This window comes from Muntiacus reevesi, chromosome 2 (assembly GCF_963930625.1).
Source record: "Muntiacus reevesi chromosome 2, mMunRee1.1, whole genome shotgun sequence".
Taxonomy (NCBI): domain Eukaryota; kingdom Metazoa; phylum Chordata; class Mammalia; order Artiodactyla; family Cervidae; genus Muntiacus; species Muntiacus reevesi.
In genome coordinates, this window is record NC_089250.1 from 210,906,808 (window position 1) to 211,029,912 (window position 123,105).

Consider the following 123,105-nt stretch of genomic DNA (forward strand, 5'->3'; position numbering starts at 1 on the left):
ACCCCGCCCAGAGACTGTGCGAAGGCGGCTGGCAGCATGCTTACAGTCCGGGACTTGGCACCTCCGCCCCGTCCGAGGGGCACAGGACAGACAGGCGCTGGTCACCTGTGGACAGCGGGTCTGCCTATAAGTGTCTGGTGACTGCCCGGCTTGCATCAAACACCGGGGGCAACGAAGCCACTTCCCCCAAGAGAGGTCCTCTCTTGAAGGCCAACACTTGCTGTGGCTTCTTGACCCTAGGCCATGGGGTGAGTGCCCGCTCTGACCTAGCCTTTCTGCAAACCTGCGCCTGCTGTCTTAAGGATTTTTCCTTGAGGATCTAGACTGGCCGTTATAAAGGAGAGAACAGCTTGTCTCAATTACAGATGATGCAAATCTACAGATTCTTTGGGGATTTATCTAAAATCTTCCTAGAGCCTTGGAGGTGGCTGTTTCTCTTGCTGCCTCTGGTTGGGGTTGAGTGGGGACAGTTCTCACGCGGTCCCCCCAGGCCCTGACCAGCACATGGTCTTCGGTAAGGATCACAGTCGCTTTCCAGGTGAGGAACGATGGGCATCAACAGGCATCCTGGGGTCATGCGGGCAGTCGGTGCTACAGAAGGCCCACCACCCACCTATCCTGGCTTGAGAAACTTGGGCAGGAAACACTGTTACACATGGGTGTTGTATCACAGCATGTTTTCAGTGCTACTTTTCCTGACAACTTCCTCAAAATAAAACCACAAGGCAAGGGGGGTTGAAGGGTGGGATGGGGCAGGAGGGAGCTGACACGCGAAACCTTTGTTGATTGGGGTTGGGGAGCTGGGAAGACAAGCAGCTCGGCTGTTTTTCATTCAGTTCACAGGGATTTGAAGCCCGGGAGCTGCAGCAGCCAGGTTTAGCCACTGATTTGTCAACCGGCCCCCATGACCTGAGGGACTTGGGACTTCAACAACCTGCTTTCACTATCTGCCCTTTCAGCCAAAGCTGGCAGTCATGAGAAGCTAACTGCCCCTCAGTTCACGTTGGGACTAAAACAGAACCCAAACCACAGGGGCTGGAGAGCAATCCTATGGAGGCGTCTAGCCAGAAACCTGCACAGCCCCATCTGTGCTCATCCGACTGGACTCAGGGCTGAGCAGAACCGGCACCCGAGCAGAACAAGGGGCCAGAGGTCGCCTCAGTTCCCCCCATCCTTTCCCCTCGTCCCTATCACAGGGAAACTGAGGCATCCGTGGAGAACACCACACCTTTCAAAATACACACGCATGGCTTCTTCCACTTAGGAGGGAAGGTGTCCAGGGGAGCGCTGTGCTGTGTACGGTTCACTAATGGCTAAGCCCACCAGCAGCTGGAGCTGATTCGTGTGGGGCTTGGGGTCTGGACACTGGAAGGGGCTGCTCTCTCAATCTTCCTCTCCAATGGACCTTTTTGGTCCCTGGTGGGGAGAAAAAAAAAAAATACGGCAGAAATGTTGCTGGAAGGATGCTCAGAGAGATGACCTACTTGCAAGCAGGACTGGTGGCCTGCTGGAGTAGACAGCTCTGTCCTGGGAACACTGGGCATGCAGACCCAAGCCCAGTCCTCGCTGCGGCCTCAGAGGGAAGACTGTGGCCATGGCCAGATTCTTGGTCTCCCTCCTCTTCTCTCAAGTCCCAAAGTGACCTGGGCACATGATATGAATGCACTTCAGCTATCATAGACGATATAGACCAATGAAAAGATCAAACATCTCTGGGGATGTGGTAACTGCTCAACAGGGTAAGCTTACGTGCACTGCACAGTCTGAGTGGCGGTAGGTGGGTAAATGCGAAGATTTCTCTCCGAGGTGCCAGTGGCCCCGCCTGCAACAACCCTACCGCCCGCCCCGGGGCAGAAGCTGACCCAGAATCAGAGCGCGGCTCTCCCTGCCACCCGGGGCCCAGAGCCGGGCAAGAAGCTGTAAGCAGTTGGCCCAATTTCACCATCAGGGTCTAACAATCCTACAATGGTACACGCTTCCTTGGTTTTACTGTTGGAAACTTACTCAAGATCACAGCTGTCAGAAGCATGGCTTGGAGCTGGTCACAAAGCCTATGTCGCTGGTCATTCTGCTATATTTCCTGATAAAACAATGTTGAACCATCAGCCATCACAGGATCAGGACATCGTTTCAGAAACACAGGGTGCCATTAGAATTACTGATAGGACCTATGTGAACTGTAGCTCGTGTTTCAGTCTGGTCCTCCAGGAAAGACCTTGGTGGGGCGAGTTTTACACCCCTTGCCCTCTGAAGAATCATGCTTTGTCAACTGTCTCATTTATGAAGGCAAAACCTATTTGCTAAGCGGCGGAAGGCTTGCTCCTTAAGACAGTCCCTGGGCTCCACATGAGCAAGCTGGGGTGACCCCAGTCATTTTTAAACAAGCCTGTGGTGCTGAAACTAGGGCTCATCTGACCACTGTAAGTAAGGAGGCAATGTGCCAAGGCAGTCACCTTGCCAGAAGAGGCTGTCCTGAGAGCCCCCCGACTGTGGGCGAGCAGAGTGAATGGGGTGTGTGAAAACCTCTGGGAGACACAGTGAGTTAACAAAACGACTTCTTCCATCTCCACACTCTTCTGCTCACAGACACAGCTTCAACTGAGATTCAGCATTTCTTAAAGCAACCTGTAAGCTGTTCAGAGGTAGGATGGGACCGGACCGCATCTTTATACCTAAGTTAGGAGGAGGAGGATGCCACGCTGATTCTGAGCTGTGGTCTACAATGAAGAGACTCATTGGCTCATTTTTAGCTATAAGAAACTTAAAAAATCTCCAAACATATGTGTATGCATAGATACAGAATTTCCATACTGGAGATACACACACACACACACACACACACACAGATACACACACACACACACACTGAGTAGGAAAGTACATCTCCTTCCAAGTCTGTGCTTCCACAAAATTTCTGTTAAAAGGGTTATGTGTACAAGCGTAACTCCTTTTAAAAAGCAGCCTCTGGATGACCATGAATCCCTAGTGACTGGGATGGGAAGTGTGGTGGTGGAAGCAAGATGGGGCACACCTTGCCAGAAGACCTGAGAGGAACCCCGAGGCTCTACTGGAGCAGCTGTCTCCTCAGGGTGGTCGGCTGCTACGTTAATCAACAAATCGGTTTGGCTTTCCAAACCAATTTTGGTCACACTGGGTGTGAGGTCACACTGGGAAGGGTCACGGAGAGGCAGAAGGCAATGCGGAGAGAACAGGAAAGACCTGGAGCCAGTGTTTTACGTGGGAGGCGCTCACGCACGGGCGCCATCCTGGGAGGGACTGACCTCAAACATCACATGTAGTTGGCAGGTCACGGACAAAAAGGTGGGGGCTCCAGCCCCTGCTCAGACCAGAGGTACAGTGGTCTCAGATTCACCCCCGGCAGGAGTGTCCTAACAAGGCGCGGAGCCTCTGGACAGCGGCGACCTGACCTCACCTCACAATCCGCCTACCGCCGAGCCACCCCAGGTTTCCCAACAGTCACGAAAACACTTTAGAAAGAAATGAGTTAGTGTGTGAAAGGCATGGATGGATTTTATTTATTACCCTATATCTACAATTTAATTTGAGGTAAAATATAAGCAACACATAAAAATGCCTATTTCTGCTACTATGTAATATAATTCTCCATTGTGAATATTGTGATAAAGCTAATGAAAACTCTATGCCATCACATACTCTAGCTTTTCGTATAGCTGGTATTTTACATCTCTTACTGTTGGTGAAATCTCAACACATGTAAGATTCTCCTACAAATGGCGCAGAATGTCAGAGGGTGCCTGGTCAGCTGACTGACCCCTCACCGCCCACACTGGGCCTCAGTGTCACTGGTTCAACCGCAGAGTAATGAAGGCAACGAAACGCCCCCCGCCCCCTGAGTTCTGAGCCGAGCTGGGGCAGTGTTCCAAGGAATTCCACGCCACGACTGGGCACACGGCAGTGAGGCTCGCCCCAGCACTCATCCCTGACCTCAAACTTCGGGTACGCCATGCATTTTATTTGGATGAAAAGTAAATGCGGATGGAAGAGGTCCTCTGTATTTCATCTATAAGTCACACGCTGAGATTACCGACCTCTTACTTGGCTGTTAGCTGATCCTGATGGTTTTGTTTTAATGATGATAAAAAACATATGAACCATGATAGAGAGCTTAGGAAAAGGTTTAGTCAAATATACAGATACTAACTGTTCACTCAGTCATTAAGGAGAGCCGTGAACAAAAGGATCATTTAAATGATTTTCTCCAATAGAAAAACTAAAGAGCTGAACTATATCACAGGGGTTTTCTTCACTGCCGAAGCTGAGATGTTCCAGTAGGAGATATCTTCACTTGATTGGAAAACAAACACCATCGCTGAAGGCTCTGCTGAATACGTAAAGAATCTGATGAGCTCCACCCCTGTCATTTTCCCTGTCGTTTTTCCAGCACTGCTGTAAAATCCTTATAATACATTCCCAAGGAAACCAGCCATTCCAAATCTACAGTCACTCTGCTCTTTAATTCAATTCACAGAACTGCTGAAAAAGTAGACATTTCTATCTAAAAGTAGAAAAAAAGGTTTGTATAGAAGGTATTTCTGTTATACAAGTATATTACACAGCCTGGGGCAGTAACAGGTCCGAAAAGCTCTTCTCACCCACTGATACTTTAAGCTAAAACAGGAGAGAAAACAGACAAGCGAGAAAACAGGTTAATCTGGTTATAGGAATTTATGATTTTCACTAATATCACAACTTAATTACCACTTCAGTCCAGGGACTGGTACATGGCCCATTCCACGACCAAAAAAGTCTCCATATAAAAAAACTACAGCTACAGGTGAGAGATAACTGTACCCTCTAACTATCATGAAAACAGTCAATGCTGGGGCTGAGTGAGGTTCCACATGACATGAACATCAAGTTTCACTGACTCCTGGTCTAGGAATGCCCCTCCTGGAAAGGTTTAAGATGTTTGGAATGACTGGATCAGGCCGAATCATATGCATGATACACAATGGATTGTGTAGCTCGGCCAGACTCTGCAAATACTGTTACTGTGACTAGGGGAGAGTCAGTCTGGTGACGCCGACTCAAAGTGCATCCAATGGCAAGGACAGAATTAACCTACAGATCAAAAACAAAACACTTTCCATTGGAGGCAAAGTGCTTTAACATCTTCGCCTGATAGACATACGCTGATCCAAGGAAAATCTCTATGCCTGAGCCTTCTAGCTCAGACCACCCAGCATGCTTATACCTGGTCCTCATGTGCCCCGAAGGTGGGGCCACTGTTTATGGCCGAAGCAGGGAAAACACTTCAGCTTACGAATATGCAGGAAGGTCCACCTAGACAGTACATGGTGTCCTGGACACAGAAGCTGATTTACCCTAGGAGGGAAGAGTTCTACCACGTAGGGTCTGGTTCTTGCTTGATTTGGGAGTTTCCATCAGTCTCCTTTATTTCTATTAAAAAAAACAAAAGGGAACCGATTAACTGCACTATGAATGCAGATCTGCTTGATTATACATCTACCCATACCAAACTATTCATTACAACTCAATAGGATATTAAAAATGGTAGCAACTAGAGACTCTTCTCCAGCAGTTAAGTTCTAAATTGTGTTCCTTAGATATTCAAAGTCACAAACGCCTTATTAATTATGCATGTAAAGGACCCACACTAGCTGAATCTAGGTTATAAAGCAGGCACTCAACTATTTCAGAATTCATTAAGAGTCATTTGGGGAAAATGGAAGAAAAGAACCCATAAGTCATCTCTAAATACAATGCTTCTGGGCATAAACTACAAACCCACTTCACCCAGAAACCAAGGAACAAAACCACCACGTGGTTCCAAGTAAAGCGCTTCAAAACCACAATTAACCCTTTGTCTTTGGCACTTCAATTTTTGACAACCAGGCTACCCTTTTTACCTTCGGTTGCAGGAACCTCCAATTGGGTTGGCTCGGCTGATTCTGAAGAGAAACACATGAAGATTTTATTAAAACGCAGATCAAAAGTTGCCTTCAGTTATGTAAAAAGCCTAATGGGAGAAAGTTCTCTAGACATACACAAAGCCCCCATCTAGGATGAAACAATAGCCATAGATTTAGGCAATTAAAAACAGTTACTCGACTGGACTGTCAAAAATCTGCTTTTCTGAAACCTGCTATCTTTCACAATCAAAATCTTAAATAACAATCTTAACACAGGTCCAACAGGGAAGAAGGAGGTTCTTTATGTCTTTTTCCCCGTCCTTCTGCCAAATCCCTTTTAATTAAAGTCTTTCATTACTTTCAGTGAATCACACAGCAGGCCTAAACAAACACTTGCTTCTAAGGAATTTTTAAAACTACAACACGTGCATTTTCATCCAACAGTCTGGCTTACAGCAACCATTAGAGATGAAGGGCATAAGGCACCAAGTTAAAAGACACTTTCTCGACACACAACCACACTCAACGCCACTGGTCTCAGGTTCCTGAGCTTGAGCTTGACGTGGGGAGGTGGAGCCAATGGCATGCGGTCCAGTTCTCAGTGAGGACCGATGGTGTGAGCCCGCCTAGGCTTTCAGACAGAGGAGTCAAAGAGACCAAGTCTGCATGTGCTCGCGAGTGTGCACACATGTGGACACGTGTGCTGTGGAATTAACTTTAGAGTTAGGTACACATTAACATGTGAGGCCACAAAATTGATGTGATCTGGTTTACTGCGTAAGCAGGAATATTTCCATGTTTTACCCTGCTTAATTTACCTTGGATCACTGGGCCTTCCGACTCATTCTGATCAACCAACTCTGAAAAGAAAGCAGATTCATTTAAGTAATAATGATATACTGCTAAATTTGAAAAGCATTTTTGCATACATTCTCTAACCTGATGCTCCAACTCTGCTATAAGAGGCACTATTTTCCTTATGAGAAGGAGGGAACAAAGATTAAAAGTTGCGGTAGATACCATCCAAGTAACTAACTCGTAGTAATTACCATAAAATTCTGTGAAATATTACCACAAGGAAAAGAACAAAACTGAATACTTTAAACATATGGTAATGGGGTAAGGAGGCATAAAATACATGTCTTTTGAAATTAAAAGTTACATAGAAGAGAGATGAATTGCAATCAAAAGTTTTCCAAAAAACAATACAAAACAAAAACCCCACACTTTATCATGGGGTTGGTCATTTAAAGATCCCTGATGTTAATTAAAGCTGAATGCCAAAGATGACTGAAAAATCTATGAAGCACGATTTCCTTTCATTCATTATTGACATCCCCAGATACTGACACACTTGGCCAAGATAGAGTATAATAAAAACAGAATCTATTAAAAAAGAACTAGTGGCTGGGGGAAATAGCAAATAAATACATTTTACGATAAAATGAAACTCAAAACTGGGAGGCAGAAGAGGTAAGACCAAATCCGTGACGCTAAAGGCAAGACAGCCAAAGAAGGCATTGAGAGCGTGAAGCCCGACCGGGTGGCAGGAACAGGCACAGCAGCCGCGTGACTCTCAGCTCAGGCGGGGAACCAACAGCTCACAGGGCTCAGCTGCGCAGCGGTCGCTGAAAACTCCTGAACACTTTCCCAACAAATACAGAACAGAACACTCAACACAGATGGACGTTAAAGAGTTGAAAGAATACCAGCTAGAAAAACTACTGAAATGCTAATGGTGTATCAGTTAAGGATGACAGTCACTTTGGAAAATTTTTAACAAGAAAGGTAACAGAAGAACATAGAACATACTAGCATAATTGTTTCACACAAACAAAAAAACACAACAACAACACACACACAAAAAAACCTGTTTAAAATGAGAGGAATATCGGGGAACTGGAAGAACACTTACACTTTTTTGTGCAAGATTATCTGAGAGCCCAATGACTGCCAGACACAATGCCTCAATATTAACAGAAGCCGCTAAATCACGTTAGAAGACTTGCTTTTTCTAGCCCGGTAATCAGAAAATAATAGTAAAAGTACTAACAGTAAAAACAGGAATAAATGTAGATTGTGCTTACTGAACACATACTATAGATCAGGAGTCAACAAACTTCATCACAAAGAGGCAATGAGTAAATATTTTAGGCTTTGCAGGTTGCTCTGTTTTAATTTCTCAAGTCTGACATAAGCAAATGGGCCCAGCAGTGTTGCATTAGAACTTTATATTTGCACAGTAAGGACCTTGCTAGTCCCTGTGTTAGAGGCTTGACATACAATGTGTCATTTAAAATGCTCTAAAATTGCCAAAATGGGTGCAAGTATCATTACTATTTTATTACACGATTTTAAAAAGCGAAGCAACTTGCCCAATATCACATCCAGAACTTTCTGGACCGGTGCTTTATACTGAGGGCTAAAACAACGACTTTGAATGATTACTGCTGGATTATACCTGTAAGTGTACATGCAGACCTGCATAAGCCCACCCACCCCCTCTTCTCACATCCCAGAAAAGAAAAAAAATAAAAAGACATCCAGAAATACTCACGGTTATTAATCACAAGTCCTGGAAATGGTCTAAAGAGAGAAACAGATGGTACAAGTGTTTTTTTTACTCTACAAGCATTTAAATGTATATTTTTATTCAACTAACATTTAGCCCATGTTACTTATGTGCTAGAAAGACAAAAGCTGTCTACTACCATTTAATCTTCTACTTTTAAACCTACAAACACATAAGTAACGATTAGGGCACATTATTAGAAAATGCTACAGGAAAGACAGTAGGGGAAAAAATAGGAATAAAGTAAATGGAAATAGAGTAATTTTAGTAAAATGACAAAAGGCTTTGGGAGGGTAATATATTAGCTATTTCTGAGTGTCGGTCCTAAGCAGACAGTGGGACTTGGACAGTGAATGGGTATGTTTAACCACAGCTAAGTTCTGGGGAGATGGAGAGTGAAGGGGAGGAGAGGGACGGACGAATGGACAAAGCAGCATGGATATATACACGACCACGTGTAAACTAGACAACCCGTGGGAACTGGCTGCATGACGCAGGGAGCCCAGACAGGGGCTCTGGGACAACCTAGAGGGTGGGATCGGGGGGCAGAGGGGGGACGTGGGAGGAGACACATGTATACCTATGGCTGAGTCATGCTGACGTATGGCAGAAACCAATACCATATTGTAAAGCAACTATCCTTCAATTAAAAACGAATACATTAAAAAAAAAACACAACTATGCTTTCCACACACACACACAAATAAATAAATAATAGGAAATTAGAGTAATTTTAGTGACATGAGAAGAAGCTTTGCGAGGATAATACATTAACTATTTCAGACTGTTGGTCCTAAGCAGACAGTGGGAATTGACAATGAATGGGAATACTCAGTAACAGCGAAGTTTGGGGGAGGTGGAAGAGAAGCGTGAAGGGCCCCGGGAACTTGTACTCAGGTGATGGCAAAGAGGATGTGTGTAGCACTTAGTGACGAGCACACGTCAACGAATGGAATCCTCAGGGCGCCGTGAGCGTGCGGGTGTAGCGACCATTCCTACTCTGTGGGTAAGCCGCTCACGCTCGCAGAGAGAACAACTGCCATCTCACTGGACAGACAAGGAAACAGAAGTGACTTAGCACTGGACCTTGTCTGACCTGAAGCCCGGGAAGAGATGCCTCAGGCAGGGGCTGGCAACAGTTTCCTGTAAAGGGCCAGACATAAATATTTCCAGACCACACTGCCTCTGTTTCAGCTACTTAATTTTATCACTACAATGTGAAGGCAGCCACAGACAATAAGTAAACAAGCAGGAGTGACTGGGTTTTAACAATACAAAAAAATAAAAGCACATGGCGGGCTGGAGCTGGTCCACAGGTCATGGTGTGCTAACAACACCTTGCCTTAAAATCCAGAGAATTAAGAGTCAGCACAAGGATGAAAGAATCTCACAGTAACTAAAGGACTGTAGTTCATTTCATTGCACAGTAAACTTACTACAGAGGACCACATTTTGGAAGATGACTCGGCCTCAGTGATCTGCAGGTTTATTCTTATGACCAAGCAAGTCACTCACGTACCTAATGACTGTGAATTTAATGAACTCAGCAGAATCTAAGATCCTTCTCATGGAGCTGATTTCCAGATAGCTGGGGGCTTTGAATGACACTCCGGGGGGCATGCCATCAACCACCACACAGCCAGGGTTAATTGTGATTTTCCTGTAGGGAACCTTCACGGGGAAACCCATCCCAATGGCTTCACCTATAGTGAGACAAACGGCATAAAAGCAGAGAGTCCACCTTAGTGAGGGTTTACAGACGCAGATGACAACCACCTGAGCATAATTCAGTTTTAAGATCTCAGTCAAAGCTTCCTGGCTTACTGCAAGTTGTACTACGCAAATGCATGCGTCCATGCTCAGTCATGTCTGACTCTTTGCAACCCTATGGACTGTAGAAGCCACCAGGCTCCTCTGTTCGTGGGATTTCCCAGGCAAGAATATTGACGTGGGTGGCCATTTCCACCTCCAGGGATCTTCCCAACCCAGAGATGGAACCTGCGTTTCCTGATTGGCAGGCAGATGCTGAGACACCTGGAAAGCCGTACACAAATGTAAAACTTACCAAATTTTCGACTGAAAAGGTCATTAACTTGCTCTCGTAGCTGTCGAGCTTTTTCAACTTTTGACAGTCTTTCATTATCATCGTCTAAAAAGGTTAAGAGAAAGCTGTAACTTAACAATGCCATTTCAATACCAGATACATTTTTAGGTGCTTTATGTAATTTTATGCTTTGGGAATGTTTAAAAAAAAAATCAATCAAGATTGAAATGATTTAACCAAACAATTTAATAATAGCACGAAAATGAAAAAGCAGCAACATCATTTCAGCTATAAAGAGTTTTGCTTGCTGTTTCATACAAATTTTTTAAACACACTAGGCATCTGGATAGCCTACAGGTTTTAGCTCATGTTGAATCTAACAATTGCCAAGCACTGTTTTTCTGCAGGGGCTAGGGGGACAACAGACAATGTGCAGTATATTCAATCTCCATGAAGCCCTAACAAGCTATAATTAAGGCAGAGCGATCATACCTGGAATTGTCACCTGAATGATGTTAAGGTCTTCAACCCCTGATGCAGTAGTATTAACATTGGGTGATGAATTAATTTTTCCTGAAAACAGAAACTTCAGATTAAAATATATACAAAATGTAATTAGATCTTCCCTAATGCTTACAATACAGACTAAAAAAGACCGTTTTTTAAGCCAATTTTGTTCCTCATGACATGTTTTCTTGTTCTGTGACATTGGGCTTCCTGAAAGATGCTTTTCATTTTTTGTCTTCCTCATGCTGCTTTGTAGAGCACCAGACATGTAGAGATCCTAAAGTTATTAAAAAACTTAAAAAAATTGTAAACCAGATACAACCCCGACTTTGAATGGACTTTCCAGGTTTTATTTCAACAGTTACTCTTGCAATAATTTTTTAAACTACTGCTGCAAAGTAAATGTCTGATAAAGTGTTTTCTGTAGCAAAATGCTTACTTGGAGGGCTCTTAGATGAGGAGGTGCTCTCCTTAATTGCAGTCTCAAACATTTCTGGCCTAAAAATAAGAGAAAAAGCATGTGTGTTAGTATTCCAATAGTAAAACATTAAAAATTAAACAGGCAAGATACTGAAAAAGCTAGTAACTTTCTATACATACACATTAATCTTAGCAGGAACAGAAATAACATGGATATCTAAAGGAAAACACACAAAAAGACTAACTGTAATTGTGATTTTAACATCCACCAAGCCCTATTTAGTTTAAATAGCTTCTTCCTATGGTTTCAATATATCCTGGAAAGATGCAATGCTAGACTTCAGAAGGAAACACTAGAGCTCTGCATGCAGGCAGCATGGGAATATAAAGACAGGCTGTGAAAAGTCAAGCACCAAGAGTCTTCTCTCTCTTGGGTCTTCCCTGGAAGACTTCAATAACAGGCTTCCAATACAAGGAACGCAGGTTTGATCCCTGGGTGAGGAACTAAGATCCCACATGACTCAGTTCAGTTCAGTCGCTCAGTCGTGTCCGACTCTTTGCAACCCCATGAACCACAGCACGCCAGGCTTCTCTGTCCATCACCAACTCCCGGAGTCCACCCAAACCCATGTCCATCGAGTCGGTGATGCCATTCAACCATCTCATCCTCTGTCGTCCCCTCCTCCTCCTGCCCTCAACCTTTCCCAGAATCAGGGTCTCTTCAAATGAGTCAGCTCTTCGCATCAGGTGGCCAAAGTACTGGAGCTTCAGCTTCAACATCAGTCCTTCCAATGAACACCCAGGACTGATCTCCTTTAGGATGGACTGGTTGGATCCAGGGACTCTCAAGAGTCTTCTCCAACACCACAGTTCAAAAGCATCAATTCTTCAGCACTCAGCTTTCTTTGCAGTCCAATACTCACATCCATACATGACTACTAGAAAAACCATAGCCTTGACCAGACGGACCTTTGTTATCAGAGTAATGTCTCTGCTTCTTTTTAATATGCTGTCTAGGTTGGTCATAATTTTCCTTCCAATGAGTAAGCATCTTTTAATTTCATGGCTGCAGTCACCATATGCAGTGATTTTGGAGCCCAGAAAAATAAAGTCAGCCACTGTTTCCCCATCTATTTGCCATGAAGTGATGAGACCGGATGTCATGATCTTATGGCAAGGCCAAAAAGTAAAAATTAAACATTCTGTCTCTCTGAGGAAGCAGAGGCAGGGTCTTAGCCTCTAGAGACCCGGCTGAAAGTACAGAGGGCGGCCATTAATAAATAAATAAATTCTAAAATTCCTTTCAACTAATTCTGAACAATTGCTGGACACTGATACATATTTTATTAACTCCAGTTACTTTCATCTACTTCAGCTGTGCTGGTGTAATTCACAGATCCCAAGCAAAAAGAAGAGAGATTTAAACTATTCTGTAAACTGGAGAAATAAAAAGGCTTTAGAACACTGAACCTCCACTTAACAATTCCAGCCGTATCAACCAGTAAAAACATGACTATAAGGAGACTTCAAAAAATCAAGCTGTCATCCCTCTGGTAAATTACAGCTCTCCTTTCCTCTTTTGGCCACTTACAAAAATTTTGAAATATATACAAAAGTACAGCTTAAAGAGCTTCTCTGACTCTAGGGCCCCAAAGTTGAATCCACATGCCATCTCCCAGAGTCAAACTGTACCAACTCAGGGGGCAAGCTCGTTTCATCTTATTTCCTTACTTTTTAATGATGAACTTAATTTTGGCTTTGTTTCTGAGTATCTTCTCCAGCCTTGGAATGCCAAAAGTAGACGGTCGTCGGAATGGCACACCCTCGGGTAAGCCTTCCACATAAAAGTCTTCTGGGAAAGACTCAAATAACGCAAACGGCACTTTCACAGCTTGTTTAAGGCCAAGAGCTTCACCTAAAAAAACAAACACACTTACCGTTTCTCATATACATAATTTTCTAAAAAAATTAAACCTTTAAAAAAAAGGCATTCAAACTAAAAATCACATGAATTTTAATTTTAGAAAAATGCCTTCAATATCTTGAAGAAATGTGGGAAAAACGATCAAATTCATGCCTGCAAAGTCCACACACATCTGATGATAACAATATTAAAATGCTGAACATTTTTACACTGATCACATTTTTCTGTTTTATAAAAAAGCTACCTCATACTTTAATAACAGTAATACTTCAAAATAAACTTACCACATTTTTCATTGAAAAGATTTTCAACTTTCTGTTTTAGGTCTGTGATTTTGGCATTCCAGGCCTCTGCATGAAGAAAAAAAAAGAAAAACGCAGAAAAAAAATGTTAGTAATAGTTCCTAGTATACATCCAAGGTTAGGAACTTCATCATCTTCTTTTATTGTGCATCTTTTACTCAGGGCAAAATAAAAAATATATAGGTTTTCAACACAGTCTTGGTAACTATTCTAATCCTGATGCATTATTTAACTGCTTTATTATATTACTGGAGTTCCCTGATGGCTCAGATGGTAAAGAGTCTGTCTGCAATGCTGGAGACCTGGAAAGGTCCATGGACGGAGGAGCCTGGTGGGCTACAGTCCATGGGGTCGCAAAGAGTTGGACATAACTGAGCAACTAACTTAATTTTAACTTATTATATTACTAATACGTCAGCTACAAATTAACAAAATGAACAAAGACCAAAATATGCCCCCCCCAAACAATTATAGTATCTACTCTGTGCCAGATACAGTTCTACCCTTTAGATGATATGTATTTATCATCTTAAAAATCACCCTATGGCACACGAAATAATGTTATCCCCATCTATAAGTACTAGTGCCAGATTTGAACTCAATCTGGCTCTGTAGTCTTTGCCTTTAACTGTTAATATATACTAACTCACCAAATAAAAAAACAGTGCAACTAGTAAAATAGAGTATTTTGCTAATTCCTTTTACTTGAAGTAATGAAATCAAGAAAAATGAAGTATATATTTACCAAAGGAAAACTCTCTCCCTCGAGGCTTGAAGGGAACATTAGAACCATTCGTCTGGGTAGGGGTTCGAACGGCTGAGGTTTGAGGATTGTTGTTATTAGGGCCTAAAGAAGCATAAAAATCAAACAAACAAACATAGTCAGCACACACAATCACCTGCTAGTGACTTCTGTACAACCTGCTCTTGAAGGCCAACCTGTGCTGAAAAAGTTGAGTCCAATGAGGATATAAGGAAAAGCCTGCAAAGGAAAAGGTCACTGTTGTTGAGTTCTACAGACCTCTGTCCATTTTTCTACTTCCATCCCTACAATGAGGCATTTTCCCCCAAACCCCACCTAGCTTTCTGGCTGATATGAGGAACTTTCAGTTCACTTACTGACTCATCACACCATTTTGAAGCCACTGGTCTCTTATGTTTGCCTTTATGTTTTTCTTTCAGCTTCTGAACATAAACACAACTTTAGATACAAGTATATCATCTCCACTATGAAGCTCTCCTTTGGATTTTCTAGCTATTTTTGACATATCTTTTCTTTGAATTCTAAGAAATACACAGAAACAATGTTACAGGTTCTGAGTTGTTTTCCACTAAAAGCCTGACTAGGGCCTCAGAATTCAATAAAATATGAAGATTCAACACTCTAATCTTTAATTACTTCAAGCTACTGAATAAAAACCAAAGCTTTCTTAAATGGCATAGTAATAAAAGCAAGGTATTTCTGGAGAAGCTGGATCTATCCACTCCATCACCCTGAAGGCAGGTCAAAAGTGCTTTTCATTAACCCATCACTGCCCTTGTACATGAATATTCAGAGTGGCATTACTCATAAATAGCCAAGAAGTAGTACAACCCAGATGTCCATCAGGTGATGAATAAATAAACAAAATGCAGTACACATCCACACAATGGAATATTACTCAGCAATAAAACGGAGGACACTCATTAGGATGACTATTATCTAAAAGCAGAAAATAACAAGTAGTGGTGAAGCTGAGGAGAAATTTCATCTTCTACTTGAAACTGTTTAGAAACATTGAGAAATCTAGACTTACCACAGGTAAGCTTTCCACACCTGAAACAAGTTTTGTGAAGGCCCATTTTCCTAAAAATGTCAATACTAGAATGAAGAAGCAAAAGCTGTAATCAGTGAGCTGGAGAGTGGACAGAAATGGACCACAGAGCAATCTCACCTTCCACAGTGACCTCAATTTCAGGAACTTTCGAATTACTCCCAGGGCTTCGCGGTCTTTTCGGGGACTGCAAAGCTGTAAAGTAAGCAAATACCATTTCTTTTGGATATTGTAAAAACTCCATAACGAAGTGCTCTATAAAAGCAGAGTAGTGAAATTCACAGTTTGGCTCTTTTCAAAAAAACCTGAAGAGTTAAACTGATGGTATAATACTCCACATGAGTCTCAACAAAGCTGTGGACACATGAATGAAGGATGACTGCAATATGAAACTGCCAATGAAATGTTTACTTTTGAGGGGGGGGGCAAGAATTAAATAAAACACCTTAAAAATATCAAAAACAAATCAAAAAGCCACCCCCTCACACACAAATATCTGCCAGGGACTCAGCATGTTTTAACACACCAAAGTATAATAAAGATATACATAATCTCTTACCTTTAGTGTTTATTTTACTAGCCATTCCAGGAGGCAAGTAGGAAATAACTAGTTCAGGTCTAGAGAGAAAACCAAGAAACGTTACAGTGGCCAGTATAATATTGGTCTTCACAGCTAGTAAAACTTGTGATGACCAATTCTTTTTTAAATGAAGGTGACTACAAAATAACTCTGTAAGGCAAAAATAATCTCTATCATTGTTGACAGAAAAAAAAATTTCACTTTTCTTTCCCACGACTAGCTGCTAAAAGATTTTAGGAAGAGCAAATGACTTCTTTCATGATAGCTTAGTTGATAAAGGATATGCCTGCAATGCGGGAGACCCCAGTTTGATTCCTAGGTTGGGAAGATCCCCTGGAGAAGGGAAAGGCTACCTACCCAGTCCAGTACTCTGGCCGGGAGAATTCCATGGACTGTATAGTCCATGGGGTAGCAAAGAGTCAGACATGACTGAGCAACTTTCACTTTCATGAAAATGAAAACTAACAGGAGTTTAGTTTCTTCAGCTCCTGAAATTCTGCAGACATACAAATGAGAAACTTAATTGTTGAAATTCAGTTGCCCATAAGTTTAACCAGGAATAAACAGAGCACTTTAAAAATCAGCACTTTCTTTCTTCCTTCAAGTATCTATGAATAAGATACTCATAGAGACATCACAGCATCTCTCAGCAAATGTCAGCACCACCGCTGCGGGGCAAGTACAACTCTCCTTGTACTGATGAAGAAAATCAAGGGGAAAAGAAAAAATCAAGTGCGGATTAAAGAACAGCAGCAATGGACAAGGTGAGGTCCCAGGCTCATGCTACACCTTCTATCATGGACCTCAAAGGCTTAGCCATAACCTGAGGTTAGAGAAGATTTTCAATAGAAATACAATTTAATTGCCTAAATTCCAGAAAGGATTGCAATGGCAAAGAGAACTTACTTTTTAACGACAAACTTGATTTTATTACTTCCACGGACAATCCTTTCCAGTCGTGGAATTCCAAACCAGGTAGGGCTTCGAAAGGGAATTCCTTCTGGCAAGCCCTCTACATAAAGGAACTCAGGGTTTGATTCAAACACGGGGTATGGTACTTTTACTGCCTCTGTGAGTCCAAGAGCTTGAGCTGAAAGTGTAAGAGAAACATAACTTACAAAAGGTAAAATTTTATAGACAATCTTTTACTTTTGTCTGACAGCAGTCTCTTTTTATGCTTTTATTATGTGTATTTTTAAATTGTGATACAATGAACATATAACAGTATGTTAGATTCAAGTGTATGGCATAATGATCTATTTGCATATATTCTCAAGTGACCACCACAGTAAATGTAGTTGACATCTGTGCACTCTCAAATATATTGTGCCAAAGTTCCCAACAATCTAGCAATTCCACTTAACATTGCAGGTATTTTACCTAGTACATTGGGGAAAACTGAAGAACAAGCCTAAAAAAATAAGGGGAACATTTTAACACTTCGAATCAAAGGGATAATTAATTGTCCCTTTGGACAGGACAATCAATCATCCCCACAGGACAATCAAAATTGTCTCTGTGCTCTAGGAGGAAATGAACTACAGCCATATGGCAAGTACCTAGCCCTTGAACCTAGCATCTTGTTTAAAATATAAGAGGGAATTCCTTGGTAGTCCAGAGACTAGGACTGTACGATTTCACTGCTGAGGGCCTGGGTTTGATCCCTGGTCAAGGAACTAAGATCCCACATGCCAAAGGTAAGAGGTGCGCAAGAAGATGTGCCTGAGCAGACTGGTCAAGTGTACTGAAGGCTCCCGACCCAGGACACAAATGTTAATATCAGATATTAAACCAATGATGGCAATGTCCCGGGAATATTGGGACCACTCTACTCCTTCGTTCGTTCTCCATGAGACACACCCAATCAACTGAAACACCTGCTAAGCCTTGTCAGAATCCTCCAGATAGCACTCCAAGAAACCACTGTCAACAAATCTACGCTGAAACAGATGATCAAACCCATGTGTCACGTGGTGCCAGCCAGGTCACAGGTACAGACAGCGGGACTGAGGTCCCTCCCACGACCTCCCACACTCTCCCGCTCTGATACACGAGAAATCGGGAGTCCAGGGGACAGAAAGTAACTTGCTCAGTTTAAGCAGCCAATGTCAGAGTGGAAAGAAAGTCAAACCCAACTTCTGAGAGCTTCCCTCTTTAGGTCCTAAACTGCTAAAATGTCCATAAAGAACACTGCCTTTCATTAACATTTAAAAACTAAGACTATCTTTTACTTACCAAATTTCAAGTTAAAAATCTCTTCCACTTGCTTCCGTAGCTTGGTAATTCTGACATTCCAATCTTCTTTGACTAGAAAGCAAAAATCAATCAAATTAAGCATGTCCCTTATGGGTGCTGACACAAAATCAGATTGGATGTTATTCTTTCCAGTGATGCCATTTTTTAAAACCTGAGATGTAATCGGCATAATACACTGCAACAGTTTCAGGTGTATATCCAGGGACACTCTTCATCCAACTTTTCTTAAGAGCAAAAAGTTCCATTCATAAGGAAAAGAACGATTTCCTGCACTTGTCAAGAAGTTCAGGGAGATAGAATTCCAATTTAAGTACACAATGTAGGCAAAGAAGAACTTGTTCAGAAGCATTTAGAATGAATAGTTTTTAAACATTCCTCCTTGGAGATACATCGAAGAACCCTCTCAAGAGTAGGAGGACCACCTGTATAAGGACCCAGGACTCCGGAACCAGGTTCAACTAGAGGAGCTTCAATTGTATTCGCTTTTCTAAACAGGCATTCCTTGTTTTATTGAACACATGTATGCCTACAGATTTCCACAAAGGAAAACCTCACTCATCACAGCAAGAAATGAATGATAAAGTGATTAGGGAAGTGTCACTGAGCACTAGTCACATCTGTAATCTGGTTTATTTCCTTACCCTTTATTTGTAAGACAACCACATCCCTTTAAATACAACATAAAAATACAGAAAAAATAAGCTGTTAGGAAAGAGGTAGGGTTATCACTTGGACAGATAATCGGAGCTTGCTTGGTGGAGGTGAGGATGCAGAGGATGGAGGTGAACCTGGGGACAGTGGAGGATGCTTGGAGGTGTTGGATGAGGAAGGAGGGTAAGAGACAGTAATTTAGAGAAAAGGGCAGAGAGCTCACGAGCCGTCCCACGAGCAAAAGTCAGCCACGTCTGTGGGAGAGGCGGCGGGAAGCGCTGGAGAACTTCTAAAAATACTCTCAAGGTTGGGAGCCTCAGAAACTCTTCCTTTTCCTCTACTTTTACCAAGAAGGTACTTTAAAACCTTCTCTTTAAAAGAAAACCTAGCATCTCAAGGGTTTAATATGGTAACTCAGCCATTCAACTAGACAAGGTCACTATGGTATAAAGCAAATCGGAACATTACTATACCGATCGGCAGAGTCTCCCTTCTCCAAGGTCAAGGGCATCTGTCAGCTGGGTGCTCCCCTTCTGCCTCACCCTGCACTTCCTCCTCTGGTATTTCTACGCTAATACAAATAGGTCTCTGCACCACTCCACACAAGCACCAACTGCCTTCTCTTGCTTCCCCCGTGAAGTTCAATTACCTGGCTAGTAAGTAAAAGGTTGGGCTCCCTTTGCCCAACCTGAGAACCACGCGCACTGACATGTGTCTCAGCACACCGCTGTCACCAGGAGTCGAGCAGACGTCTCTGACGGCAATGACTGACACTTTCTTCTGTCAGTTACTCGAGGACTTGAATCAGCCTGGCAAGACTAACACTCAGGGCACTGGCAGACCAAATACCATTTTGTAGGAATGAAGAAGGACAAGCTCTGATTCTTTCCAAGGTCGTCCACGAAAGGCTGAAGGCCAAGTTCTGTTAATGACTGGGAGAATGGAGTACCTTCAGATACAAGGCCTGTAACTGTCTATGCCAGAAAACAGCAGATCAAGTACTGCTGAAACTATTAATTAATCCTCAGAGTAACTTCTGTGGTGCCTACAGATTGTTCCAATGATACATGTTCAACATCCTCAGTTCACAGTCACTATGAGAAATGCTCCTAATAAAATCAGTCATCAGAATAATCACAAGCTTGACCTTGAGGTCTGTCTTGAGAAATGAAGACTCACACACAGACTTCCATCACATTCAGACTAATGCATACCACAGCTCTACCTTTGGGAATATTTCTGTTTGCATTACGTTGCTTAGTAAAGTCTCTGTCACATCCAGTCTTCAATCTGTCACCAATATCTTGTTTCTTTGCCTAAGTCAAATGCATTCTGGACTGATGAAGCTGCGTTCATCCTGAAAAATTAAACATCATCTCTTCTCCCTGGCAGAATTCTGGGCACAGGATGGTCTGTTTCCCTAGCATAGTTTTTTTTTTTTTTTTCAAATACTTCTCATGCTGTGATGAACACAAAAAGATTATACCATCTGTTTAGCATACTGATGACTTTCACCAGTTGCACCCAGGTAGCTAAAACTCAAGAAAAGGTACTTTAGTACAGACAAATAACCCACTTTGTACAGCAGTTAACCTTAGCATTTACGAGAACAATTAACTGCAAAAACAAAAGAAAGAAAAAGAAGGAATGGGAAAAGATTTAACAACAAAAATTCAGAAGGACCCACTATTGGTTCTTAGCAACAGAAGCTCCTAAGGTTGCAGAACCTAATAAGCAGACTTACACGTTATGGTCACTTTATCTGACATTATGAAATGAAAAATAAAAACATCAGAAAGAAAGAAAGGCACTGTTATATACCTCAGATAAAGAAAACAAAACCGTTCTGACAACTGAGACCGAGACTTAAAGTTCTTTTCTGTTGGGCAGGATGTCAATGCAGCTGCTGCAATCACAGTATCTGTCATTTTAAAACCAAGTCCTTGTGAAAAGATGAAGGTCTAAATCTCATGGTCTGGCCCATTAGCCACGTGTGGCAGCTGTGTACTTGAAATGTGGTCACCTGAATCAGGCTGTGCTGGAAGTACACAATAGACACCAGAGATTCAAACAAAGGATGTAAATAAATGAAATGAAAAGAGTAAACCAACCCACCATGTACAAATTTTACATGACATACATGGCTTGCATTTGTGACAAGTTGTATTTCTACTAAACACCATGGGTCTAAATTCAAAGCTCAAGTTTGTGCCAACTGCTACGTTCGTTCATCTTGATAAAACAAGGAGTGCCTGTGTTGATCTTCCAAGAAACATTTTTTTGAGTGGAAGGGAGAAAACAGCAATTCTGTGGCTTTAGAAGTTTAATGAAAGCTTGGAAACTATTTGATTTACAAGGTTAAAAAGGACACCACAGCTTTCCTACCTGGTGTATTCGTTCTGGGCTGAGTAACTTCAGTCGTGCTGTGCGTCAGAAGCTCCGGTCTGTAAAAACACAACTGGTGTCAAGATGAGAGCATTTAAGACCGCCTCTACTTCCCATATCGTTCACTCTACCTTCATCTGCAGTGAATAAGAAATCATCTTGATGACTTTAGATTATTTTGAAAACAGCAATTTACAAAGATTCAGGTGGGATCACCTGTATGTCCTCAAAGGCATTTTAAGCTAGCTTGTGGCAAAACAGTTTTGTTTGGCCCCACCCCAGTTCAACCTCGGGTTTCTATCCTTCAGGTGAACTAGAGTACAATACAGTTTGATGTATCTGGCTTTGTCACCCTGAAGCTTGTCCCAACAAATAGATACACAAATGTACAACTCCAACTAGCAAGCAAATTCTATGTCAAGGACAATTCTTTTGTATTAAATGGGCGTTCTGCTCCCATATTCTGCCCTCAAATTGCCCATTCTGCTATCTTCCAAACTCAAGCCGGAGTGACCCTTTTAAGATCCAGTTCAAATTGTTTTAAGAGGAATCAGCTTTAAAACCTCTTCAACTCTTCACTGACTGTACAGAACAAAAAGCGAGGCTTCTTCCCCAGGGCCATCTCAGTGTCTAACGCCCTCAAGGGCATCACTCCCTTCCACACACACTGTGTGGTTATCTGAATATTCAAGGCCATCTGACACCTCCCTGCCCTGACCTACTTATGCTATTTCCTTCATTTGAACCCCCTTTCTGGCATCCTCTGTGCAAAGTGAACCATCTGCATGCTACCCTCACCCTCTTTCCCAAAGCTGGCGCTTTTCTGTATTGATCGATGCAATGAGGCTCCCAAGGATAGAGTTTCTGTTGGATCCAATTTTGTATATCTGGTGCCTGGTACTACAGAGACACCTGCTTGAAAACTGAATCTAAATGTAATACCTCAGTTTTTTGTTGTTGTTGTTTTCTTTTTTTAATACCTCAGTTTTAAATATGGAGAGTAAAGTCCAATTGGGAGGGGGAAAAGCCCATATTTATGAAACTAACTTTTCTTAAAGACAACATGAAATATGTTTCTGCAAATTATAATCCTACCTTTTAATAACAAATTTAATTCGATTGCCCACTTGAATAATTTTTTCCAGCCTTGGGATCCCATACCACGAGGGACTTCTAAAAGGAATGTTTTCTGGTAGTCCTTCCACGTAGAGGTCATTAGGGTGTGCTTCAAATTTCTGGTAAGGTACAGCCTTAGCTTCGGTGCTTCCTAAGGCTTCAGCTTTACAAAAGAAAAGCAATTCAGAAGACAGGAGACTATATTTTCGTTGAAATTATATTTTTAAAAAAAGCCATTATAAAGGACATGTCAACTTTTTAAAAAGCATCTTTAAAATGACCTTAACAATCACTGAATACAAAAATGGGAATATGGCAATGCATGTTACTATTCTGTTTCTGAACAGGCGCAGCACTTACACTTTAAAATGTAAAAATGTAATTACTAATTCAACTTTAAAGCCACATTCAAACAGAGGTGTAACAAGAAAGAATCAATTTACAAAATAGCGGCATTTATAGGTGTCCCTTGTATTCTGTGTATTAAATATTTTATAATCTGATGGTTGAAAAAAGAGTGCCTTCTTGAAGAATCTGTATTTTTTTGACTCTCCTCTCAAATTCAAACACCTTCTGCCTTAATTCCTTCCTTCATTTCATCAGTACCAAATCTGAACGGTTCTACTATATTGTAGGATCCCGACAACATACGTAAGGAGTGTGTATTTGAAAAACCAAACACAATGTAACTTAGATCAGAGCTGTTTAAAGAAACATTACCTCTGAAAACATGGCAAAGGCCTTCACACTCACACCTGGGAGGAATATTTATTACAGTTACTCTGCCAAATGTAACAATAAAGGACACAATCTTAATTCTAACAAAACTTCCTATAAAATAAAAAAGAACCAACTTGTTGGAGCTAAGAAACAGCACAAGTTACAGAAAGGGGGAAGGTCAAGTGCATCAGCGTTCATCTCATCATGAACAAGGTCTCCTCTATATTAAGTAACCTTTCCCATCTCCCTAGTCATTCTGCTTAATTTTTTCCTGAACACTTAACACTTTCTAATACACCACATAGTTACCTGTTGCTTTGCTATGCACATCACCCTAATCTGTAAACGAATCCCTGGAGAGGGGGGAAGCACTCGCTATCTTCTGTGGGGTGAGTTCACAGCACCAGACACACAGGGGGTTCAAGGCGCTGACCTGCAGTGTAACTTTTGTCTGATATGATCGACAATCTTAAGTTTTCCTCTTTCCTTGTCAGGAGCCTTGAAGAGAGCAACAATTCTGCTGGCATCGCTCTCTCTAAAGTCTAAGTACAGGCCGGGAGCAGGATTTTGTTGCTTGCAATGTAACAAGATATAAACTCTCATCTATTTTTTAAATTTCTCACTGGAGGATAACTGCTTTACAATGTTGCATTGGTTTCTGCCCTACAGCAACTCAACTCAGCCTTAAGTATAAACGTATCCACTCCCTCTGAAGCCTCCTTCTTCCCCCACCATCTCACACAAACTCTTACTATTTCCTTAGCTCTGCTAGGATGCCAAAATATTTTCTACTGGCCAGTTTTTCTCTCTGTGACTCTACTATCGCACCCACAGCTTTCTCCTTCCATGAGGGAGATGTCGGCTTAGTAGCAAGCACCCATGATCTACTAGGACTGGCTGCTTCTTACATACCAGGTTCGATTGCTAGAACTAAACATCCTAGAGGCTAAAGTGTAAGCCTGTTCATGTAGATGCCCGTTATCTATGCCAACTAGTTATGAGTTAGGACGATACCATGGTGGCATCTCTAATGATAATGTTCACAGTCTTATTTCACTAAATGGCTTGGAAATATAAGGATTTTGGGGGGGGGAATATAAGGATTTTTAAAGTGTAAATTCTTCATTGTTCCTTAGCTGATTTCTGATTTCCCAGAGAGGTAAATTTTCATTAAGCTACCCAAGTATTCATGTTGAGCAATCCAGGATAATGAGGGGGAAAAACTTAAATTCTGACTTTTCCTCAAGGCATTAAGAGTCTCAGAGAGCTAAACCATGTAAGTAAAGCTGAAGTACATGGAATCTGAAAACAGCAAACAATTAAATGAGCTAAGTTTGTGGTTGCCACTTGAATTGCACCTAAAAGCTGGTTTACCGGGTCTGGAAGAGCCAGAGCCATACGCCATTCTTGGAAACCATGGGAGGAACAAGAATCTGCACCCAGAAGACTTGAATTTTTTGTGGTTAAAACTCACATGGTTTCTTTCACAAAACTGAGAAAAGCCCTGTGTCCTCGTGATTCTCTGTGGCACTTCTGGGCTTCCTTTGATCTTCGCAGTGTTATAATGCAGTGAGGCCCCATGTACACTACATGACTGAAAGGTTCAGTAATCACTCAGTAGTTTTTAATGACACTGGTCCACTCAGTATTTGTTGATCATCTGCACGGGCACCACGCACTGTTCTACGAACAGCCGAGACACATGAGGTGTGGGCTGTTGTACCAATTGTGTTACAGTGGAAGGAAAAAGGCAGCCATTAGTCCTTCAGGAACAATTAAAGCATGACGACATACAACGTGCTTCGTGGTTTACGTCAGGTGAGCACCCGGTGAAGGCCTCTCCAGAGAAGACACACCTAAACTGAGACATAAAGCACCGGCACCACACACCTGAGGCAAGAGCATTCCAGAAACCAGAGCGCTGGCAGCGCAGCAATCCAAGGAGGGGACGACCTTACAAAAGCAAAGAACAAGCAGGTGGTCCTCACAGCTGGTACCGAAGTGAGGAGCGGGGCAGGGAGCGAGGAGACTCCAGGAGCAAGGCGGGGCAGCCGGGTCAGGGGCTGTGCAACTTGTTCCAGCACAGAGGGGAGCCCCAGAGCACAGAACGGCGACAAGCTGTAGTTTTTCAGTGAGATGGAAAGCTGGCTGCTTTGGGGTACAGTGATCAGCTTTGACTATCGGGAGACAGCAGTGAGGAAGACAAAGGTGCAGATCTGCGCCATGGTGTACGTGTAGAGTCAGCAGGGGGCCTTGCGGAAATGAAGAAATCAAGCGTGACTGCAGGGGTTTGGCCTGGACGCCCGGGGAGTGTGGTGGTGCTGGGGGGACGGGGAGAGGGACAGGCTGCAGGGGGAGTCAAGGACTCGACTTGGGGTGTATGGAGTCGGAAGAGCTGCCCACCAGCTGGGTGAACACACAGGCGCGGTGTTACAAAGAGTTCTCAGGGCTAGGAACTTGAATGTGAAAGTCACTGTTCAATACAGACGATACAGCATTTTTAAGGTAGACAGAGTGAGACTAACTGTGGAGAACACACAGCCAAAGGGCTCGGGACTGAGCTGTGGAGGAATCCAAAATGCAAAGCCTGAACTTACGGGAGGGGCCGAGGAGAGAAAGGAGAGGAGAGCCAGTGAGGTGGAAAGAAATGCAGTGTCAGTGATATATGAAACTTTCCGTAAGAGTAGTCGAAAATGCCTAAGTAAGAAAGTGACAAAAGACGTCACAGTGGTAAACCAAAGCCGAGTCCTGTAACCGTCTGGAGACACGGAGCACAGCGGGCACTACAGACCCGGCCTTCCCTCGGGGCCAGGGCGCCTGGCGGCCCTCCACGCTCCACCGGACATGCTGCCCACGCTGCTGACCGGACTCCCCGGCTGCGAGCCGCTCGGTGCCGAAAGCCTGTCCGCGGTACCAGTAACTTACTCGAGGGGACGTGGGCTTCATCACAACGTTCTCTCCCCTTCCGCACAGGTTTAAAACTTTTCACAATATGTGTTCAAAAAGCAAACAGTAAAAGAGAGGTGGAGATGAGCCATCCATGGCATCTACTTTCTTAAAAAGCAAAATCTGGAAAAATTATTCCGTTAATACTTTAGCTAGGGAGGAAATTAGACTTACCAAATTTTTTACAGAAAAGCTGATCTACCATCTTTCGTAACTTAGTGATTCTGGCATACCACTCTTCCTTGACTGTAAGAGTAACAAACACAAATTCTTCAGTTTGATGACATTAATAAAATTACTAAATATCATGAAATAAATTATTAAGTAGGCAGTATTGTTTCCCTGTTCTAAAATTATTTCTAAGATTTCATAATGTGTTTATTAAAACAGTGCTGACACTGAATGAAAAGTGTAAAAACTCATGAAACAACAACAAAATGAAAATTTATAATTTAATAGTCATATTACACAGGTACTATAACGTGTCATCATTATAGCTAGGAAAGAGAATCCATTTTACTAAAGTACAGCTAGCAGACGGTTTTTGTTACAATACGTTTGGGGCTATGATAATGCTGGCAATCCTTTTATTATACCAACTGTAAGTGATAAACTTTTCATTTTATGTCCCCACCCAACGTCTTCCACTACAGAGCAAAAGCAACTAAGAGAACAAATCATGACTGTATTTCCTTCAAAACACATTTAACCAACAAGTGATGATGCTTATGGCTTTCTTGCTTAGCCTTTAAGTTGTCGGTATCAAGATGGATGCTCATTCAACTGATTAATCTAGACTAGCATAATAAACTGTTCAACACATTATTCGAGATAAACTTTGCATCTCAAATGGAGAACAGACATCGTCCTTTTATAGTCTACCCAGAAATGTGATGTTTACATTTATTTATAATGAGTTATTGAGAAGAAAAGGAGCTCAAGAATCTAGAACAATATTCCTTGTACATCATGTTCTGATTTAATATACAATTTGACATAAGACTGGAGACCTACCTCCTGAAGCTGGTTTATCAAGCTGTAAGTCTTCACGTGTTGAATTCAAAAGTTCATGTCTTGAAAGGTGAGAAAAAATACTAAATATTTACCCCATCAATATTTAGCAAAAGTAGTAATTACTAGCACTTATATAATAATTCAGTTTTCAAGGCCAGTTTTCAAAAGATAGCCTGGACTCCTGAGCACAATTAAATACTAAGAGATTTAAGACAAGTTGGTAACTGCAAGTTGTTTCATAATGGTCTTCATGGACATGTGTCCTCAAACACACACACAAAAAACAGTTAACTTGGTAAATCAAAGGTATTTTACAAAAGCAGAAGAGCAAAAGAATCAAACTACAAAATTTTAAGTGAGATTCTTCAATTTCACTTTACATTCAACATAACCTTACTTTAACTTATCTATAATCTAGTTACAAAAATCCTAAAAAAATTTCAAAACTAACTCAATTATATTTCAGAATACACATGCTTTTAAAATTTTCCCAAAAAAATAAATAAAACAAACAAGAATAAATAAATAAAATTTTTCAAATACATAAACACTCCAGAGAATTTGCACAATCTGACTTATGTATCACTACTTTATTGTAATATCCTCAGGTAACAGAGCAGGGGAGGAAGAGTGGAATTACAGAGAAGCATGACAATGTACTGACCATAATCTCAGAAATGTTGGAAACTAATGCAGGATTAAGGTAAGGGAGGAGCTGTGAAATAAAACATTTGCTGAAGTACAATAAACCAATAGTGTATGTGTATCAAGACTAACCACATTTAACATTTACGGAAAGGCTTACTAAGTATTTTCCAAACGTGGAAGATGGCTTCCAATAAATGAGGATATCAAAAGGACTTGAAAAGAACGTGCAAGGCATGAGTATCTTGTGATGAACTTGCACAAAGATTTAAATACCAAATATATAGTTTTATATGCTCTAATATTAGCAATAAGCAAAATCTATAAACTAATCCGCATATTTTCCTTAGTTATTAAAAAAATTAAAACTTCTAACAAATTAAAAACCAAGCACTGTAAGAAAATGACAGTATAGGAGTTCTGAAAACTATATGCTTCTTAATATCTCAATGTGTGTGTGTGTGTGTGTGTGTGTGTGTGTGTGTGTGTGTGTGTGTGTGTGTGTGTGTGTGTGTGTGTGTAAGGTTGTTTATGATTCCTGCCTAGGACTGGTGTCAGGGTTTTATAACAAGCCCTTTTTGTTTACCATTCAGTTTCATGAGAGACTATGAAATATTTACTTCCTCCTTCTCTTTCCCATAATCCCTCATCTGTTTAAAAAAAAAAAAAAAGGCGTCGGCAATCATGTAAACTGCTTGGCTGTACTGGACACATTGCACTGAGCTGCCATTATTATCATTCGGCCTTCAGAGCTTGTTCCCCATGCCCAGGAGCCTCTGGAATCACCGGGGACCCGCATCACAAACAGGTTGGATCCAGTAGGTCTAGGTAGGATCTGAGATTCGGTGTCTCTCAAAGCTCTCAGGCGATGCCAACTCTGCTAGTCTGCATGGCTGCCTACCACGTGGCCTCGTGTAAGCAGAGTTACACTTGACAACACCTGATTGATTATGGAAAAATAGAGGCCAAAATCTTTAAACTACCATTTGTTTGAAAGAAGAATATCTGTTAGTAACAAGCTTCTCTGTAGAGGATACCTCACCTATTAACTGAGGCGTCTCTTGAGTCTTTTTTAATCCTTCGTTAAATTGTGTTGTTCCCCTATTTAATACCAACGCAGGAGGAAGTCAGCTTGGTTATACTCTTTGGACAAGGTGTTTGTTAATGTCTCCATTTTCTCAACCAGAATAAAGAATATGAATCTTTCTGCAAATGACTATCCTGCTGCTGTTACTGACCTTACTATTTATAGCCCAAAGTCAGGAAAAAATTAAATCAGTTATAATACGCACATAACTCAAAAAGACATCCATATTAGAACTTAAAATCAAAGTCATGTATATAAGTGAACCTCCTGCCTCCCACTGAAAAGAGGACTACAGAATAAATCCATCATGGTGTTCTCGTTCCCAGGCCTGTGTCTGACTGAGGAATAAGCATTTGACACAAACTGAACCAAAGAGAAGTTGGGTTTTTCTGCTCTCAGAGAAACACAGGCAGCTAGTCCCTCCCCTCAGTAGATGCGTCTGGCTGTGATTCCTGGAGCTACTGAGAGCAGACTCAGAACTCGTCTAAGGAAGCTATCAGCGTAAGGAAGGAAGAATCTAGAGAGAAGCAGAAGCAGAGCCCTCACTGTTCTAATCCTCCGAACTCCCAGCTAGGTGAGATAAGCAACTTACTGACAGTACCAGTCCAGTCTGAAGGACTGTTATTTACTGCTGGAGACATCCCAACTGCTACCCAATCTCTTTTATGCTGGAATCTCTGATTTCATACATGTTTGTCGGGCTATAGAACTGAAGGTTCAACATATTTTCACATAGAACTTGGAAAGAATGACTTAACAGTATTGTATCTGTTACCGCTCAAATCAAGGATATGACATCAGTGTAACTTTCGTTCTTTATTATGACATGGTTTTGTTCTCTGGAACCTAGTACTTTCTGCCTTTATCCTTAGGGCACTGAAACTTTATGAAATGTGACTAGGCATATATCTTTGTTTTCTTCTCATTTATCCTGCTCCACATGCTTGGAAAATAAATGCTATGCGTTTTTGACACTTTCCTTCTCTTTTCACGTTAAGTCAGATGTCACATGGGTTTGAGCAAACTCCAGGAGATAGTGGACAGGGAAACCCGGCAAGCTTTAGCACAAGGGGTCAAAAAAAGTCGGACATGACTTAGCGACGGAACAACAGACAGATGTCACTAGATAAGGACTCACTAGTCTTTCTCATGTCTCATGTACATAATCATCTCTATGATTTATAATACTAACAAATCTTCTAGACTTTTCATTGAAAATTTTAGTTCAGCAATTATATTTAATAATTTCCTATGGACAATTAGTCTCCAGTTGTTCCCATTTACAAATGAATCTAGGACTTGTTTCATGTAGCTAAGAGAAAGTTTTCACACATCTACATTTGCTGAAATATATTGATAAATGTTCCAATAGTTTTTTAAACCTTTTATTGTAATCTTAATAGAATTTTAGTTGGTAGAAAATATGGAAATGTGTTACATGGTTGCCATTTTTAAATGGAAGCAGACACACTTCCAAATGTCACACATACTTAAAATAAAAACTTCTTGCTACAACCCTTATGTCAGTACTAAAGAACTTATAGCATTCAGCTATTTTCTTTCTTTTCATTCTTATTTCTATTGTTTATTTTTACAACCTACTTTATTTCCACATACGTTTTTTAAAATTCAGACCTAAAAAATAAGACAGTCATACTTCAGTATTTTCTTTAGCATACTTAGCATAAAACTGAAAAAGAAAATACTGGTTGTATGCCAGTCAGGTTTGGACAGGTGTTCATATTCCAAAAGCCAACTCTGTCAAAACTTACACAGCCACACTGAAAAGCAGAAAATAAAACAATACCTAGTTGTTTTTATTATAAATATAGCTCCTAGTGGCCAGTGAGTATCTGTCAACAACATAGAAAGATGCAATAATCAAGGTCAAAGAAGAAGTTTAAGAGTCTTACTTCTTAATCACAAAACGAATCCTTTCCTTTGCAAGTAATATCCTCTCAAGGCGAGGGATTCCATAAGTAGATGGCCTTCTAAATGGGATTCCTTCTGGAAGTCCTTCTACATAAAGATCTTCCACATGGGACTGGAAAAGAGGGTACGGGATCGTCACAGGACCTTTGGCTTTTATAGCTTGAGCTTTAAAGGTAAAAAGAGAAAGGAAAAATTATGAAATGACAAGGATTCAGCACAGATGGCAGAAAAGACTAATAATCGAATACATAGATATAACTGTAATTTTTATAACTTTATTTTTAAATTCCATTTATTATCACGGCATCAAAAGAAAAACACCACAAAAGAACCGAAAGGAAAAGAACACCAAAGATGTCAGTACTTTACTTAACCAAACTGCAAGGATCTAATAACAATGTATTATTTTGAAATAATACAGATAGAGGCAGACTTTCTTTTGAAATTTTAACCACAAATGAATCCAGAAAAATATACCAGTTAATATCAACTAGTACAAATAGCATATAATGAAGAAGTAATATTTTTAAAATATGCTTTTGTAAAAAAGATTTTTTAGTAAAATAACTGAAGCAGAGCATTTCTCCGAAATGTAGAAATTCTAAGATTTATGTATCCAAGAGCAAAAGAATACAACAGGTGCAAAAAGCCAAAAGGATGGGAAGTGTTACAAATCAAATATAATGAACAGACACTGATACTTTATTAAACTACAAAGAGTCAGTTTGTCTAAATAATAAGGGACATGTAAATGTAACTGGGTATTCCATAGCACATACAATGTTTTTAGGTATGACAATGGAACTGAGACTAAGAGAATGCCTTCCTCTCACTGGACTCGGCACTCTTCAGTGAGAAGTTTTGAGAAGTGACATGACATGACACGATGTCTTGGACACCGGAGTTTTAAAATGCTTTGCATCAAAGTCTACAACAAAATAATAAGGGACATGTAAATGTAACTGGGTATTCCATAGCACATACAATGTTTTTAGGTATGACAATGGAACTGAGACTAAGAGAATGCCTTCCTCTCACTGGACTCGGCACTCTTCAGTGAGAAGTTTTGAGAAGTGACATGACATGACACGATGTCTTGGACACCGGAGTTTTAAAATGCTTTGCATCAAAGTCTACAACAAATATATATAAACAAACTCTCAAATATGCAAGCTGAAAGTTAAAAGAAATATTAGTTGACAATTAAATAAAGGAAACTCTTGTAAAGCTTTGCTATAATCTAGAAACAAAACTTCTAAGATTTGGATAGACATGATCCACGGCCTTCTCAGGGACAGATTAAAAAAGGCAGGCATGACACTGGTAGAATGGGACTTGCTCATGTTAGATGAACAGCCCAAGGTTAAAAAGCTTAAGAACAAAATATCACAAGAATTACTGAGTTTAAGACTTACCGTACTTTCTTTCAAACAACTCTTCAACTTGTTTACGCAGATCAGTAATTCGAGCATTCCATTTCTCTGAAAATTTAGAGAAAAAGTTAAAACTCAATAATAAATCCCTGTTTGGGGCACTAATATGCTCTTAACATGACCCAACATCTCAAGAATTATTTTCTACATAATATATCCTAATTTGAAACAAATCACCTATATAGTTTTACTGCTTTCCTAAGAACTGCTTTGTTGTATGTTTTTTTTTTTTTAATGGTACTTAGAATTGGTTCAATAAGAGATTGGAGGTAGGGGTATTTAAAGTTTATTTTCAAAACCCTTCTTACGGAGTACCTCTTTTTAAATTCATAAATTCTGTAAAGCGGGAGGGTAGAAAAGACCCATATAATTAAACACTACAAAAGTGGGGCAAAAATGAGAGAGACAGTCTCCAAGACTGTGCAGGAAACCTTCCAACACATGTCTGAGTTGTATGGAAATAAGAGTTTATGCATAGTTGTAATTCATAATAGTATGCTAAAAAACACATGTAAACTTAGTATGGGTGTGGTGAACTGCATGCATGCTCAGCCATGTCTGACTCTTTGTAACCCCATGGACTATAGCCCACCAGGCTCCTCTGTCCATAGAATTTTCCACGAAAGAATACTGGAGTGAGTAGCCATTTCCTTCTCCAGGAGATCTTCCCAACCCAGGGATTGAATCCATATCTCTGGTGTCTCCTGAATTGGCAGGTGGATTCTTTCTTTACCACTAGCGCCACCTAGGAAGCCCAGTAATTATGACTAAAGACAAGTTAAAATGTATTAAAGTACTATTTTTTTAAATACATACAGCTAACTGTTCTATCTATTCAAAATAAGGATCACAAACCCAAGTTGCCACTAATATTTCACTTAGTCCCTTCAAATGGATACATTGTCTCCACTGGGATTTGATTCGATTAGAGGCTAGTAGTTACACAAAGCAAGAAAAATTAATATCAAAATTCTGTCTGGGACTTCCCTGGAGGCCCAGTCATTGAGAATCCGCCTGCCAACGCAGGGGATGTGGCTTCGATCCCTGATCCAGAAACTAAGATCCCATATGCTGCAGGGCAACTGGCCCCGTGAGCCATGACTACTGCAGCCCAGACCCCTAGAGTCTGTGCAAGGCAGCAAGAGAAGCCCGTGCACTGCAACCAAGTCCCGCCGCAGCCAAAACCTAAAATCAAGCTTCAAAAAAGTTATACCTGAAATTAAGTCTCAGACAGATAACTGAATTACTAAGTCAGTAACAATGATTTTTCAGCCTGCCCATTCTTTTTTGATGGCTGCACCATGGCTTGTGGGCTCTTAATTCCCCTGACCAAGGGCTATAAACCTGGGCCCGAGCAGTGAAACTGGTCCTAACTACTGGACCACCAGTGAATGTCCTCAAGCCTACCAATTCTAATTAACAATGGAAGATACCACACTTAACCGGGATCTTACCGAAGTTGAACTCCCTCACTTTCCGCTTGCCGGCATTGGCAGGTTCTGTGACGGGTGGCTGGGGAGGTTCACTGCTCTTTGGTCTCTTGGCAGGTGGAGGATAGTCATCATCTTGAAAAAGAAAACCATCATCACTGGAGGGACAGGTAAAATGCATGACAGCCACTGCCTGTAAAGATCTCAACATTTGAAAGACATGGGGGGATTTAAGTACGACTGGAACGTCAGTTGTTAATATCTGTATTGCCATTTCAGCATCATTTTTTCCCAGTTACATTTCCAGCTTTCCTACTCTTCTGGGAGCTGATCAAGTGAATCATCCTCATTTTCCTTTGTCTTCTTTTTTCAATTTGCTTGAAATTAGCTTGAATTAAGTCATTAGAAATTTCCTTTTCTCCTAACTCTTCTTAGATGGCTGTCAAGAATTATAGTGTATTTTAAGCCTTTCATGAAAAAGGTTTCAATGGAGACAGCTAAGGAAACCATACAAATATATAAGAAAGGGGGAAGAATATGTAGCTTGAATGGAAAAATATTTAAACTTATACAATATTCAGGCACATAAAGGATGTCAGATAACTAACTGTACAGATAACTTCCAATAAACAAAAAGAAATAAGATTACATTATTTGTGAAACAAGCATTGTTGATTCATCTGATACAATACCTATGTATGGCGATCATATACTTAAGCACAGAATATAGACCACCCAAGACATCTATAGTAAGATTTCTTTGTAGCTATGGCTACAACTCAACTCTGCTATGATGTTTCAGTACATCTGGTGTTAGAATTAAGGACATTGGATCAAGTAAGAAAAGCTGTCACTGTCATATTCTTCTGATCCCTGGAAAATATCAGTTGGCACACGACTAAGATTTCTACTCAAACACCATCTGTAAATTATTGAAAATATCATTTTAAGAAATCTACACTTAAAATAAATGTGGAATGAGGAAGAAAATAATTATTGAGTTAAAGGAAACAGCAGTAACAAAGAGATACCATAAGATACAATAAATTACCCTTTTCAGGGTAACTTTCATTCTCATTTTATAGCTAAACAAACAGGATCAGAGAATGTTACATGACTTAACTATGTTATGAGATCATGGATATAATTCTTTCAGCTATTAACTAATAGATAGGCTCTCAAAGAACAACATGAAATCCAAATTTAGCATCATACACCATGTTGCCTTGCAGAGCAAAGGGTAACTTTTATATACTCTGTATATTAATCAAGGGAATCTAAGTGTGAGCCTAAAATACTTAAATGTCACTCCTATCATAGCATCAGAGGACAGGGCACACTGATTCTCCTGTTCACTGACTGTGGGTTCTTCCTTTACAGGCTAATAGGGACTGGTGCCACAAATCCTGTGGATACCAAAATCTAGGGATGCTGAAGTCACTATAAAATTAGCATATTATTCACATATAACCTATGCACATCCTCCCTTATACTTTATATCATCTCTAGATTACTTATAATACCTAGGACAATGTAAGTGCTGTACAGATTAGCTCCCTGGCACATGGCAAATTCAAATTTTGCTTTTTAGAACTTTCTAAGAAAAGTTGTTCCCAAATACTTTTCATCCATAGTTGGTTAAAGCTTGGAGATATGGAGGGCCAACTAAAACATCAACAGATTTTCTAAAAACCTGAAATCATTTACTGACCATTCAAACCAACAGGAGAAAAAGGTATTGAGTCACTGGGGCCAGATAAAGTCATATTAGGACCTATTTACATGCCGGTAAATCTGGAGAAGGAAATGGCAACCCACTCCAGTATTCTTTCCTGAAAAATGTCGAGGATGGAGGAGCCTGTAGGCTGCAGCCCATGGGTCACAAAGAGCTGGACACAAATGAGCAACCAAGCACAGCACCCGCGCTGGTAAATGTGGAAGTACTCACTCCAACGGGTACTGTTTCAGACAAAAGTTATCATGCAAACAAGGCACGATGCTACGGAAACTGCCAAGTATTAAATCCCACTGTGGAAAAGCACGCTCAAAACCAGAAAAAAAATCTGTAGTAAAGAACGATTTTAAAATGACAAACTACCAGTAAAATAAAAACTTGACTATGAAGAATTCTGGGCTCATAAGTTAGCACAAGGATAAAAAGAGTCGAAAGATTCCACAATAGGTTTGAACCTAATTATTTAAGGCCCTAAGTAGATATATTTTGGAAAACATATTAGGTGTCTCTAATGTTTGGTTTCTGAAAACAGACGGACAGAATCCTTCTTTTCCAATTTCCAAACAGATTTTTAGAAGCCAAAGAATATTTTCAGGGTAGTTTGCAAAGGATAAAATGAAATATACTTATCTGACCTATGAATACTGTCCAAGCATTTTAACTGTTCAGTGTATTTCTTTGCGAACATTAAGCAATGATATTTAAAACAAAACTATTTTCCTTACAGGCTAATATAGCCTAAATATTTCTATAAATTATAACTTTAGATGATTGTTAATAAAATTAGATAAAATGAATACTGAAAGAGTATAAAATAAAAAAAGAAAATATAGCTTATGGTGGTAACGAAATTCAACCCAACTGTAATCTGAAAAGTTTGAAACTGAGGTGAAGGGGAACGGCCAAGAGAGCTCTGCTTTTCTTTAGTGTCTTAGCAACCTCATTTCTTTAGTCAGATTAACTTACTTTAAAACAAAAGGATTTCACAGTATAAATATACTTTATAAAAATAACCTCCTTAACCATAACTGGAAAAAAAGACAAATCTAGGAGTGTTTTTTAACAAGTTAACAAATGAATTAACAAAGACTATAAAACATTAAAAAACATTTATCACATTTCTCTTGAGACAGTAATGAAGTCAATCTATTAAATATGAACAGATGAAGTTATTTGTGATGATAAAATACAACATAAATTCTATTAAAAGACTAACCCATTTCATATACTTACTACTTAATTATAAAGAGTGTTTTAATTTATATGAAATATGGAATTACGTCAAGAAGAGCTATGAACTCAAACACACCTATTTTTTTTCTCCACTACTGCAGCAAAAAACTCTGATTCTGGGAAAGTATGAGGAAACGTTACTCTTGACCTCACAATCCATTTCACAAAGGATTAAAATTATTTCTCTGTAGCAGAAATCAGTCTGCCTCTAACTATCAGTTCAGCAGGGAGCACTGTTTTCTAATTATCATGGCACTTCCACATTATAAACAATCACTTTCGTGTAAAAAATAACCATGCATCTCTGGACGCTTCAAATTTAAGCCCAAACTAAAAATGTTTATATCTTCAAAACTAAAAGCTTATAAAATGAATTTCAAGGTATTTTAGCATGCAAAAGCTGCAAATGAGTGAGGAATAAGGCCTAGGTATGCCACAGTGCTAAAAACAAGCCTCCCACCCCATGAAAAAAAGGGCAGAGATAATCCCTGATTCAAAATTTCTATCAAGAAAAACCCGGCTTTCCTTTCTGCAACATACTACTTACAGATATGCCCATAGATAACACAGAAAGCAGAGCTCAAATGTGTTACTAAATTTATCTAATTCTTGATGAATGCATTAACATATAAAAACTTTTTTTCTGTAACCTATTACTTTCAACATGATCAAATTGTCATTTTATCAAATAATCTGACACCTATTCAAACTAAAAGAAGTGAAATAAAATAAATCAGGTATTCTTTTCCTTGAAATTACTTGGAATTACTAATTACCCTCCACATTTCAAATTAATAAATGGCATTTTTCACCCACGGATCCAGGTCCTAAAGCCTCCAAAAGTCTTAATTTTTATATAATAATTGGATGTCAACTAAGTGATTTGTTAGCAACTATAAAATTAAAAACAAAATATTCAAATGATAACATGCCCAATTATACAGATTCTACAAACTCTCAAGTAACATTTATAAGAATAATTAAACAACAACCAACCAAAACAATTGCTCTATCTTCAGAAATACCCAGAATTCAATCACTTCTTGTTCCTACTGTCACCACGCAATTCTAAAGTATCTCCCTCTGAGTAACTGTAACAGCTTTGCTTCCATTATGATCTGCTCTCTCAGGCTTTACGGCAGCCCTGTTTCTTCAAAAAGAATTTACTACTTCCTTGTTCAAAACCCTTCATTGGACTTGCCTATCTTGTTCATTCCAAAATCCCTAACACCTATTCCAGCCATCAGTACATACAAGGTGTCTGATATCTGTGGACTGATAAATGAATGTCTGAATAGCACAATCCTGAAAATTACATGCGACAGTCAAAAATTTCTAAATTTCAGCCAAAAAAGGATACCATCAGAGGATGAAATCCAACTACTCAACCCTAAAACAGTGCTATCCAAACAGTAGTCCATGTATATATATGCAGTGTTATGAACTGCATTCCTATGTGTAAATAGTTATGTAATTAATTTATTTACCAAAGAAAACTTTAAATTTCCAAGAGTTTTACTTAAGAAGACATGAAATTTTAAAAATTGTAAAAAAAAAAAAAAAGAAGATATGAAACCCTTTTAATCTATTTAAAAGCAATCTGAAGACAAATAATAATAATTAGGGGGTTATGCCTCAGCCAAATAAACACGTGTGAATAGCTCAAGTTGAGGAAAAATGTTTGAAAGTGAACTGCATATAAGGAAACATCTTTTAAAACAATACTTCCCATTTTTAGCTCATTCATGAGAGCCAGACTTCAAATAATCCTGAGGCAAGATTTTCTCTGCCCTTATCAAACACATGCCTAAGCCAAAGACCTGACAACAGTCTGATTTTACCCAAAAATGAAGTCATGGTGTTTATGAAATCAAGGCAAGCACAGTCATATAATTCTAAGGGCCGTTTCCCAAAGGTCACAGAGGTTCCACATGTGCACCACTGACTTCAATAGCAAACAGATCACCACAAATAAAAGGGAAGCCTAGCATGCTGCAGTTTGTGGGGTTGCAAAGAGGCAGACACGACTGAGAGACTGAACAACAACAAATGGAAGAGCAGATCTCAGTTAAGGCGGCTATTTCTCGCAGGATAACGTGTCTGCATCGGTCTCAAGCAGACCCTTCAAGTAGACACATCACATAGCGGCAAATAAAGATACCAAGGTTAGTGTGGAGAATCTTATTACAAAACTCACTTGAAGACTAAGCTTTTTCTTTTTTATAAACTTATTGGGGAATGCAGGAATATACAATAGGAGAAAACAAAAGTCACCACCACGCAAGCAGGATTATCTTATTCTTTTCAAGTACAAGGATTTTCCTAAAGAAAACTAACATAGTCCTCTAGGTACACTTTTCTTTTTAAACGTGCCTTGTTCGGGAAAGCAGGTTCTTCCCCTCCACCCCACTACTAAGCATATTACACTAGAGGTCTTTTTTCAGATTTCTGGTATGTTTTTAAAGTTATGATTTCAATGCGTGATATATTTTTTCTAATATTAAAATGTATCAAAATTTCATTTTCTAACCATGGATATTTTTCTAGTTTCTACCATCTATAGTCATCTTTCTAGAAAAAAAAAATTCAATATACTTATCAAAAAGATGTGGCTGTGAGTTCTCATTTGACCTTCCTTGTTAATATCACAGACTTACAATTTACCTTCCATGATATATGGATAATAATTAGCAATTTAATTAGAGTCGGTATATAGTTTGTGAGCATCTATCCCATGGAAAATGTTACTAGGAAAAGTAATTACTTTACACAGACCTGGTATTTCTCTGGTCTTCTGAACATAAAGCAGCAGCCTCAACGGCAAAATTCTACTAGTTGGAAAATTTGGATGATAAATCAACATTTTGGCACTATGTCTTAGTTTAAAAGAAATGGGATTTATCATTCCCTTCAAAGAATGAAAACTGAAAAAACTGACACACATTTTAGGTTTGTAAGCTATTGATTTCTTAATTATTTTGACATCCCTTTAAAGGTTTACACTATGAAAACAAAGTGTTTATTTTCTAAACAATTCTAATATAGCCTTTATGGGTTTTAAGGTTTAAGATAAATCAATGTGGTTATTAGTCCTATTTTAAAGGTTTATGCTAATAATTTTATAAAATATTTATTTGGCTGCACCAGATCTTAGTTGCAGCATGTGGGATCTAGTTCCCTGATCTGGGATTGAACTCGGGTCTGCTGCATTGGGAGTGCTCAGTCTTAGCCACTAGACCAACAGGGGAGTCCCTTTAGTAATAATTTTAATCATCATCTATTTTTCTTATCTCTATAGGAAGGAAAAGGTTCTGAGTATTTATAATATCTAGATTTTAACTTATAATTTCAATTTATAATATCTCGATATTATATAACCTAGATTTTCTTCTCATAGTTGAGCTTCTAATTTAAAGTCAACTATCGAGGACTTCCCTGGTGGTCCAGGGGTTAAGACTTCACACTTCCTATGCAGAGGGGGTGGCGCTGATTCAATCCCTGGTTGGGGGAACTAAGATCCCACAAGCTGCCTGGTGTGGCCAATAAATAAATGAATAAATGAATGAATGAATAAATGAATGAATTAAATAATTAAATGCTAGACTAGAAACAATTCAAAACAATTTTAGGTTAGTAAAATTATGCTAATGATAAAATATGTATATTAAATTAACTGAGATGTTAACATGCAAAGTAGGAGAAAATTTCTGATACTGGGTGAAAGCTACCAATCAGCTTATAATTTAGAAGCAAAACATTTTCAATAGTCTGAAACAGCCAAACACCATAAATAACCAAGTAGACACCAGTAGAAGACAGGTTATTATAAAAAAAGAAGAAAAGGAGAGACAGAGATGGCAAACCAAGAAAGGTTATGCAGTAGTTAAAAAAAAAAAAAATAGTGAAGTACCAAGATGTAAAGTTATGAGAAAAACACTATGGGAAATGTGATATATGTGTATTTTACTTGCTCATTACAAAGCTGTACACTGAAAACACCTACTAATTTTTGCCAAACTACATGTATATGTACACATCTAACTTATTTTTAGATGTCACAATAAAGTGACACCTATCACTGAGAACAGGGACACTGGAGGGGGGGAGGGGGGCGGTTAACAAAAGTTCTGCTTTAGAAAAGAACTACTTTGAGGAGAATAAAAACCTATAGGAGTCATATAAGATAACTTAAAAAGAAGAAAACCAATACATTTAAAAATTATGAAATATAAGGCACGCTCCTGTTAATAATTAGCTGGATCTTTAAATAATGCAGGATACACTGGCTCATCTGCATTCATGCGCTGTCTCTGAAGAAGAAAGTTGCTAGGTCTGAAGCAACTTTATTTACATTAGTTTAGAATATTTTTACAGCTGCTGCTTCAAAAGTTTTGAAGGACACGCTATATGTTAGCATTTTATGGGGAAAACTCGCTTTAGAAATTGAACTATCAACACTTTCTCCTCCACTTCACTAAGTTTGACAACCGGGGTCCTAGTACTAAGCTAAGCCTCCTATGTCACAGCTCAGTAATGGGTTATAAATCTGTTTTTGTGTGCACCCGGTCTGGTCATAGTTTTCTCTTTTTAAAAATTCTCTTTCCCAATGGTAGAAAGTACCAGTATATAGCCTGGTCCACTGCTCATCTTCACAGCTTACTTTTGCTGTCTAAAACTCCCAAAGCATTGGGTGTGCTGTGGGATGTGGTTACTTTAGTCACACATACACATATATGCTTCCATTTTTTTTTCCCACAAGTTTCCTTTAAAAATGAATGAAATGCATACTTAGCAATGTGAATGTGACAAATAATTTTTATGACCAGAAGTACACTTTTGGAATCAAGGCTTTTAGATAACTAACCTTCAATAGTCACCTCAACTTCGGGGTCCTCACTTGTTTCTGAAGGGACATGTTGAGTAGAATCTTGAAAAAAATAAAATTCTAAAATGACATTCATTATAAAGCACTTTCTATTATGTTCCAACATTTTACGGATTTGATATTCCAAAAGCAGCCTACCATAAAACTTTACTGTCATTTGAATTCAGCTCATACTTGTTAAATGAAAATCTCTGACCCTTTTAAACAGGGAGAAGAGAAAACAAAAAGTAGAGAAACTCTGGAAAACTAGACAATACCAAGTTACCTGCATTAAAGGACTCAAACTTTCTAGAGTAAGATTATAATGAAGTTAAAATTATTTTCCTGCTGTAACTAGAAGGTGCTAAGATATAAACAAAGGCTTTATTACATTAAAAAAAAAAAAAAACTATTTCTCCTCTTCTTTCAGAAATACCAGGAGTGGCTTATATTGTTAAATAAAACCATAAAGTTTTTGCGGTGGGAACCTTCATATCATCAAAACAGTGACTACAGTAATAAATACAGACAGGACTGTATGACCTAACTAACTTTGCATGTAACGTACTTTATAAAATTAAATATTTGTGTTACTACATAAAACAAATGTACATCAGAATGTTAGTGCTAGAAGCTCAGCTAGAGAGTATCTTTATCAACTCTCCTTTCATTTTGCAAAGGTTGAGAGATTAATTGATTTGCCAAAGATTATGTTTACTTGTTAGTAAAGGAATAAAGACTAGAACCTAACTTCAACTCTACTAACACTGCAATATGACAATAAAAATGTCCTCAAAAATAAAGTGATTCAAAGCCTAATATCTAAATCACATTGCCCAATGAACACCAGTACAATTCATCTTGTAAACAGGTTATTTCCTTGTTGTAAATACTGCCTATCTAAAACAGGATTTTGTTACAGAGAAAATATCTAATTACCTGCACACAGTAAAAGAAAACAAACAAACAAACAAAAATTTACCAACACCATCATCTATTAAGAAAATTCAACAAGAAATTTAAAATATTATTTTAAATGAGTATCTCAGTATTTCTGCAAGAAATGTATTTCATTAGAATACTACAATTCTAAATCTGAATTTAGAAAGATCAGTCAACTTTCCAGGGACCTTCAGAACTCCCACCACTCAAAGAGCATAAAATACCAAATTATGGATTAAAAAAAATTTAAAAAAGCAAATATAAGGAATAAAAAGGTACAGAATAGACTCCTTTTTTAGTCTTAAAAAAATAAGACTTGACATGACCAGCTTATGTGAGAAATAGTAATTCTAAAATAAGATCCAGTTGCCTTACCACTTATTTTCCTTGGGAGAAAACCTACAAAAATTCTTTTGGAACTATCTAAACAGTTTACAAATTGGAAGTCATTCTGCATGGTAACGGTTTAACTCAAGATTCCAATAACTTAAAGAGCTGTAGCTGAATATTCACTCAATCCAACAACCAAAGGAGGATGGCTGGTTAACAAAGCAGTCCACGGGGTGGCTGTGGGTGTAAAAATGAGCAGCGAGATCCTCTCTCTTTTTAGTAACCTTATGGAGACTACATTACCCTAATATGAACAGAGCCAGCAATAATTTAAATTTTAAATATTAAAACCATTCTTTCCAAATATGGCATAAGATGACCAAGAAAAAATGAGCAACACTTTGCATCATGAAGAATTTTACTTACCACTTAAATTTTAGTCCCCACATGCTTTATTATTCAATACAATAAAAGAGGTATAACATCTTTAGAGCTAAAAAAGAAAACCTGTTGGCTTAAGAAGGCATTTATACCACAAAAATCATTTTATTTCCAAATAAGCTTTTAAGGATAGTATTCCCTGTAGTACAGAACAACATAATATAAATACAGCAAAGTAAAAATTCCCATATCTAACCTTCTGCTGGTACTTCCATTTCTGTTCCTTCATTGCCCTCTGAAGCATGATGGCTTCCTAAAAAGAAGATAAACCCATATAATAAACCAATAAAGACTGACGCTGGGAGAAGAGAAACTAGGTAACAATGCAAATACAAATACAAGCTGATTCTTTTAACTTCTTAGCAGTTAATTCAAACAATATTATCTAATTCAGAAAAACATGTAATACTTCTGGTATGAAAACTCAAAGAATTATTTTAAAATGCAAATATATAGAGTAAACCTAAGTAGGTTTGGGGATTTAATATTAGTTACTAGAACTACACAATATAATTACTGATAGATATTCGAATTTGAGAACTAGAATAGTATGTTTCAGAGTGCCAAGCTCATCTGCCATTGATGCACACACAAAAACACACATCTGAGTCAGTTCTGTCTTTGCTCGTAAGACTCTATCAGGTCTAGAAACACAAGTTCAGGTTTGGCTGCGAGACGTTTCTTGCTTTCCATTTGTACTATGGTGGAAGCTATGGAAACTAAATCCCCATTATTTAATCAAAGTTGCACTTAAAGGAAACGCAGAAGTTAAAACTTAAGATACTACCTTTAGTCTCAAAAGCATTTTAATTCAGGTAATATAATCTGCCTGCTTCTACAAACTGGAACATAAAGCAATGTATCAGGTTAGGCATTCAACAGTGAACAGGCTCATCCTAATGGAGAAACTTTACTCATAAACAAGAAAGAAGTCATCTAAAACCCAACAGAGCCAATTAGGTTAAGTGCCCAAACTGCCCCTGACTATTGATCCGCTGTCCTTAAATGTCTGAGGTACTAACATCATCAAGAAGATTGAAAACCACTGCCTTCGTGTAGAAATACAAATGTGTTACCTACAGGGAAGAATAAAGCAAGGGGGCAGGAGGAAACTTGAGGTCTATTTTGTCATCCATTGATAACTAATTTAAGAAACTAGACTAAAGGTAACCCCCACCCCCAGACACAGGTTTTCTACACTTTTATCTTGATTTTTAAAGAACACTGACTACAGTTTAAAAAAACAAAACAAGCCTGTCAGTCAGTGCCCAGCACCTTCCAATCTAAAGTGCCATGCTAAGACCAAAAATGTGGGGTTTCCCATGTCTGATTTTATGGAGCTCTAATTATCTTGAGATTCTTTTCCATTTATTTTATGTTCTGAAAATTCACCTGAGCTCAAAACAACGGGTAACTCTGTAGCCAAGAATTATTCTTTACTTAACTTCTTTCATTACGCTTTCTCAACACACAGCTCCCCTCTCCCCATTATACATTAAAATTTGAATTTATGGAGCACTGGATTCTTCGACTGTAATGCCAAAGAAAACAAAAATGTGAGGTCAAAACAAGGAGAGATAATGGAGAAGGGACCAGTACTTGAAAAGGGAAGACTGGCTAAGAATAACTAAGGTGATATTCCACCAGGTCATAACACGATAACAGTACATGTAAACGATGATTCTGTGTGTGTTTTTTGTTCTTTCAAAATGTAAATTAAGCAATTACATTTATATTAAAAGTGGAGCTAAAGAAAAGACATCTTGGGACTTTCCTGGCGGTCCAGTGGTTAACACTCTGTGCTCCCAATGCAGGGGGCATGGGTTCAATCCCTGGTGGGGGAACTAGGACCCCACATGCTGCACAGTGCAAAGAAGAAAAAAGAATGAAATCTAACTCACTCAAAGCTGGAATAAGCAGAGGTAAAGTAAAGCCATCACAAATAGCCTATGGTCATCAAGGGAGGGAACACTACACAGAAATCCCCCAAAAGACATTCAATCAATAAAATTAGGGATTTACAAATGATATCTTACAATCTTTCTAAACATATCAACATGACCTTACTGATATTTACATTACTAACTATACAATATAAGCCTTATTTCTGACTATTCTGATATAAGGTATAAATGTGTACTTTACCTTAAATATGAAAGTGTGTCATGTACCCATTTCGAGATTCATTACTAGATTCACAAAAGGGAAAATTGGTTTTCAAAAATTGTTGCTTGTGAAGTTCATTTATGTTTCAAAAAAAAAAAAAAAGGCCAATACATTTCCTTTTCCATTTAGAAAAGTAATAATACAGATATAAATACAAAAACACAGTCTGTCCAGTATAAAGAAACATTAAATAAGAACATTATGTGGGAAAATGGAAGTGAAAAAGTTATACCTTGCAAAGACTTCGAAAGGGGGAGTTTGTCATCAACATCATCAGTTTCAGAAGGGCCTGCTTTGGGACACAAAGATAACACTTCAAAATGAATCCCAAAAATATATTTTGGGTCACTTCAGCAAACAAATTTGGGTGAGCGAGATGGAATACTACTGCCTTTTCATGGGTAAAAAAAAGCAAAAAAAAAAAAAAAAAAAAGACTGAGAAATGAATGGTGTCAATTTATGGTCTTAGTGAATGGAAAAAGTGTATTCAGATAAAGCCATATACAGATAGTCAAAAGAAATTTTGAAAATGACTAGACATGAATTGAATGGGAATGATATGTCTCAAATGGTAGATATGGGTCATGTCCGTGACAGCAAGCTGTAACTTTTACTTCATATAGAATACAAGCACAGATGTATCTTACAAGGTGTATTTGTTTCTTCCTTGACAAATATTTGTCTTAATGCTTTGCCATACTAAAGAAAAATGCAGAATCAAATTGTTATACCTTCCTCAGAATCTCTAAAATCATGCAATTAACCTATTAATAAGCTTGAAACTCCACTGAAATAGAAATATGACAATTATTAATTCAAAATCCTTTCCTACAGATCCATAAAAAATTTTAATAACATGGTTTTCCCCAATAATTAATACACAATGTATTTTGTCTTAATTAAACCTTCACAGAATGCTATAGATATTGACAACACACTTGCATGTACTTTGCTTTTAGTGACAGTGATAGATTTAAGAGAACAAAACATTGTGTTCTCAATGGCTACTTAACATAAACATGTTCTTATCTGAATATGAATAAAAACTGCTTCACTTTCTCTGAATATTTTTTGGAAAACATCCTAAGACTTTTAAAAGGCTTTGCAAATGCATGAGGAATTTCAGGAAGAAGCACAAAACTATACATTATAAGTAAAGGACATAGCATGGAAAATAATTTCACAGAAAACAGAAAAATTATTTATATTTGGAATCTCAATGAAGAGCAAAATGTTCAATGAGAGACCTGACTTCAAATGCCAGATTCACTGCTTCCTAGTCATGTAACCCTGGCTTAAAATATACAGAAAAAATGTATTGTATGATAGCAAAATGTACTGACTTCATAATACTGCTTTAGCTGCTCTTCCACAAGTCTAGCTATATATCATTATCAATATAGTTCTGCTCTAAATTATTTTAATAAGGTCTTCTTTAAGCCAATTAAAGTATATTTCTTAGGATTCCCATGGTATAGCATTTCTATTTTAAATAACATGCTTATTATTGATTTCTTATTAATTACAATGTTTCCTGGCAATTTCTTAAGGCTATCCATAAACAATTATAAAGTTAATTTTTGTAAAAGTTCCGTATTTTGTAAATAAACATTTATTTGCTGGGTATGGAATCCTGGATATACATGAATTGGCTTATGTTCCTCAACTGTAGAGTTCAAATATGCTACTTTATATGCATTCGTCATCTGTTAATTTCTCCCGTATGACTACATTCACAAATTTATCAACTATACCAAATTTAATCAATTTTTTACTTTGATTTTTGAGGCTACATTTTTAGGTAGTAAAAGTTAATGATTATCCCATCAACTTAGTAATTTATTAGTATATTGATTATATAGTCTTACTCTTTATACTTGTTACTTGTTTCTTTTTTTGGCCTCAAATTATTATTACTAAACTTGGTTTCCTTTGGTTAATATTTGCCCAGCTACCTTCACATATCACTATACTATCAAATTATGTTGTTTAATTTTAAACAAGACTTGGACTTTGTCATTAAATGAGTCGCACATGCACCCTCGCAACTTGAGGAGTGTCCACCCGTTTTTGCAGACAAATCACGCTTTCCCAGTGCTCACATTTGAGCCATCTTAAGTCTATCCTGGAATTAGAAAAGTTTCGCAGAAAACATGAATGGTTTTAAAGTACAAGAATGAACAAATGAACTGTAGTATAATCACATATGCTAACTACTGCAATGACAGTATTTCATCAGTACATGGGACCTCCCTGCTAGTCCAGTGGGTAAGAACCTGCCTGCCAGTGCAGGGGACCTGGGCTCGATCCCTGGTCCAGGAAGATCCCACATGGTGCGGGGCAACTAGGCCTGTGTGCGCAACCACTGAGCCCGCGTGCCTACAGCCGGTGCTCCGCAACAAGAGAAACCACAGCAAGGAGAAGCCAGCACACTGCAAACAGAGCAGCCTGTGCTCACTGTAACTAGAGGAAGCCTGTGTGCAGCAATCAAGACCCAGCGAGCCAAAAATAAACTAATAAATACAGGAAATAAGCCAGTCGCAAAAAAAGGACAAATACTAAAAAAAAAAAAAAAAAACCCCAAAAACCTGTACCTGACAAAATTGGTAAATCTCAGAAACCTGTACTGATACAGGAGAACATACATAAAACACATACAGAGTATGATACTGTATGTTCCAAAGTTGAAAACTGAGAAAATACATAAAATGTTATGTGCCTGGATACACATACAAAGACATTCTGTGAAACTGTATACTCATGTAAAGTATAAAATCATTATCAGGAAGGGCAAACCTCAATTTCAATAAAGTGGTTAACTCAGAGGAAAAATGGGAATAGGAAGGGCCTAAAGAAGGGAGTCAGTGCTCGGGCCTGTTGGGCTGGGAAGATCCAGAGGAATCGGGTGGAGAGGGAGGTGGGATGGGAGACCGGGATGGGGAATTCGTGTAACTCTATGGCTGATTCATATCAATGTATGACAAAACCCACTGAAAAATTTTAAAAAAAATAAATTAATTAAAAAAAAAAAAAAAAAAGAAGGGAGTCAATGACACAGTCAACATGTCACCTCATGTGAGATTCTGTAAACCTGGGAACATGTACATTGTGTTTCTGGGTTTTAAACATTTTTAAAAAGCATTTTAGAATACAGTAGGCCATCTGAATCTGTGCATTCAGCATTTGCAGATTCAACCAACCATGGGTCAAAAATATTTGGAACAGAAAAACTCCAGAAAGTTACAGAATGCAAAATGCAAAATGTGAACTTCAAGCATGCTGACAGTTACTGAGATAGCATTTACATTGTGTTAGATACTGCAGTAATATAGAGATGATTAAAATAAAGAATAGGGGAGCATGTTTGTAGTTTACATGCAAATACTACACCATTTTATATAAGGGACTTGATCACCTGTGGCTTTTGATACTGCAGGGGGTTGGGAGGGTGACTCTGGAACCCACTCCCGTGGGTACTGACTGTACAACACAGCAGTGCAAATAAATGATCTGTAAGTACAATCAACAGCATTCCTCACAAAGTACAGGTTTTACAGAAGAGGCCTGATACATGCTGATGGGTTCTATTTACATGAACTACAAAAGCAGATCAAACGAACTGAGGTTGTTACCATTCAGAACACTGGTAACAGGGCTGGAAAGAGGGCTGCCAGGAGAGGAGTCAAGGGAAAAGGAGCCTCCAGCACACTGACCCTAACAGGCCTTCAGAACGCATGAGGCAGGAAACAGACAGAGGCAGTTGAAGGTGTCCGTAATTTCGTGGTGGACAGAACAAGAGGGGAGAAACGCCAGTAGGAATACAGCAGAGCTGATGATCATCTGTTAAGCAACCTTAACAAATCTAAAATAACCAAAATTATACAAAGAATGTTCTCCAACTGTAATGGAAATACAACGAAAAATCAGAAACAGAAAGCTATCTGACAACTGCGCAAGTATCTGAAGAGACTGCACTTTCCACATAAACCAAAGGACAAAGAGGAAATCACAAGGAAAATTAGAAAATGTTTTGAACTGAATAAAAAGAACTATTAATACTAATATGTCTAAGTTTATACCGTACAGTTAAACTAATGCTTAAAAGGTAAATTTACAGCATTAAGTACTTATATTGGAAAATAGCTCAATGGTTTAAGTTCCCATGTTAAGAAACAAAACTAAATTAAAAATAAAGCAACAACAAAAAAGACACACAAGAGTAACAACAAAACAATTTACTGAAATTTTGCAAAAGCTAGAAGTTTGAGTAAAAAAGAAACAAAAAACAGAAACAGTTCCAGAGCCAGAACCAATTATAGTAAATAGTAACAATGAAAAACATTAAACACTTAGATACAAATCTTATAAAATATGTGTAAGATATGTACGCTGAAAACTAAGCACTGATCAATCACAGAAGAGCTAAACAGATAACATCCACATATCATGCTCATGCATCAGAAGACTCAATATTAAGATATTCAACCAAATTTAGTCTATAGATTGAGCATAATCTCCACCAAAATGCCCCAAGGGCTTTTATAAACTGTGACCCTCAAGACAATGCAACTGTGGAAAAAGGTAGAAACAGATACGGATATGCTTGAGAAAACTGACAATGTAACAGAATATACTGGAGAAAACTGATGGGGATGTAAAAGTATCACAATAGAAAACAATAGCCTTTTCAGCAGAAGGTGCTGGAAAAACTGGATATCTGTATGTGCAAGTTTGAACTTGGTATTCTGTACATTATATAAAAATTAAGTAAACCAATCATAAACTTAAATGTAGAATCATAAAAGTGTTTATAAAACACAGAAGAAAATCTCTAAGATTTTTTTTTTTAGATATGGTACTTAAGCACAATTCATACAAGGGAAAAAACTCCCCACTAAGCTGGACATCATCAAATTAACCTATTTGCAAATCCAATCACAAACGACTTTTATATTCAGAATATACAAAGAACTGCAAAAAATACCAAAACTGCATGGACTGTATCTCTCAGGCTAGATGAAAATCAATAGTCTGGCTCCCGCCTTCAACTGCACTTGATCTTTTCAGCAATCTTTTCTTCTACAAATATCAGATTTCCACTCCCATTACTCAAGCATTACCTTAAATCACTCACACTCCCTATTTCAAAGGGAAAAAAAATCTTATATAATCCTGTGTAGTAACAGCAAAGCTAAAAAGACAATGCCACAGATAAAGGCAGAATTTTGTTTTTAAAAATTAAATATAAAGTGCTAAAAAAGATTTTTTTAAACAGTGTTTATTAAGTATGTTAGCAAGGTACCAAAAACTGCTAAAGAGCTAAATATTTTCCAAAATTTTAACTTTTCAGTTAAAACCCCTTAGACTTACCTAAACCTAGCCATGTGATTACTAGCATCATAGCAATAAAACAATGAAAACTGACATAAAAATCATGAAATTCACTAGGAGACAACTTAATATATGTATATAGATTTAATATATATGTATACATCATTACAAAGTAGAATAAATTTATCCCTAACTTTTATAATACTCCAGAACTGATAAAAACTTATTATTTTAAATGAACTAAACCTATTAGAGAAATGCAAATTAAAATCAAAAAGAGGTCTCACAAGACACCCAATAAAGTGGCTAAAAATAATGTGGACCACACAAGTGTTAAGACGGACATGGGGCCACTAGAGCTACTGTCCCCACTGATGGAAATGTACAACATTAAAAGCACAGTGGAAAACAGCTTAAATACCTACCACAGATCTCAGCTATTCCAGTTCTAGGGCCTACTCAAGAGAAATGAACGCGTATTTCCAAACAAACGTTCATAGCAACTTTATTTTTAATAGTCCCGAACTAGAAACAACCAAAATGTCCATCAATACACAGAGGGATAAATTGTGGTACAGATGAACAATGGAGTAACATTCAGCAACAAGATGGAATTAGCTATCGACATATGCAACACTGTGGATGAATTTCAAAACAATTACATGGTATTTGAAAGTCACAGCTCCCCACCCCAAGAAAACAGTACATTCTTTATGATGATTCCATTTATATAAATTTCTTAAGCTGCAAACTAAAATAAGATGATAGAAAACAAATCAGCCATTGGCTGGGGAGAGCTGTGAATTACAAAGAGGCTCAAGGAAATTTGAGGGTTATGGACATTTCATTATCTTGAGTGCAGTGAAGACTTATGTTTTTGGGTTTATGGGTATACATAAAACCAATCAGATCTTATACTTTAAATGTTTAATGTACTTTATGCATCTATGACAATTAAACTTACCATAAACTAGAGATGCTCTTCTAAACTAAAATCCATCAATGCAGAAAAGCAAACTGCATTGTGAAGTTATGACCTTTAATTTCTTCTTGATTATCATTCAAGCAAAGATACAGAATAAAATGATAAATACCTAAAACTTAATAATGTCTTATCTTTTATATCTTATCTTTTATAGACTTTTAAAATAATAAAAATAATGTGAAGCTATTTTTGTCCCACAAATAGATATTAAAGGTTTAGAAGACCTTTTGTGCCTTGCAAATAACTCTGAAAAGTGAAATTGAAATCTATCTTAAGCTACAACTTTTACTTGTCCTTCTTAAGAATATTAATGCTTATTTAACATTTCTCCTGTAGACTGACTTTCAGTGTCCCATTTTGAAATCAATTTTATTCCAATGAGAAATTACAAGTACACCTGCTAGTCAAGGACCAAAGGACCAACCAATAAAACAATATCTAAGAAATTCAGGCAATTAACAAATTTTAATTATAACCACCAATAATTTCTGTAAAGAAAAACTTTATTAAATAGTACTACCTTGAATGTTATATTGATAGTAATCAGGATCTTCAGATTCTTCCTTCACTGTCACAGCTGCCATTTCCAGAGAAATGCCTATAAAAGCAAATTAAATTATATAATTATACTCTGAGGCATTCAGATTGTATAGGGAAGTCCCTTGTGCTCTGCTATTAATGCAAAATAATGCATTCAATTCATATTTTAAAGGTTTCTAAGAGACAAAAGCTTGCAAGGTGTCACGGGGACAAAAATAACCTAAAACCCAACTAAGACAAAGTTTTAACCACACTACTAACATTCTGGGATTATTTAATGCTAAATCTGTCCTCCATCAAGTTATTGTTACAATTTAAAAAAATTAGTCACACTGCTTTCACTCATAGTTAAAAATATTTTTATAAATCAATGAAAATCACCTGTACATCAATTTTAATGACCCAATATTCTAAAGATGGCATACTTCTTAATGATTTTCATAATGAGATACACTTGATTTTTTTCCCTCCTAACATGTCCTTTTATTAATAAGGGTAACAAATCATACCTTTTAGCATAACATTTTGCCCAAAATGAGGATAAATAATTTGAAGTAGATCTTTGTGGCCAGATATAAATGAGTGTATATTGTACAATTCCATGTAGAGGAAGGTCAAAATTAGACAAAAGAAATCTATGTTGTTAAAATTCAAGTAATGTCAATTACACCTCAAGAAAGCTGAAAAAAATTAAAATGCATATGAGCCTTAGGTGAAAAAAACACACTTAAGCAAATAGTTGACTTTCAGAGAAGAATAATGAGAGGGGAGGAGAGACCCTTCTTGGGGTGTTACTAATATTCGTATCCCATTGAAGGTTAGGTCACAGGCATTTTTATTCATTGGCCATATATACACTTATATTTCACATATATTATACTTCAATTTTGTTAACAATTTTATAAAAGATTCTTAACAAATTCTTTAGGGAGTTCTTAAGAAAAGGTATTTTCCCCACATATTCAAAAACAAAGTGTAAGGCAGAAAAAAAATAAACCTATTAAAAAAAAACCCTTATAAATAAACCACTATGTGTACTATTAAATCTACAATTAAGATGGTTAAAAAAATATGATTTTTCTCAAATCAGCATGTCTATTTTTGGATCCAAATTATTCAGGAGGCAAATATATAAATAAAGGGAAGAAGATTAAAAAATGGTGATTTCAGCACAATAAACTAAAAACTAAACCGAGATTTCCTGTGACATGAAAGAAAAGAAGGAAAGAAAAAAGCTTCTGTGAAACAAACTGTGTGACAAGCTCAAATACTTATTCCCAATAAGGAGAATTCAACGCTGCCTTTCTTGCAGACCCCTCTAAAAATAACATACATAAAAATTCTCATTCATTCTCTCTCTCTCTCTCTCTCTCTCTCTCTCTCTCACACACACACACACACACACACACACTATTCACACACACACACACACACACACACACACACTATACACACACACACACACACACTATTCTCCTAACCTCAACAATTCATTTCAAATACCATTCGATTGCTCTGACCAAGATATGCAGCTGCACCAGGGAGTTTCAATGGCCCAAAGCAAGGTGGCAGAAGCAGACTATTTATTTATGAGGGGCAGAAGAAGCTGAGTGACGGGCCTGGGAGACTGAGGACAATGAGGGACAAGCATCAGCGGTGCCAGCCCAACGGCAGTGTCAAAGGGTCAGCGAGACAAACAGGCTGCAGTGAGGCCTGTGCGGAATGAAACGTGTAAACATGCTAAACAAGGTTTCCACAACTCAGAAAGTTCTCCAGGAAAGGAAGGAAAGAAAAAAAACACCCTGAGGTCTCCAAGAGTGGAAGTGAAGATATGACCATGAAAAATCATAGATGGAAATGGATAAACATACGTATGTAAATACAAATACACATCAACAGATACTCCAGCTTTGCCTACTTAGAAGAAATGACATCCCAACTGCAGCAGTAACATCTAGCACCAACATATATGATTTCTTAGCAAAAGAAAAGAAGGGAGTGAGGGAAAAAGAAGACAGACAAGAAAACACTAGAATTGCAATAAAACAAAAAAGAGAAGCAATAACAAGCGTTGGTCAAGCGATGGAAACCCAAACCCTCACACGCTGCTGCCCAGAACATAAAATGATACAGTCACTAAGGAAAACAATTCGTCAGTAGTTTAAAAAGTGGAGCAAAGAACCACAATTCACTCCTCTGAATCTACTAGAAAAAGGTAATGAAGACACATCTCCGCACAGACACATATACAGCTGTTCATATTGTTATTCAAAATTACCAAAACTGGCAAGAACTCATATGTCCATTAAATGGTGAATGGATAAAGAAAGAGTAGTATATCCCATACAATGGAACAATATCCAAGTGTGAACTATTTACATATGCTGCAAGGTTTTAGAAGCTGTTCCCCAAATCATGAACAAGCAGCAGCAGTAATATTAACAAATAATGTCACCTTTTGGAATAAATTTGTTCTACTTCACATCAAAGCAGTAAGCAATGAGTCCAAATACAAGCTTCTACATTAAGGGAAAGTCTTCTTTACTTACATTTCACAACTGATTCTAAAAGCACTGGTACATACCAGAATCTTCTGTGGGTTCAGTTTTCACTTTGACGGGGCCACAGCTGAAAGGAAAGGGAGCCCTGATGAAGCTCTGCACGATGAAGGCCACTTACACGCAGCGCTCAAATGCCCGGATCTCACAGGACAAACACTCACCTGACCCAGTCAGTGCAAAGGTGACTCACTTTAAAATTCACATACTTATTTCCTGCATCAATGACCTGTCAACTGAATTTAGAAATCTAATTCCATCAACATTTTCGAAGGGAAAAGTAAAATAAAACAACATGGTCTTACTAGAAGGTCTTCCTATTCACAGTGTGGTCACCAGACTAATCACACCAGCTTCATTCAGGTTAACTACTGCCATTCATAACTACTAAGTCAAAAAGCGCATTTTCACAGGCCCTCCAAAGGGTTCAAACACAGGCCTTTTTTATATTCTAATACATCAATAATCTAAACACTAAAACTTGCTGAAGTATGGAGATTTATTAGTACTAATGAAATATGCTTTACCTTCCACTTGGAGATAGCATTGACCTTTCAGCATCTGTAACCATCACACGACCACCTAGGTACAAAAAAAAAAAATTAAGATTTAGATTTTTCCAACACTAATATGAAGTATGACTATGCTTCCAAAGGTCCTAACAGAATGAACAGGGGAAAGGGAGTTCACAGCTCAGGGTCATTCAAGTGAGTACTGCTGTTAGTTTGAAAGAGTGTCCTTCATTCTCTAAGGAAGATATTTAGGGATGATAATCATCTAACAGATTTTAGCCCCTCAACCCTCCACAAACCTCCCATTAATGGGAAAGCTCCTATTTTTATCAGTGAAATAAGTACACCAATATACTATTACTGAATAAGACAATACTGATGTATAAAGCAAGTCAGATTTCTATTAGCAGTAGATCTGGGGACTCTCCTGGTGGTCCGTAGGGTAAGACTCTGCACTTCGACTACAATGGGAACAGGTTCAATCCCTGGTTGGGGAACTAAGATCCAGCATGAGTACATCTGACTCAGGAGAACTGGACAACAATGACTGCTAACAGGTACAAGGTCCTTCTTAGGATGAGGAGACAGGGTGATAGCTGTACATCTTGTATACATAAAACGGTGAATTCTATGACTGCAAAAATAAAAAAACAGGAAAAAAGCACAAGACTGACTCCATCAAATGCTGACAAAGATGCAGAACAACTACAGTTCACACACTGCTGGTGGGAACGTAAACCAAAACCACCACACTGAAATCCACTTTGGCAGTGTCTTAAAAAGGTAATTATATAACTAACTACTGTTATGATCTCACCATTCCCTTTAAGTTATCTACCCAGGAGACATGAAAACAATGTCCACATAAAACCTTGCACTCAAATATCATAGTGGCTTTCTTTATAAAAGCCAAGAAATGGAAACCCACATGTTCATGGGCAAGTGAATCAGTAAACAAATTGGGAGTATCTGTACAGTGAAATACTAATCAGTAATAAAAAAAAAAATAGTAACTGTTGATACATGAAATGCAGAAAAATCACAAAGCAAGAAGCCAAACAATCAAAAAGGAGTACATACTCTAAAATTCCATTTCCATAAAAAAATATAGGAAATCTCTGCTGACAACATGAGTGACAGTCTGGGGACAAGGCAGAGAAGGAGAGGAATTACGAAGGGGTGTGAGGAAGTGTGGGGGTGAGACAGGTTTCATTATCCTGATTGCAATGACAGTTTTCAAGGCGAATACATGTGTGGAAGCTTAGCAAACCATACACTTTAAATATGTGTAGTTTACTGTATGTCAATCATATTTCAATAAATCTGTTAAAAGTTTTTACACTGGAAAATGCAATCCCATTATAATTGCAACTTTTCAATTACTTTGGAAGTCAGTATGGCAAAAGAGCTGAGCCATACAAAGTCACCCACTTGGACAACTCATTATTATAAATACTCCATAGAAATATTCTTTAACTAACCACTAGGCCTCAATGTTTCAGAACATGTTTCTAGACTCACAGACTTCATAAAATACAAATGGCAAACTACGGCTAATTTGCAATACATCAGGGTAAAAAAATGTTGATCAAGAAAAAATGAATTTTAACTGAAACATGAAAATCAAGTCTATACTTTCTCAATCTCAAAAAGGACACATACAAAAACCTACAGCTAACTCAACGGTGAAAGCTCGAATGTCTTCCGCCTAGTATGGAGAATGAGGTGATGTCTGCTACAGCCATGTTCTTCTCAATACTGAACTGAACATCCTTGCCAAAGCAACAAGACTAAGAAATAAAAAACATTCAGACTGCGAAGTCAACTGTCTTGATTTACATACAACACGATTCACTCTGTGGAAAGTCCAGAAATAAACAGGGTCAACTAACCAAACTGCCAAAGCCGTTCCATATACCATATGGACTGTATACTTTAGACGGGTCAACTTTATTTATGGCATGTCAACGATACCCCAAGAAAGCTTCTAAAAAATTAATCTTTTCATCGTGGTGAGAATAACAGAGGTTACCGATCAGAAAACAATACATGCTTGGGTATCCATATGTTACCATGTCCTTTCATGTTTACATTGCTTTGAAGTTGCCAATGACAGTGATTATTTTCTTTTACAAGTCTCAAAGGGGTGCTAGTCTTTTAAATAATCCCCCTTTTCCCTTCAAAGAGAATGTCTGGACTTCCCAGAAGGAAGTCCTGTTGAAAACCTGTTCATTCTTCAATGGCCCATCTTAATTCCCTCTGCCTCATAAACTCCTTCCTGGGCTTCCTCCCTGGAACCTCCGCTAACCGTTCCTCCAGGGTGTACACCGAGCTCCTCTTGTGGCGACTTCACCCTTAGACACCAGCACTGGAAACCTTTAATGCTTACACACAGCTGTGCATCCCCTCCCCACCCAATCCTGTGCTCCATCTCTCTGTGCCCGCTCAGTGGATACTATGTAAATTAAGCCCCTCATAATTCTGGAGTATGAGGGCAGATCCTTACACCCTGCAAACACAAAGTCTTGAATACATCTTAAAGCAAGCAGTCGAGCTGAAAACAGTAAGTCTCTGGTTTTTCAGCTCAATAGACTTTTCACTGGTTTATATAAACATGTACCATTCCACTCCAAAATGTCTTACATCATATTCTCAAAGAAAATAGAGACATCATTACAATATATTAAATTTTGACACAATAGGTTTAGTAATCAGTCCTGTTATTATGTAAGCAAAGCAATCACTTACCTAGGTGCTTCTTTGGCTCTAGGAAAGGTCTGTAGTAAAACAGAACAAAATATTACATGTAAACACAAAAAGTTATCAAAAAGCATAAATTTAAATGGCTTCTATGGTAAACAATAATAAAAACATATTTAACTTAAGGTGAATATTCAACTTAATTTGAAAAATTTATTGAGGGCAAGGGAGGAAGTACTTCACCTTTTAATGATAAATGAAATCCCTGCTTTGTTCTCCAAAATCCACTTCAGGGTTGCAAGATCATAGTTTTCAGGGTGTTTGAAGGCTACTCCTTCTGGAAGCCCCTGCACCACCACGGCCGACTGATCTCGGAGCATCTTTTCATATGGAACAGGTACCACTGTTGACTTGCCTAAAGCTTTCCCTGAGGTTAAGATATATGGAAAAGGCAGAAAGACAGTAATCATTAAATGGTAAGATCTGAAAAACTTAACCATGATCAGTTATCATGGTTCAATAAATGGCATTAGTAGGTTTTTTCTTTTTGTTTTTGTGGGGGTTTTTTGCCCTGTCGCTTGCAGAAGCTCAGTTCCTCAATCAGGGATTGAATCCAGGTCACGTCAGTGAAAAGCCCAAAACCCTAACCACTAGACCACTGGGGAACCCCCCCGCATTCATGCTTTGGCAATATTTGATTTCAAAACTACTTTCAAATACTAGAGGGCCCTATTCCTATGTTAGCAGCAGTCTAAACCTGAAACGAATTCAAAAGGCCAAAATAGAAAGTATATACTGATAAAATACACACCTAAAATTCACACAAAAGGAAAGGAGCAATGGCCCACTCTGGTATAATACCATCTTTTCATATACAATTCAGCCTCGGAACATGGAACCCTGACGAATCCTACTGTTACCATAAAACACAAGGCAATTTGGGGCAAATATTCTCAATGAAACCTTATTAGGTTAAACACACCCCTACATTCACAAACAAACACATCCTCTCGGCTGTCTGCGGGTATCAGACAGGGGGCCCACACATGCTGGAAGCTCCAGTCCCCCGAGTTGAGTTTACCTACAACTTTATAGTGTAACCTGTATCTTCCCCCTCTTTCTTCTTTCCCTAAAAAGAGCCATATATTGCATAACTAGACTAAAGAAAAGTGCTTTTTTCCCAGGGACTTGTTGAGATCAGCACACTTGTCAAAAATAAACAGGACTTTTCAGGTCATTATGCTGTGTCACTGCAGGTTCTCTGGTGGGGGATGCGGACAGTGGTGAAGTTACGCATGTGTAGAAGAGGCAAGGGGTAGACAGGGAATCTCTACACCCTCCTCTCTAATTGTGCTGTGATCCTAAAACTGCATTAAAAAACAAAAAAACAACTCTAACAGCTAAAGAAAGGTCATTCGTAATGTTAACCCAGTATCTAGGAATCAACTCATTCAATTGTCAAAGTGTGTTACGTGATTGTTAAGTCAATTACTTGATCTGCCATTTAGAAAAGCCAACTATTTAACATATTTTTTAGGCATTTCAAGTATATAGCCCTACCATAGCAAAAGCAGAAATAGTCCTCAACTGTTTTTCTCAGTGTTTCAATCTCTACAGCATCGACACTCATCCGATTCGCCTGGGTTGTAGATTTCATTTTATGCATCTCTGCAGCCTTTTCTTCTTCTTCAACACCTATAAAATATTAACACGATAAAAGGTCCATATCCATTATCTTAATATTTGATTTTTGCTAAGAATATTTTTTCCAAATGCTAACACTTATGATTTGACAGAAAGGAAAGGGAGGAGGAGGAACTTTAAAAATAAGAACCTAAAAGACAAATGAATGGAAATTATAAGAAACAGAGATCATCTCTGAAACAAGAGCAACTATAGGTGACAATTCTACCAAGTAAAAATTAGATACTAGTAATTTTAAAATGAAAAAATACTTTAGAGTAACTACAAATTTAACATGGGAAGATTATCACCACAAAAATCATTCTTGTGGCCAAGTCTAACACAAAAGCCTCTACAGACACTTGACGTGTGGCTACTTAGCACTTGAAATGTACACAGTCCAAATTAAGATGTGTTGTAAATTTACAATATAGCCTGGATTTCGAAGATTTAGTACAAAAAACTGTATGCAAAATACCCCATTAATAATTTTTTGAAGAAGGAAATGGCAACCCACTCCAGTATTCTTGTCTGTGAAACCCCATAGAGAGAGAAGCCTGGCAAGCTACAGCCCATGTGATTGCAGAGAGTCAGACACAAGTTAGCAACTAAACAACCACCCATCCTTCAAGGTACTAGTCATTTTCACATTCACCTATTCATTTTAAAATCCTCTAGGAGACAACAAAGATCATCTTCCTAATGACTTATAGCATTTCTACAGTGATTAACAAGATTTGGGTTAAACAAATTAGTGGTGGGGGAGAAGATCGAATAAAACAATTGCTTAGTATGCTTTCTGAAGGACTGAGTGTCTATTATACAAGAAGATATCATATGATGGTGATAATGAACTTTAATTGAGATTTTTTTAGAGAGATTTCATTTGTAAGGGGTCTAATTCTCAGAATGCCACCATCAAAATTGAAGCTCACAGAGAATGCGAAAACAGAAAGCAAATAGGTCTAAGAATATTCTGGCATAAATTATTTTTATTTAATGAAAAATGTAAACCTTCAGTGCATCTCTCAGACGACCTAGTGCTGCTCACAGAAGGTGCTGGCACTTAAGTTTGATGTGCTGTGCCCCTGGTTCTGGATGTCCTTTGTTAAAACCAGGAAATAAGATGGAAAAACATATCTGGTAGAAATGTCACTCTGTTGATTGTGAGCTATAAATGTTTACCTTTTAAAAATAATTTAAAAGTATAAACAAATGATTAGTATGTAAGTTGATATAGAAGCAAAAAAGCAAAAAAAACATGTGAGCCATCCTGTATTTTGGTTGTTGCTTTAATAAAGGATTTGCACAGGTGTACAAAAAAATAATTTTTATACTGATTATATATGTTGAATGATAATGTTTTAGATGTCAGGTTAAAATATATCCACTAAAACAAATGATGCATTCTCCTTACTTTTTATTAGAAAAATTTTAATTACCTAAGTGAGTCACACCATTTTATTTCCATAGGATACTGCCTTTCAAAACCCTGGAAAAGAGCTTAGAACTCTCTACTAAGAATTTCTAAACTGACTCATAAACCCATTGGTTTGGTTTCAGAAGACAATTGATCTTACCTGCAGAATAGTTTACAGGAGTAAGAGGTACTTAAGCATTATATACCAAAAGATTATTCTCTGTGGCATCAACATTTTGGTAATAAAAAAAAGTATGAATACTAACAGTCAGGGACTATAATTTGCAACTGAGGACAATTCCCCTAATGCTTAGTTCTAACCACTGAAGAAGCCCATTAGCAAAGCATATAGGGAACAGGGATGTACACACAGCTGCCAGTGGGATTACAGTATTCATGGGACAGATGGCAACTGACACACACATAATCAAAGCAACATTATTAGTATAAATTCAAATACACAAACATAATCAAAGTCTTAAAAATTCTCAAAATGGTAAGAAATAATGAGGGAAAAAATTTAAACAGATTACTACCACAAAGCTAAAAAGATAATGGTGGGCGGGGGCGGCGGGTACAGTGGAGGGGAAAGATGTTTTTTTAAAAATACAATTGAGAATTGAAATAAATGACTTAAGAATGAACTTTTATTCACCCATTATCTGCCTTAATGTATCACGAATTGGATCTGACTTGATACTGGAAATTTAAGTTTGGATCTTAAAGACAAAAGCTATGGACAGTGTTAGGTTAGACACAGATATGAACACTGTCATACTGTGAGAGGTTCTAGCTTTTAACACCCTACAGTAAATTTCTCTAATGCATTTGTTCCAATATCAAATAAACACATTACCTGGAGGAACTCCTGATTGGAGGATCGCAAACCTCAGAGAACAGAGGATAAGATGACTCCACTGAGGGGTCGGTCAGGAAGACCTGTGGAACTTTCTTCATGTTTACTCAAACTTAATGCAGAAGAAAACTTTTTTTCTCCAATACATCGAACATCTACCAGGGACAAGACTTGCTTATCTGAATTAAGAAATTTTAATCACTCTGACGTTTCTCTACCTTCTAAGGTGTTTCACTAAGCCAGAGTCAAGCAAGGAGCACAGTACAATAAACAGTGACTATTTTTCTTAAGCTCTTCAGTATTTCCCCTTATATGTAACCACGTCAGTGATTTCCTTTGAGCATTCTGAAACGTCACCATGGACTTCAGAAAAGTCTTTTTTGGGGTATAAATCTCATTCAGCTTTAGAAGCGAAAACAATGTGTTCTCCATAAATATAAATATTTATGGAATACAGAAGATAAAAATACAATACTTACAGTATTTTACAAAATCTTTCTGAAAGTCCTTTCTAGTGTTGACAAAAGCACGTCCTCTCTCGGTTCCAACAACAAACACATCTGTTTCATACACTGCGATGCACGCCACTTCCGCCTTGGACTTGGCTAATTCTTTACACTAAAATACACAAATAGCAAATCTTATGTTACACACAGATGTTTAACAGCACTCTTTCAGCTGGATGAATAAAAAAATCTTATCACCTGACCAGCCTTAATGCCTCATCTGGAATAAGGTAAAGTTTCTAGTTTCTGACCCTAAGTTAGCGTATCTAGAAGAGAGGTTCGCATGTTATTTTTTAAAGAGACCGCTATTTCTAAATTGTTTACAACCTTGATTTTTAAGAATTTCACAGAATTTGTATGAAAAAAGGTTGTAACCTGTTATGGGTCAAAAACCCAAGAGACAGACTCAGATGTGGACACGGGCTTGCTGGCGAGCACTCCCAGTGACAACCACCTTGTGCGGTGAGGGGCGGCAGGGTTCCGCAGAGCGAGAACAAACTCGGGAGCTGGTTTGGGCCTCCCCAAGGAAGGGGGGACCCTGGGCAAGGGAGCCTCTGACACAGAGGAGCCAGCAGTCCTGCAGCGGAGCGGGGCCTAGAAGCCACACTACAGCTTCCATCACAAACGCCCACCTCCACAACTATCTCCATATGTATACACCACTGGAAACCCATTCAGAAAGATACACTTCTACTGAGTACATTCCTAAGAGACTAAATATTCTTCCCTTATAGAAAATGTTGCTGATTCCAATTATCACTCTGAAGCACAACACTGAAAAAATCATCTGGGAACAAAATAGTTATGTGTATCTTGACTGACTTTCTTAGAAGACAGTCAGAGACATGAAACAACAGTCCAAAAACACTCAAAAGTAAAAACTTTTAAGGTCCTCAAAACCTACTAAAAATTGCTTTCTAAGAAGGGTCATCAGTTGGCACTCCCCTCCCATCTGTACTTCTAGAAGGGCTAACTCTCAGTATCCTAGCAAACGTTACTGTGCAACTTTCCCAGAACCATTTTTTTAAAAAGTATAAACCATTATTATACTTCAGTATAATCAATAATCCAGGGAATTCCCAGGTGGGCCAGTGGTTAGGACTCGGTGCTCAGGTTTAATTCCTGGCTGGGGACTTATCCCACAAGCCACAGCAAAAAAACAAATGCAAAACAAAAACCCCCCAATAATCCAATGATTAGCATCAAAATCAAAGGGTATTAAAGAATATGGAACTTTAGACAGTTTTCTGTAAATTGGCTTATCTTTCACTTATTTTTATACTATATTAGTGTTTCTCTATTAATGCATAAAGGTACCTCACTAATATTAGGCATAGAAAAGTTGTTTACGGAATTAAATACATATTTACATACATTTTCTCCTGGTTTTTTAATGTTAACATGACTATCTTTAAATTTTTACTCATCTAGAATTTAACTTAACACACAATAAAGACTTTCTTCCCCCAAACAGCCTATGTTCTCAGTATCACTTGTTGAAAACTATAGCTTCCTCCAGCTGTTTTTGATTTGTACCATTACCACCCTCTAATTTCTTAAATGGAAATCACTTGCATAACATCGCTTTAAAATGGTATCTGTAATCAATCATTTCATACCTACTTTCATGATCAGAAAGCTTCTGAGTTGTGATAAAGCCACAGCAGAGAAACTGTGACTTTGAGGTGAGCCCACACCCTTCTCAGCATGACGAACACTGCTGTACTCTAGTTGTGTTATATTATGTTTCTGTGAGATGGACCCTGGCTGCTCAACTGTAAGGAACTATTATTTACGTACCGTGTGATAGATGAGGGTGCATTCTTGCTGCACTATCCACTCTTAGTTGGACAACCCTGTCACCAAAGGGTTGGTGAAACAGCAAAGCAAGATTCATGTACTGTCTAAGGATTTAGATCAAAGAAGCCTATGGGCCAAAGGAAGAGGGATGAAGCCAACCTATAATTTACCATACTTCACAAAACACAACTGGGAACAGGAGAGACTTTTACTCCTGCTGGTGAGGAGGAAATAAATGCTGCCAAAGGTGAGAAAACCATGAAGACAGTCTAAGGAAGAGAATGGGTCCTATGCAACTTTATGTCATGCTATGCAGAGATTCATGTTAAAGAAAATGATTTAATATCAACAGAGTAGATTTAATCTCTAAATTATTTAACAAGACAGACACAAATGTTGACTGATTTTTAAGACCAAAAGTGAGAAATAAGTGACATTCAGAGAGTAATAGTATATATAGTCACTAACCACTCTAAAACTGCTTTCTTGAAGGAGATAATTTTTTAAATTCCTATGTAGTAGAAAGAAGGGGGGAAAATGCCTGAATGGAAAAACAAGAGATTCCACTAGTATTATGCTATATATATATATGTATTATATTATATATATATAATACTTAAAGACAGGAAATACACTGCCTCCTCCTGCTTAGAATACATAATTTCATTGTGTCAGAAAATACATAAGTCTGATAGTTTTCAAATCTATGAACTCATACATATTCATAAAAACATGATAAGCAAATTATAGTACTATGATAGTAACATAGAAATACAAAAAAATAATTATTTTGCAATTACATATAAATAAGTTTTTTTTTAAATAAAGTTACACTACATATTTGGTAGAAGGTCACCAAATTCAGAAAATTGTGAATGCAAAGCACAATAAAATAAAGAACAGATGTAAAATAGTGAATATGCTCTTAAGGCCCAAAATTGTGGAAATGTTCTTTACACCGATACAGTAAGACACCAGCAACACCCTACAATATACAAACTCACTCAGACTAACTTCAAATATCACACTTAAATTCAAAGTTAAGGCTTGCAAAACAAGGGATTGCCTAAAGAAAATCGAAATTAAATGTAAAAAATTACACATTCAGGTAAGTTAAGAACATTCTGAAACATAGTATGCAGTAATATTTGATTTGAAAGGCTTAAACCCATTAACTATTAGTCAAGCAAAAAATCTGTATATATTAAAAATAAAAGACATAGTATACGTTTTCCAAAAACCAATCAGTCGCATTTGCACAAGCCCCGTGTTATCCAACTATGGAAAACTTTACACAACCGCAGAGCCATCTCACCATGGACTCGAGAGCAGACATGAGAAACGTCACCACCATCCTGCTCTCGGAGGATTCCTCGTCTTCGACAGGCAGGGTAGACACTGCTACTTGGGCCATGATCCCTAGAAAAGAGAAGCATCAAGGAAGTGAGTGCTAGAAACTCAGTGTCCGGCTCAATGTATATTTAGAACTGGGAGGGTCCTCCATGAATTGCCTAATTTACAGCTTTCTTGCGATGGAGAAAAAGTAGGCGACTCAAACACCAAGTATTCTCGGGACTCGCCTGGTGGTCTAGCAGCTAAGACCCCATCTTCCAATGCAGGGGGTATGGGTTTCACCCCTGCTTGGGGAATTAAAATCCTGCACGCCACAAAATGCAGCCAAAAACTAAACAAATAAAATTTGTTAAAAAAAAAAAAAATATTCTATTTGCCCCAAACTCCTATTACCCTATAAGATACAGAACCTATCCCCTAATTTTCCATCTAGTTTTATTTCCATAAAATTAGGTCAGCATCACCTCCCAAAATAAATTTATCTGTCACCCAGAAAGTTTCCCAATGACAGCAAGAGGTAGTGCACTTCACAATCCACGCAGTTTATCACAGTTCAACACATACCACCTCCCTTTCTCCTGAGGGCACTGATTACTTAAGAGTGGATGAAGCAGCCAGAGTGGGGCGCAGGATTTCTACTTTCTCACTAAGGAAACAGGCTGCAGGACAAAAAACATCTAAGATTCCTTTACAACACTTTCTCTCTAGAAAACTTTAGCATCAGGAAAGAGGCTCAGCTGAATTCAAGCACTATAAAAATACAACACATAAACCATTCAATAGGAAGTGTTGGCAAGGATATGGAGAAATAGGAATCCTTGTGCATTGCTATCAGGAGTGTAAAAATGGTGCATCCATTGTGGAAAACAGTTTGGTATTCCTCTAAAAAATTACCCGGAATCACCATGATGCAGCAATTCCACTTCTGGGTATATACTCAAGAGAACTGAAAGCAGGGACGTGAACAAGCGTTTGCACACTCGTGTTCCCAGCAGCATTATTCACAGGAGCCAAAAAGTGGAACCCCAAAGGCCCACTGTCAGATGAATGAACAAACAAAATATCACACATCCATATAATGGAATGTAATTCAGCCTTAAAAACGTCTGAAGTTCTGATACATGCTGTAATAGAGATGAACCTTAAAAATGTTATTATTCTAAGTGAAAATAATCCAGACACAAATGGACAAATGTGTCATCCACTCAAAAGAGATTACCTATCAGACTAAGAGACAGGAAGTAGAATGATAGTTCCCAGGGACTAGAAAAAGGGAGCACTGAGAAATTCTTATTCAATGCACACAGTTTAAGTTTGGGACAACAAAAACGTTCTGTAGATAAGACAGTGATGGTGGTCCCACAACACTGTGAATGTAACTAATGCCAGGGAAATTTTAAATCGTTAAAATGGTAAATGTTATATTATATATTAATATATATAATAAAAATTTTAAAAGGCAAAAATACATCATATAAAGACATTCTAAGAAGCCAAAATCTAAAGCAAACTTTAAAAAATTCTAATGCATGCAAATTAGATGCTTATTAAAAACTATCCCTTTTCAATTCAGTTAATTCTAAGTTTTAGCAAGAGACCAAATAATGAAATGAAATATGCGAGGATAACTAAAAAATTAAGGACCAACAGTAATTCTATAAAACAAATACATATATATAAATTAATTTACTAAAGACACCTGGGTATTTAACTATTGTTGTTATTCACTTGCTAAGTTGTGTCTGACTCTCTGTGACCCCATGGACTGTAGCCCACCCAGCTCCTCTGTCTGGAAGTCTCCAGGCAAGAATACTGGAGTGGGCTGCCACTTCCTTCTCCAGGGGGTCTTCCCAACCCAGGGATCAAACACGAGTCTCTCGTGTCTCCTCTATTGGCAGGTGGGTTCTTTACCACTGTGCTACCTGGGAAGCCCAAAGTTACATTTAAATTTACTTAAATCAAAATGGACAAGGCATACTGTTTTTCAAGAATTTTCATTTAGAATATATTAATACTATCATTATTTCTGAAAGTTCATAGCATTTCTTAATAATCTCACTTTTCCTTTAATTCTCTAGCAAGAGAAGAAAGATGTGTTCCCATGTTACAAACGCAATAATTTCTCAAGGTCATACAGTCACCCTCAGAGCCAGAATATAACATTAGAACAATTTCCTGCCTATTGCTGCTTCCACTTCTCACCTTCAATTGCCACAGATATGCCATGATATCCATCACATTCAAAGTGTGTTAATAACTGGGAGGATCACCATACTAACAAGCCTGTGAAGAAGCCACAGGAGAAGAGAGCTCCCGCCTCATTATCAGAACTTTCGGGACCATCTCAGTACTTTTGATGGGAAGAACCCTGGAGGTGGTGGAGTCCTGTCGGGCTCCATGGGGAAGGCTGATTCTGTCTGGGGCTTTCTGCTCTCTAGAAATGGCTGCATCTGGATCACTTCCCACAGAGCCCTTAGTCAACACGGCGCATGGAACATTCCCTGGACCCCTAACCCGTGACTGCATCCTCTCCTCCGCCCTTTGCCAGAAAGAAACTGTCATCACACCGCCGCATTAACGGTGACCACGCGAGGACACACCAGCTTCCCGAGCACGAGGCCTGATGGGCAGGTCCTCCCAGAGCCGGGGGCCCGAAGGCCAGGCTGGGGGCGCCCCAGACCACCGGCCAGCTCCGAGACCCCGGTGGGCTGCCGTCGGCCGCCTCCTCTCTGATCAGAGACACCCAATCAATCACTTCCCAGGAAGGGTCTTTTCACCTCTCACCCTATATAAAGAGTCAGTTTAAAATAAGAGCAAGATAGACAAAAAAGAAATAAACATTTATTAAATATAGCTATCATGTTTCATTAGTCATCTATTAAATATTCACAACAACCCTGGGAGAGAGGAAGAATAAGAGCAAAACGGAAGTATCCAGGGAGCCTAGGAGAAAAAGAACTTTGAAGGAGACAACACCTCACAAAAAGGAAACAGGGGTGTGTCTGTCTGTCTCTGTGTGTCTGTGGCTGCCTGTCTGTCTGTCTCTGTATGTCTAGAAATGAGCAACAACAAAAAACCCCCAGGATACGATCTGTCATATCAAAACTCAGAAGTCTCCCAAATAAAGAGACCATGAAACAAAAAAATTTCAAGTAACTAAAATGGGACAGTGAGTTCTCTGGAACAAAAAGGGAAATGACCAAAACGACTGTGACCTCCATGTAAGAGTAAATAGTAAAATGGCGGATTGCTTTTAATCTTTTTAAACACAGAGAAGAAAGAAAAAATGCACTGAAACACTTCAGAATGTGAGCACAGTGTGCAAATTTTAGATTTCCTTTTATCCAGTATGTTTATCATTCACTGGGCATCTTTTTTAATTTTTTAAAATTTTCTTCATTTATTTTTATTAGTTGGGGGCTAATTACTTTACAATATTGTAGTGGGTTTTGCCATCCATTGACATGAATCAGCCATGGACTTACATGTGTTCCCCATCCTGAACCGGTCCCACCTCCCTCACTGGGCATCTTGACTAAGGACTGTCATCCTTTGATTGTGGCAAATTCTCTGCTATTATTTCCTCGGGGCTTCTCTGGTGGCTCAGAAGGTAAAGATCTCCTGCAGTGCAGGAGACCCAGGTTCAATCCCAGGGTTGGGAAGATCTCCTGGAGAACGAAATGGCAACCCATTCCAGGATTCTTGCCTGGAGAATCCCATGGACAGAGGAGCCTGGATGACTTCAGTCCACGGGGTTGCAGAGTCAGATATAACTGAGTGACTAACACACACACACACACACACACACACACATTATTTCCTCAGGTATTGGTTCTGTCCCACTTTCTATCTCCTATCCCACACTGAGGCTCAGATAAAATGTATGTTACTCCTTAAATTTCTTACTCTCTACTCTATGTTTCTCATTTTTCCTCCCGGAACTAAACTCTGGTCTTCTGACTTATCTTCCACTTCACTCAGTTTTTTCTTCACTTGTACTTATTCTGCTGTTAAAACTACCCATCAGGTTTTTTACTTTGTTTATAATTTTCATTTATACAATTTCTATTTCTGCTATGTCACATTTAAAATTTTCTTCACCCAAAAGATTTTCAAGCTTGACATATTTCTTTAAACATAGTAGTGGGAGTTGTTTTATAGTCTAGGATAATTCAAAATCTCAAGTCTTTGCCGTTGTACTTCTGATGTTTCTCATAATTCTACCTTCAAATGTATGGTTCTTGTTCCCATGTATACCTGACTGTCTTTTACTGTATGCTGGTCATTTTACATCAAAACCTTGTTTTAAACATGAGACCTGGTGTCTGGGAACAGTACCTGCCTGGGAGAACACCATAATCCAAGGATTCACCTTCCTCAGATCCCCCAGATGTTAAACCAGACCACAAACAGGGATACAAGCTGGCTTATTTCTTAATCAGCCTTATTCAATTGGGGGTCACAAGTTATTGAGCGGAATGGCGAATCTGACCCCTGAATTTTGTGCAGATTCTGTGCTTTGGTTTCTGCCTCTTCATCCCAAAAGGTTTTCAAAACTCAAGTTCATATGGTGAAACTGGCAGATGCCCTCAGAGCAAAAGAGATTTCCACTTCTACTATTAGTTCCCTTAAAAAAGAAAAAATTTTTGGCCCATTGTGCAGCTGTGGGATCTTAAGTTTCCCAACCAGGGATCATACCCTTGCCGCCTGGAGTGGAAGCGAAGCATCCTAACCACTGGGTCCCCAGGGAAGTCCCCAATCCTCCCATTAAAATTAGCCTTCTCATAACAGATCTTCAAAATTCCCACCAACTTCTTGGTAGTTTTACAAAAGTTTGCTGTATAATTCTAGAGCATTCTTAGTAGTCCCACCAACTCTGGGAACAACACCTAATTTACAGTAGTCTTTATCTTCAAGAACCATTTATGAATTAGCCAGAACTATTCTTAAACTGCAAGGTTACCCAATTCAAAGCACCACAACCAAATAAAGGAAATGTTCTTGTTTTATTCAGCCTAAAGGTGGCACTGACTCCATACACAGCCAGTCAAGGAACACAAGGGACATCATTAGACTTCTATTCCCTCCCGGCTGATCTCACTTCTCCTTAAGAAGACGGGTTTTTTCCTCAGACAGATGGCAGCCGTGTGCGTATCTTTAAAGTCTGACCACACACCTATTCTGTGACCCCTGTATGTTCCTGCTACCTTCTGCACAGAAGGTCTGGGGATTTGTATCCCAAGCTCACTTAAGTGGTTAGTCAGAACAAGATTACCGGGGATACACAGTGATTGGTAGAACAGCCAGAACTGCGTGGAACAGGAAGGTAAGCAGCTATTCAAAAAGGCAAAGCAGGACACAGTCATCAGAGAAAGGGGTTGATAAAGTGTTCGAGGAAACAAAAATCATGGCTACCACAGTCCGTTCCACCTTCTTTCCTGTTTTTTCAATTTCCTTACTTCTTCAACTCCAAATGTTTTTTTTTTTAACTTCATCTTTTGTTTCCCTGATTTGATTTTAATTCTCCTTTATGAGTTTCAAAACTGAACTTAATTGGCCTGTTGCTGTTTCGCCTTTTTATCTTTTAACCTGTCAGCTATTGTTTAAAAGAAGCAATGCCTTCTTTTATGTCTCTGAAAATGGATTCCAGTCATTCTGTAAAATCTTCTTGGGTTTCTTGTTGGAGATCCATTTCAGGGATTAGGTTTGCCTGTGTCCTTACTGTACTGATCTCTTCTGCCTCAAAATAAGCCAATAATTAATTCCATGTAAGTGCTTGGGTTTTTTATGGTTTGTTTTTGCTGTAGCCGGTGTGCCTGCTACTTATTTATTTTTGGCCACTTGCTCCACAAAGCCTGCAGTACATCAGTTCCCCAACCAGGCAGGGATGGAACCCACGGCCCTCGCAATGGAAGCATGGGGTCTTAACCAGTGGGCCACCAGCGAAGTCCCCCATGGAAGTGTTTTCATTTGACCACACTTCCACTTGTAATTTATTGATCCTTGCCATTAATGCTGAGCAGCACAATAATAAAGAGATTTTATAGTGAGTCAAACAGAGCTCTATAACATTTTGACATAGGCTATCATCACTCTAATAAAAACATCGAGACTCTTAAGGTTTCTGATTGTGTTGATTTCTAAAGTACTACTAAAATTTCAAATTAAGTAATACTGCTTCAAATTAAGCTTCAGGTCAGACTGTTAAATCAGTTGGGGGAGAGGAGTCATAACTCTGATCTTGTTTTTTTTTTTTATTACATTTATGTCTTATTTCTTTTTTGTGATGCTATAGTTATTTTCAACAAGCATTTTTCCATTTCAATCTCAAAGCTTATAATCTTAGATCAAGAAGAAAATTCAAGATATTTTAGTGCAACCTCTTTGTTCCATTATATTAGAAATGAGAAACCCAACCCAACAAGATTAGCTGTCTGGATAAAATCACAGAGACAGCTAATTTTATAACCAGGGACTAGAATTGTATCTCCAACTTCCAACTTTCATGCACAAAAATAATCCAAGAAAGGCAGGTTAAAAGGTGATTAGAACTGTACTACTGGGCAATCGTTCTAAGGCAGCAAATTAACTGGCACTTAGAAGCAAACTGAAGCAAAAGTATATTCTTTTTGTCCAAAAGGCAAATACTAGAGGGACACTGAAGGGTACATATGAACATCAACAGTACTTTCTGAAAAAATAAAGAATATTGTTCAAAGAAAAAAATATGAATGATTTGCAGACCAATTGTCTAGATGAACGCCTAACTTACGTCACAAAACTCTGCTGACAGGCACCGTCAGGCACACACATCACCATTAACAATGACAAACAGCCATGAGTCGTTTAAGCAACACTTTATTTTAGTAAAATCCAAAAACCAAGATCCATGGTCAACTAAGAAGAAATGAATTTGAACTCAGCCAGGCACCAGGCTCAATACTTTCTTTTCAAAAATTTCATTTTTAGTTTTCTATAGGCAGTTCTCTATTACTTTTACTTATAAGCAACTAAGATCCACACTGTACATTTAGTTAAGCATGGTGAAATAAACTTTACTACAAAAACCAGTAAGTTTCCGAACTCAAGTGTTTTATTTCTAGAGCCATAATTACTAAACCGCAGATAACCTGGATCAATTAAAACTGAGAAAACATTAAAAATCAATTAACATACTTACCCCTAGGATATTGGCCATGGAAGGCTACAGACAGTATTTAGGACAGATAATATGGTATTCAATTCTGCAATTAAACAGGCTTAAGAATTAAAAAAAAAAAAAAAGCCGGGGGGAGGGGGGGGATACTTTAATTAACCAGGAAAATCTTCCACCGAAACTTAATTTTTTGACCTCCACTCCCAACAAAATGCAGCATGGCTTTCCTGTGCTGTGGTTGCTTTCACTGTACCAGTACTTAAGATGAGCTATCTCTTCCTTGGTTTTTTTTGGTTATTCTTTGGTAGCTTCAGCTGGTAAAGAATCTGCCTGCAATGCAGGAGACCCCAGTTTGTTTCCTGGGTCAGGAAGATTCCCCTGGAGAAGGGATAAGCTACCCACTCCAGTATTCTTGGGCTTCCCTGGTGGCTCAGAATCTGCCTGCAGGGTGTTCGATCCCTGGGTTGGGAAGATCCCCTGGAGGAGGCATGGCAACTGGAGTGGGCTCCAGTATTCTTGCCTGGAGAATTCCGTGGACAGAGGAGCCTGGCGGATTACAATCCACAGGGTCACAAAGTGTCGGACACACCTGAATGACTAAACACACACACACACACACACATCATTTTTAATTGTCTCCATTATTTGAGATCTAGTCTCAAGTTATTTTTTGTTTATAAGGTTAGCTAAAACTCAAATTTACCAATTCATTTAATTTTACTAAAAGCCACGAAAGCCAAATTTCTGCAAAATTGTGACTAAGGCATCATTACAGTCTTAACTACACTCATCTTCAGCGAGAAATGTAAAATAACTTTCAGTATCACTTAATTCGAAGAACAGTAAAATGGAATTTCAAACTTTTACAAAATTCTGATTTTATAAAACTAATTTTTTTAAATGAAGAGAACTAAGAAAAAGCTAAAATTCGTCATCTAAGATACTACATATTTTGTCTTAAGATGGTGCCTAAAATAAAAGGCAAGGACCTAATAGCTGAATCAGTTGATTTTATCCTAAACAAGATTCAGTTCCATTAAAATTAGTATAAGTTATCATGTAATATTACATACTGGCAATCTATTAGGCTGCCTAAAAATTTCTACCTCTGAAACTTGTATTTAATACCTCTGTGTTCTAGCTACAATATCCTAAAAGCTAAAGTTGTTTTTAGGAGAGAAAACTCACTCATCCCTAAAATGTCAGTATATATTTAGTGAAATCACTTTGGGTTGTGAACAAAGATTTTATAAAGATGTTTAATTTTTTTCAGCATAGTACCATTTGTTCTGGGCTTCCCAGGTGGCTCAGCAGTAAAGAATCAACCTGGCAATGCAGGAGACACAGGTTCGATCCCTGGGTCCGGAAGATTCCCCTGGAGGAGGAAATGGCAACCCACTCCAGTATTCTTGCCTGAGAAGACAGAAGTGGAGCTGGACAGAGGAGCTTGGAGGGCTACAGTCCATGGGGTTGCAAAGAATCGGACACGACTGAGCATGCACAAACCATTTGTTCTAATTATGTCCACTGAGCAGTTTCTAAAGAAAATGTATTTACAGTAATTCATTGACTCCATTAGTTTAACTTCTGAAAGATCCCAAGAAGCTAACTTAGTATCTTGACATGTTTATTATGACAGCTGCCAGACACATTTTACAAAGCAGACCTTTTCGAACATAAGACTAGTTGATAACTTAGAAAGTAAATTGCCCACAATCACAGAATTATTATATTACTAGAATCTCATCCATATCTGACTGTTCTTAATTCCCAAGTTCTTTTAAACTACACTATACACTGTCCCGGAGAAGGCAACGGCACCCTACTCCAGTGCTCTCACCTGGAAAAGCCCATGGAGAGAGGAGCCTGCTAGGCTGCGGTCCACGGGGTCGCTGAGGGTCGGACATGACTGAGTGACTTCACTTTCACTTTTCACTTTCACGCATTGGAGAAGGCAATGGCAACCCACTCCAGTGTTCTTGCCTGGAGAATCCCAGGGACGGGGGAGCCTGGTAGGCTGCCATTTATGGGGTCGCACAGAGTCGGACACGACTGAAGCGACTTAGCAGCAGCAGCAGCAGCATACACTGTACACTATAACCCAATTTTTAACATTTTTCAAATTCCACTACCCACAATATTTAAATTTCATTGTTTTCAAGGACTTAGGTAACTCCTCTACATGAGGTTTTTAGGTTCAAGCACTAAACATCACCCCTAAAAAAGTTTAAAATTCTCAGCCTAACTTTTTAAAATTCCCAGCATTCCACAAAGCTTAAAAGAGATATTTTCATTATCCCTAAGTATTGCCTCACAAAACACTTACTATGCAAAGGAAAATATAGCACACATCATCCACCATCTTAACCAAGTGTTCAAAGTAACTGCAGTCACGGGACAAATAAGCATCATGCCCACCCAACAAAACACAAGAACACTGTGATGTTCCTGTCCAAACTGCACTGGACAAGCCAGAGTTGAGAGTCATTTTATAAAACGACTGCTCTGTAACCTTCAAAAAGGCCAAGGGCATGAACATCAAAGACAGAGGAACCGCTCTACAGTGAAGTATATTACAGAGATGGGACAGCTGGATGAGGAGTGTGATGCTGGGGACCCCCCGGCGGGTCAGTGGTTAGGACTCTGAGCTTTTATTGCCAAGGCCACGGTTCAATCCCTGGACAGAGGACTCAGCGTGCTGCTGGGCACCCTTTGCCACATACAATGGTGTTTGGCAAAACATGAATGGGCTTACAGGATGAAGGCTATGTGGGAAATTTTTGTTTGTTTGCTCTTCTTATAATTATTTTGTTAAAAGTGTTTCAAAATGATTTTTTAAATATTTAATGCATATTAATTAAAACATAGGCACTAATTAAAATTCCTCCTACTTTTGCCTGACTTCAAAGGAGTTCTAACTTTTTTGCTTTTGCAGTCACAAGTGGAGTATTAGAACTGGAAGAGTGAAGGATATTACACTATAATTACTGATTAAAATTTGTCCCAATTAGCTAAATAAAATTGGATTTTTTTTTTTTTTTTGCTTCTTGCATTTTAAGGAAGGAGTGATTAGAATTTCATGTCAAAAGTATAAACATGCACACACAACTTTATCTAAAGATTGTCAGATAAAACTCCTACAGACTACGTATCAATCAAATGATGTGTCAGGGTCTTTTAGTTTCAACAGTACTGCATTTGGGTTTGGGGACAGGTCCTTGATCCAGGTCTCCACAGTCAGCACTCATGACACTGGTTAATTCAAGATGGATCAAGACTGATTTTTAAGTAAAGGCTTTTAAGTTTTTATAGTAGGCTACGCTTACATTTTAAGATGTGTTAAGTCACTTTGGTTGTGTCCGACTCTGCGACCCTGTGGACTGTAGCCCGCCAGGCTCCTCTATCCATGGGATTTTCCAGGCAAGAATACTGGAGTGGGTTGCCATTTCCTCCTCCAGGGGATCTTCCTGGCACACGGATGGAACTCAGATCTCTTGTTTCCTTCATTGGCAGGCAGGTTCTTTACCACTAGTGTAAATTCTTAATTTCTGCAGAAATAAAGTTTGTAATTTTATCAGTAAACATCAAGTGATCTCTCAAGACAAAACAAAATACATTGCAATGGTTAGGATTTGAAATGATCTCCAAGTGTTTACTTTCATACTTAAAACATTATACCCTCTCCACCCTATTTCCAAAAAACTGTTGAGACAGCTAGCAAAAATAGTTAAATTTTTTCTTTTTCAAAAAGCCAAGGGAGACTTCCCTGATGATCCAGTGGTTAAGAACCCGCCTTTCTATGCAGGGGAAAGGGGTTCAATCCCTGGTCAGAAGTAAGATCCCACATACCTAGGGGCAACTAAGCCCACACACTGCAACTAAGACCCTTTGCAACCAAATAAATACATAAAATATTTAAAAATAAAAAAGCCAGGGAACTTCCCTGGTGGTCCAGGTGTTAAAGACTCCAAGCAGAAGGTCTGAGTTCGAGCCCTGCTCAGGGACTAAGATCCCACAGGCCCCATGATGTAGTCAAGTAAGTAAAATAACTTTAAAAAAAAAAAAAAAAACAGGTGAAGGAAAAAATGATAAAATAACTAAATAGAGTCAGGGAAAGAGGATCTTCCCCAACAGTGGATCACAAGTTCAATACTGAGTTTCACACTGTCCAGAACGCTGTCTTTGTAAAACAAACACACACCTTATCAACTATTCAGGAAAATCCACAACTTTTCTCAGCACTAGTTTGAAATTTTTCACACATGTATAAAGTATACTTTTACACTGATAGTCCAGAGTTTTTTTAAAGTAGCTTTCTCTATCAATACACAAAGAATGTACTCTCTTTACTTTACTTCAAGTTTAAAAAACATTTGGTTTACTTGTTAACCTGCCTCCCTTGTTTTTTTCTAACTTTGTATGAATTGGAGGAGGAAATGAAAATCATGTAACTGGCCTAAAAGTTCCATCTTTTCTCGTTTTAATGTATTGTCCACAGAAAGCAGGCAACAGAGCCAAGCAATTATGAACGGCAGCTTTGGAATCAGGCCAAAATTCTGAATTAAAGGCCTAGCTCCAATATTAGATATGGTTGGCTGTGGGATTCTTTAATCCCAAATCTCCTAGTCTGGAAATGACAATAAATATGTGAATTTAACTCACAAGGTTCCTATCAGAATCTGTCAAGTACCTGACATCGTGCTAAACATAAGCATTCAATAAACTGAATAAGCACTTAATTTTAAATTTAATTAAATCGCTTATTTCTAAAACACACATATATGGGGACTTGTCCAGACTCTATGCTTCCACTGCAGCGGGGGGCCTGGGTTTGATTCCTAGTGGGGAAACTAAGATTCCACACAGCAAACTGAGATCTGTGCAGCAAAGCCAAATGAAACAGAGCAAACAGTCAAACCCCTAGAGACAGAAAGCAGACCGGTGAGAGCAGGGGCTGCAGGGAAGAGGGACTGGCTTAATGGGCAACTTCAGTTTGGGAAGATGAAGAAGTCCTGGGGCTGGACTTTATGACGGCTGCTCAACCCTGTGACTGTACAAACTGCACTTTACACTGCACGTGGCATGTATATTTTATCACAGTTTTTTTAAAATCACTATGAGGAACTATCTGAAAGAAAGAGGTTTTCATCGTGGAAATGGCCGACGCCAATTCTTCACAAAGAGACAAACTCATTTCTCAGCGGTTTTCTCTGCTATTGAGAGATCTGTTCGGATCCATCTAAATTCTGCCCCAAGGAAATTGATAAAAAGAAAAAGCAACGACCCAGCAATTTCACTAAGTATGCACACAAAAAGCTTGAAAACAGGGAAGACTCAAAATACTTATACAACAACGTTCATGTTGCAACACTGTAACGTCCAAAAGGTAGAAACCATCTCAACGTCCATCAACAACAAACAGAAAACAAAATGCAGTGCATCATACAAGGCAGTATTATTCAGCCATTTAAAAAAAAGGATGGCATTCTGATACATACAACACAGATGAGCCTTGAAAGTATTACTCCAAGTAAAACAGCCAGACACAAAAGGACGAGTATTGCATGATTTCACTTACACGAACTATCTAAAATAAGCAAATTCACAGAGAGGAAACGTAAATTAAGAGATTTCCCGGAACTCTAGGGAAGAAGGAAAGGGAAGTTACCACTTCATGGCCTTCTATCTGGGCAATGAGAAAGATTTTAGAAATAGTGGCGATGTTTATACAATGCTGTGATTGTAATTAAAGGCACTGAATTTAAAAGGCTTAAAAATGCTTTAAATGGAAAAAAAGGAAAAGAACAGGAGAAAAGTGGGAATCTACCGAATTTCCCTGAACCCCTTTGGGCACTTTTCAAACTAATTCCAGTACTAGGGTCAACCTCTTTGCACTTTCCTTACTTATAAACTGGGCATTTTACATGTTGTCATCCTCCTTTATCAAATTATCATTTCAATAAAGTAATCTAACCTAAGTGTTTAAGACTGAGGCCAAGAACATTTGTTAATTTTAGTTCAGTTCCACTATCTCATTTTAAGTAAATTTTGGTCTGAAAATTCAATTGAGACAAAATTCTGTTCACATTTATGTTATAGTCAATACTAAGAGCTTTTTCTAAATATATCAAATTCTTAATAATGAACAAGAAATAAGCAGTTTTCTCAGGTATCATTTAACTGTCAATTTCTAGTGAAAACACTAAGGTGAGTGAGACCTGACCACAATTAAGACAGCTAAACTTTTCTTACCTTCTTTAATTGCCCAATAAAAACAAAGAAATTCCAAATGCCCTTCAACACATTTAATGAGTTTCTATCTCAAATATGTCAACAGCCTGGGGGGAGGGAGGGTGGGCAGGGAGAAGGTACTGCTTTGAAAACTTGAATGATAGCTGAAGAAAATTGGGGGAGGGATTCTGTGTTGGGTAACCAGTTCTAAAGACTATTTTCCAATTTTAAGTTTACTAATTACAAGGCAGACATTAATCTCCATTATAGATATTCACATTATAGACAGTTGTCTACTAACCAGGGCTCATTTTAACCAGATACCCCAAAAAGGACCAAACACCTGACAATGCTCTGATTCTACAATTATACCAGAATACAATCACATACAGGCTTCCCTGGTGCCTCAGATGAGAAAAAAATCTGCCTGCAGTACAGGAGACGGGGGTTCAATCCCTGGGTCAGGAAGATGTCCTGGAGATGGAAATGGCAACCCACTCCACAATTCTCACCTACGAACTCCCAGGCACAATCACAGACAGTACTTTAAGGTGGGGGAGGGGTGATGTATTTCCTTTGCCACCCTACAAAGACAAAAACACTTTGTCAGAGGGGGAAAATCCTGGAAGAACAATTCCTGCCCTCACAGATTTTATATTCTCCAGAGTCTGTGGAGATTAACCTTGTAATCAGTGTAACAAGGATTGGTATCTACATGCAGTCTTTATTTCCTTAGAAAATTCAATTTCTGTAAAGTATTAAACATAGTATTTAATTTTAATTCATTCAACCTTCAGAACAACCCTAAAAGAGAAACAGTTTCTATTATCATCATCCTTTTTTCAAATAGGGAAACTGGGATACAAAGATGTGAGAGGGAGTTGTTCAAGGTAACACAGATGGAGTAGTTTCAGAACCTATGTCAACAGGCGCCCACTAACCATACTCCCTCTCACTCAGTCCTAAATTCATTTAGTCTCCCAAGTTACACTTTTTAAATAAGCAAATTCTTTTAAAGTCCTCCATAATTTTTCAACCTACAACCAAGGAACATGAGTCAATCTGCCATCAACTCTGACAATCCCTATGCAACTTTTTCTTATCTTCCCACTAGGTCTAAGTTGGAAAAAGCAGAGGAGTAGCATCAGAAACAGGCATGGGGTATGAAAGGCAAGGATTGCAGAAACAAAGAGGAAAAAACAAGAAAAACCAAAAATGGGAAAACTGCATCTGGGAGCATTCCAGTAAAGGAAAGCCAAGAAAGAAGAAACTGCTAAATAAGAAAAAGAGTATTAAGGTGCATTCAGTGCTTCTGATTTATACACCTAATTTTTTCCAGTATTACATACACACATTCTCTCAAATATTCAGTTTTACTACCCCCACACAAGTAGCCTCAGCTACACATTGATTAATCGAGTATTGTTCTTCATATTGGAGTTTCCTTTGTGGCTCAGCTGGTAAGAATCCGCTTGCAATGCAGGAGACCTGGGTTCGATCCCTGGGTTGGGAAGATCCCCTGGAGAAGGGAAAGGCTACCCACTCCAGTATTCTGGCCTGGAGAATTCCATAGACTGTAGAGTCCATGGGGTCCATGGGGTCACAAAGAGTCCGACCCAACTGAAGGACTTTCACTTCACATTCTTCACACTGCCATACTGCCACTTAAGCTCACTGATTACAAGGAAACCCAACTCTACAATTGTAGTGAACAACTGATTAATTACATTTCCTACCTTCTTTTAGTAACAATGAATAAGCTTAACTCAAATAAATGTAGACAACTTTTGAAGAAAAAAAGTATCAATGTAAGAACCTTTGGTAAACTGCTATTAAGAAATTCTTAGTAATTATCTTTCGGATGTGTGTGCTTCAGCTGTGTCTGCCTCTTAGCAACCCCATGACCGAGCCCACCAGGCTCCTCTGTCCAAGGGCTTTTCCTGGCAAGAATACTGGAGTGGGTTGCCATTTCCTTCTCCAGAGGATCTTCCCAACCTAGGGGCTGAATCGAGTTTCTTTTGTCTCCTGCATTAGCAGGTGAATTCTTTGCCTCTGGGCCACCTGGGAAGCCCGTAACTTTCAGGCAGATTACCTCTAATACATTTAAGGAAAAGTTAAATACTATTCTCAGAGAATTACATCTCAAACAATTCTTCAAAAAAAAAAAATGCTTTCCCTCAGACATACATAAAAATCACTTGATCAGCATCTGTTTAAGCCACTAAGACAATTTCATGTTAGTTACACCACAGCAGTTATGTGAAGAGGACTGCAATATTTGAAAAATTCATATTTTCAATGAAGAATGAAACATGACGGAATTTAACTAGGTGGAATGCAAGGTAAATAGCTGGTCACCAGTAATAACATAAAAGGTGAAGTGTTTGGTACTTTTTCAGTGTTCTGATTTACTTGAGCAGAGACTTTGTCTTTTATATTTTATGTTTTGGAACACACCATTGATCTAAGGATCATCCAAATAAAATGACAGAACATTACTAGAAACTAATCCCACTCCCCTTATCTAATTTAAAATTACTTACTTTCCCAAAACAGAAATCTACTATACTAAAAATTAAAATCATTATCACCAAGACTTGTGCCCCAAGACAATGAAAGCCAAAGCCTATGCTTCAATGACAAAGTCTTTGTAGTCACTTTCTTAAAAGTTAGTCAAATCACTGGTGCATGGAACTGGGGGTGGGGGGGAGGAGTTGGGGAGTTCCAGCTGCTCTGCCTGCCAAGATAAACAAAAATTCTTAACTCCCTGTTTGCCAAGTAATCTATAGTAAGCAGTCTGAATTACTTTGATTCTTTAAGATCACGTTTCAATGTAAGGAAAAACATGCACCTAGAATAAACTTCCCTCACAACTTAATTTCATACCAGAGTGAATAGTTTAGTTCTCACAGTGTTCCTCTTCAGAGCAGCAGCCGCAGCATCAACTGCAAACTAGACAGAAATGCAAATTCTCCAGCCCATCCCAGACCTGCAGCATCAGAACGTCTGGGGTGGGGCCCAGCAACTGTGTTTTAACAAGCTCCGCAGGGAATGCTTAGGTTCTGAGAACCGATAGCCTAAGGTCTAAGAGTCATAAAGGTTCAAGGTTTACTGGCTTGGTGACCAACAGGTAACCACCCAGCTTCTCTAGACTTGTTTCTCTTCTAAACAGTGGAATTAGAGGGTTGTTATGGATATTAAATAAGAAAACCACGTTAAGTTTCTAAGAGCAATGCCTGACATATAAAGACATTATTCAAGCACTAGCTGTCGCTACTGATATGAGCTTTGACGGCTGTAGACCGGAAGGGGGATAAAGACAAAGACAGAAAAGGCTTAATCCCTACCTCTCCGGGAGCACGTGTACACAAAGCAGAACCAACCAAACTCCAAGAGGAAATAGAGAGGCAAACGAGCTGACCGTAAGAAGCAGCAACAAATTCTGACCCAACATTATAAGAGAAGGCTTTAAAGAAGTGACTGCATATGAGCAGTAAGAGTTCCACGGCCTCAAGGGAAGAAAAAGTCATTCCAGCCTACAGGTGTGAGCCAGGATCACAAGAAGCAGGCGAAAAACGAAACGTGCACGGTAGCAGATTGCAGTGGCTGGAAAACGGACCAGGGCAAAATATGCTGCAGGACATAAAATCGGTCACCTCAAATCCTGGGGCTTAGCTGGGGGTGGGGGGAGGGATTGGAGGCGTGGGTAAGACCCGGCCTCCGCCCGGCACTCTAACGCACACGCTCGTCTGCAAACTAAGTTCCCCTTTTGTTTTCTGAGTACCCAGAGACCACTTTTACGCACAGCAGCCCATCAAGCCATTGTCTGCAGCAAAGTTGAACGCAAAAAGCTGAGATGCGTGCCTGGAGCCCCGGATTCCGAGGAGTGGGCGCTACTCCAACTAGACCCGATGTCGGAACATTCTCAGACACCAACGAGCGTAAAACCATGAACACTTTTATTTTAAAAAATCGCTTTATTAAAAGGCAAAACTTGGATAAGCACGAAGTCGGGAGGAACGAGGGCAGGGGTTTTGCTTTTTGGGGTTCGTCTTCTTCTCTGAACCCCCTCTGGATACTAGCCGAATCCCGATGGCTTATTTTCCCAAGCTTGCAGACTGAGGTTTTCCTTCCGGTCATTGTATTTATTTCCCCCAAAGAGCAAGGCCCCGCGGGGGCAGGCGCGCCGGCCCGGGCCCGGGACAAAGCCCACTCCCGGGCTCCACCTGGGCGCGGGCAGGGGCGGGGAGGGGCGGCGCTCCGCGGCCCGCCCGCCGGCCAGCCGCAGTTACCAAGCAGCGCGGCACCGCCCACCCCCGCCGCCCGCCGGCCAATCCGGCGCGTCTGCTGCCCGGGCGCACGAGCCCCGGAGACACCAGTCCGAGCGCGACCCCACGGCTGGGGCCTGGCACCGAGCGCGCACCCGCACCGCCCGAGCCGGCCAATCAGCGGGCCGGGCATGCGCAGCCCGCAGGCTCGCTCGCTCGCTCGCGCGCGGGGCCCTCACGCGTGAGGCGCCCCCCCCACACACACGCCGCGCCGGTGCGCGCGCCCTTCCCCCACGCACCCAGGCGCGCGCGTCAACTGTCGTCCCCCGCGACCGCGTCTGCTCCTGCCCCACCCCCAACGCCGGCGGCCCGGGGCTGGTGGGGGGGCGGGTTGGGGGCCCCCCCAACACGGCCACCGACAGTCCCCAGACTCCCCCAGCTGCCCGTGCAGGGCCCCCCCGGAGGGAGGGGGCGAGTCTCAAAATAAAAGCCCTGCTCGAGATGGCAACCGGGGCGGGGGTGGGTGGGGGGTAGCGGGGATGAGGAGACGGGGACTCACCCGAGTGCAGCCGCCTCCAGGCAGCGCCGGGGCTGGGGGGGCGCCGAAGGGAAGCGAATGTGGGCCGCGCGCGCGCGAGCTGTGGCCGCGGCGGAGCAGCCTGGGGTTGAGATGGGCCGGCGAGCGGGCAGGAGGTGAGAGGGCGAGGGGGCCCGAGCGTCTCGGCCGAGCTCCTGTCACCGCCGCATGGCCGCCCTTGGCACGGCCTCGCTCAGCGCCTAGATCCTCTCACAGGGGAACCGAGGGATAGGCCGGGGTAACCGCTGCAGGCGGGCGGCCACGGTTAGAGAGCGCGTGCGGGGAAGCGGGGGGGCGATCGGTGGCCCCTTTTCTCTGCTCTCCGAGCTTCTCTCTCTCACCCTCCTCCTCCTCCTCTTTTTTTTTTTTTTTTTTTTTGTTCCTAGAAGGCGCGCTGCGCGTGCGCACCCGCAGCGCCGCCCAGCGGGAGTTGTAGTCTCTGATGCGTCCCCACCAATGCGACGGCGGGGGACACTGGACTACGACTCCCAGGAAGCCTCGTGCCGACCAGCCCGGAGCCCGAGGACGCGGCGAGCTCGGCGCCCGGCCCTCTCGGGCAAGGACTGTCAATGGAGGCGCGGGTGGTGGGAGCGAGGAACATGGCTGCACCTGGGGCCTGCGCGGCTGCCCGAGTGGGGGAGGGGAGCGGGGACACAGGGATGAAAATCCAGGCCGAGTCGGTACCCTTGCCAGGCTTCAGCCGGCCGCGGCCACGGTCCCATGGCTCGCGCTCACTCTTGCATCCGAGATTCCCTGCAAATTGAGAGGCTGGAATACTGCAAAAGCCGGGGAGCCCCAGGCCGGCCTGCCGCCTTCCCTGCTCCGCCAAGGGACTTCCTCCGCCCTGCACCACCCTCCGGGACACAAAGAACTCCTGTTAGTTTCTAAAGCTTGCCTCGAGAGACTCTTGCCGCAACTTCGGACTGGGCGAGGGAAGGGCACCATTCTGTTTTTATTTACCCCTCCACCTCCAGGCTTTGCTCACTTTTCACTCGACCTGTAGAAGGAAACTTAAGACGGAAAAGCCATGGAGGGCGAACAGAAAACGTGATTTGCAGCCCGTTTTGTTCTGTCAACCCTAAGCAATTTTCTCAAACCCCACCCCCCCGGTTGTTTTTTTTTTTTTTTTTTTTTTTTTGCTTCTCAACTTTCATTAGCTCGCGAATTTCGAAAATGGTGAGATATTACTATTCATCCCAAGTTAGAAGTTTAAAAAAGAGGCCAGAGATTTTAGATGTTTATGTAAAAACACAAAATCGAGTGATTATGTGATGTTCCTCCCTGCCGGAGATTCTGGCCACGCCGGCCATCCTCCCCCCTCCCCCTCCTCCTCGGTAGGTGGCGACCACGGCGCTTTTTCCAGCCTTTGTCGCTCGCAAGAAAACTTTCCGAGCAGCTAGTCTTTTGATGTAGGGCCAAGACCTTTCCTTTGAATTTGGGTTCACAGATTAGCCTTCCCCATCTTCTTCCGTAGACCGCACCCATAAAGCCTCATCTAGAATGTACATGTTGGATTTCTTTTAAAATAGATGGAGAATTTAAAAGGTCCCTGCGAAGCAATCTGATTCCAGAAGACGTCTACATTTTCCCGATTTCCCCTGCAATCTTTTACTGTCATTTTGTCCTCGATTAATTCGATTAGGACTCTCCTTTGTCAAGTTTCTGCACTGCATTTAGTTTTTCATAAGAACAGTTTTCTTTTTACACTCATACTTCATTAACATTTTGGAATATTTAAGCTCCATCTTCCCAATACCAAGTACAACTGACATACTTAGGGATAAACATTAACTCTTGAGAAGCCTACAATTCAGCTGGTAACAGCAACCACCCCAGGAGCTGCAAAAAACTCAGCTGCTGTGAGCATCAGTTGAGGATGCTTTATGGAGGGATAGGAGCCCTGAGTGCTCAGACGGTATAGAATCTGCCTGCAATGCAAGGGGTTCCGGGGTTTAATCCCTGGGTCCAGAAGATCCCCTGGAGAAGGGAATGGCTACCCACTCCTATATTCCTGCCTGGAGAATTCCATGGACAGAAAAGCCTGGTGAGCTTCAGTTCATGAGATAGCAAGGAGTCCAACACGACTGAGGGACTAACATAACTTTTTTTGTTGTTTGTTTTTTGGTCTTGAACGGATTATTGGGGATACTGAGAAGTTGAGGACAGTGATGGGAGGATGCACTGGGTGTGGTGGAGTAATGGAGGAGCATTGGAAGGGTGTTAGGAAGTAAGACAAGGGTTCATTTAGTTACGACTACCCTTGTCATTAAACACTTATGTGGGAGATAGTCCCCTTTTTATGAAGTTAACAGTTCCGTTTGAAATTTTGCTGCTGCTTCATGAACAACTCCAGCTTCCTTGAGGTTGAGGTTGAACTATTGAATCCTAAAGCTGGTCTTAAAACTTTAGGTAGTTTTAAATTGCCTCTGGACAGAAAGCTGGACCTTTGGGGGACAATGAACAGCGTATAGAAGTCAACTTTTTTTCCCCATGTACTGCTATTAGCAGATTTAACCCTCAAATCCATGCTTACAGTCATAAATATCATACATGTTCAGTCTGAAGACCCGGCTCACCTTGGCTGTTAGTGGTGCACTTGCTGTTGGCTAACCAGTTTTTCCCTCACCTCACTGGTGCGGGTGCTATGCTAATGGTGATCAGAATTACAAGCCACTTGAGATACCAACTCAGCAGAGCCAGCTGTTTTCCAACACAAGATCACACTGCTGTTTTAGGGGTTGAGCAACAAATGAAAAATAAAAATAAAAAATCATTGATTTGTATATTTAGGAATGATTTCTTATGGAATACTCCTTTTTTCAAATCACACTCAACTTTTGTTTCAAATCACATTCAACATAACAGGATGTGTACCAAGACTGAGATTGCAGTCTGACTGTACCATGCGGCATGTTGGATCTCAATTCCCCGACCAGAGATCAAACCTATACCGCCTCCAGTGTAATCTCAAGAGTCCTAACCACTGAACTGCCAATGCAGAATCTTGCAGATTATTTCAAGTTATTTCATATACATCTCTCTTTTTAATGTTTAACCTAGCATATGCAGTCCTGCAGGTGAGTTCCCAAAAACAGGACACTCCATTCTATTGCATACAGTAGCCCCTCTTTATCTATGAGGAGAGTACTGAATTCTCCATATACTATGTTTTTTTTCCTGTATGTACATACCTATAGTAAAGTTCTTTGTTTTGGGGGACTTTTTTGGCCATGCATGAAGATCTTAGTTCCCTGACCAGTGGTTGAACCCAAGTTCCCTGCAGTGGAAGCACAGAATCTTAACCACTGGACCACCAAGTTAGTCCCTTATAACAAAGTTTAATTTGTAAATTATGCACAGTGAGAGATTAATGGGCTTTCCAGGTGGCGCAGTGGTAAAGAATCCACCTACCAATGCAGGAGATGCAGGTTCGATCCCTGGGATGGAAAGATACCCTGGAGAAGGATGTGGCAACCTGTTTCAATAGTCTTGCCTGAAAAATTCCATGGACAGAGGAGCCTGGTGGGCTATGGTTCAGGGGGTTGCAGAGAGTCAGACACAACTGAGTGAATACACACAAGAGATTAATAATAACTAAAAACAATATAACAATATGTATTGCAATAAAAGTTACATGAATGTGGTGTCTTTCTCGAAATATCTTATTACACTATACTCACCCTTCTTATGATGAGGTGAGCTCCCAGGTATCACCAGAGTTAATCTGTTCTTCCGCGTTTTACGCCCTGGTGCCTCCTTTGCACTTTTATGAATAAAAGTCCTATTGGACATTTTCTTCTGGAAGAGCCCGGTTTCATCACAATCGAAGACTTGCTTTGGATAACATCCTTTCTCCTTAATCAACATCTTCAACTCCGCTGGAAACGGGGCAGCAGTTGCTTCCTCAGGAGACACAGCCTGTCCAGTAATTTTTATATTTTTCAGTCCAAACCTATTCCTGAATCTGTATAGCCATCCCTTACTGGCAGTAAAGGGCTTGGTGTCACTTGTTTCGGGGGCTCCCTGACTGAAGTCTTCATAGAGGGTCAGTGCTTTCTGACGCAACATGTTGCTGTCAATAGGAACATGCTTTCTGTTCATGTCTTCCACCCACAAATCTAATGCCTCTTCCATCTTAACTATGCACTCATCACGGACTGTGGCCGTAACTTTTGCAGTTCGGGGCGCTACAGCAAAACTAGCACGAATTTCTTTTTCCTTCTTCATAATTTCACGGATAGAAGATTCGTTCTTACCATAGATCTTAGCAACCTCGGCATAAGATTTTTTTTCTTTCCTTACTAAGTCGAGAACTTTCACTTTTTCAATCAAAGGAAGCACTTTACGGCTTCTCTTTGGCATATCTGAACCACCAGCATCACTACTCTTGCGCTTTGGAGCCATTATTAAGTAAAATAAGGGTTAACTTGAGCACTAGCACTGCTGATACCTCGGCAGTAGATCTGATAACCCAGGCAGCTACCAAGAGACTACTGGGCAGGATACGCTGGACAAAGAGATGATTCACGACCCAGGGCAGGACGGAGCGGGCGGGTGTGAAATTTAAAACTTATGAATTGTTTATTTCTGGAATTTTCCATCTGCAGCCAGCCCTCCATATCCGCGGGTTCTGCATCTGCGGATTCAACAAACTGTGGATGGAAAATATTCCAAAACAAACAAACAAAAAAATGCCAGAAACTTTCAAAAAAGCAAAACTTGCCTTTGCTGGGTGGGTGCCCAGCAACGATTTACATAGAATTTACATCATATTTACAATGATTTACATAGCATTTATATAGTATTAGGTATTATAAATCCAGAGATTATTAAAAGTACACAGGAGGGTGTGTGTACACTGTATGTGAATCCTACAGCCATTTTATATAAGGGACTTAAGTTTCTGCAGATTTTGGCACCTGGGGGTTTTGGGAAGGTGGGGGGGGGGGGTCCCTGGAACCAATCACCCTTCTAGACCAAGGGATGGCTGTAATGTTTTCCAAATGCCTGTAACTGAAACCGTGGAAAGTGAAACCGCAGATAAGGGGGCGGGGGTGCTGCTGTCTGTGGGAGACAAAAGCCAAGTCAGAGGAGATTCAGCCAGGCTAGAGACAGATCTAAACCAAGTGTGAGCTCTTCCACCAACTTAAATGCATCTTCACACATTCTCCAAGCACAAACAGCCTTGTTAACTGCTTTTAAATAGCAAGTCACATGGCAATGTTGGAATGCCTTCACTAGTCCTGAAAAATCATCACCATCTTGGATTTTTAATACGGTGTCAGGAATCTGCTTTCTCCATTATCACAGGATCCATCCCCCTATCAGCTGCCTTTGCTGGCAGAAACGCATCTCTACCACTTGGTCAAGGTCACTGTGATTGAGTTTTTCTTTGATTTGTTTTGGTTTGTTTGCACAGCTTGCAGGATCTTAGCTCCCACACCAGAGACAGAACCCAAGCCCTGTCAGTGAAAGCTCCAAGTCCTAACCACTGGACCGCCAGGAAATTTCCTAGTGTTCCTTTTAAAAAGTTGGTTGGTTAGAATCCAAACTGAATAATTTATCTTTTTGTGACCCTGTCATATATTTTATATTGCCCCAAACCATAACTCTAGCAAAAGCTGAGACACTCTTGACATACCCATTTTTCAAAGTAGATCCATCTTTTGATGAACACTAAACAGAGGTCTTTTCCCCTGTAACTCGGCTTGATGCAGGACCAATAAATTTCGGATCCAATTTCTTTGGTTTTCTTTATGTTATCAGTTCAGTTCAGTCGCTCAGTCATGTCCGACTCTTTGCGACCGCGTAGGCTGAGCATACCAGGCTTCACTGTCCATCAAACTCCCGGAGCTTGCTGAAACTCATGTCCAATGAGTCAGTAATGCCACCCAACCATCTAGTACTTACAGAGAGAGAATAGGATGAAAAATATATATCTTGATTAAAATGATAGTTTGATCTTTTAGATCTGGGTTTAGTTAGGAATTGCATGCCTTGTCCACATCACATGGAAAAGACCAAAATGACATCTTTAGCTCCTGCCTGGGTATCTGCCCTCTAACAGATAAATCCTTCGTTATTACAAGGATGCTTTTTTAAGAACTGTTTATAAAACACTGTTTGTGAACAGCTTTTTGTTTGAACCATTTGAATATTACAACTGTGGAAACAGTATCTTTGACAGAACTCTTCCAAAGGTGGAAAAAATAAATAAACTGGTTATAATTTATTCATAATAATTAATAATGTAGATGTGACCTAAATAGACCTTTTAGCTCTTGCTATGCCTTTTTGTGCAAACATCTGGCCTGAGCTGTGAATCTAATATTCATGTAACACCAATTGAAATAGTTTTATGTGTTGGTTTGGTGGCTAGATGGTTAGGAATCTGCCTGCAACGCAGGAGACCTGGGGTTGATCCCTGGGTTGGGAAGATACCCTGGCGAAGGGAACAGCAACCCACTTCAGTATTCTGGCCTGGAGAATTCCATGGAGAGAGGAACCTGGCAGGTTACAGTCCATGGAGTTGCACAGAGTCGGACACGACTTACTTAGCTGGATTTAAATAAATGTTGGATTTCCCTGGTGGCTCAGATGGTAAAGAATCTGCCTACAATGCAGGAGACTTAAGTTCTGGAAGACCCCCTGGAGGAGAATCCAGAATTCTTGCCTGGAGAATCCCATGGACAAAGGAGCTGGCCAGACTAGTCTATAGGGTCACACACACAATAGTCACACAGTCTATTGTTCACGACTGAAGCGACTTACCTTGCACACAAGCAGATGAGTGTTATCTTCTATTTAGTATTATGTGACTTTTGCTGTAATTGTTGCGTAACTTCTTTTTTAAAACATAAAATCACTATAGTATTTTCCCTGCCTCCCTCAGGGATTTGGGGGAATCAGGCAATATGTAAATGAAAATACTTTATAAAATCTTAGTTAAGTGTTCTATAAATATTAAGTGGTATAATTTAGCACTCAAAGCAGTATTTTAAAATATCTTAAGAACAAAATGTCCATGTTTCTTTTCTAACTACTTAAGGATTTTTAAAATGTTTTTTATTCTGAGCTTTAGGAAAATATATTCACAGATACTTACACTTATCATTGGATACGATGAACATGAATTTAAGCAGAATCTGAGAGATAGCAAAGGACAGGGAAGACTGGTGTGGGGCAATCCATGAGGTTGCAAAGGGTTGGACACAACTGTGTGACTGAACAGCAACACTTATCATTCGATGCAGTGAACCTGTAATCATATCTGACAGATCAGGTAATGCAACTAATCAAATAACTGGTATTATAAGCAGCACTTCCTTTTAGAATATTATCTCTGCCAGGAAGATTGTATTCAGAAACCTTTGAGAAAAAATCCAATCAAATAAATTATTTCTAAATAAAATGTATAATTGATAGCCTTGCAACGTATCATTTGTAAAATCAGTATTGGACTCAATACTGAGGGAAAAAAATAGCCCCATTCTTTCCCTTTTCTATTTTTGTTTCAAATGTCAGCTTCATGTCTGGGTGCTTGATTCTTTTTTTTTTGGGGGGGTGCTTGATTCTTATCTTTGCATTTACCAAGCCTCTTTCTCTGGTGAATCAAAGCACTCTTTTTAACCCCCTCCTGAACCTGTGTTTATTATAATTAAGGCAAATACAATGGGTAAGTTTTCATCGAAGAATAAAGGGAGTTCTGAAGAAGGAAATGGCAACCTACTCCAGTATTCTTGCCTGGAAAATCCCATGGACAAAGTAGGTTGGTGGGCTACAGTCCATGGGGTGGCAAGAGTTAGACAGGACTTAGTGACTAAACCACCACCAAAGGGAATTCTTTCCTGATGGACTAGTGGCTAAGACTCCCAACTCGGGGGCCCCTAAGTTCAATCCTTGCTCAGGGAGCTAAGATCCCACAAACCACAGCTGAGAGTTCCCATGCCATGACTGAAGATCCCAGATGGAGCTGCTAGGATTGAAGATCCCATGTGCGGCAATAAGACTCCACATAGCCAAGTAAATAAAATAAAAATGAATAAAAATAAAAAATATTAAAATAAATTAATAATCAGTTCAGTTCAGTCGCTCAGTCAAGTCTGACTCTTTGCCACCCCATGGACTGCACCACACCAGTCCTCCCTGTTCATCACCAACTCCTGGAGCTTACCCAAATGCATGTCCATTGAGTCGGTGATGCCAGCCAACCATCTCATCCTCTGTTGTCCCCTTCTCCTCCCACCTTCAATCTTTCCCAGCATCAGGGTCTTTTCAAATGAATTAGCTCTTCGCATCAGGTGGCCAAAGTATTGGAGTTTCAGCTTCAACATCAGTCCTTCCAATGAATATTCAGGACTGATCTTTAGGATGGACTGGTTGGATCTCCTTGCAGTCCAAGGGACTCTCAAGAGTCTTCTCCAATGCCACAGTTCAAAAGCATCAATTCTTCGGCACTCATCTTTCTTTATAACCCAACTCTCACATCCATACATGACTACTGGAAAGACCATAACCTTGACTAGATGAACCTTTGTTGGCAAAGGAATGCTTCTGCTTTTTAATATGCTGTCTAGGTTGGTCATAACTTTTCTTCCAAGGAGTAAGCATCTTTTAATTTCGTGGCTGCAATCACCATTTGCAGTGATTCTGAAGCCCAAAAAATAAAGTCTGCCAATGTTGCCACTGTTTCCCCATTTGTTTGCCATGAAGTGATGGGACCAGATGCCATGATCTTAGTTTTCTGAATGTTGAGTTTTAAGCCAACTTTTTCACTCTCCTCTTTCACTTTCATCAAGAGGTTCTTTAGTTCCTCTTCACTTTCTGCCATAAGGGTGGTGTCATCTGCATATCTGAGGTTATTGATATTTCTTCTGGCACTCTTGATTCCAGCTTGTGCTTCTTCCAGCCCAGCATTTCTCATGATGTACTCTGCATATAAGTTAAATAAGCAGGGTGACAATATACAGCCTTGACGGACTCCTTTTCCTATTTGGAACCAGTCTGTTGTCCCATGTCCAGTTCTAACTGTTGCTTCCTGACCTGCATATAGGTTTCTCAAGAGGTGGGTCAGGTGGTCTGGTACTCCCATCTCTTTCAGAATTTTCCACAGTTTATTGTGATCCACACAGTCAAAGGCTTTGGCATAGTCAATAAAGCAGAAATAGATGTTTTTCTGGAACTCTCTTGCTTTTTTGATGATCCAGCAGATGTTGGCAATTTGATCCCTGGTTCCTCTGCCTTTTCTAAAACCAGCTTGAACATCTGGAAGTTCACGGTTCACGTATTGCTGAAGGCTGGCTTGGAGAATTTTGAGCATTACTTTACTAGCGTATGAGATGAGTGCAATTGTGCGGTAGTTTGAGCATTCTTTGGGATTGCCTTTCTTTGGGATTGGAATGAAAACTGACCTTTTCCAGTCCTGTGACCACTGCTGAGTTTTCCAAATTTGCTGGCATATTGAGTGCAGTACTTTCACAGCATCATCTTTCATCATCTTTGAAATAGCTTAACTGGAATTCCATCACCTCCACTAGCTTTGTTCGTAGTGATGCTTACTAAGGCCCACCTGACTTCAAATTCCAGGATATCTGGCTCTAGGTGAGTGATCACACCCTCGTGATTATCTGGGTCATGAAGATCTTTTTTGTACAGTTCTTCTGTGTATTCTTGCCACCTCTTCTTAATATCTTCTGCTTCTGTTAGGTCCATACCATTTCTGTCCTTTATCGAACCCATCTTTGCATGAAATGTTCCCTTGGTATCTCTAATTTTCTTGAAAAGATCTCTAGTCTTTCCCATTCTGTTGTTTTCCTCTATTTCTTTATTAGTGGGGAAAGAAGCCAAAAATGATACTGTTCAAATTTGAAGTTAGCCCATCATCAGTGGGTCAAGTATTGCTTTAAACTGTTTCCCCAGCAGTGGAATGGCACACCAACCATTGTCTCTCTTTCCCCAGAATCTAAGGAGAGAGGTTAGCCAGATTTGGGATTGAAACCTGAGGTTTTTTATTTCCATTTTTTCCAGCAAACTGTGCACTTCAATCCCAAATGAACTCAGACTGATCCCAAAGTGAGCAACAGCAAAGAGGCTGAGCACAACAGCAAAGAGGTGAGCACCGGAAAGACTGAGACAAGGTTTCTGTCCTTCAGAAATGTATAATAAGGGGAAATACTTACTGAGCATTCCCTCTATGACACACGCTGTGCTCAGCACTTGAGATTACCTCACTACACAGACAACTACCCCCTGTGGTAGGTGCTTAGAACTTCCTCATATGCTAAAAAAGGCTCAGAAAGGTTAAGTTACTTGGCTAATGATATACAGATGGCAAAATCCAGATTCTAAGCTAAATCAGCATGTCTCCAAGTCTGGATTCTTCACTACTGATGTCTTTGCAGGCTAAAGTCATCTCAGCTGGGCTGATATGACAAATGAATCAAATACAAGGTACACTCAGATAAACACAATGAGACAGTATGAGATGGCTGGTGATAAAGCGAGCAACTTTTTTATTTTTGGCTGCTTCTTTTGGCTATGTGGGATCTTAGTTCCCTGGCCAAGAATCGAACCCTGGGCCACTGCAGTGGAAGCTCAGAGTTTTAATCACTGGACTGGCAGGGAAGCTCTGAAAGCAGGCAATTTTAAATGGAAGAGGTAGCGTTTGCAAAGAATATTAAAAGATGAGTGGAGGAGGAAATGGCAACCCACTCCAGTATTCTTGCCTAGAAAAGTCCATAGACAGAAGAGCCTGGTGGACTGCAGTCCATGGGGTTATATGACTGAGCATGCATGCATGAGGGTGGAGGGAGATGGGTTGGTTGCAATAAACTGGTAGAACTGAAAAAAAAAAGATGACTACCTTCCTGGCAGTCCAGTGGCTCCACCCTGCCAATTGGGGTTCAATCTCTAGTCAGGGAACTAAGATCCCACATGATGCAACTAAGAGTTCCCGTGCTGCAACTAAAGATTCTGCATGCCACAACAAAGACCTGGTACAGCCAAATAAATAAATACTTTAAAAATAATAATAAAAATAAAGACATATATCTTAAAAAAAAGAATTTTTAAAAACAAAACAACATGAATTTTTTTAATTGAGGAGAAGCTCTCTTAGATTTCTGTGAAATAAAATCCATGTTTTATGGCAAGACAAGAAAAATGTAAACAGAAAAATTCTTCTCTGCCTTCCTCCTTCTCTGACCTCCTCTCTCTCCCTATCTGTTGTATCTGCATTTTGTATCGACCACACCTCCTGGATCCTCAACGTGCTCAACCACAAAGAGCAACCTTCTCTCAGCATCAACAAGACAATTCCTTAAAAGATATCGTTCCTGAGGGATGGGTGGGGAGTTTGGCTTAGCAGATGCAAACTATTACATCAATATATAGGACGGCTTAACAGCAAGATCCTACTGTACAGCCCAGGGAACTATACTCAATATCCTGTGATAAACCAGAATGGAAAACGTCAGGCGAGTGTATGCTCCTCGGTTCTTTGTCTCGTCGCAACAAAAATTTGGAGTGACGGACATTAAAGCCCCCTCGGCAGGTCACAGCTCTCGGGTCTTGGACATACCGTGTTATAGCTCTTAAATAAATCAGTGTTACAGCTCTATTTTATTTAGATAATAGCAGGAAAATCCATCTTCGAGGGCATGTCGATCCAAAGACACGAAGAGAAGACCACCCCATCGTGTGGGAGAGAGAGAGACGAGAGCTTTGGCTCCTCTTTTTATATGGTTTTTCTTCCTCCTGGGCCTGTACTATGCAAATTGGGCTTAGGCAGGAGCGCTGTTCTACCTGAAGTCCTCACTCCTGTCCTCGGACCTTCCTTTGACCTTCCTCTGTTCTATTTTCGCGGGCTTTTCCCTTCCTGTCTTTTAGCCACCACCGTTTTGGACTCCTTTTCCCTATTCTAACTACCTAACAGAAAAGAATATGAAAAAGGGTGTACATAAATGTATAATGGAATCACTTTGCCGTAAAGCAGAAATGAACACATTACAAATCAGCTATACTTTAATAAAATCAATTTTAAAAATCATATGACATTTGATGTACATTAATAAAATGTCCCAGAAAACTTACATAACTGTGCCTTGACTTCTACCAGGCAGACAGATCTCAGAGTTTTCTGAGATGCTCTTCCTGGGTTATAATCCTCAAATTTGGCTCAAATAAGTTTTCCATTTCTTTCTTAGATTGACTGCTTAATTTTTCATTGACACATCCCATACCTCTAATCAGAGGCATCCTGGGGAGTGGGGCAGGCAGGAAAACCTATAGTGGTATATTTGTTGTTATTTAGTTGCTAAGTCATGTCCAACTCTTTTGCGACTCCATGGGCTATATAGCCTGCCAGGTTCCTCTGTTCATGGGATTTCCCAGACAAGAATACTGGAGAGGGTTGCCATTTCCTCCTCCAGGGGATCTTCCTGACCCAGGGATCAAACCCACGTCTCCTGGGTCGCCTGCATTGCAGGCGGATTTTTTACCCTCTGAGCCATCAAGGAAGCCCATATGGAATACTACTTATCCTTTAAAAAGGAGAGTCTGCAGTATGCATCAACATGGATGAACCTTGAGAACATTATGCTAAGTGAAATAAGCCAGTCACAGGAAGACGAATACAACTCTTTCACTAATGTGAGATATCTAAAATAGTGAGACTTGTAGACTCAAAGAGGAGAATGGTGGTTGTCAGGGGTTGGGGAAAAGGAGAAATGGGCAGATATTAATCAACAGGGATGAAGTTCATTAAGCAAGGTGAACAGGTTCTAGAATTCTGCTGTAAGTCACTGTACCTGTAGTCAACTATAATATACACTTGAAACTTTAACAGCACAGCTCTCACGTCACATATTCTTACCACAATAAAAAATTTAAATGATTTTTTTAATGTAAAAGAAAAAAATCAGTGCACCTAAAATTTTGATCCACATTGTGTATTGTGTTTACTCTCCAGAAAGATAGCACCACTATACATATACAGGGTGAAAATGCCCATTTCCTCCACATCTGCCCAATCTCGGTGGAAAGTAAAGATTTTTTAGTGGTTCTAATGTGCACATTGTAAACAAAGTTGGGCATCTTTTCATATTTTTATTAGCCATTTGCATTTATGTTTTTGCAAACTAATCATTTGCATTTTCACAATTAGGTATTTTGGTCGCTTTTTTTCCCCTTTATTTATTGCATGAGTGCTGCTTATTTATTTTTAGTTGAGGTACAGTTAATTCACAACGTTGTGTTAATTTCAGGCATACAGCAAAGTGGTTCAAATATAGACATGTTTTATATATATATATACATACATATATAAAACGTATATTCTTTTTCAGATTCTTTTCCCTTATAGGTTTTACAAAATATAGAGTAGAGTTCCCTGTGCTATACAGCAGGTCCTTGTTAATTATCTATTTTATACACAATATTGTAATATATATATTAATTCCAAACTCCTAATTTATCCCTCCCCCTTCCTTAACTGCTTTTCTAAAGGAAAGCAAATTTTGTGTTTAAGGGGTTACAAATATTTCCCCAGTTTGTCTTTGTGACATTTTTTGTATGTTGCTGTTGAACTGAAAATTTCATTTTCACGTGGTCCGAGTTATCCATTTCCCGCCCCTCCCCCATGTCTTTGGTGTTAACCAATGGTAAGAAAATTCTCTCCCACACCGAGAGAAGAGAGAGAGAAAGAGGGGTGAGGGGAGGGAGAGAGCTGCCTGTATACACAAACACCCACATATTCTCCCCACAGCAAGATTTCTGTATTTCTATCTCTCATCTTCACCCTCCTTTGCTTGGCCTGCCTGGGGCTTTCCAGTTCACCGCCCCATTTAAGGCTCTCCCTCTGGGTCCCCGCGGGTCCAGGTGGGGCGCGCTGACCGTCCGCGCCTGGGACCGCCTCCTGGACTCCCAGACCCCGCAGGCTTCCTCACTTCCCTCGCAGCCCCGGGCCAGCGTTCTCCAGGCGCGCGGCCGAGGTAGACCTGCCGTTCCCCTCCGCTAGCACCACCGGCTGATCGACTTCATCGGTGGCCCGCAGCGCGCTGATTTCGAGCATCCGTGCCAATCCCGGAAGCACGTGGCCGAAGGAACTGTTTCCTAGGGTACTTCGGTCCTGGATGCGGAGGCGGAAGAAAGGGCCAAGGGTACCACTGAACCATGCCGCAATCTCTCCGGCCGCTGCCAACCAGCGGGGAAATCCCCAGCCTGGCAGGGATTTCCCTCTCGGTACAGTTTGCAGGCAGACCATAAACAGCTTAGAACAAAAGCACCTTTGGTCCATCGCACGCTTCTGCTTCTCATTATAAACTGTGACTAGGTGAATAGGTATTTTGGTTTTCAAGTTCAGTCTGCACGAGCTTGTTTAGCATGGGTTCGCCCCCTTAATCCTCATCCAAGTCCTGTTCAGACAAACAGCATCGTTACCTAAACAGTGAGAAAGATTTTCCTTTGACATGCCTTTTCAGCCTTTATAAGGAGCTGAAGAGTAAGTTTCAGTTTGGTATGGATTTCAGTTTTGTTTTATTGTAGTAAAATAGATATGTATAACATAAAATCTACCATTGAAATAATTTTAAGTGTATAATTCAGTGGTATTACATGCATTCCTCATGTTGTGTAACCATCACCCTATTTCCAGAACTTTTGTCATCACCTCAAAAACCTATCCATTAAGCAATAACCCCCACACTTCTCTCTCTCCCTGCTCCTAATAACCTCTATTCTACTTTCTGTCTCTTTGATTTTGCTTATTGTATTTTTCTATATATTTACTTTTACTTATTTATTTGGTGGCACTGGGTCTTAGTTGCGGCTTGTGGGATCGAGTTCCCCATCCAGGGATCAAACCTGGGCCCCTTGCATTGGGAACACGACATCATAGCCACTGGACCACCAGAAAAGTCATTGGACTTGCCTACTTTGGATACCTCTTCAGAGTGGAATCATACAACATTTGTCCTTCTGTGTCTGGCTTCAATCAACATATTTTTAAGATTACATGTTGTTGTATGCATCAGAAATTCATCCCTTTTATGGCTGAATAATATTCAATCATATGTATATACTATATTTGCCGTAGCTATTCATTGGCTAGATCATTGCCACCTACTGTAATGCTCAAAATTCTCCAAGTCAGGCTTCAGCAATACGTGAACCTTGAACTTCCAGATGTTCAAGCTGGTTTTAGAAAAGGCAGAGGAACCAGGGATCAAATTGCCAACATCTGCTGGATCATCAAAAAAGCAAGAGAGTTCCAGAAAAACATCTATTTCTGCTTTATTGACTATGCCAAAGCCTTTGACTGTGTGGATCACAATAAACTGTGGAAAATTCTGAAAGAGATGGGAATACCAGACCAACTGACCCACCTCTTGAGAAACCTATATGCAGGTCAGGAAGCAACAGTTAGAACTGGACATGGGACAACAGACTGGTTCCAAATAGGAAAAGGAGTCTGTCAAGGCTGTATATTGTCACCCTGCTTATTTAACTTATATGCAGAGTACATCATGAGAAATGCTGGGCTGGAAGAAGCACAAGCTGGAATCAAGAGTGCCAGAAGAAATATCAATAACCTCAGATATGCAGATGACACCACCCTTATGGCAGAAAGTGAAGAGGAACTAAAGAACCTCTTGATGAAAGTGAAAGAGCAGAGTGAAAAAGTTGGCTTAAAACTCAACATTCAGAAAACTAAGATCATGGCATCTGGTCCCATCACTTCATGGCAAACAAATGGGGAAACAGTGGCAACATTGGCAGACTTTATTTTTTGGGCTTCAGAATCACTGCAAATGGTGATTGCAGCCACGAAATTAAAAGATGCTTACTCCTTGGAAGAAAAGTTATGACCAACCTAGACAGCATATTAAAAAGCAGAAACATTCCTTTGCCAACAAAGGTTCGTCTAGTCAAGGTTACGATCTTTCCAGTAGTCATGTATGGATGTGAGAGTTGGGTTATAAAGAAAGATGAGTGCCGAAGAATTGATGCTTTTGAACTGTGGCGTTGGAGAAGACTCTTGAGAGTCCCTTGGACTGCAAGGAGATCCAACCAGTCCATCCTAAAGATCAGTCCTGAATATTCATTGGAAGGACTGATGTTGAAGCTGAAACTCCAATACTTTGGCCACCTGATGCGAAGAGCTAATTCATTTGAAAAGACCCTGATGCTGGGAAAGATTGAAGGTGGGAGGAGAAGGGGACAACAGAGGATGAGATGGTTGGCTGGCATCACCGACTCAATGGACATGCGTTTGGGTAAGCTCCAGGAGTTGGTGATGGACCGGGAGGACTGGTGTGGTGCAGTCCATGGGGTGGCAAAGAGTTGGACATGACTGAGCGACTGAACTGAACTGAACTGATTGGCTATGGGCTGCAGTCCATGGAGTTACATGACTGAGCAGGTGTGCATGAGGGTGGAGGGAAATGGGTTGGTAGCAATAAACTGGTAGAACTAAAAAAATAATAATGATGCTGCTATGGACATTCATGTGCAAGTATCTGTTTGAGTCCTTCTTTTCATTTCTTTTAGATATAAACCTACAAGAGCAATTGTCCAGTCATGTGGTAATTCTGTGTTTAACTTTATGAGGAATCATCCAACTGTTTTCCACAGGGACTGCCCCATTTTACATTCCCACGTAACAATAATTGGCGGGTTCCAGTTTTTCCACATCCACACTACCACTTGCAATTTTCTTTTTTTATTAGTGTGTGTGTCTGTGCTTGCCAGCTTTTAATATTAGTTATACTAGTGGGTGTGAGGGCTTCTCAGGTGGCACAGTGGTAAAGAATCTGCCAAGCAGGAGACATGGGTTCAATCCCTGGGTTGGGAGGATCCCCTGGAGGAGGAAAAGGCAACCCTCTCCAGTATTCTTGCCTGGGAAATCCCATGGCCAGAGGAGCCTGGCAGGGTACATTCCGTGGGATCACAGACAGATGGACACGACTTAGCAACTAAACAATAGCAGATACACTAAGTCACCACCACCACCAGTGGGTGTGAAGTGGTAACTCATGGTGCCTGTTTAGATTTGTATTTCTCTAATGGTGAATGAAGTTGTGCATCTTTTTAAGTGCTTATTGGCCATTTTTAAATCACTGGAGAAGTCGAGTCCTTGGTCGATTTTTTTAATTGTTTGTTTATTTTTGGCTGTGCTGGGTCTTCACTGCTGCTCGGGGCTTTCTCTAGTTGAGGTGAGTGGGCACTGCTCTTCATTGCCGGGCTTCTCATTGCGCAGCTTCTCTTGTTGCAGAGCACGGGCTCTAGACTCGGGCTTCAGTAGCTGCAGCACATGGGCTCAGTCGTGATGTAGGGCTTGGTTGCTCCATGACCTGTGGGATCTTCCCAGACCAGAGATCAAACCGGTGTCCCCTGCATTGGCAGGCGGATTCTTATCCACCATACCACCAGGGAAATCCACGCCATTTTTCAATCAGGCTGTCTGTTTTGTCCTTGAGGCATAGTAGTAGTTCTCTATATATTCTGAATATCAGTCTCTCATCAGATTTATTTATTGCAAATATTTTCTCCCATTCTGTGCATGGTCTCTTCATTCTTTTTTTAAAAGAAGTTTTTATTGGGATATAGTTGACTTACAATGTAGTGTTAGTTTCATGTGCAAAGCAAGTGAATCAGTTATACGTAGATTCACTCTTTTTTAGATTCTTTTCTCATACAGGTCATTACACTGTATTGAGCAGAGTTCCTTGTGCTATACAGCAAGTTTTTGATAGTTATCTATTTTATATTGGGTTGGTCCAAAGTTCATTCAAGTTCTGTAACATCTTACAGGAAAACCAAAATGAACTTTTTTGGCCAGTGTGATATATAGTAGTGTGTATATTCCACTCCCAACTTTCCAACTTATTCCTTTGCCCTCTTCAGTAATGAAATAACATGTACTTCGATGCACAAAATTTTACTTTTGATGAAGTCTAATTCATCTACTTATTTACTTACCAGTGCTTTTGGTATCATATTTAAGAAACCATTGCTAAATCTCAGGCCATGAAGATATTCCCCTATGTTTTCTTGGAACAGTTTCATAGTTTTAGCTCTTATATTTAGGTCTGATCCATTTGGAGCTAATTTTTGTATGTGGTTCAGGGTAAAGGTCTAATTTCATTCTTATGCATATGAATATTTAGTTTCCAGTTTCCCAGCACCATTTGTCAAAAAGACTGTCCTTTCGCTATGGAATAGCCTTGGGTTTATTTCTGGGCTTTCTCTTCTATTCCTTTGGTCTATATGTCTGTCCTGCCATTATCACTACTTTGATTACTGTAGCTTTGTAATAAGTTTTGAAACTGGGAAGGGTGTATCCGCCAATTTTTCTTTGTTGACAAGTTTTTGGTTTCAAGAGGAAAGCCGAAACCATAAATAAATAAATAAAAATCATAAAAAATAAATAAATGGAATCATGACATGTACATACTCCTTTGTATTCTTTTTTCTCCCTCAATATTGTGAGATTCACCCACATTGTTCTAAGTAGCAATTCTTTGTTTCATCATAGCTTGATGATACGTGTTCTTTGCTTCTTTGTTTTGTTTTTTTGGCCATGCCTCATGGCACTTGGGATCTTAGTTCCCTGACCTGGGATCAAACTGGTGCCCCCCATTATGGGAGCTCAGAGTCTTAACCCCTGGACCACCAGGGAAGTCCAAATAGGTTTAATTCTTGTAAAAACATAAAGCAAAATATTGGTACTAATTTCTAAATTGCATTGTTCTGGGTGGGACCATGTATTAATAGGAAAACAGCATAATATTTTCTGCTTCACCAATGAATTGGAAAGCAAGAGGAAACAAGTGACACTCAGCCCCAAATTAAAGGTTAACTTTGTTTTCAAGTAAAGTGAAATGGTCTCTGAGCTATTTCCTGACATATTGCAGACAGACATGGGAAATGAAAGATATTTTTTTTTCTTTAGAACTCAGACTGACTGAGAAAGTCCACTCTCTCAAAATCAAGTTTCAGCAAATGAAACGGACAAAACTTATTCATAACAAATACCTGCACATTTACTATATTTCAGCATTGTTCAAGGCCCCAGAAAAGCCCTTAAGATGTATGAACTGATAGGAAAATCTTTGTTCGGCCCTTTACATGTGTGATGGCCACATATTCCAAATTCAGATTCTAGCAAAAATGCAAGCAGCGCCGGCATAAACCTGGTTAATAAACCAACCAGATTTTTTTCTAATACAATACAAAACACAGCTGTGACTGTAAGCCTACTAAAGAACTGGAAATCCATTAGCCCAACCAATCCCTCAGATCCATAGCTGGCTGTCTTTGAGAGGGAATAAGCAAAGGTTCTATGGTTTAGGTTCCTCCAGAGTGGGGGTTGGGAGAGTAGAGAAGAAATGGTGGGTACCTGCGGTATATATAGGTGCATGCTGGTACAGAAAGCAAAGAGGAGGTAAGGTAGCTAGTATTCATTCATTCATTCATTCATTCACTCACTCATTCAGTGTTTCCATCCATCCAGTATACGTTTCCACTCTTCATGAACTTTTCTCCTCTATGACCTTCACTTTTAAAAAATGCCTATTTATTTATTTTTAGCTGCATCAGGTCTTAGATGCGGCGAACAGGATCTTTCATTGTGGTGTGTGGGCTTAGACGCCATGAGGCATGTGGGATCTAAGTTCCCTGACTAGGGATGGAACTGGCGTCCGCTGCATTGGAAGGCAGATTGTTAACCACTGGACCACAAGGTAATGAGTGGTCCACTAATGAGCTTCATTTATTGTCCCACCCTCTGGGCATCCTTGGTGTCTCAGATGGTAAAGAATCCATCTGCAATGTGGGAGACCTGGGTTCGATCCCTGGGTTGGTAAGATCCCCTGGAGAAGAGCATGGCAACCCACTCCAGTTTTCTTGCCTGAGAAATTCCCATGAACAGAGGAGCCTGGGGGGCTACAGTCCATGCGGTCGCACAGAGCTGAACACGACTGAGCGGCTAAGCACAGCTGGGTCTAGGACGACAACGCCTCAGCACACAGTAGACCTTTGGTGTTTGTTGAATGAAGGCTGACTGAATGAAGGTAAAGCTCAGGCTCTGAATCCTTAGGCTTAACTCCACCACATCTTGCCTCTGAGATATTCGCATCCTTACCTAAACTCTCTGAGCTGCATATCCTCATCTGCATGTCGGGGAGAATACCATCTATTTCTTAGGGAGACTGTGAGAACTTATTTAGGTCTGCCATATAGCCTATATCTTTGCAACCCCGTGGACTGTAGCCTACCAGGCTCCTCTGTCCATGGAAGTTTCCAGGCAAGAATACTGGAGACGGTTGCCATTTCCTACTCCAGAGAAACTTTCCAACCCAGGGATTGAAACCGAGTCTCTTGTGTCTCCTGCATTGGCGGGCAGATTCTTTACCACTGTGCCACCTGGGAAGTCCACCATATTGACTAACAGGCATTCAAGAGAATATGGTTGAACGCTTTGGAGGATGCAGGGAGGAATACGGCCCTGTCCTCAGGGAGTCTACAGACTTGTGGGAGCACAGAGTCATAAAGAGGTCATCACATCGTATGACTAATGCACAGTCAGGAGGCCCAGAAGAGGTAGGGAAAGGCCTCTTGAGTCAGGCTTTGAAGGACACATGGAAGTTTCTAGCAAAGGAGATGGAGGGTGGAGGATATTAAAGGCAATGTGAAAGTGTTAGTTGCTCAGTCGTGTCCAACTCTTTGCAACCCCGTGGACTGCAGCCCACCAGGCTTCTCTGTCCCCGGGATTCTCTAGGCAAGAATACTGGAGTGGGTTGCCATGTCCTTCTCCAGGGGATCTCCCCGACCCAGGGATTGAACCCAGGTTTCCCAAATTGCAGACGAATTCTTTACCACTGAGCCACCTGGGAAAGCAAAGAGAAGAGCATGCCAGAGGTACCGCAGTGTCAAGGTGCACAGCTCATAGAGGGGGTGGCAAACAGCCGGTGCCAGCTGGGACTTGGGGCCGGGCACAGACCAGGCTGCGGAGGGACTCACATCTGATGACAATGGGCCTTCTGTGCCGCCTAAAAAGTGTGTGCTGGACACGTTAGTCAGGATGCCTGTCATTCCAGCTGCTATTTCCAGGCGAAATTGTGCCACCCACTCAGGGAAGCCGGACTAAGCTGCTTTAAACGAACAACAAAAACTTCATTCAAGTATTTTATTTACATGGAATAAAATGATTCCTTTTTGTGTATTTAGTTAAAGGAGTTTTGACAAATGTGTTTACCCTTGCAAGCCCCTGCCACCATCAACATATAGCACGTTTCTATCACCCTAAAAAAATCCCCTCCCGCCCCTCTGCATGCGCTGATCCTCTCCCCCAAAATCCAGGCCTGGCCTTACCTGATCTGTTTTCTGTCACCAGTGTGCCTGTTCCAGAATTTCATAGAAATTTATATTTATTTTTATCGTGACAGTGGGATCTAGTTCCCTGACCAGGGCTCGAACCCCGAGCCCCTTGCATTGGGAGCAGGGAATCTTAGCCACTGGACCACTAGGGAAGTCCCCGCTTGTAGTTTTTGTGTCAGGCTTATTCCCCTCACTCAGTCAAACGTTTTGGAGATGAATTCACACTATTGTAGGTATTAGTAATCCGTTCCTCTTTATCGCTGGATACTAGTCCTTTGTACTAATGCACCACTCACTGTTAATCCATGATGAACCTTTGGATGGTCTCCAGTTTGGGGTTGTTATGGACAAAGCTGGATGTTCCTGTGTAAGCCTTTGTGTGGACATGTTTTCACTTCTCTTGGATTAATAGCTGGAGGTAGAATTGTTGGGTGTTAAGGAAAATGTGTGTTTAACTTTTAAGAAGCTGCAGAACTGTGAGAGAAGAGGAAGGAAGTGGTGGGGGGAGTTGCACGCAGAGAGATAGAGCAAGGAGAGAGGGACTTTCCTGGTGGCCCAGGGGTTAAGACTCTGCAGGGCGCGTGGGTTCGATCCCTGGTCGGAGAACAAAAAACAAAGAGAGAGGGAGAAAGAGTGAGCTTCCCTCAGGCCAGTGGGGGAATTAAGTTAGAATGCAAGGGGATCATTTGAGGGAGGGAGGCACCTGCAGGGCGGCCCCGCAGCACTCATTCACCCATGCTTATCTGTGTCCCTGCTGCACCATCATGGCCTGTTCAGCGTCCCAAGGAAGCTATGCCTCCTCCCAATCCATAAAACCACACGGAATACTACATGGAACCCTAGGCGCCCCCATGGAAGAGCCCCAGGCAGGTGCAGCCAGGAGTCCCTGGAAGACTGGGGCGGAGCCAGTCTGGAGCCCGGGGATCAAGGCCTCGGAAAGCAGGCAGGGTGGGAGGCGGCGGGAGGTGGGCCGCCTGGAGAGGCAGCGCCCACTCAGCCTTGGCGAGGCCCTGGGCTTGAGGCTGGAGGCCGGGAGGCCCGAGGAGAGGCCTCTCCCTTGAGCTCACTTGGCAGGCTCGGGGGAGCTGCCTGTTCAGGCCCACTGGAGCGCTGGCGGCCAGCACAGGCGGCCAGTCCCTACAAGCCCTCTGGAAGGGAAGAACTATCCGGGTGGCTTCACAGCGGCAAAAGGAGAGGGGAAGAGGAACAGCGCAGAGCCCTCAGTGAAGGCTCCTCCCCACCCACAGGCCTGATGTCCCTCCTGTGGACGCGGGAGAAGCCACAGGCTGGGAGCCCCAGACTAGGTCCCAGGCAGCGCAGGACACCCAGACGGCCGGCCTCTGCGGGGCCTAATCTGGCCCGTCACCAACAGACCAGCCAGCCGTGGCTTCCACCCCCGAGCAAATTAGCCAGAACCTTTCCTAAAGGAAGAACGCAGTGGCTTTCAGCAACAAGACAATAAGAAGTGTTCCCCATGGGGCTTCCTGTCGCAGTCCTCAGGGCACCTGCTCTCGGATCTTTCTCCTGGATCTAGTCTGCCTTGATCCTGGGCCAAGTTGGCCTGGGAGATGCAAATCACATTGGGAGGCCTAGGAAGCCAGCCTCAAAGCCAAACCTGCAGAACCAGATGGAGCCCTCTGTGCAATTCCCAGGCCAGAGCTCTGAACCCCAAGGCCTCTTTGCACACCTGGCCCTGGGTGTGATCTCGGAGGTGGCTGCTGTTGCCTCTGGCAACTGGTTGCATGTCAACTTTCAGCTCCGGGTTGTGTCCCAAGAACCTTCTGGCAGGTCCATTCTTGTGTAACTTGAAAGACCTTGACCCTTCCCGGCGCCCACAAGCACACCTTTATTCTCTGCTCACTCAGATGAAACACCTGAGGCAGCAGGTTTGCACAACAGCCCTTCAGTGGCCCCACAGACGGACTCTGTCCCAAGCTTGGGCTGTGGGAAGCGTGTGGTCTGCAGTCTGTGTAACACACATAACTGTGTGTAAATCCATTTTACATACCTACAAAGTTCAAGTTTTCTGATCGTCTGCCCTCTGGCTGTGAACTGGTTGGGACACAATTATAGTTCAAAACTTTGGCCTGAAAAAAAATTAAAAACAAAACCAAACAAACATTTGCTTGCACAAAAAAGATAAATATTGTATGATTCCACTTGTATGCAGTCCTTAGAGTAGTCATATTCACAGACACAGAAAATTGAATGGTGGTTGCCAGGGGCTGAGAGATGGGGGGGGAAGGGGTTGTTGGATGGGTTTTCAGTTTTGCAAGATGGAAAGAGTTCTGGAGCTGGCTTGCACAACACCATGAATATACTTAACACTACTAAACTGTACACTTAAAAATGGTTACGATGGCATGTCTGATGTTATGCTCATTTGACCACAATTGAAACAGTTTGTGGGGGGTAAGGGAGGAAAGGATTGAGAGTTTGGGATTAGCAGGTACAAACTATTATATATAAGATGGATAAACCATAAGGTCCTATTGTATAACACATGGAACTGTATTCAACATCCTGTAATAAACCATAATAGAAAAGAATATGAAAAAAATATATTTATGTGTAACCGAATCACTTTGCTGTACAGAAGAAATTAATGCAACATTGGAAAACAACAATAATTTTTTTAAAATTTACTTTATCTGCAGAAGATCATGACTGTTTTATGGCCTTGTAAGACTCACAGAGGATGACTTTATGTGTAGGGAGAGTTGTCAAACATAAGCACTTTGTAGGCACAGAGTGTGAATGAGAAGTTAGGATGCTGGGGGGAGAGGGAGTGAAACTGGTGAAGGGGATTAAGAGTTATGAGCCTCCAGTTATAAAGGGAATCAGCCACAGGGATGTAATATATAGCATAAGGGATATGGTCAATAATATTGTAATACCCTTGTTATTACAAAAGGGCAGACTTTGTCTGCAGCCCAAGTCTATTACTAGACTTTTCATGGTGGTCACTTTATGCTGTATGCAAATACTGAATTACCGTGTAGTACACGACCTAAGCGACTTCGCAGCAGCAGCAACACCTAAAACTAGGGCTTCCCAGTGGCTCTCCTGCCAATGCAGGAGACGTGGGAGATGCAGGTTCGAGCGCTAGGCTGGGAAGATCCCCTGGAGGAGGAAATAGCAACCCACTCTAGGATTCTTGCCTGGAGAATTCCCATGGACAAAGGAGCCTGGAGGGCTACAGTCCATGAGGTCTCAAAGAGTCGGACTGAGCAACTGAGGACACACACACATCTAAAACTAATATAAAAGAGCACATCAACTATATTTTAAGTAAAAACATGAAAGAAGTAGTTAGAACGGGCTAAAGATATGGTTCGGATGATGCAACAAAAGACGCTACAGATATGCAGTGTGGCTGCATCCCAGTGGATGTGTGGCCTGTAACAGAGAAACACCTGGACCCCAGTAGCCTCAGTTTTGCTTTTGGCCAGAAGTTGCTGCCTTTCCTTGGTTTCCAAGGCTGCAAGACACTGTTGATTCTGAAGAGGGGATGTTCAATGCACATTTATTGTCTACTAGGACGTTTCAGGACCACATTTTACATGAAGAACTTGTTTCATTTGCTATTAATCCTGAGAAGTTATATGAAGCTTTTTGTTTTATTACAGAATAGTGTTTTGCTTTTTTTTTAAATTTAGGACCTATTTTGAAAAATGGTGAGTTCAATTCAAATGTATGCAGATATCTTCTAGAGAAAGGTAATATAGCAAATTAATCTTGATCAGATAGTATGGAAAACATTTCTGGAATTTTTTTTTTGGCCCAGCTATGCAGCATGTAGGGTCTTAGTTCCCTGACTCTGTATCAAACCTGCACCTCCTGCGTTGGAAGTGTGGAGTCTTAACCACTCACTGGACTGCCAGGGAATTCCCTGGAACATTTATATTCGATGAATCTTTATTAATGCCTCTGACTTAAAACTAACCAAAAACTGCTAATATTTTCACTAGAGGGATTTACTAAACCCGGTCACGACAAATGAAGTACTTAAAATTCGTTAAAAGCTCTGAATCTAAGCATCATTTTGAAGAAGAGATGAGGAATGGAGGAAGGTGTTGAAATAATGTATCATGGTAGTCATCTAGTGCCTTCGGTTATTTGGACATTAATTTCAGAAGTGTCCCTATAATTATATTAAATTAAAGATCTCTCAAATTACAGGCCACAGATATGCACTTTCAATGTTGAATAATTCTATAAATGTGCTAGTTAAAATGCTGCTCTAAGACTAGAATGAAAGGATGTCCATTTAACTCAGTGAGGTCAGGCCGGCTTTAGGCCTGAAGGGATCTGTTAGGTTGAATCTGAAGCAGCTGTTTAAGAGATTCATTTAAGCAAAAGCTTCGGTTTCTTGGCTGGCAGTGTCCTCAGCAAGGAAACCATGTGACCACTCGGGGTAAGGCCAAGTCCTGTCAAGGACAGTCAGAGGTTTATGAAGTGGCAGCTTCAAGTCCACACCCCACCCCAGAAGGACTGTGTCCATTGCCCCCGGGCTGGGGTGAGGGCTCCCTAGTGACTCTGATGTGTAGCCCGGGAGGAAAACCAGCCAAGGATTGATTGACAGGAGGGTGATGACTTTGGTTTTACTTCCACTGTCTGTCCTGGATGGGAGTCCCACAGATTAAAAAAAGCCAGTGGGGGAAAAAAAAAAAGCCAGTGGGTAAAAATATTTTGGTGACCTGGTAGATGGCTGCCCTAAGCCCTGCTAACGTGTATAGCATTTAATTTAAAGTGTTTTCAAGGGTATGCTCTCTGCTTTGGAGGCTTCCCTGGTGACCCTGCAGTAAAGAATCCGCCTGCAGTGCAGGCAACACGGGTTTGATCCCTGGGTCAGGCAGATCCCCTGGAGAAGGAAATGGCAACCCACTCCGGTAGTCTTGCCTGGGAGATCTCATGGACAGAGGAGCTTAGCGGGATATAGTCCATGGGGTTGCAGAGTCCGACACCTCTTAGTGACTAAACAATGACAACAACAACTCTGCTTTGCTCTCTACAATCCTGTGAATAGATATCGTTGTCATTATGTTTGTGGTTGAATAAAGCTGGTTTAGAGAGATCAGGTGAGAGGCCCAGCTGGCAAGGGGCGGAGCCAGGGCTCAGACTGGCTTGATCCATCTGTCCCCTTTGTTCTGAGACTGAAACAATTCTCTTCTGTAAGGGCCCATCCATTCTACCTTTTGTTCTCTGCTGCAATTCAGCCAGCTTGGTTCTTTTCTTAATCTTTCTCTTACGTGTAAATTGAGATCAGTGTAATTGCCGAGAAACTAGGAATTAAGAGGGCAGCCGTCCTGAGAGAGAAAAGTAAGAGACACAGTTGGTTGGTCTTGAAGCATGAAACACTTCCAGATGCCAAAATCACTTACCGCCCGCTTCACTTTGTTTGGCAGGGCTAAAATTAAATACTGCTTTCCAGTAGCTGCAGTGGGAATTGAATTTTTGCATCTTTTGTTAGATGCTTTGGAAATGACCTTGAAAGAGAGGAGACCCTCAATTCGTGTTCCTTGGGAAAAAATACTGTCAAGAGAAGAGTGGCGACACTTGAAAACAGTTTCCATTTTTTAAATCAAAGGACTCGTAAATCACAGATTTTATTTCAAGACAGGCAAAATTCAAGTGCAGGAAAGAGAGCACTTCATTGGTAAAAATGTTTTTAAAAATTTCAAGCGAGATTATTTTCTGCAACTACTTGAAGAACTGCTGCCACCTCATGGAAAATTTTGATAAACTTCCAGTTCAGTGGAGAATCCATGTTTGCTGTCTTCCAGGATCTTCTTCTAATCACCACTGGAAATCTTTGATCTGCAAACTGAAACTTTTATTTTTTTGTTATTTTTATTTCTTCTTATTATTTTTAAAGAGTTTTTTTTTGATGTGGACCATTTTTAAAGTCTTCATTGCATTTGTTATAATATTGTTTCTGTTTTATGTTTTGGTCTTTTTTGGCCATGAGGTGTGTGCGGAGGGACCCCACCCCCTAACCCCCAACTCCAACAGGGATGGACCTGTAACCCCTGCATTAGAAGGCAAAGTCCTAACCCCTGGATCTCCAAGAAAGTTCCTGGACATTTCATATCCTTGGAGGGCGCTTCAAAAATGGCTAGCATGTCATAGAATCAATGGGATTAGCTATTAAAGGACAATACTTATTTTCAAAATATTTTAAATGAAAAAAAGTTTAATTTAAAAATTTCAATAGTTCTTTTAAAAAAGAAACATGACTTCAATTGCAATTGAAGTGAGCAGAGAGGACCTAATGATGAACTGTGTTCCCTTAAGCCCTTCATCTTTAATATTTTAAAAACACTTCTGGAACAAACAAACCAAGACTAGCTAAACATGGCCAGCCCCTTCACACCCGCCTGGTCTCGTACATGCATGAAATGACCTTCCCACCACTGTGTTCAGGTGAATTCTTTTTTCAAAGCTCCACTAAGAGGTGGCTCCTTCCTGGAAACATCCTTCAGCCCATCCAGGCAGAGTGGGTCATGTTTCCCTCTTTGTTTCTGCAGGAAACTGCCCGCTCTTAGGCTCATATTTACTCTTACCGTATTTACTGTTGTAGCACCTTATTATTATTCCTTTTACTGTGATAGTTTTGTAGAGAGAATGAACAGTGTGAGAGCTGGGAGTTCCCACTCCTGAGTTCACATGCTGGCCTTGCCTATAGCCTTGAGCAAGTTTTCTCTGACGCAGAGGGGAGATAATAATAGTCTTACCTCAAAGGGTTATTATAAGCTTTCAATGAGCTAGTATATGTTGGATGCTTAGAGCAGGGCCTGGCAAAAAGGCAACCCTCTGGAAAGTGTGACCTCTCACTGCTACTGTCCACATTTATTTTTTAATCGGAGGGAAATCACTTTACAAGCTTTGTGTTGATTTCTGCCATACGACAGCACCGATCAGTCATAATCATACATATATCCCCTTCCTCTCAAGCCTCCCTCCTCTCCCCTCATCTCCCCCTTCTAGGTCATCACAGAGCACCAGGCTGGGCTCCCTGTGTTATATAGCAACTTCTCACCACTGTCCATTTTTTTTTTTTTTTTTTAAATTTTGGCTGCACCGTGCAGCATGTGGGATCTTAGTTCCCGGACAAGGGATCAAACCCAGGCCCCCTGCATTGGAAGCACAGCATCTTAACCACTTGGACCACCAGGGACGACCGTACCGTCTACATTGTAATACCCCATGATGTGCAGGTCTGTCTCTCCCTAGGACGGGCCTCTTTAACCTGATTCCTCCATTTAGAACAGAGTCAATCAGTTGTGTTTAGTGAATGCAGGCATGCACAAACCGAGATGCTTAAATGCTCACTTTCCACTTGAATACTGTCCCAGTGGTGATCTCCGACAGAGTGTGTGTGTGTGCTGGGACCAGAGCTCTCTCACCCCTGCCCTGGCGTGTTCCAGCTCCACACTCCAAGTCCAGTTCTAACTTGTACACGTTACACCGGGCTCCAGGCCGCCTTGGGCACCAAAGCAGACAACAGGAAACATGTAGCCCAGAACTGAACCTGTGCCCATGATGGTAACGCATCTGGGTCAGAAGCCCAACATGGGAACCGAGATTTGCTTTCCAGATCCTGAGCTACAGATACCCCTCCCAATGTGTCCATTTTCCCCTCTTAGTTTTTTTTTCTTTCTTTCTTTCCTTCTTTTAAAAAATGTTGTATATGAATCATTGGTGGCTCAGACAGTAAAGAAACTGCCTGCAATGCAGGAGACCCAAGTTCAATCCGTGAGTCAGAGAAGATCCCCTGGAGAAGAGAATGGCTACCCACTCCAGTGTTCTCGCTTGGAAAGTTCCATGGAGCCTGGCGGGCTACAGTCCATAGGGTCGCAAAGAGTCGGACATGACTGAGCGACTAACGCGTTCTTTTACTTTATATGTGTGATGAAATAGTAGTGTAAATACATAAATACAGATATATATTTAATTTATAAATAAATAATGTATAAGTATAAATGTTTGGATGTCTGTCATTGAGTCTTTATTCAAATTCAATAAAAAATGTCTTTACTGAGTTTGTTACCATACTGTTTCTGTTTTTATGTTTTGTTTTTTTGACCACGAGGTATATGGAATCTTAGCTCGCCAACCGTGGATTAAACCCACATCCTCTGCATTGGAAGGCGAAATCTTAACCACTGCACCCCCAGGGAAGTCCCTCTTAGTTATTGTGTTAACCTCCTCGGGCTGCCAGGATAAAGTACCAGAAACTAAAAATAAAAGCATCAGAAATGTATTGTCTCATAGTTCTGGAGGCTAGAAGTCCAAGATCAAGGTACCAGCAGGGGTGGTTCCTTCTAAGGGTGGGAGGGAGCACCTCTTCCAGGTTTCTCTTCCTGGCTTCCAGTGGATTATCAGTGGTGTTTGGAATTCCTTTGCTTTCACATGGCACTCTCCCTGGGTCTCTTCACATTGTCTTCCCAGTGCTTGTCAGTTTCTGTGTCCAAATTCCCCCCTTTATTTGTGCATTTAGGGTCTTCATTGCTGCGAGAGGGCTTTCTCTAGTTGTGGCGAGCAGGGGCTGCTCTTCATTGCTCTGCACGGGCTTCTCATTGCAGTGGCTTCTTTTTTTGCAGAGCACAGGCTCTGGGCGCCAGAGTTTCAGTAGTTGCATCCCGAGGGCTATTGAGCACAGGCCCAGTAGGGGCGTGGCCAAGGGAAGCTGGGGCCAGGGGATGCCAAGCAGGAGCCTTGACCTGTGACCTAGCAAGGCTGGTGGAATGTAGTGCTGGCCCCAGGCTCCCAAGTGATCCTGGCTTTGAGGAGCAGGGCTCAGTTACCTTGCCTGCTCTGGGGGTGGGGTGGGCCTTGACTTGCAGCTGGATCCCACCGTACCTGCAGCTGAGCAGGGCTGCGGCACACGGGATCCAGGGGTCCAGCCCAAATCACATGCAAAATCATGCCACTAATCTATGGCTTTTCAGTGAGTCTTCAATTTCTGGAGCCTTCACCCTTCCCCACTCCTTGCCACCGAGGTGGTCACAGGGGGTTTGGTCCTGGCCCCGCCTCCCCCTGCTCTGCCTCCTGGCTCCAATTTCCTCTCTGTGGCAGCCAGGGGCTTCCTGTCAACTCCGGCTGTCTGAACAACTTCCTCATCTTGCAGCAGGTGTCTGGATTGCTTCTGAGAAACGCAGACAGGCTGGGAGCAAGCAGAGAGCCTCTGGGATTGTTCAAAGGTGCTCTGTGGAAGGAACAACAGCTCAGCTTGATGGGGGCCCGCTAGGCTCAGCCGTTGGGTAGAGGGGAGCTGAACTGAGCCTGTCTGCTCTGCTTCTTCCTCCATCTCCCCCAACTCAAAGACCACCTTTTCTTTGCAGATTAGTAGAGTCTGGCTGCCAAGGTAAAGTTGCCAGAGAAATACAGGAATTTGAATTTCAGATCAACAACAAATAATTATTTTTAGTATAAGTTCTATCTCAAGTATTGCACGAGATATACATAGACTAAAGAATGATTGGGTGTTGATCTGAAAGTCACATTTAACAGAGCATCCCGAATTTTCATTTGCTAAATCTTAGGATGAGATGACTTGGCTTTCAGTGTTCAAATCAGATTTCTCAGAAAGAGAACAAAAGAAAAGGAAAAAAACCAAACACCTGGTGGAGAGAGTAGTGTCTGACAACAGTTGCCCCTGTTCAGGGTCTAAGGGTGGAGAGACCTCTTCCTGGTGTGTGTGGGGGCACCCCCAAGATACAGAGAGAGGCCCAGACTGGGAGTGGGCACCCAGGTTCAATCGTGAGTCAGCCACCAACTTCCTGTGGGTCACCCTGGGCAGGGGGTGGCCCTGCCTGGCTCCCATCATACTGTCTGTGGCCTCAAGCACCCACTCATTCATCCCACTGCTCCCAAGAAAACCCTCTGTGTGTCAGACTCAGGCTTGGGAGAGAAGTGTGACTCCTGAGCCTTTGAGCAACTGGCCAGCAGTTGGTATGTGCAGGATAGAGACATGAAAAAGGATCCTGGGACTTCCATGGTGGTCCAGGGGCTAAGACTCTGCGCTTCCAATGCAGGGAGTGAGAGTTTGATCCCTTTTTGGGAGACTAAGATCCCACATGCTGTAAAGTGTGGCCAAAAAATTAAAAAAAAAAAAAGGATCCCCATGATCCAAGGAGATAGAATTTCCTCTTCCCTCCTCCAGATAGAGAGTTATTCAGCTCCCGCTGGGCCCTGAACCATTCTTTTACTGGTGTCCATGGCCACTCAGTGATCTACAGGGGCTTCCTCTTGGTGGCATCACCTACTGTGGCATTTAGAGTACTTAGCACTGGCACTGCCATCACTGGCAAAAAGCCCTCTCGGCAGGTACTTTTTCTTTACAACGAGGGAGTTTCAAGATGCTCTGGAGGAACTTACAGGATTGGGTTGGATCGACACAAGCTCGAGTCTCCCAGATACCCACCTGTAAGTGTCTACGGGCTTCTGATCATCTGGGTTTGGGCCAGGGAGTCTTTGATGCAAGCTGAGGATGGTATGGTCAATATTACATGCTTTTCCCAACATGGATGGATGGTAGGAAAAATGGTCTTTTGTGTGTCCGTCGCTCAGTCGTGTCCGACTCTTTGCGATCCCAGGGACTGTAACTCACTAGGCTCCTCTGTCCATGGGATTCTTCAGGCAAGAATATTGGAGTGGGTTGCCATTTCCTCCTCTAGGGGATCTTCTCAACCCAGGGATCAAACCCGCGTCTCTTATGTCTCCTGCATTGGCAGGCGGGTTCTTTACCACTAGCACCACCTGGGAAGCCCAGATGAAGAGGTACAGAGGGCCAGATCCAGAAGGGTCCAGAGCACAGGGACTTCTGTCCCAGTGGAGTTTGAGGTGTGCTAACCTTCTGGCACGTGGAGGCATTCTAGTTCATCCACGACATGGAAGCTCTCTGAGCCTGTACCGTAGGGATTTTTAGGATGACTCCATTATGTAAGCAAGACTGATGAAATCATTGGCTACTGGTGAATAGGCAAATCTAGTCTAAGATTTGTTCACCTGTCAACCAGCCCCCTTCCTTAGGGGTGGTCCAAAAGTCACCTCATTAACATAATGCAGATATATTTCAAGGGCTTTGTTATGAACTACAAAAGACATTTTGTTGTCTCATCAGGAAATCCCAGCTGGTACTGGGAAAACAGATAAAAACCAAAATATATATTTCTTCTCATATTGCAATATCACACAGGTCGCATGATAATTCTATGTTTAACTTTTTGAGAAACGCACAGAACCTTCACCATTTCACATTCCCACCAGCAATGAAGGAAGATTCCAATTTCTCCACATCCTCATCAACCCTTGCTATTTTCTGTTTTATTTTTTATAATAGCCTTCTTCGGCTCACAGGTCAAGAATCTGCTTGCAGTGCAGGAGACCCGGGTTCGATCCCTGGGTCTGGAAGATCCCCTAGAGAAGGGAATGGCAATCCACTCTGGTATTCTTGCCTAGAAAACTCCATGGACAGAGAAGCCTGGAGGGCTACAGTCCACGGGTCACAAAGAGTCGAACATGACTGAGTGACGGGCACAGCTAGAAGGTGGTACCTCATTGTGGTTTTGATTTGCATTTCCCTAATGACTAATGATGTTGAGCAGCTTTTGATGACTTGGTGGGCCATTTGCATATCTTCTTTGGAGAAATAGCCACCCAAGTCTTCTGCCCGATTTTCAGTTGGGTCGTATGTCTTTTCTGTTGAGTTGTTGGAGTTCTTTAAATTCTCCACACAGCAACCAGAGTGAGTTTTTAAAAAGCATCATTGAATGCTATTGCTCCCCTGACAAAATAAAACTCTTTGGTGGCAGCCAGGGCACTGTGGATGAAGTCTTGCCCCGCCAGCCCCATCTCACACTCTCCCCCTTTCACCCACCGCTCACCCCACCTCCACAGAAAGAAGCCCGTGTCCTCCCCACTCCCTCCCCAGGGCCCCATGCACTGCTCCCTCTCTCTTGGGGCATTTGCCTGACTTCTGTTCTTCGCTTGGCCGACTCCTCCTGACATTTAAAGGTTCAGTTTCATCCTTGTCTCTTCCCCGGCCGACTTCAGCCTTGGTTCCTTATATCTTGTTCATTTCCTTCACAGCTCTGGTCTTGTAGTTACATGTTGGCCGTTTTGTTTTTTATTTTTTAATCAGAGGATGAGATGTTTAGATGACATCACCGTCTCAATGGACATGAATTTGTTCAAACTCTGGGAGAGAGTGGAGGACAGAGGAACCTGGCATGCTACAGTCCATGGGGTTGGAGAGAGTCAGACATGACTTAATGACTGAACAACAATTTTTTAAAATTTATTTTGCTTTGCCAGGCCTTAGTTGTGGCACATAGGCTCTTTTAGTTGCTGAGTAGGGCAAGTTGTTGGAGAAGGAAAGAGTGTCAGAGACCTCCCTCCCCGCCAAAATGAGGCTTCAACAACCTATCAAATGGGAGAAACTATCTGCAAATCATACAGTTGATAAGAGGTTAGTTAATGTGGTACTAGTGGTAAAGAATCCTCTGCCTGCCAATGTAAGAGACATAAGAGATTCTGATTTGATCCCATGGTTGGGAAGATCCCCTGGAGGAGGAAATGGCAACCCACTCCAGGATTCTTCCCTGGAAAATTTCATGGACAGAGGAGCCTGGCAGGCTACACTCTATGAGGTTGCAAAATGTCAGACACGACTGAGCAACTTAACACATACAGCACACATCCAAGATGTATAAAGAACTCAAAAGTTAATAGCAAAAGTAAACAATCTGATTAAAAAATGGGCAGAGGGGGAATTCCTGGTGGTCCAGAGGTTAGAACTCCATGCTGAGGGTCCAGGTTCAGTCTCTGGTTGGGAAATTAAAATCCTATAAGCCATGAGGGTGCAGACCAAAACAAAAAAAAAGAGGAAGTAAGACAGAGAAAGACAAACATCATATGATATCACTTAAATATAGAATCTAATAAAAATGATACCAATGAACTTCTTTTCTAAAACGGAAACAGTCACAGATCTCAAAATCTTTAGAAAATTGGCATTAACGTATATACACTCCTAGGGACTTGCCTGGCAGTCCAGTGGTCAAGATTTTGCCTTCCAATGCAGGGGGCGTAAGTTCAATCCCTGGTCATGGAACTAAGATCCCACATGCCTCATGGTGTGCCCCCCACCCCCCCAAAAAGGAGAGTGCATTTCAGGGAATCCTTTGGCAGTCCAATGACTAGGACTCCTCATTCTCACTGTGGGGCTTCCTTGGTGGCTCAGATAGTAAAGAATCTGCCTGCAATGTGGAAGACCCAGGTTCAATCCCTGGGTTGGGAAGACCCTGGAGAAGGAAATGGCAGGCTACAGTCCATGAGGTCGCAGAGTCAGACATGACTGTGCAACTACCACTTCACTTCACTTCACTTCACTCTCACCGCGGAGGGCTTGGGTTCAAGCCCTGGTCGGGGAACTGATTCCACAAGCTGTGTAGTACTGTCAAAAAACTCTCCAAACACAAAAAGCAAAACACATATCAGTTCAGTTCAGTTCAGTTCAGTTTCTCAGTCGTGCCCGACTCTTTGCGACCCCATGAATCGCAGCACGCCAGGCCTCCCTGTCCATCCTCAACTCCCGGAGTTTACTCAAACTCATGCCCATCGAGTCGGTGATGCCATCCAGCCATCTCATCCTCTGTCGTCCCCTTCTCCTCCTGCCCCCAATCCCTCCCAGCATCAGGGTCTTTTCCAATGAGTCAACCCTTCGCATGAGGTGGTCAAAGTATTGGAGTTTTAGCTTCAGCATCAGTTCTTCCAATGAACACCCAGGCCTGATCTCCTTTAGGATGGACTGGTTGGATCTCCTTGCAGTCCAAGGGACTCTCAAGAGCCTTCTCCAACACCATAGTTCAAAAGCGGCATTTCAGTTCAATTTTTCGGCGTTCAGCTTTCCTCACAGTCCAACTCTCACATCTATACATGACCACTGGAAAAATCATAGCCTTGACCAGACGGACCTTTGTTGGCAAAGTGATGTCTCTGCTTTTTAATATGCTATCTAGGTTGGTCATAACTTTTCCTTCCAAGGAGTAAGTGTCTTTTAATTTCATGGCTGCAGTCACCATCTGCAGTGATTTTGGAGCCCCAAAAAATAAAATCTGACACAATTTCCTCTGTTTCCCCATCTATTTCCCATGAAGTGATGGGACCAGATGCCATAGTCTTAGTTTTCTGAATGTTGAGCTTTAAGCCAGCTTTTTCACTCTCCTCTTTCACTTTCATCAAGCGGCTTTTTAGTTCATCTTCACTTTCTGCCATGAGGGTGGTGTCATCTGCATATCTGAGGTTATTGATATTTCTCCCAGCAATCTTGATCACTGTACTATATAGAAAATAGATAACTAACAAGAACCTACTGGATAGCACAGGGAACTCTACTGAATATTCTGTAATAACCTATATGAGAAAATATATAAATATATACACACACACAATGGATTATCAGCCACAAAAAAGAATGAAATCCTGCTATTTTCTACAACATGGATGGAGTTAGATGGTATTGTTCAGTCGACAAGTCGTGTCTGACTCTTTGCGACCCTATGGACTACAGCACACCAGACTCTTCTGTCTTTCACTGTCTCCTGGAGTTTGCTCAAATTCATGTCCATTGAGTCGGTGATGCTATCTAATCATCTCATTCTCTAATGCTGGGCACAAAGAGTCGGACACGACTAAAGGGACTAAGCACACAAGTACATTTAGGGGATATTAGGAGCTACTGTTTCAGGCTGTGTGTTCAATAAGCTCTTTTTTTTCCCCTCAGGGGACAGTAGGACATTGTGTGGGGTCTTCTGAGAGCACCTGCCGGGCCGGGACTGCCTGGGGAGGCGGCACAAGAAGAGGACCTTCCTGCTGGACCACAGAGCGGGGCAGACCCTTGTCAAGCAAAGCAAAGGGGGCGGGCCAGCCAGGCTGAAAGCCGGGGCAGAGGCGTGGAGGTATGTTAGCCTCTAGAATGTTCTGAGAACAGCGAGGACATGGTTTGGCTGGAGCCCAAGGCACACTGGGAGATACAGAAGGAGCTGTTGGGGGCTGGGCCCCAGATGCCAGAGCGAGGCCGGAGGATTTCCTCCGGGGGCAGCGCAGGCGGGCGTGTTCAGAGCTGTGGTTGAGGAAGGTTTCCTCTCTGCGGCACTTTCTCAGATGCCAATCCCAACATCTGTGAGCCAAGGACTCGGCTATAATTGGGGATTGTGACAACACCTCTAATTAACAGTTTTAAAAATATGTGTATGAGCCTGCGTGTGAATGTGTAGACGTGTGAGTGTATGTGTTGTGTTTTCTCTAGTCCTTCCAGCTGTGGCCTCCTGTTCATGTCCTTTTCCTGTGGACTGAGAAGAGTGTCTTAGCAACTTTCCTGGGCAAGCCTTGAACTGGTTGGTATCCACGTCCCCCCACCCCCTTATAAATGTACCTCTGTTCTTCGTCAAAACAAGGAGGAAACCAGAAGAGAACCCCTCCCAGTTAGAGGTTGCCCACTGCTTTTCCGTCCGGAGTTGGGGAAGGTCAGCTCCATGTAGGACCCACCCTGAGGCAGTGCTTGGTGGCCTGAATTCTCTGAGTCAGCCAGGCTTAGTATTGAATCCTGGCTCAGTGCTCAATTTTTCCTAGTTGTGTAACCCCAGATAATAGCCCTTGATCGCCTTTGAACCTCAAATTCTTCATCTGGAAGAGGAAGAAGGAATATTTACTTTGCGGGGCTGTGAGGATTAACATTGCACACAAAAGGTCTTACCTAATGGCTCTGACATTGTAGACGGTTAGCATAGAGTGGTTATTTTATTATTATCTGCAACAGTGTAAGCCAGGTGGAATGTTTTTGGTACCTCTTGTAGCACCGAGTGTTTATCCTGGCTCCCATTTCCTGCATCTTAAGTGGGTGTTTCAGGGACATGGATGTTGAAACATTGGGCTTCTGGAGTCCAAACACTTGACCAGAATTCAAGCAAGCAGACTTTTATTGTGGAAAAATGGGCAGAGGCACCTGTCATGGTTCCCCAGAGATGGGCTTGGGGGAGGGTGGTGGGGACAAGCTTACTGGATTCACTAGGAAGGAGGATTTAAGAGTTACAGGAAAGGAATTTCCTTTTGGTCCAGTGGTTAGGACTCCATGCTGAGGGCACAGGTTCGATCCCTGGTGGGGGAACTGAGATCCTGCAAGTAGTGAGGTGCAGCCCCAAAAAAGGTTAAGGGAAGAATCATAATACATGTTTTTGTTTGTTTTCCTTTTTTTAATTTTTTATTTTAAAGGAGATGAAATGTAAAACTTATGAAGTAGAGAGTATCTGATTTAGACTAGGTGGTCTGGAGAGGCCCCCAAGGAGGGGACATTTCAGTGACAGGTAAAATGGGAAGGCTCAGCCACATGAGTTGGGAAGGAAGAGAGAGGCTGCTTTGTGACAGAAAGGCGGTGCTGGAGAGACGGCCAGGGAGACAAGATCAAGGGGACATATCAGTCAAAGAGAGCCTTAGGGGTGCTGGGGTCTGCTTTAATCCACACCTCAACTGCTACCCAACTTTCCACTCCTGCATCCTCCAACCTGGATCACCCAGACACGTCAGCAAGAACCCGCCCCTTCCTGAGACCATCAGCCTCTAGCCCTGCTCCTTCCCTGTCTTCATGCTTCAGTTTCCTCATTGAAAAATCCTGAAGACCGGCCGCGCTCCAGTCCCAGCCCCGGCCCCGATCCGGGCGGGCCGCCGTGCGCCCGGGACGCGCGCACCAAGGATTTGGGACCCGGCTTCCCCAGGCAGCCCGCCTTTTGGTTGGACAATTAGCGGAGGTGGGCGGGGAGTTGACCAACCCCACACACGCGCTTCTCCACGAAGATTCTTGAGCTTTCTTTGAAGAAAGGAGTGCATATGCTGCAGTGTCTCTGGGGAAGGAGCCTGAGGTCCAGCAGCAGCCTAAGTGAACCCCAGCTGAAAGGAATTGTGACAAAGTTATTCAGCCAGCAGGGATATTTCCTGCAGATGCACCCAGATGGTACCATCGATGGGACCAAGGACGAAAACAGCGACTACACCCTCTTCAGTTTAATCCCTGTGGGCCTGCGTGTGGTGGCCATCCAAGGGGTGAAGGCCAGCCTCTGTGTGGCCATGAATGGTGAAGGCTATCTCTACAGCTCAGACGTTTTCACTCCAGAATGCAAATTTAAGGAATCTGTGCTTGAAAACTACTATGTGACCTATTCTTCCACACTGTACCATCAGCAAGAATCAGGCCGAGCTTAGTTTTTGGGACTCAATAAGGAAGGTCAGATTATGAAGGGGAACAGAGTGAAGAAAACCAAGCCCTCATCACATTTTGTACCAAAACTTATTGAAGTGTGTATGTACAGAGAGCCATCACTACATGAAAGTGGAGAAAAACAAGGGCGTTCAAGGAAAAGTTCTGGAACACCGACCATGAATGGAGGCAAAGTTGTGAATCAAGATTCAACATAGCTGAGAACTCTTCCCTTTGTCCCTCTCTCATCCCTTCCCTTTCTCCCCCTGTCCTTTACCCACTTCCTTACAATAAATCCACCCAAGGAGAGGAAAATAAAATGGCAACCCAGGATCTAGTGGCTAAGATTCTGCACTCAAAATCTTCCTTTGTGTAGTACAAGAAAGTTGAACGAAAGCTTGCCTGTTGCAATGTGGTAGAAAATGCACATGCACCAAGATTAGCACACCTAAAAGCAGAGGAAAAAATAAATCAAGACTCCACAAGCATTAAAATAAACTGTGTTGTTATTAATAGAGGACTAATTGTAATGAAGACATAAATATGATAAGGATGAAATAAAGTTATTACCTTAAAAAAAAAATCCTGAAGAC

General features: G+C 40.8%; 1 protein-coding gene and 1 pseudogene across 6 annotated transcripts; one reads left to right on the forward strand and one right to left on the reverse strand.

Moving 5' to 3' along the window:
* Nucleotides 1-3,505: 3,505 nt before the first annotated feature.
* On the reverse strand, nucleotides 3,506-84,232 carry GTF2I (general transcription factor IIi). Of its 6 annotated transcripts, none has more exons than XM_065924799.1 (35): nucleotides 83,863-84,232; nucleotides 65,611-65,714; nucleotides 62,469-62,607; nucleotides 59,591-59,725; nucleotides 58,274-58,457; nucleotides 58,079-58,107; nucleotides 55,346-55,400; nucleotides 54,845-54,888; nucleotides 52,241-52,318; nucleotides 45,637-45,693; nucleotides 43,435-43,491; nucleotides 41,526-41,588; nucleotides 33,718-33,828; nucleotides 32,246-32,311; nucleotides 30,812-30,995; nucleotides 27,167-27,225; nucleotides 26,327-26,398; nucleotides 22,466-22,649; nucleotides 21,371-21,429; nucleotides 18,314-18,385; nucleotides 16,985-17,168; nucleotides 16,058-16,116; nucleotides 15,619-15,693; nucleotides 14,430-14,531; nucleotides 13,667-13,732; nucleotides 13,190-13,373; nucleotides 11,478-11,536; nucleotides 11,024-11,104; nucleotides 10,553-10,636; nucleotides 10,007-10,190; nucleotides 8,473-8,501; nucleotides 6,734-6,775; nucleotides 5,913-5,954; nucleotides 5,367-5,442; nucleotides 3,506-4,650 (listed from the first exon to the last, which is right to left on the reverse strand). In XM_065924799.1, exons 2-34 carry the CDS (start codon nucleotides 65,707-65,709, stop codon nucleotides 5,384-5,386), a joined length of 2,997 nt encoding a protein of 998 aa, XP_065780871.1. In that variant the 5' UTR covers nucleotides 65,710-65,714; nucleotides 83,863-84,232; the 3' UTR covers nucleotides 3,506-4,650; nucleotides 5,367-5,383. The 6 variants fall into 6 exon arrangements, with proteins under 6 accessions (XP_065780871.1, XP_065780869.1, XP_065780872.1 ...); XM_065924797.1 differs by having other exon boundaries at nucleotides 45,637-45,696; XM_065924800.1 differs by lacking the exon at nucleotides 45,637-45,693.
* A 37,913-nt stretch (nucleotides 84,233-122,145) lies between these two features.
* LOC136158564 (fibroblast growth factor 12 pseudogene) lies at nucleotides 122,146-122,730 on the forward strand (annotated as a pseudogene).
* The last annotated feature ends 375 nt before the right edge of the window (nucleotides 122,731-123,105 follow it).

Coding starts and splice junctions, on each gene's coding strand:
- GTF2I (XM_065924797.1), bottom strand. CDS start 65,709: ATGGCCCAAGTAGCAGTGTCTACCCTGCCTGTCGAAGACGAGGAATCC. Junction 22,650..26,326: donor GCTTTTCTGTAAAAAATTTG/GTAAGTCTAATT, acceptor TCTTTTGTAAAG/CTGAAGCCTTAGGAAGCACC. Junction 8,502..10,006: donor ATTAAATTCACAGTCATTAG/GTACGTGAGTGA, acceptor TTCTCTCTTTAG/ACCATTTCCAGGACTTGTGA.